Source organism: Haliotis cracherodii, unplaced genomic scaffold (assembly GCF_022045235.1).
Source record: "Haliotis cracherodii isolate W230 unplaced genomic scaffold, xgHalCrac1.p SCAF_8, whole genome shotgun sequence".
NCBI classification, from domain to species: domain Eukaryota; kingdom Metazoa; phylum Mollusca; class Gastropoda; order Lepetellida; family Haliotidae; genus Haliotis; species Haliotis cracherodii.
The window spans coordinates 36821030-36965208 of record NW_027266341.1 but is presented as its reverse complement, the minus strand read 5'-3'; the positions used below and the strand labels follow the sequence as shown (position 1 = coordinate 36965208).

The 144179-nt window shown below is 39.8% G+C and overlaps 4 protein-coding genes and 1 long non-coding RNA gene across 7 annotated transcripts in view; 1 reads left to right on the top strand and 4 right to left on the bottom strand.

Moving 5' to 3' along the window:
- Positions 1–21385: 21385 nt before the first annotated feature.
- LOC139450696 (beta-1,3-galactosyltransferase 5-like) lies at positions 21386–22483 on the bottom strand. Its single transcript, XM_071232502.1, has one exon. The coding sequence runs from the start codon at positions 22481–22483 to the stop codon at positions 21386–21388; it is 1098 nt and encodes a 365-aa protein (XP_071088603.1).
- Positions 22484–51569: 29086 nt separating this feature from the next.
- On the bottom strand, positions 51570–52563 carry LOC139450667 (uncharacterized). The gene is made up of 3 exons (XR_011652241.1): positions 52457–52563; positions 51938–51992; positions 51570–51722 (listed from the first exon to the last, which is right to left on the bottom strand). It is a non-coding gene; the product is annotated as an uncharacterized lncRNA (long non-coding RNA).
- Positions 52564–53280: 717 nt separating this feature from the next.
- Positions 53281–84479, top strand: LOC139450968 (uncharacterized). The gene is made up of 8 exons (XM_071232791.1): positions 53281–53322; positions 54577–54726; positions 67095–67180; positions 70334–70458; positions 78670–78822; positions 79715–79853; positions 80956–83456; positions 83920–84479. Exons 1-8 carry the CDS (start codon positions 53281–53283, stop codon positions 83958–83960), a joined length of 3237 nt encoding a protein of 1078 aa, XP_071088892.1. The 3' UTR covers positions 83961–84479.
- Positions 84480–97007: 12528 nt separating this feature from the next.
- Positions 97008–123433, bottom strand: LOC139449533 (mitochondrial ornithine transporter 1-like). 3 transcript variants are annotated; one of them, XM_071230971.1, is made up of 7 exons: positions 123313–123433; positions 121725–121766; positions 108890–108993; positions 105875–106286; positions 105126–105298; positions 104681–104842; positions 97008–102400 (listed from the first exon to the last, which is right to left on the bottom strand). In XM_071230971.1, exons 3-7 carry the CDS (start codon positions 108984–108986, stop codon positions 102270–102272), a joined length of 975 nt encoding a protein of 324 aa, XP_071087072.1. In that variant the 5' UTR covers positions 108987–108993; positions 121725–121766; positions 123313–123433; the 3' UTR covers positions 97008–102269. The 3 variants fall into 3 exon arrangements, with proteins under 3 accessions (XP_071087072.1, XP_071087070.1, XP_071087069.1); XM_071230969.1 differs by lacking the exon at positions 121725–121766; XM_071230968.1 differs by lacking the exons at positions 121725–121766; positions 123313–123433 and adding an exon at positions 112215–112305.
- Positions 123434–134112: 10679 nt separating this feature from the next.
- LOC139450690 (uncharacterized) overlaps positions 134113–144179 on the bottom strand; it is a 12284-nt gene continuing 2217 nt past the window's right edge. The window contains exons 2-5 of the mRNA XM_071232494.1: positions 142503–142641; positions 138636–138859; positions 138056–138145; positions 134113–134531 (exon numbers count right to left, since the gene is read on the bottom strand). Coding sequence (XP_071088595.1) covers positions 134344–134531; positions 138056–138145; positions 138636–138859; positions 142503–142641 — 641 coding nt within the window. The 3' untranslated portion in view covers positions 134113–134343. The remainder of the gene's footprint in view (positions 134532–138055; positions 138146–138635; positions 138860–142502; positions 142642–144179) is intronic.

Sequence of the window (144179 nt, the reverse complement as noted above, 5' to 3'; positions counted from 1 at the left end):
CAAGTACCGTCTTTTAACGTCATTTGGTATGACGCGGCCGCGGATCGAACCCCGGACCTTTCGCTCTCCAGACGGATGCTCTGCCACAAGACCACGGAGGCGGTTTCATTTGCGTAGCCTTTACTTTACTCACCATAGTGAGACGGATGGATGCAAGTTTGAGTACCTTGTCTAACTCACAACTGCCTTTCCATAAATTCATTTACACAGTAGGAGATGTATAATAATACCTCAATAATTTATACATGTTTGGTGTGAATAATATACCCAGATATTTATATTTGTTCCCCTTGGAGTACCGTCTCTCGTAACTTCTTAGCGGGTCCTGATTTTGAAAGAGCTGGCAGCGTCTGCATAGAGAAGAGAAACAATATTTGGTGCATCCTCGGAAATAAATATTCATTTACATTCTGCATTATCCATGGTATTGACTTACTCATATATGTATTACTCGTACAGGGGGAATAGCACAGGGGAAAACATATATCCTTGACGGGTACCTTCATAACACTGGAAGCATTCGGTAAAATGTTTTTATGCACGTCTGTAACAATACATATCACTGATCTCGTAAGGCATTTAACACAGTTCCATAGATACTGTGAATGAAGAAGACATAAAACTGCCGCCTCGGTACGACAGCTATTTTCTTATCACTGGACAGTTGCAATGTATACAAGAGGCAAAAGGAAAGGGTAGAAACGTTGAATTGAATAATTTGTGTATGAAGTTATTGCAGATTATATATACCTAAGTGTGAAAGACGGAGATTTCTAAAGTTCAGAAAAGTTTTAGGTTCACAGCAGTGACAGAAAAGTGACACAAATAACACATTGCTGGAACTACCGGTAACGAACATTGCTGGAACACCGGAACACTTACATTTCTGTGTTGACAGTGAAAATGCTTTACATCCAGTAAAAGATTTTCTGGATAACAGTTAATATTCGCCACTCGTGAAAATAACTCCTTTTCCACCTCACTTGCGATCGATGAGAAATACGTCATATTTCACTAAACACATGAAATATCATTTATGTATTGAACATTTTGGTATAAATCAATAAAAAAACCTTTAAACAGCATTGATTATATAATCATGCTGAGAGATCTGCTTTGACATACAAAACAAAATTGTATCGAACGGTACTTTCTGTGCATCTACATTATTGGCAGCAACTACGAATAAAGAAAAGTTACAATCTGTTCACAATGAAATTACAGATAAAAATAATGGAGGGGCGACACATGGAAAAAACAAACTATTCTTAGCTTTGCTTGTCTTTTTTTTAAAGTATATGTAATTCTGTTTAACGTTGTAAAGACGAGTGTCTGTGTATATAGTTTCATTTCTTCCCTCATTTCAACTATAAATTGTATATATGTATATATTCTGAGATAATAATTTCAAACAAAACTGTGAGGCCACAGGCACATGGTATACAGCATTCAGAAAGCGGTTGTTTACAACATCAACTATTTACCAACTGACATAGCATGATAAATATACATGGACAAATTTCGTACAACATCAATGTTAACTGAAGATATAAGAGTGACAAATTTGTGGATATTTGGATTTACATCTTCAATAAATTCTTGATTACACTGATTGCAAAATTCAGTCATTAGTTTGTGGGAACAGCGTCGATATTGTGCTAAGGAATTCTATATTTTCAAAGATTGACATAAAAAAAAGATAGGTGTCTGTGTATATATGAGATTAAAAAAAGCTTTATAGTAATTACATTTACTTGACATGTCTACAATAGAAAGCCATTTTTGAAAGTATATATGTTCAAGGGAATGTCTTGTGGACAACAACACTTTATGTGAATTTTCTGGTACACATTGTTCATTCCATACATAACTAAATCCACATTCGTTTAACAAACGTTTTACATTATAAACCCATTTTTTTAACTCCACGGCTTTCATATAACAACATCAAATTTATAAGATTTTCTTGGCCATCAAATTACACGGTATCTTTTAAGTTTTAAACCAATATTTAATTATTCCAATGTACTGAAACACGACTACCTTTGTTTAATCAAATGTTGTAAAACCTTTTACAGTACTTGAAAACATAACAGTATCAGTAGCAAAGAGCAGCATGAATGTCTCAACTGTTTCAGGGTGTAGTTGAAAGCCTATTTCACAGTTGTGTTTAGTCTGTTTCGCCATCTCAGTAACGAAAACACAAAATAGGTAACATGTACATATTTATGTGGTGTTTTATGTTATGCAGGTTAAAGAGGCTGAAGAGGATTTCTAGAAGACGTAAACGTTTCGTGTTCTTTGGCTATGTTACATGCCTGCCTTGTGTATTGAATGTAATGCTAACACAAACAAGAAGCATGTTTGTGAATATTTGACTTCCCTCAGCATGTGTTCATGAAGGGTGCTCCCATCGGGGCCGTATACGCTCATCTTATTGCCAACCACGTGTTTGTTCTATGTATGTTTGAACTAAATGTTTAGATTCAGATTCAATTCTTTACTCAAAATCACCCACGGTGGTACGAGAGTACAATATATACTTAACATTTGATAAACACACATAGAACAATTCAAGGCATTGTATACATACATTGCATGTTCAAATTCTCATCAAGATGAAGGGTTTTAGAACTCAATCATGAGTATAGGGGTAAATTTACATAAATTTCGCAAGTGTTTACTGGAAAATAGTCTTGGCAATTTATGGATATTGGGGAACTTATAATAATATTCGGGGATGTGTATAGATCTATAGAGAGCAAAGAATTCACATTTAAATAAATAATGATATTCATCAGCTACTACAGGGGAGGTACGTGGTTGGCATGTTCGTTCTTCTCTTGTGGTTTTTTTCCATCTACCGGTTTCTACCGGGAAACAATGATTACATGTTCTAATTTTTAATAGAGGGATAGATATGTTTTCGGCAAGTAAGAGGTATTTTTCAGAGGAGAGCTCAGATTGATATACTTATATAGATTGCCTTTTGAACTAGATATGATATTGTATCGCCATTCTTGAAGAAACTGGTCCTTTATAGTATCTTCCACATGGTTTGTGAGCCACTTACTTGTAACTAAATAAGCATTATCAAGCACGTTACATAAATCACAACAGTTCAGTATGTTAGTTATACATTCTAACCACTTATTATAAAGTCCATGACTTCTGGAATCATTATAAACATAATTATAAACGAAGTGTGAGAGCTTCTGATTTCTAGTTGTTGTTTTATGCCAGAAATTTATAATTCTCTTATATACCTTTCAACGAAGTGGCATTCTTCCAAGTTCGCCATAAATCATGAAGTTGGGGGTACTGTTCCTAACCCTGTTGCCATTTTAAAAAAAGAATTAAGTTCTAGTTTCTCAATGATTTCGAAAATTTCATATCCCCATATTTTGCAGCCATACAGGAGAATTGATGTTATCAATCCATCGAAGGCTGAAAACAAACAGTCGAATGGAAGAGTAATATTTCTTGCTTTTTGAGCAAGGTAAACATCACTTTTGGACCATTTTATGACAAACCTTTGATTGCACCTAGTAGACGTCGGTTTCTATGAAGCTTAATTCCCAGGTAATTGTAATCGCTAACGACTTCAAGTTCATTTTCATCTCATTCAAATTTCAAGGTTTTACCTTTAGAAGCCCAGACCCATATATAACAAAATTACTCTTACTACCGTTGACTGATTATTTCCATTTAATGCAGTAATTCATCTTCCCGAGGCAAGAGAGTTGACTGACTTTAAAAGTCACCGGTGGCGTCACCGGTGGCTGTGACGAGTTATGTCCCTTCTATGCCTCTCCTATGGACCAATCAGATTCCATCTTTCGTATCACTTGCATTTGCTTTAAACAAAATGGCGGCGCCCAGTCAAGACGATCTGATTGACAATCAAGATCGACATCGACATCGCGAAGTGCATCAAATCATGTGAGCACCTTGATTAAAAACTTGAAAAGATTTGGAAAATATCTGTTGACAACGAGTTGGTGGTGCATATGCTGTGCAAATCCTGCAATCGACCGAACTCTGCATGACAGTTTACGAACCGGATTTCGATTTCGGTGCGCGATTTTGATTGGACTATGCATAGACTCGTTAGTCTAGGCAAAATGTAACTACATAATACCAGCCTAGTTCGCCAAGGGTGGAAACTGGACTCTCTAGTCTCTTGCCTCGGGAAGATGGCAGTAATTATGCACAACGTCAATTGACGTCTGTGAAGAATCAGGACTCTCGCCGAAAAGAACAATATCATCAGCATAAAGTAGCAGTAATAATTTAACATATAGAAACGTATTATCATCGTCAACTTGTAAACAGCAGTCATTACACTGCTTTTCATTAAGAAATGACTCAAGATAATTTAGATAAATTGAAAAAAAGTAATTGGGATAAAATTGTGAAGTAATTTCTCCCATAGCCCAAATCTCCATAGATTATCAAAAGCTTTTGTGAAGTCAATAAATGCGCAATATAATTTTCATTTTGGGGTTTTCATTAAGTGTAACAGTGTATTAAAAATAGAAATATTATCGAGGGTTGATAATTGTTTTCTGAAACCTGCTTGAGATGGGTTGAGCTTTGGGGTTAAACATTTTCCAGAATTCCTTAGGAGAAAGTCTACATGATTATTTACTTCTTTTCATTATGTTTTGACATGTGTTCATTCATTGTTTTGTTTTTTTGTGTGTGTATCTTTTCTTGCTGTATATAATGCTGATTATTGGCTGTTGTTGCTGTTACATTCATGTTTTGCCTTTTTATGAGATTTACGCCTTTATTTACATTCTGGTCCAAACCCTGGCTTGTTTCTCTTTCTTGGGTGTTTTCCAGGTCGATCGCTTACACCGAATGATGCACGTGAAGACTCAGATAGCACGTTGGTGATGCCGTAAGCTATGGTGTTAGTACCCTTCACTGGGTCACTGTCACCTGCGATCACGGAACTAATGGCTTCGAATATGTTTGTCACTGAATGTGTAGACATCACCTGTTTGGCATAGGGGACACATGGGGCACAGAGACCATAGGTAGCGGAATGGTTTGCGTGCACAGCAGTACAATGATTAGTAATGACTTGAGTGTTATCACTACCAACAGTAGCACTATCGCTGATGTGAGGAGTCACATATGGACCATGCGGGGCACAAGTGGGGAACAGACCAGGGTCTTGTGTTCACACATTGTCCCGGAGTTTTAAATATATCAGCTTTTGCCATGACAAAATGTTCTGAAGAAACATGCCCACCTTCGCGTCCCAATTTGCCGCTCCGGGTCTGTAGCAGACGAATTTGTAGGCTCTGTATAGGGGAGGGGGTACATTCTGAAGTGAGTTTTCAACACAATGCTTGTCGATGTTAATGTGCTTTCTTGAACTGTACTTTAGCTGCCCTTAGTAGTGTACGTCTTTTCTGTAGGCATTGACCTCCTCTGGGCACTGCTCCTTACAGCTGTACCTTTCAACTCCCTGCCGGCCGTTTTCACCCTGTCCCTGTCAGTGGAATACTTGGCAATCATGGGGCGTGGTTTCGGGTTGTCCTATGCTGGTTTTCTTGGTCGTCTTTTAAACTTGATATCTATAGTCTCTATTTTCAGCTCTGTTGATATATATTTTCACAAGGTCTTCTCTGATTCCTCCCGACTGAACGGACTCTGTTCCGGCTGTTAGTGAACATTACATTATCACGCATCGATCTACATCTGCTGTCAATGATGGCCACCTTTGGTCCTACGTTGTCCTGTTGTAAACTTGTGAGTGTCGGTTCCTGAGCAGCAACTTTATCCTGGAGAGATTTTATGTCCTGTTCAATTGTCACCTTGGCTCCTGTCCACACGTCGAAACTAACAAAGTTCATACATTCTTACAAATTGTGAACCTTTTCTTTCAGACTTTCAATCTCTTCTACTTTCTTTTCAAGGTTCATTAGTCGGACATTGATGAGTGTGATGGAAGCTTCGACAGACTCGAGTTTAGTTGGCTTCGAGTTAATATCAGCGTGGTCCGTATCGAAGCTGAAGGAGTCAGAATTACCAGATTGGTAACATACGAAACAGGTCAAAATAAGGAATTGCTTTTTTAAAGCTTTACTGAGGTCTTGAATTCTATAATCCTGATGACTCGCACACCAGGTAGAGATGAACATGTTTGAAAATGAGACCCCGGATTAGAATTGGTCCCCAGCAATCTATGGTGGTAACAAACATAGCCGGGAATTCATTCATACCATCTGGTACCATGTTTTATTATATGTTTTGTGATAAAACGTTGTTGACCATTTATTCGCTGTCCACATTTAATGTTAATTACGTTTCTGATGCTCTTATTTATATGTATGTGTGTTTATCAATAAGCTGAGACCTTGTGCTGATGTAAATCAAATTTCCTTCGGGATAATAAAGTGTTATGTTATCGTATCTTATCTTATCTTTTCTCACTGGGCCGTATACCTTGATCTAAAAGGAGACAAGAATTGGACATTTTGCGGAACAATTTGTAAACTCAAATATAAATATGTCTAGTAAATAATGATTGAGCAAGGGCAAGGACAGGCACGAGCTGCAACGCCTTTATCTAGACTTGCAAATAAATAATTGAACTCAAAGTTTAAATAACTTTGTACCCATGGATTGTACTCAAACAGGGGAAGGTCACAGAAAACATTTCAAACATTTCCATTTGATTAAAATACAAGTTGGTCACAATGAAAAGTAGCATTTTAACAGATGCTGAAGTAAAAGCTACAGCCCTCCCCCTGTACCGCCCAAATATGTGTACTTCATGATGGTTTTCATCCTCTTTCGGTTTGCTGTTTGCTTTACAGTCAACAGTCGGCAACATTTCAGATAGATGACGACGGCCTGGAGACAAACTTCTTATTGATATTATGAACATCGACTCACGACGCCGTGGTACATTGTATAGGTTGCTGGGTACAAATTGTAACCAACGGGGTTGATCCTGCTTGCAACCGTATCAAAATAAACGTAATTTCTGATACCATTTGACAAAACAACAAACCTCCATTTATTTGACGCACATGCCAGTTTATCAGGAGTGTCAAAAATTTTAAAATTCACAACATAGATACTGAAATGACTTGTCAAGCACCACATCTGCGGACCTCCCTTTATGCTAAGTCAGCATCAATAGCGTAGTAGGCCACTACAATCTGAAGTGACAACACTGATATTGATCCGTCCGTCAAATCGGTTTGCCTCTGGACCGTGCATACAGCTAACGTGTATAGGATAGGGATAACATACCTGCGCAGCTATCGCCAGGGAGAGTATCACAGCTCCACCACCAAGAACCATGTACAGCCAAGTGTCTCTTCTCGCTGTAGCAGTCTTGTCGATGGAACTGTCCTCAGTTAAGAGCTTCTTAAGTATAAAGGACATAGAAGCAATATCGGCACTGGCTTCTAAGAGTCCTAAGATGAACGTGAAGAGTCATCTCCACTGTGCCCAAAGATGCCTTGCGCGAAAAGCATGTAAATTCTTTGGATCCACGTACCTACCCACTGACTCTGCCTTCACGGGGACGGAGTACAAGTGCCTTCTTGATACAAGCACAAACAAAGAAAGTCCCTACAAGGAAGCGCGGTTATGCGACAATAGGAACTATCACATTTTTTACATCCCAACCGTAAGTTTCATGAATCGTATTCGTGTGTACCTTTCAAAAACATGTAGTTCAGTAAGGGTGAGATAACTCCTTAAATGTACTTATATGTAAGGTCGTGAAAGACCCAGACAATGTTATCATTAGAATAACTGAAAGTAATTAAACACATCTCTTTTTAATTCTGGAAACCCATTTGTTCAGAAACTCTCCATGCTGTGACCAGTTTCTGTCTAAGGTATTGAACATGCTGTTCTCATGGGTACATGAAACGGAAGAAAGAAATATGTAAAAACGTTGTTTTTTATATCTCAAAATTGGAACTATGTCGCCAATGGGCCATGCCTTGAAGATTGGCCAATGGACAAGCCTATGGGCGAGAACATTTTCCTTTGCTCAAAACTCATGTTTTTCTTTGGCAAATACATAAATGAATAACGAAAACAAAAGAGGACTTAAGACGTAATAAAATAAAATAATCTGAGATGCTACTCTTTGAAATTTTAACACAAGCAAGAGTTTTGGAATAGATGTCCTGTATGATAGTAAATATTTTCCCATGAATTCCATTTGAATGCAGAACAAACCAAAGACGATCCCTATTAATAGAGTCGAACGCTTTCTGAAAGCCTACGAACATACAGTAAAATCTACCTTTTGACTTAGACAAATATTTCTGCACTAATGATTGAAGAATAAACATGGCAGTGTGGAATATCCTTTTTCGGAAGCCAGCCTGACATTCCGCGTGCTTATCATACTACTTAACAAAATGCTTTAATCTATTATTCAAAACCTGGGGGAAAACCTTACCACAAATATCCATCAAGGAAATGCCTCTACAATTGTTAACAACACGAACATTACCTTTCTTATGGAGAGGGAAGATAATACTTTTAGACCATTGATCTGGAAAAGTACCTCTGCATAGAATGTCGTTAAAAAGAACTAGAAGATGTGGAATTAAAACATCACTGCAATACTTTATCATCTCTGGTAAAATACCATCAGGACAAGCTGCTTTACCACATTTGAGGGAATCTATGACTTCTGAAACCTCTTTAGCCGTTATAGCTTGATTTAGCAAACTGTCAACACCTTCATCGTTACACATATGACAATTCATGCTATTACCTGGATGCTCTGTAATAACAGCTTTGCAGAACGCAACAAAATCCACGTCAGTTACATTATTAGTAATATTCAAGTTTTAAAGTAATCAATCCACTGAAAAACACCAATACTGGGTGCTGTTACGGGTGGCTTTCGTAGGTGAAATTTCAGTTCGGACCAAAATGTTTTTTGAATTTCTCTTATCATTACAGGAGTTAAAAATATTTACAATAGCAGATTCTTCAAATACATCCTTTTTTCGCCGGCACATTTCTCTGAATCTATTGCGGACTACATGAAAGTTCTTTAAAGTATATATATGTCCACTAATTCTAAACCTGTCTAACATTTTGTATTTGTAGCGTTTTATATTTTCACATATGCTAAGAAGCACACCTGCTAATGTTAGTGTTGCGTACAGCCATACCACTGTCCTCAGCACACTCTTGAATTATAGATGTCAAATGTCCTGCTGTTTTAGAAGAGGTAGTACACGGAGATATATCTTCAAATGGCATCTCAAGTCATCTGTCTTTCAAAGATACATAAAAACGTTCAACGTTCTGAGATCACCATATATATATCGGTATTGAAACACTTTTTTCTTTTAGATCTGCAGGTTTTATCACATTATGTCTACACTTAAGACTACAGGTAACTGGGAAATGGTCTGATTCAGTACGTGTCTGAACAGTAAAGTCTGATAATGAATAAAATAAATCAGTTGAAGCAGCAAAATAGTCGACATCGATGGCCCCAGTGTTTGCAAAATAAGTGAATGATCCCTGTGCATCGCTGGTAAAATACCCATTCAGAAAGTGAATATCGTATATGCAACAGAAAGCGATAAGCTGTTTTCCAAAGTCATTAACGTAAGCTTCTCTCGATTTCTTTAGAATTGAGAAGACGTCACTTTCATAGTTCATGTCACGTAAACATGGAATGGTGTATTGTTGTAAAATGTTAACGGCCTACGCTTTTAAGTGGATTTAGCATTCCATATACGTTCCATTAATCAAACTGGGCAATTAAGTGACACTAGGCGGGCAATATACAGGTACACGTGCGCGTATTTTCATGGAAAAGACCGATTAGTCTCTCATTGCATTCCTCATTGAGGAAAACTTGAGTAAATATTGTGACACGAAAGCAACTTTATATGCATTGCCACTTTTGATATGAAAAATGGGAACAGTTCAGAAAAACAGCCTTCTTATGACAATTCCCATATTCTCATTAGTACGTTGCCTCTAATTACAGTGTCGGCCTTATTTATTCATCAATTGTAAGACCGCATAGACCATAAAACCGAATAAAATATGTCTTGGTATCATCTCTTGTGTATTAGATGATGGTAATGACCTGATATGTAGTAACATTAGATTAGGAAGGAGAAACATTAAAGTGTTTTATGATACATGGGAACATGAGCAATAACATTTAGCAACATAAACATGCATAAAGGGTATATGGAAAATGGTGAAAACAAATTGAAATGGACTTTAATACAAAATTATTGAACTAAACAACTTGCCTGTGCACAAGCGATACCCAAACTTGTCTGACAGTTTTTTTTAGTGTGTTGTAGACTGTCAAATGGGAATCATGTGTGTGAGTAGGGTACACATATCTATTGCGAGGTTTGATATTCATAAACTTTCTCTTTTTGTGTTGATTTCTATTTTCGTACATAATTTGATTTCATTTTTATCTTTGGCTGCTCTGTTTATATTTGTTCGAGTAGCTGTCTGTCCCTCATAAATTGATATAGTTTGACCTCGCTTTTGCATCTCTTGACTACATAAGATCTACAACAGATAGCGGATCTAACTGCAATTCTTGTTTTAACCAAGCCCGGGATTGACATTCCAGTAAATGGATTCTGGTTGATTGCAAGATATGCATACATCGTCATAGTGCTTGTTATGAATTCCTCAAAGATTTATTTGTTCGTTTGTTACTCAGCAATATTCCAGCTATATGACGACGGTATGTAAATAATCGAGTTTGAACCATGCAATCCAGTGATTGACATCATGAGCTTCGATCCACGCAATTGGGACACGATGACATGCATCAACCAAGTCAGCGAGCTTGACCACTCGATCCCGGTAGTCGCCTCTTACGACAAGCATAGTCGCCTTTTATGGCAAGGATGGGTTGCTGAAGACCTGTTCTACCCCTGAATCTTCATGGGTCCATTGACGCAGGGGTTTGTGTAAAGTCATTCCGACAGCATGCAATGCCAACTCAACAATGATACTCAATGTCTCCTCAAAGTGATATAGTACGGTACTTACAGTACATTTGTGATTAAACTCAGGTTTTGGAGAAATTTTATCAATATAACGTGTTATTATTCTACTTAATAATGTATTTAATGACATTTATACAAAACAAACTCAACGGTTAAACGGTTTTTATTAATCTTCACTGGGTTTCCTATATTCTATATCATTGAAAAAATACTCCTGGTCTTGCCTAATAAAACACTCAACCTGACTGAGATCAAACGCAACTTACAAACACAATCATAATCTGGTTAATCTGTATCACTCAACGAGTTGGCGTAGCTTACTTACCCTGCCCACAGTATGATAGTATGGGGCAGTTCAGTAATTAGTAGGTAAGATCAGGCAGGTACACTGGTCACACCTGACTGGTCTGTCTGATGATTTGGTCGTCTGACAAATGAGATGTCTGACAATTTTGGACACCGCTTTTGCAAGTTGTTTAGTACAATAATGTTTTATTAAAATCTATTTCAATGTATTTTCACCATTTTCCCTATACCATTGCATGCATGTTTATGTTGCTTAATCTTATAGCTCATGTTCCCAAGTATTATAAAAAACCCTTTAATGTTCCTCCTTCCTAAACTAACGTTATAACATTTCAGGTCATTACCATCATCTAATACACAAGAGATGATACCAAGACATGGTGTCCTCCCATTAGTAAGACAGCCAGTTGTTAGACACCTTAAAATAACAACTTTTCTGGTTGAGTGCACAACAAAGTGCAATGGTGTTACCTTGATTGATAATGGAATGACCCATGGCTAAACATCAAGGTATAACATTATTTTCTAAATTGAGAATTTAAAGACTAATAAGGTTACACAATGGCAACAGTCTAAACTATGTCTGCTGAAAGTATAATTTGTTATGCTTAATAGAAGATACTCTCTAATATTAACAGCTTGCAAGTATGTGCTAATCAAAGGGTTACATGTCGGTGTTAACTTGCAGTTATTCTTTCTAGAAGATATTCCCTAACATTTAAAATTTGCACGTATGTACTAATCAAGTGGTTTAATCATACTGGTGTTAACATACACATAAATAGGTGTTTTGATGGTTATTTTACTTATTGTTTTGTACTAAAAATAGTCAGCCATTTGGTAACTTGCGATCTATGCACATATAACGTTACAATATGGAGGCCAACAAAATTGACAGTTCCTTGGCTGCTGGAATAAGAAAAGATGATGGTACAATGTAAGAAAAAAGCTTACAATGTTTTACTTGGATACTTTTATACATGTTTTAATGTACATACATTGTCTCATAAGCCTGTAACGGCTGGGTGCAATACCGATGATAATTGTTTTTTGGGGGTATTTATGCAGTATGTATATGTTATTTGCACGGGACATCTTAATGAAATATTCTCTCATATAACAAAACAAAAATACGTGTTAAGTCAGATGTACTTATTTTATAAACGCTCATAAAATCAACATCAACAAGATGTTAAGAATGTTATTATAACAAGCAGCTAAGTGCAAGTGTAACTTGAGTAGTAGTCTAGTTGAGAAGTTCTTCATTTTCCACAAGTTTTAAAGATTAAACACTACATATTGGATTAACATAATAACTTATAATCAGAGTACAACATGCAACTGGAGTAGCAATCTAGTAAATAACTATAACAATAAATAAGTAGAAAATAAGTAGAGAAAGATCAAACAATGAACCTTGAGACATGCCTAATTAGTTCACTGGGTAGGACTGTACCATTGTTGTGGGTACTTCCCTAATTAATCCCCTACTTCAGTGTCTGATAACTGGCTGTCTAACTAATGGGAGATAACCCAAGACATACTTTATTCGGTTTTATGGTCTATGCGGTCTTAAAATTGATTTCATTAGTCTTTAAATCTTATATCTAGTGCATATTTTCACAAACAGGGACGTTATCTGATATGAGGAAAGTAGCCTTGTTGATTGTTACTATACTTTGAGGATTTCTGTGGCCAGTGGCGGACGTAATTCAAACTCCTTCCACACTGACACCGCATCAAAGATATTTGTGTACCGTTTACATAACTCTCACTGACAGGGCGGTAGTTCACGCGAAACGGACGACGCTGTGTCTATGGGCTGCGCCTTTGATATTGCCTCCAAACATACTTTTATTGAATGACCCATTAAACGCCGAGAAAATCCAAGATTCATTCTCGTTGAACATATCAAGGCACCAATTTAACTCTCATAAACTTTTTGTGTCTTTGTGCTTAATATATCCACATGTTAGCGAAAATATGTAATACATGTATCCACAATATATATATATATATAAAGATCGTTACAATATGTACAAAAGGTAAAATTTATAAAACATCTACAAAGGAAACATCCAACCAAAAGACCCTTTTTAAATAGTAATGGAATGATATAATATAAAGTATATTTCACATGATACAATATACTTTTCACACGATTAGTTAATGCTGTAAATGGACTGACGAAAACATGGGCGAAATATTTCAATAACGCCACAAAATAGTTGAATTAAGTTCAAATTAGTTGAATCATTTGTCACGATGCTTGTAGACAAACATTTATGTATCTACCAAAGATACAACATGAGTTTTGAGCAAAGGAAAAATATACATATTGTTAAAGATTACATTACGCATCTTCCCGAGGCAAGGGTGTTAACTGACTATGAAAGTCCAGTTTCCACCCTTACAGAACTATGCTGGAATTATGGAGTTATATTTTGGCTGGACTAACGAGGCAATGCAAAGTCCAAACTTACGACTGTCGTAACGCTACGATCGTCTTGTGGAACGGGGCCCCATGTGTGGTGAAACATACCATGCCAATTTGTTTTGTCTATTGTATGGGTAAATGCATGCGGGCTATCAGTACGTATGTATTGGCACGCCTTCTATCAATTAGCCTTGACTATTAATGGAGAAGAAATGTGAATATGAATGCTACGTGCAATGTTTTGTTGACATTTTAAACTGGTGAATACATATCAAGGTGAGCTACAGTACCGTGACGCCCTGTTTCTTTAGTACTGTTACAAGACAAGATTAACCTGAACATACGAGAGTGGTTCGAGATGTTGCTCACATAAATCATGATCAATTTCTGGACCGTTTACAAAGTGTTATTTTGTAGTCAATTGTTTTATCGCCTGGAACTTCATTCCATATGTAAGGCAAATCACGGCAATGACCTAGAATTTCTTGTCCGATTAAGAATATTACTGTCGTATGTGAAAGAGGTCAGTTACGCAGCCTTTTGTGAATATTTAATGAGTAGGTGGTAGTTTGTTTCCAACTCAGGTATCGATTACCCCCGACTCAATCTACCAGCAGTTATACCTTGGTCATTAACCATTCCTCCTCCATGATTCCCATCAGGGGTCCTTCAAAGTCAATAATTCCACACTTGAAGAACAGTTATGTTGCCGGTACTCAATATATTTCGTTGTAACAATCTCGTTTTCTATTTGTCGGTAATTTCAGTAATTTGGTTTGTGACACGGAAAACCCGAGTTCGGTTCCCCACATGAGTACATGTGCCATATGTGAAGCACATCCTTGATGTATCATATTAGAATTATTTGTTATGGATAACGATGTGTGTGCAAAACCACATGTGTCCTTGCAGGTGCTTGCCGGGGCTTGTCAAGATCACAAATGTAACAGAAGACAAGTGTGTACTCCACGACGCCACGGTGGCTACAGATGCATCAAAGGTAAGGTGATGAATTCACCCCCTTGGGAATGTCGGGGCAGGATATGGCCTCGTGACTACAGGCCGCCTTGATGTAGCTGTAATACTGCTGGCTACATGCATCTTTGATGTAGCTGTAATATTGCTGACTACAGGCTGGCTTGATGTAGCTGTAATATTGCTGAGTATATGCCACTTTCATGTAGAGGTAATATTGCTGACTACATGCTGGCTTGATGTAACTGTAATATTGCTGACTACAAGCATCCTTGATGTAGCTGTAATATTGCTGACTACAGGCTGGCTTGGTGTAGCTGTAACATTGCTGACTACAGGCCGCCTTGATGTAGCTGTAATATTGCTGACTATATGCCATCTTAATGTAGAGGTAATATTGCTGACTACAGGCTGGCTTGATGTAGCTGTAATATTGCTGACTACAGGCTGGCTTGGTGTAGCTGATAAATTGCTGAAAACATGCATCCTTGATGTAGCTGTAATATTGCTGACTACATGCATCCTTGATGTAGCTGTAATATTGCTGACTACAAGCCGCCTTTATGTAGCTGTAATAGTGCTGACTACAGGCCGCCTTGATGTAGCTGTAATATTGCTGACTACAGGCTGGCTTGATGTAGCTGTAATATTGCTGACTACAGGCTGGCTTGATGTAGCTGTAATATTGCTGACTACAGGCCGCCTTGATGTAGCTGTAATATTGCTGACTACAGGCCGCCTTGATGTAGCTGTAATATTGCTGACTACCGGCCGCCTTGATGTAGCTGTAATATTGCTGACTACAGGCCGCCTTGATGTAGCTGTAATATTGCTGACTACCGGCCGCCTTGATGTAGCTGTAATAGTGCTGACTACAGGCCACCTTGATGTAGCTGTAATAGTGCTGACTTCAGGCTGGCTTGATGTAGCTGTAATATTGCTGACTACAGGCCGCCTTGATGTAGCTGTAATATTGCTGACTTCAGGCCGCCTTGATGTAGCTGTAATATTGCTGACTTCAGGCCGCCTTGATGTAACTGTAATATTGCTGACTACAGGCCGCCTTGATGTAGCTGTAATGTTGCTGACTTCAGGCCGCCTTGATGTAGCTGTAATATTGCTGACTACAGGCCGCCTTGATGTAGCTGTAATATTGCTGACTACAGGCCACCTTGATGTAGCTGTAATAGTGCTGACTACCGACCGCCTTGGTGTAGCTGTAATATTGCTGACTACCGACCGCCTTGATGTAGCTGTAATATTGCTGACTACCGACCGCCTTGATGTAACTGATATATTGCTGACTACTGACCGCCTTGATGTAGCTGTAATAGTGCTGACTACAGGCCACCTTGATGTAGCTGTAATAGTGCTGACTACCGACCGCCTTGATGTAGCTGTAATATTGCTGACTACCGACCGCCTTGATGTAGCTGTAATATTGCTGACTACCGACCGCCTTGATGTAACTGATATATTGCTGACTACTGACCGCCTTGATGTAGCTGTAATATTGCTGACTACAGGCTGCCTTGTTGAAGCTGTAATATTGCTGACTACCGACCGCCTTGATGTAGCTGTAATAGTGCTGACTACCGACCGCCTTGATGTAGCTGTAATATTGCTGACTACCGCCCGCCTTGATGTAACTGATATATTGCTGACTACTGACCGCCTTGATGTAGCTGTAATATTGCTGACTACAGGCTGCCTTGATGAAGCTGTAATATTGCTGACTACCGACCGCCTTGATGTAGCTGTAATAGTGCTGACTACCGACCGCCTTGATGTAGCTGTAATATTGCTGACTACCGACCGCCTTGATGTAGCTGTAATATTGCTGACTACCGACCGCCTTGATGTAGCTGTAATATTGCTGACTACCGAGGGCCTTGATGTAGCTGTAATATTGCTGACTACCGACCGCCTTGATGTAACTGTAATATTGCTGACTACCGACCGCCTTGAGGTAGCTGTAATATTTAGGAGTAAGACGCCATTTACTCACTCAAACATGACAGATATATCGTCAACCCTTTGTCTCGTCAATGAATAATTGAAAAAACCCCAGTAAAACCATGGTTTCAGTAATACTTCAGTAAACTTCTCATAATTTTGATTTTTGTTTGTCTTTAGATTAAAACCCAAGGGATAAATTTATTGCAAGGACGCCTTTAAGCCAGACCCATGAATCATCGAGACCTGACAGCAACAACTATTGTTCTGGAAGAAATTCTTTCTATGAGATTCGATGGAAAAACATCGACTTCACACAGTGACAGCGGTAGAGTGAGTGAGTTTGTTTTGCTGAACCTCGCCGAAGTTTCCATGAGCATTGCATGCAATAAAACCTAGAATTCCGGACAATCCAAGTATATGTCAATCATCCTTAGTTTGTTCGATAAGAATCGCAATGCCAACTTTAGGTCCTCCTCCGGAAATGTCAAATGATTGGTCCCTAATCTAAAACGAAAGGTAGCTCACCTGGCTTATTGGATGTATTGCTGGCCTCATCCACATGCTGAAACACTTCAAAAATTGAATCATAATTACAAACATTTTTTAAGAAATAATTAGATTTTATTCCTCTCTGATTCGGAAGATTTCATACACAAATATACAGTATGGTTGGTACTGGTGACGTGAGACACAATAACTTTAACACACTTACAACATTTTCTATAATATTGTTTTGCGCTGAGAGAACAGAATAATTGATGACTGCTATATAAATAAAGAAACGTGTTTCAATTTTCTCGTCTTTTTATCCCGCGCCACGAAATGGAGCGGGGGATGTAGGAACGGAGTTTATCCGTCCGCCGCTCAAGGGAAACAAATTTTCTCCAAAGCCTCCAAGTTAGAGAAATTTTACACAAGGATCTCACTGGTCACGATCTCGAATGAGTTCGGAAATTGGTGTATTGAATACATGTTTACAGTCCAGGCCTTACAGGCCTTAGCTGCCCAACTTTCACATTTTCAAATGCGTGAAATAGGGACAAGGGACTACTATTACGTGAATAAAAGTTTGCAAGCTTATCTAACAGATACGTATCAAGTTACAGGCCCTTGATACATGTTATTTTACTGTCTGCACCTTTATTATAGTTAACTTCCACATTATTCACTACGATAAACCAATATAATTCTAATGTGCCCCGTGGCGGGGGATAGTGATAATGCTGTTTTCTGGTTCAAATGGTTATTCCGGCTGTGCCATTAGTTCCTATACTACCAGTTCATCTATTAGTTCATATTTGCAGAAGTATTTGAACGAATGCGTAATTACGAGGGCAAGTTGAATCTCATTGCACATTACTGTACAAATGCATCGATATGTCACGTGACACTTGGCTGCTGGCTTGTGTGTTCATGGTCCGATACAATGAAAAACGAGACCCCGTTGAAGGTCAGAAGTGAGGGAGTATAGTTTTACACCACTTTTAGCAATATTCCAGCAAGATCTGGACGGTGGACAACAGAAATAGGCTTTACACATTGTACCCATGCTGGGGATCGAACCCGGGAACCCTTGACTCCATTTTCTGCTATTGTTACCGAAATAATGAGTGTGTAATGACAGACATGTCTGATGCAAATTCTATGTAAGCTCAATCCCATTTAAAATAGCGAGACATTACTTCCATTACTTCCAAACCTCTGCTAAAAGCAAAGTCCATTGTACGATTCCGACAATATCATCAGCATGTGTTTGTGAAAAACTCGGAAACAAGAAACAAGTCAACATAGGTAAATGCATCGTCATTGATGCGTCAAATTTGAAAATGTCCTCAATATCACCATCTGAAAACATTGTGGAAGCTTTGCTGGAGCATTTGATGATATAACCTTCAATGATTAAACCTTCGCCAAACAATGTTTGAGCGAGAGTCGTTTGACGCTCTTTGATATCATCGCAGAAAGAGCATGCTCGGGTACCTCAGAAGTCTCGACACCAAGGGCTTTAGCTGCTGCAGCATTGATGGACTTGAAGGAAACGTTGACTATTGGAAAGTTGAAGTCATCCCTCTTTTCGTGTGCAGAATGTTTAGTCACCTTGAATCTTTGTGCATATATCTAAATATGAGACAGATGAGGCGGTTTCACTGGTTCTAGTTCAGTTGGGACCATGGTATGCCTACATTTTGCCTGAATGTCACCCCCAAAATATTCTCAACAACAAATATACATCAATATTTTAGTGTATTTTTCAAACAAGTAAAGTTTAGTTTTCAATATTGTAGTACATGTATGGAATCAAGTCACAAAAAACGCAACTGCTACGGAAAAGCATGCCTTCCATGCAAAAGTTGACTTTTATGCAAGCCCCATGCATTTACCTACCCAAGTATGGGTATAAAAACATGTGCGTTAACGGGATTCCATATGCATTGTTTAGCATCGTTGAGCACCACTCAGAAAAACAACAAAATTACGCAATTATTCAACATTACGAAATGCCACGCCTGTCCGAAAATGAGCGTCTGCGAGCCATTGGTATTCTTGAAGCAGGATCGAGTCAACGTGATGTTGCAAGACAATTTAAATGTCCACAGAAACACCATTTGGTGTTTATGGCAACGTTGGCAACAGATGAAAGGCAGAGACCATCCTCGGAGTGGCAGGCCACGCGTAACCAATAATCGACAAGACAACTGGATTCGAACAACACATCCACGAAATCGATTCAAGCTAGCAACAGTGACTGCAAGAAGCAGCCTTGGCCTTCGACGAATATCTTCACAAACTGTACGTCGCCGCCTCAGATGTGCAGGGATTGTCGCCATAAGACCCACCAGACGTCCAATTCTGACAGGAAACCACCGTCAAGCACGTCTACAGTGGTGCAGACAGCCTTTACGCTGGACGGCCTTGCATTGGAACATGTTCTATTCACTGACGAGTCTCATTTTCACCTCAGCCACAGCGATGGACGGATTCGAGTGGTATGGGGTGGGATTACAGCATGACAGAGGACCCGTTTGATAGTGGTAGAGGGAAATCTCAATGGACAGAACTATCGCGACGAGATGATCGGCCCTGTTGTTTTACCGTTTTTGCGTCGTCATGGCCCAGGCATTTCAACATGACAACGCCCTGCCTCACATTGCTCGACTTGTTCAGGATTCTCTTCAACAAAACAACGTGAATGTCATCCCCTGGCCGGCTCGCTCCCCTGATCTCTCACCAATCGAGCACATGTGGGATGAGATGGATCGGCGCCTTCGACGTCAACCACGTGTTCCACAGACACTCCAGGAACTTCGAAACATACTCCTGCAGATATGGACAGACATTTTGACATGTTCATGCTTTTTATGAAATCACGCATTTTCTGAAGTCAGAATGGCAAATTAAAGGGGTCTGTTTATCTGTTTCAAACAGATATTGTTTCAGATTTGGTGAAAAAACATAACTTTGCATTAAGTCTTATTCAATGTCAAAGGAACTTTTGTTGTTCAGTATATTACCAAGACGAAAGGACAGCATTTCAAACATTGCCCTCTCAGTGAACTTCAGGTAGCAATTGCTTTCATTTCTGACAAATTAACGATAGACATGTAACTGTACACCCCCACGGTTAATAACAAATACCCCATGGATCCATGGATGAAGTTTATCCTCTTTTTCTGTGTTGTGTCGGATGGTGGTGTACAAAGTTGAACCATCAATTGTTTTGACAGAATTGAACTTCGTTCTCTGATATTGCATAAACTCAAGCAATTATTGTTAATATCGGAGAGAGGGTTTTGAGGGTACGTATGAAAAACATCACTCTTTGTATGGGGACAACCCAGTGATCGACATCACGGGCATCGATTTAGCAAAACAAGTAGCTGACATAGTTGAAACATGTTTGGTTTGAAAGTACATTACGGAAGGACCAACTTATATTCCCAGGGAGTGTTGGGTTATTTCTTTTAAAAAAGAATAATTTGGAAATGATGAAAGTCTCCTCTTGTCATTGTGGCTCCAAGACAAAGTATGAGGCGTGGTGAAATGATGCTAACGTCGCGTCAAGATTTTTGCACTGATATAGTGGCGTGCATGTCCGCACGCGCGCCCCTTCTGGCGTTCGTTCGTTCGTGCGTGCGTGGGTGTGTGTGCGTGGCTGCTTCTCCTAACGCCGGTTTTATAGTGCTAACCCACTGGGACACCATGCCGCACTTTAACATGAATACCCCTCTCAGACACAGTATACTGACGCCAAGCCGTTCAGTCCTTATTTTATGCCTTCAATGCCAAGCTCCAAGTCGGGTAACAACACGTACTTAGTCCATCTTTACAGTATGACAAGTCTGTCGTCCAAACATCAACATTCCGCTCTCCGGGCAGATGCTGAAACTACGAGCCTTGACTTCTATACCAAATCTAAGTCAGAATGAGCAACAAACTCTTACTTTTTTATGCAAATTGTGTGAGTGGCGGATATGTTTTCTCTTTTTGCACCTGGTGTCATCACTGATTGTCAGTGATCCATTCATATAATTGTCACCGCTATTTTTTTTACGCCCAATGAAATCTGTTTCGTCAGAGAATCGAGACTGTGGATTCTTTTGGCGTTGACATTTATAGTTTACCGATCGTCACAATATTCCATATGTCACATGTCCTCATGCCATCATATAATTCTGGTCCCATATATGCTACACATGCAGTTTCAGCACTCTGCATTCAACAACATCTGAAAAAATGACATTGGCACGCTATGGCATGTTGTGACATTTTCTGACTTTAGGATGCATGGATCACCTCTATAGTCGGCGAGATAGAGGAAGCTATCAACAGAAGCCATGTCGACTGTGCCAAGGACGTTCAGGCACAAACCAAAGTACGCATCTTCAAACTTCAAGAAGGGCACATGGGGAGATATGAAAACCACTTGTCTTGCTACCGCCATGCTAGTCACATAGCCACTCCCCGAGCAGTATCGAGGGTAATAACTATAGGGATACTCTTCCAGAGACACATAAAACTTAGACAGTTTATCCCTTATCACTGTATGCCAAAATCCACATGAACCAAAAACTCCTGACTGTAGAAAATCCCAATGATAATTGGTTAGCTTTAATAGCTGGGGCACATTGATCCACATATCGTCATCGGTTTTGAAGACAAATTTAGCATTTTGACAATATAACGTAGCCCATTGAAAACCCAAGATTGTCTTGTACGTCAGGTTGGTATATGAGTCTCTGAAGTCCTCCATCAGCATGTCCCCATGATACATTGCCTCGATCAACACGGCGCCCATTAAGTCCGGCTGAGGAACTTCACCTAGCAGGAACACATAGCGTACACGTCCCGTATTGTTCCTGGAGATTGAAGCCCACGTAGAGCGTATGACATTCCTCCTGTCGGTATTGCCATGTGCTGTCAGGATGAGCATGAGAAGATCAACTGAACCAGGACTGGTCTCCCTGCATATTTCTTCATTCTGTATGAGATAGTTGAAGTCGTGTCTGAAGCAGCTATTACACATGTAAGGTCGAACACGGGACGGTGCCTCGGACACGGGTTCTTGTCTGGATTCGTTCAAGATGTCTTGGTACAAATGTTCAGAAGTGTCATCTTGATTTGTTTGCTGAACAGATGATTCGGGGTTAATGTCATGAAGTTTGTCACTTTGAAAAATAAATGTATTGATGGGATTAACCGTTATTATATTTTCCAGCGTCAGAACTGTATGAAGTAAGTTTAGCAGTCCGACAACTGTCAAAAACAGTATCCCCAACTTCAGCTTCGTCTGTGTCCGCATCTTGGGAGAATCACCTTCTGCTCTCACTGAAATGCAATAAAAATAAACCTGCTCAGGGCATATCCTCACGCATTCCATTTACATCTGATATCCACCGCCTGAAGAAAAACCCTGATATCCACCCTTCCTCCTCCCACATATACCTTGCGTCATCCCACATATACACGTACCTTCCGTCGTCCCACAATACCCATCATTGTTTCCACATATGCCCTTCATTGTTTCCACATATACCCTTCATTGTTTCCACATATACCCTTCATTGTTTCCACAAATACCCTTCATCGTTCCGCATATACCCTTCATTGTTTCCACAAATACCTTTCATTGTTTCCACATATACCCGTCATTGTTTCCACATATACCCTTCATTGTTTCCACATATACCCTTCATTGTTTCCACAAATACCCTTCATTGTTTCCACATATACCCTTCATCCTTCCACATACATCCTTCATTGTTTCCACATACACCCTTCATTGTTTCCACATATACCCTTCATTGTTTCCACAAATACCCTTCATTGTTTCCACATATAAGCTTCATCGTTCCGCATATACCCTTCATTGTTTCCACAAATACCCTTCATTGTTTCCACAAATACCCTTCATTGTTTCCACAAATACCCTTCATTGTTTCCACATACACCCTTTATTGTTCCCACATTTACCCTTCATTGTTTCCACAAATACCCTTCATTGTTTCCACGTACACCCTTCATTGTTTCCACATTTACCCTTCATTGTTTCCACGTACACCCTTCATTGTTTCCACATACACCCTTTATTGTTTCCACATATACCCTTCATCCTTCCACACGCACCCTTCATTGTTTCCACATATACCCGTCATTGTTTCCAAATACACCCTTCATTGTTTCTACACATACTCATGATATATAATATAAATGTATACTCCATATTACGTATTGTCAAAACCCTTTCACATTTATGTTACTGCATGTACATTCGAACGGTATTCACTTAAGCCACGTTTTCACTGTATGACAGTAAAGCGCTAGCTTCAACGAAAATATCTTTTCAAAACCGATAGTACTTACATGACTGTGTGTTATACACCCCGTGGCCATCAATGACACACAGACGTCCGGGCTGTTTATGGACAAGATATCCTTCAGCTTTATGCCGAAGGTGTTCCAGCTAGTCAGTGCGGCAGGTCAACAGTCATGTCCAAGCCATTCAGCCTTTATTCTGTACACACTGAGTAACCCCAACGTTGACGTTTGTTGTGGCCACACCAAAGTGACCACATAAATTTGTTTTTCGGCTCTCGTCGTTCTGAGCAATCGGAGAACGCAACTGTTTCGTTTTTAAAATTGCAATGGTTTAGTATTCTGATAGAGTTGCCCTTTGTTCTCTGCCAATGTTCAATGGATCATTAACTGACGAGTTATTCAAAGGTAAATGTAAATTGTTTAGTCCTCTCAACTGTTGATCAGTTTGTTTATTGTGAGCCTTTGTATATTATTGACTATTTGTGGCAAGGAATATCATTCAGAACCTAATTGTAGTAACTTGTTCATGTTCGGAAAATGATGAAATAATATGTTTTATGTGTTCACTGTACATTATGTCTATTTATGTCATGTTTTATTGATATATGTCTCTCATAAATCACTGATTGGTCAGGATGTTTTACAACCCCTCATAATGTATACGATACGTCAATGTGTATCTGTTGCATCCGTGGGTGAGACGAAGGAGATTACGACAATTTATTTGTTTTTGCCTTACCCTAGCGTTCAACCCAAACGCTCTACCGACAGAACCAGAATGGACTATATATATCCTTCAGGATTAAGTTAGATGCATTGTCAATAGTCTTTCTTTCATAGGCCGTCGTTATTGAAGTATATTCCGCATATATATTGTGAACCGTCTGGCTCAGATATTGTTGAAGAGTGAGTGTGGCTGATTATAAAGGAGGTCTACAGGCTTTTCAGCACCAAGCAATCACTTGCTCCGTTTGGCTTTCTTGCATGACTGGTTGTATCGTACTTGTTATGGGCAGGTCGTATACATACCATAAGCTCTGCAACACTTCTTTTGATGCCTGTACATATACCGGTATCGCAGTTGCCACTGGCCTGTGTATTCAACCCCGTGAAGCTCCGGGGTAGAATAGGTCTTCAACAAACCCGTGCTTGCCACAACATGCGACTATGCTTGTCGTAAGAGGCGACTAACGGGATCGGGTGGTCAGGCTCGCTGACTTGGTTGCTGCATGTCATCGTATCCAAATTGCGTGGATCGCTGTTCATGATGTCAATCACTGGATTGTCTGGTCCCGGACTCGATCATTTACAGACCGCCGTCATATAGCTGGAATATTGCTGAGTGCAGCGTTACACAACAAGCAAAATTAAACATTTTCCATTAACGTTTGGAGTAGTTATATCTTATATCTATGCACGGCAACAACACATGTATATTTCGACTTGATTTCACATACATATGTATTTAGATATGTTGCGTCTAATTTGATTTTAAAACGGTATTTTCATTATTTCTGCATGATACAGTCATTTCAAATATGTGTTAAGCTGATCCCTTCGACTCATCGATGGAGTGTTCATTGTCATGTTACACATATGTGCGTGTGTTACTGTCGTGTTTTATTTTTGCTTTTCTCGCATTACATCATATTCGGGCGCTATTTCATCAATTTGGAATTGCACTCCGCTATTTCATCAATTTGGAATTGCACTCCGTACTTCATACAGCGAAAGGACCATATGTTATATTATGTCCAATTTATGCCACAATGATTCAGGATCCATTGTTGTTTACAATATGTCCGTAATACAAGATGATGTACAGGGTCCACTTGCTCATAGCCATCTTAGCGTTACAATAATCGCACTAAGATCAGTTTGTGCAAGTGAGACAGGACAATTGTATGGTGATTGTAAAGTTGATTGTCGGCGCCTAAGATCAATTATAATTAAGATTGTACTGTGCAAGTGGGCTCTCGGCTGTTAAGCGAAACTCATGCATATTCCCATTGTTGGGCATCACTGTTTACTGAATCAGGTTGTGTGTTGTGTGGGTTTGTTGTGTACAGGGTGATGTGTCTACTTTATACACCAAGTTGATCCCGCATCTAATGGATTCTCTAGAAATACCCCCCTCTGATTGAAACTCCGCGGAAGCTAATATTAATAGAATAGTACTATTTTCAGTCATTGTCGGTAGGCATATTTATATAATTATATCTATAATTACAGGTTACAAAATGCACAAATGGTGTTATGCTGAGTAACCAGTGCGCCGGTGTGTGCTCTTAATATTTATCATATAATGGGTAGGTTTCTCGGCAGGATAAAGCCAACGGATAAAAACGATATCCGTTGGGGTCATATGCGGATAGAGATGCAAATATCAAAGGTCAAGTAGGGACTACTTTCGCTGTTTATAAACAAACATGGCGTCGCCCTCGTCATTCGGCGATCGAGTCAGAATTAACCATCGGGAATCTAGATAAACTACAGGGATAATTGCTATCATTATCAAAAGCACAGTCTAAGATACTGAAAATCAGTGTCTAACTGTGACGTAGCTAAGGCATTTTATAAGTTTTGGCAACTTTCGAGATATAAATTTCGAAACAATTTTGCGAGGGCACGAGGTCTAGGCAAGCGGGATCAGTTGCCATATCTGTGCTTGTAGACCTTTGCGGCTTGGAACCTTCTCCACAAATTAAAATAGTTGGATTTGGCCGAAATATGTTTGAATTGTTACCTTGTTTCGTTTTGTTGCTTTGTGTACATCTGACTACACTTCTAAACGTTATGACAGACCGACTGTCAACAACGTCTGACCGTGGCCGTGACGTCTCATAGACTCAAGCTCCTCACAGCGATAGTACGTTCCCGGAGCTCTCTATACTATCGCTGCCACCAGTCAAAACTCCCCACTGTGAATAGGTGGCCACAACCATGCTTGGAGTTGAACTCGCAACCGAATGACCGTTATGTTTACAAACAAGTGACGACTGTCGTGACGCCGAATACACTTATCGCTGCTAAATTACTTTCTTCGTTTGTCAATTTGAATTTCTGTTTCATTAAAACTATCGTGTTATTGATATAGTAAGAATGTAAGGGAGAAGTTGGTTGATTTTCCGTTAGTCTGCAATCTCGAACCAATCTGATTATCAAAACAACAAAGTGAATTCATCTGGAAAACATAGTCAGTCGTAAACCTTTTCAAATTGAAATATGATGGCATTCCCAGAGACATAAACAAAAGTATAAACGTTACTACATATTGGGTTGGAGGGCAAATTTCAAGATTCTTGAAATGGCCGCGCCCACACTGGTGGCAGCGATGTTACCGAGAGTGTAACGAAGGTGTCACGCGCTGGGAAGGAGCTTGCTCATAGACTAGGGTTAGAGTAGCTTCCCTTTGACAAAGGGCAGTTACTCTAGCGGACAGACCGATGGATTGCCGCGAAAGGCAAATAAAAACAATTGTTGTTTTGCGTATATGTTGCTTCGCCACTGTATAAGACACAGACTGAGTTGGAACAATATTGGCTACTGTCACTGTCCGACTGACACACCCTGTGACGTAATAAATATTAATGCGCGCATTCCAGGAAAACTCGCAACGTTTCGGTAATGTTTGTGATAGAGGGAAAGCGATTTTAAAGCACAGAATTAAAGAATGACATTATATGATAAAGAGGTTATCACGCTTGTGTGTTTGGGGATGGTAAATATCCTGTATTAGGAATAAACACTATGTATTTACCTCGCCAAGGCTCGCTAAATACAATGTTTATTCCTAATGCAGGATATTTACCATCCCCAAACAAACTCACGTGATAACCTCTATTTATGCATGACCCCAAGGTCAAACTCCAAACGAGGTTTTCCACGCATGGCGGCAGCGCAAACTACTAGGCTAAGTTGCTTATCACGTGATCGGACCTTTCTCTTGTTTGTAAACAAACGCGCTTTTTCAGAAATCAGTATAGAACGGACTAATGCAAGTATTTGGTGGCGCTTTACATAATGTTTTGCATAAGTCAGATGTACACAGTGGGAGAGAGTCACAACCCTCGCCACCAACCTCAAAGACTTCAAGATCAGGAAACTACAAGAAGCCATCAACATCAAAAGACTTCAGCCCTCAATCAACCGTGACCAAGGCTATTACATACCCCTGGCGTACCATCAACTCATCAAAGACCCCAATCAGCCATAACCCAAATCAGCCATAATCCCGTTGTTTACATTACTGGCTTCATCCTTTGATCATGGCACTGACTTCACCCATGGTCATCATCACTGCCCTTGTGTGTACACAGCAGGCTTCGCTACTCCAGTATACAATATCTACCCTACTGTATAAACATTGCCTCCTACGTGTATATATACTTGCTTACTGCACTCTGTACCATGGTGGAATGAGGAAATAGAACAGACTAGACGAAAACGTAAATCAGCCTTCAATAAAGCAAAACGCGACTACACATATTTAAACATAGCCCACGAACTAAACCACCAGGTTCAAAAACTAGTCCAAATAGCCAAAAGTAGAGACTGGAAAAAATTCTGCGAAGGTATAAATAACCGTACAGATGCCAGAACGGTCTGGCGCAAAATCCACGCCATTAGAGGCTTAAAACGACATAAAAAAAACCCTAACATTAAAAACTCAAACAACCCCGCCCAAAAAGCAAATAATCTCGCCAACCACTTTTCGGCCGTTAGCAGTAACACCAGCCAACTTCAGCCAAAAATTCCAAGATAAACTTAAAACAGAAAACAAACCCACAAAAGAATCAAACAATAACAATCTAGAAATAAATCAACCCTACACAATGGAGGAGCTCCTCTACGTTATCCAAAACAGGAAAAAGGGCACAGCTCTAGGATTAGACCTAACCTCTTACCAAATAATTAAAAAACTCCCCCTAAAACTACTCCAGGCACTACTCAAACTATACAATCAGTAGTATAGGTAATGGGGGTTCTGGACCACTTCCACTGGAGCTGGATTTATATACCTATACTGCTACTACAGGGGGAATTTTTTATGCCAAAATGATTATGCGATTCAACGATAGTCATGAGATTAAACTAAATTGGCTCCAGCTCACCAATACCTGGGTCCAATCATTGCTTTAGATGAGTCTAAATGGTAATAAAAATATTCTTCATTATTTTTATCGATAAAGCGATATTCAACATTTTTATTAAGTTCTTCGTTCATTTTACTAGGAGACCAGACTATATAACTACACTCTTTTTGTAAATTGATAAGAAACAATTGATTACCGTATTTGGTTGGTTTGACATCACTGATATAATAAAAACCTTGTGGTAATTCTCTCCATTTAATAGTTTTTTCCATTATTATATATTTATGTAAGCATTTGTCTAAATGTAATCACACGATAGTAAGCAATTTATTTTTAATCTCCAACCAGTTCTTTGGTTTTGGCACGGAATAATTGACGCGCTTGTTGCCTCCCTTGTTCTATGAACTTTTTTTTATCGTCTTCGCTAATACCATTGGTCTTATGAGATTTTGATCGAATCTCCTGCTTCATTTCATTGTATTTGGTGAGTTCCGACAGCACTAAACGAAACTCCTTCTCGGATATCTTGCAATCGGCCACTGCTGTCGAAATATGATCCTCGATGCTGTTCAACTTTGCATCGGCGAGTATCCGAATACTATCGTGTTTTAATGCTTTCTTTTGCAACCTACGAGAAATGAATTTTATGGCTATTCCTGCCAGTCCCGAGGCTCCAGCCGCTATTTCCATGCCGAGCACGATAGGCGCGGCGATTATAGTTGATAGTAAACCGACACCGGCTACACCGAGTCCCATGCCAGCTACTACAAGAGCGGTGTCAACTCCGTCCAGAGCATTCACGACTCTGCGATACTTTTTATACAATCCAAGTCTCAACTCCCTATCCTTTTCTATTCGATGTTTTATGTCGCTTATTTGATGTAATCGAAATCCATCAACAGTTTCCATCATTTCATCGAGCGCTGGATATAAACTCATAGTGTATATTACGAATATATAATAGTCTTTAATTGGTCTTGCTTAAATGTTTTGAGAGTATACATCAACCTTATCAAATGTATATTATACGGCAAGAATATCTTAGAAAGGGAAATACTACCACTTTTAATAATTTGAACCCCCTCGAGGGATGTAACGGGTGATGCACCGACATGAATAATACTGCAACGTTGACGCTCGTGTTTCTTGAGCCATTTAATCGATAGACCTGGTAATATTTCGAAGGCATCTACCGGTGCATCTCCGAACAAGACTTCAATAATAAGCGTAGAAATATTAGGTATTGCACTCAAGTTCTGTTTAATATCATCGAATTCTGTAACCAAATTTAAACTAACATTTTGGATTGCCGGACGACTATATAACATATGACCTGGTTTTTCTGGCAGGGGAGTGACTAACACACTTTTTCGTTTTGACGGGATATAGGCCGCGAGTACGATGCCACTATTTATTATCTTAGTTAAATTATGTCCCTTACCCATCATCGCATAAGGTGGGGTAATGACGATATTCAGCAGCCACTTGATGTTTGCCTCGACCATAGTCCATTTATTCTCACTGTTGTAAATAATATTGTACGGAGTGGTTTTAAGGAGTCTACTAACGTCGACATCGCTTAAATCTTCTAGATTACCCGTGAATGTGACTTCTTTCCGCTTGTATACATTATCGTGTAAGTGTAAAGCGTATAACTTACCATTGGTACCGGGTTTACCGAATCCTTCAGTGTCTCCGAGATCGGAAAGCGCAATTGTATTACATTGTCTGAGCGTTCCAGGGCCTGATGCATCAACCATTATTTATAATATGGAGTGTTACACTTAAGTATCCTATATGTACAGGTTGGTGTTTTACATCTAATACAGAAATTTTGAGGTCTGAAATAATACCACGCTTCAATTTTTTATATTGTAATGATGAGAAAGATTCCGTTCTACCGCTATTGTATTTTTCATTTTTCACTGGAACACTTCTGAGCAGAGTTGAAGGACTTTCGAGTTGAATATTATCCGTTGTGCTTATTTGATCAAGATGGATGCACAACTCTTTATAGGGAGCTAAATCGGGTAATGTATCTCCCTCATTTGATGAATCGATTATTACAGTATAACCGGCTGCAAATCCAAGTGTAATTCCTAAGTTCCCAGTAAAAACTACACCCATTCCTCCAGGGGATAATTTCAGTCTCCCAGTCGCCTCATTTTGTGTGAGACTAGCTCCATAAGGCTTAAAATATTCATCATTGAGTGAGCATACGCTGTAATACCCATTAGGTATAGTAATAATTCTATTATGGTCATCACTTCTAAATATCTTATTATTACCTCTCGCAGCACTTATATTGGTCCACCGCGGGTAATACGTAACATCGCATAGAGCTACTTCGAGTTGTCCATCCGAGTTATCGATAGTACGAAGCAGTTCAATAGACTGACTATTTGTTATTCCAAAGAGTGTAACATACATATCAAATATACAATGATACTATATCATAACTTAAATATGGAATCAACCATTATTTATAATATGGAGTGATACACTTAAGTATCCTACATGTATAGGTTGGTGTTTTACATCTAATACAGAAATTTTGAGGTCTGAAATAATACCACGCTTTAATTTTTTATATTGTAATAACGAGAAAGATTCCGTTCTACAGCTATTGTATTTTACATCTTTCACTGGAACACTTCTGAGCAAAGTTGAAGGACTTTCTAGTTGAATATTATCCGTCGTGCTTATTTGATCAAGATGAATGAACAACTCTTTATAGGGAACAAAACCATGTATGTAGTTAGTACCTATAGTCAATTCTGTGCCGAATGCTAATGTTTTTGCCCACCGCAATCCAAGTTTGTGTGCTAAGTTCTCATCAATAATTATATCATCATTTTCATTGATGATTTTCACTCTCCCAGTGGCCTCACTTTGTGTGATACTAATTCCATTATGAAATTCATTCCTAAAAAATCCATTCTTAAAAAATTCATCATTGAGTGAGCTTATGCTGTAATACCCATCAGGTATAGTAACAATTCTATTATTGTCATATGCTACTACTATCTTATTATTACCTCTCGCAGCACTTATATTGGTCCACCGTTGGTAATACGTTACATCGCATAGAGCTACTTCGAGTTGTCCGTCCGAGTTATCGATAGTTTGAAGCAGTTCAATAGACTGGCCATTTGTTATTCCCGGGAGTGTAACATACATATTAAATATACAATGATACTATATCATAACTTAAATATGAAATCGACTTACATTACTAATCAATCGATTATAGTAACTGCCTCTGGTGCTGAATTTTTAGTTAAATTCCCCGATATCTTTGAAAAGTACAGAGTCACGGCAACTAGTGATAAAATGGTGCACGATTGGTTTCACAATCCGATGCAATTTTGGCAGAATCAGTTAAACTTTGCCATATGGTGTGCCACAACGGGATGTGGCGTATCTCTTTACGCTCCAGGATTTGAACTGAATAAGTCTGTTATGTCATTTCACGTGTACTATCAGATTAGACGTATACTTAAAGAAATTAGTGCTCCATTACCGCAGGATCGAGCGTGGAATTCCACAAATAATAATTATGATAGGTCTGCGTATGAGCGTATTTGTCAGGAATTTAATGTTTCTAAAAGTAAAGATTGGCGTATTAAAGGAGCAAACCATGGTCTAGGTGTTCCTTACACAGAGGAAAATAAATCCGTCAAAGAAGAAAGCGATTATGTATATAGAGTACTTAATAAACTTCCAGTTAATTTTGGTAAGTTGTATAGTACCAGCAAACTTTACGCAAGAATATATGATCATTGGCATAAAACCGGTGATTGGTATAAAGGCTGGGAACTTTATAGTAACGATTGGAGAGGGGATATTATGAGTTTTAAGAGTGGTTTAATTTACATTGTTACAAAATTTATACAAATGAACGATACCGCAAACGCTTGGAATGAATTTCTTAATGATAAAACGGAAAATAATTTTACTAATCCAGGATTTGTAAGAGTTAATGAATCGATAAGAACTTATGTATGGGCAATTCTCGGTGCACAATCGCAAACACGAACGTCCATTATCGGTTCTGGGACGGCGCTCGATGCGCAAAAACAGTTTGTCTCAAACGTGGAGGACGCCATTAATTCACCAGTTGACATACCATCGTCTATAAAGCGTTTTCAAGATGCATTACAGTACGCTCAATCTAAAGTGGACTTTGTTTACGCGCCGGGACTATACATGTCTCCGAGTAATATGGAACTTAAGATCGGTCAAGTGATCGGTTATGATAATAAAATTGTTATCGCTACCGATCAACAAAAACCAGGTATAAATTCAGATATGAACGTCGAATTAATAACTCAAACGATCACGGGCGAAAAGGGAATAGTCAAACCACAAACATCTTTTAATGCGCAACCATCTACTGACGCACAAGTGTCACCGCATATTGCGGCTAAAAATCAACAACATATCGATGAAAAAACAGCGCTTGTAGTGGGTGGAGTCTCGGTTGGCTTACTCATGATTTGGTTAAATAGTTCTTAGCGAATACGTACAACAACCCTGCAATTGCTACGATGAGCCCCCACAAGTTTTGACTAAGCCAAGTGGTGGTCTTAGCTAATAAATTCAATAGCCAGGAAACAACACTCCCAATTATACCGGGAAGTGCGGCCGCGGCTTTCTCTGCTAGCTTTCCCAGTGCTGAACCTAATGCTTTTAAATGCTTTTTAATCCACTCTCTTATACCGTTTTTATTGTTAGGCGGTGATCCGCCTCCACCTGTGCCACCTGTTAACGAGAGAGTCAAAGTCAATATAATAAATCCCAACGCGGTTAAAATACTAGCAATTGTTATTCCCTGTTCTCTGAACAATGTTTTAATTTTATCGGCCAGTGTAGTGTCATCGTTGAGGACTTGATCGATAGTTTCTCGAATTCGACTGATTTGCGAACGAAGTGCCTTTCTATTACTGGAAGCTGCTTCGAGGCGGGCCAATCTTTCCTCTTCTAAGTTACGCAATCTTTCAGCTACGCGGCGTCTACTGAATTCATCGCCCGCCTGTTCGAGTTTTGTTTTCTCTTGAGCTATATGCTTGTCGATTTCGGATAGCTTGGCTATATTATTGATGAGTTCTCCCCGCATAGTTTGCATTGCCTTGTCAAGACCTCGTAATTCCCTAATACTGAACTCCGAATGCGTTGAATTATCGTAATAGGTATCTAAGATTTCTCCGAGTCCGTCCGAGGCCACCATCGAGGCTGCTTCCAAATCATCTGTATTAACGAGTTCTTTCCTCATAGTCTGAAGAGCCTTAGTAGTCTTCGCGGGAAGTCGTCGGTAGTCTACAAAACCTAATTCATCATGAACAAAGCCGATGCCTTTTTTAGCGGCTATCGTAGACAAGGCTAGGGGCTTACGAGTACGAGAATGCATAAGATCAATATCCGGAGCGCCACGCAGTCGCAATATTCCTTTACTATCTATCTCAAACTTTGAATATTCACGACCTATTGGGATAACATAATTTTGATCATCTTTTAATGCATCGTAATAATCATCAACGGCTGGTTTTAAAAGTTCATCATTTACGGTTGGGATCATAAAGCTGGTTTCATCAGTACCCTCTTCGATTGTACTAGTATCAAGATCAAAGTCATTATGTTCAAAATCAGTCATTTTTATATTAAACATAGGGTACATGTTTTCAATATAACAATGTCTTCGCAATACGGACGCAAGTTAAACCCACAACGCAGACTTCGGGATCCATTAGGGGTCAAAGCAATTCGTCAGTCTGTACCTATAACTAATAACCCTAGTACCATCGATCAGAATCAAACGCTTCTGGTTCGCTTTCCTAATCTCGGCGCACACGATGTGTTAGTTCCGGGAACTGTCCGACTAGCATTTACGATTGTTTTGACTTCTGCCGACGTTAACAGGGAGCCCGTTCAGAACTTAGGTCGTGCTATTGTTAAGAAAATCGCTATTAAAATTAGCGGTAATGAGGTTTTGAGTATCGACGATAGCGATGTATACTATTGTTACATGGATCTCTAGAGAATGGATAAAGAGCGGGAAAACTTACAGTACCAAGGTATTTGTAATAAGAACACATTGAGACTGCGCGTGGGTGCTGATAATGGTGATGGTACCATCGTAAAAGATCAGGCCGTTGCCAACGCATTAGGTAACAGATTCTATATTCCCCTAGACTTTGAATTACTAGATTCCCACATGCCCTTTTATCAAGCATCCCTAGGCGATAGGTTAGAATACGAACTCACTTTTAACGACTACGGTAGAGTAATCAGATCCGCTAATGTAGATGCTAGCTATTCCATTGACAATATCTCGCTGGAGTACGATATGATAACGGATCCCGAATTAGCCAGACAAATTCGTAACCAGTATTCGGGAAGTTTAGCCATTTTGTACGATCGCGTGCTGCGACATCGAAAGATCACGATGGACAAAAAAGATACGATGTGGAATATCAATCTAAACGTCCCCACGAGGTCGTTGAAGGGTATTTTAATGTTGTTCGAGGACCCCTCCGATGCGTTTAAAAGAAATACCGAGAAGTTCTACAATCCCAAGATTACGAAAGTAGAATTGACTATCGAGGGCGTTCCTAATCAACTATATAGCCAAGGAATGCTAGCGTATCAACAGTGGGATGAGATTAAAAAACTTCCTTCTATAAAACGCTCTCCAGAAGTTAACGCGGTCGTGAAAGATCTGTCTCTCGGGAGTGTATCGATGGGTGAATACCTCACCTCGAAGTACGCGCTATGGCTCGACATGCGAACAACGGACGATGACCAATTACACGGCAGTGGGAGGAGAATAGAAAATGCTAGCGAGGGTGCCACCATACAGATATCGAAGCTCCAGGAATCAGCTGGTAAATTAAACATATATTTGTACGTGATTATGGATGCGCAACTTAATATACAAAATGGGAGATTCGTGCAAGCAATCTATTGATAATCTTTTACCTAAAGATCCGCACTGCGCTATCATATGCGGGCAAACGGGCTGCGGAAAAACAGCTTTTATTCTAGATATTTTAGAAAGTCATTATCGGGACGTTTTCGATCACATTATTATTCTGTGCCCGACTATAAGCGTTAATAAAACGTACTTATCGAGAGATTGGGTAATGAATGACGACGGAATACACAGAGTCGATCCGGGCGATCGTTTACAAGACTGTCTCCGAGTATGTCACGAAAAATACAAAGGAGAATCAACCCTTTTCGTAATAGACGACTGCAGCGCGAGTAAAGAATTAACAAAAAAGAAAGATATGCTTTCGTGTTGAGCATTCTCCGGACGGCATACTCAACATAGCGTTTGGGTACTTACTCAAAAATACAACTCTGTCCTGAAAGATCTCAGAGAGCAGACCAAATGGGTAGCGCTGTTTCATTGCAAAGATCGAGATTCATTCGAGGAATGTTTACGCGAAAATGACGTCATTTATACCAAGAATGAACGTGACAAAGTCAGAAAACTGTTATCGGCAACGAAGCACTGTAAACTCGTATTAAAAACCGATCAACCAGCTGCTTACGCAATTGCTTAGCAAAATGTAGCAAAAATGTAGCAAAATATAGCAAATTGAACATTAGCGGTTAATATTACATAAAATGTGGTTCGAAATCATCATTCTTTCGCAACAGTTCATTATTACCGGATGTATTGGATACGTCATATTATATTATGTTAGACTTAAATATCTCCTTAGGTATTACATTATGGAATGCGACGAACTCATCGAACAAATTCTCAAAGAATCTGATCCTGATCAACATGCAGATAAACATAGAGAAAGACTCGCGGCTTTGGTAGCCGGTGGAAAATGTTCCCAATATTTGGGAGAAAATTATACCATCGAAAAAATTGATAACATGACCGACGAAGAGATTAAAAAACTGTACGCGCGTTACGAGTCTAGACTGGGAGCTACCATGACTAAAACGATAGGATCGTCTATATTACAACTATACACAGTCGTAGCTAGTACGTTTCTCCCCATCCCGGCAGAACATCGCATGTATTTATGCGAATCTCTAGAGAAAGACCCATTCATCGAACACGCTATAAGCTCAGTGAGCTGTGAGTTTTATCATAGATTCGGAATGTTCTTAGCTCCACTCACCACAGCTTTAATAACGGCTAGGTATTGTCAATTTAAACATACGTGCCCACTTAATAATATAAATGGAGACACAACAGATTGCGGAAACACAACAGATTGCGGAAACGCAACAACAGATTGCGGAACCACCAGTGAATGAGAAACCCAGAGTTACTAAGAACCCCAAAAAAATAGCCGCAGGAAGAAAGGGAGGGCTAGCGCGCAAAGCAAAATTAATAAATAATTCAAATCCGATTAAAACATGGGCACTAGTAGGAGTTGCTGGTATAGCGGCTGTATGGTTCTTTTATAAGACCGAAGAAGAGAAAACGTCACCCCCGCCGCAACAACAAGTTCAATTAGAGGTTAGTCCTCATATAATGCTATAAGAAGCATGACTACTCCAGTTACAGACGGTAAAATGTTGGTAAACGCGACGTATCATTCAGCGGTGGTCACCGGCTTGGCCATTGGCTATGCCCGTATGGCTAAAATGCTTACTAAAGCCACACCTCCCAAGCTAGATTTTAATGGATATGATATAGGTATGATGATTCTGGATATTGGATTAGCAATGGCAACGAAGGATATGCTCATCAAACAAGGACTTATCCCGGAAGACATAATGAAGTAATTAAACATTTGAATATTTATATTCATATAAACATTTGAATATTTTATATTCATATACTATGGCATCAATTGCGATGATGGTCGGTGGAGCTGTTGTTAATGCTCTAGCTTTTTCGGGGAGTAATTATTTATTTTCCAGTATGAGGGAATCAAACGCTAAAGAAGTTGAAGAGGAGCGTAAACGACATAACAAAGCATTAGAACAATACCAAGCAGCCCAGTTACAATATACGCAGCAGAGAATGAAGAGATTAGACTTTATTCATGAAAAACTGATTAAGGAAGGACATTCAATTCAAACGTTTAAGGATGTCGAATCCGCCATGCACGAATACTACCTCGTTTATGGGAAAAAACTCGACCCAATACCGATACCAACAATGAGTCAGTTTTATACACCGTCAGAGGCTCAGAAAGACCGAGAGGTCGCATTTGTTATTATTGGGTTATCCGCAGTATTGATTTTCAGCTATACACTAGTGTAGATGTAATTTGCATTTAGACAAGTGATATGATAGATGTATATACCATGAATAACTGCAAGTTTACACTCATGGGGAAGACGACTCTATGTAACCGCCGCTGTGTTGATGTTTACTGCGGTATACACAATTATTACATCAAACGTGGACACATAAACTATACGTGTTCTGAATGCGGGATAGGGGTCAAAGGTCATTATTGTTTATGTAAGAAACACGGTGCTGATAGGGTCAGGAATCAGATTATTTATGCTAGGAAGAGAGATTACATCAATGAGAGGAATAGGTTGGGGAGGATACGTATTTAGATATATGAAAACAACCAATTAGACAAATGAATCATTTTGCATATACCACAATGGTTTTTGTCAGAGAGTTAAAAGCTATGGCAAAGCAACGTGGTCTACGTGGATATTCTCGTATGAGAAAAGCTGAATTGATTACCTTACTCGGTTTGGAACCACCCCAGACTGTTAGAGAACTCAGAGTTCGAGCGAGAAACAGTGGGCTGAGAGGTTATTCTCGAATGAGAAGAGCTGAATTGATCGCTTTACTAGATAATAATCAACAAGACGAGGATGATAATGTTAATCAACAACAACAAGACGAGGATGATGATGTTAATCAACAACAACAAGAATTAATATTTGTACCCACATCCGCCGGCGTTGGTAAATATCTAAGAGTTTGGAAGATGGATATTAATTCCAACATGGATGTTAACGATATTAAGCCCATCATATCGAGTAAAATTAACGAGGAATTAGATGATTTACAAAGTATAAAATACCAGCTGACGATTAAAATGACATTGAGTAAAAGTAACGCAGACGATAGCGTCGAATATACCGAACCATATTTCCGTAGCAATCAAGAAGTTATAACCGAATCCGATCCGATAGTAGATACATCAATTCAGAGGATACAGGAAACTTTAGAACGCTGGACTAATAGAGGTTCGGGTTGGGGTGTGGATAAAATCGATAGTTTATATTTAGATATAGCAAATTATATGCCTTTCAAAGGTGGATCTTATATAGATTTACCCCCGTATTATAAGAAGAAAAAAGCCATAATTAATGTAAAAAATAAATCCGATGACTGTTTAAGAATGATGATAAGATCTGCATTGTTCCCCGTAGACAAGCATCCGGATAGACCTTCTAGCTATCCCCAAAACGATGGACTCAACTTCGATGGTATAGACGAACCTACACCAATATCACAAATTGATAAGGTGGAAAAGCAAAATAATTTAGCTATAAATGTTTTCGGACATTCTAAAGGAATTGTTGTACACAGGATAAGCTCCGCTCCGGAACATATTCCCAGAATCAATTCATTTCTGATCGAAAAAGATGGAAAATATCATTATACATGGATAAAGAGTTTAAACAGGGTGCTATACGATCAAACAAAACATAAGGAAAAGAAATATTTCTGCGAAAGATGCCTGCATGGGTACAGCAGACAAGATCTATTAGAAGCGCATAAAGAAGACTGTAGAGGTGTTGGACAGACAGCTATCAGGATCGATATGCCTAAAGAGGGGAAAAATATATTAAAATTTGAACATTATTGTAATCAAATGCCAGTACCGTACGTAATTTACGCCGACTTCGAAGCGCTTATCAAGCCCATAGAAAATACCAACCATAATAATCAAGAGACGTACAAAACTCAAGAACATATTCCTTGTGGGTTTGGATATATAGTTGTAAGGTATGATGGGAAAACAAACACTCCCGTGATTTACAGAGGTCCCGATGCAGCGGGAAAGTTCCTAGAATATCTACAAAATGAAGAGAGAATAATCAGGGAAGAATTATCGTGTAAGAAACCCATGCGTTTGACGATAGATGATTGGAGGGCCCACAAGAAGTCAACGAGTTGTCACGTTTGTAATAAACCCCTGGATGGGGATTCCGTAAGAGATCATTGTCACGTCACGGGTAATTATCGCGGAGCCGCTCATAACGAGTGTAACTTGAAACTAAAAATGAATGCTCAAACAATACCCATCCCCGTTGTGTTTCATAACCTTAGGGGATACGATTCACATCTCATTATGCAAGCTATCTCAAAGACCGACGGCGGTTTAATGTGCATTCCTAACAATATGGAAAAATACATATCGTTCTCGTTGACTAAACCTATACATTATAGGGACAAGGATGGGAAATCTAGAATAAAGCAAAGTAATGGGCTTAGATTCATAGACTCCGTACAGTTTCTGTTATCTTCCCTGGACAATTTAGCTAAAGCGAACAATCCCGATGACTTCGCGATAACAAATAAATATACCGATAAGATAACTCGTCATTTGTTGCTGAAAAAAGGTGTATATCCTTACGAATATATGGATGATTGGTCTAGATTCGAAGAAACTGAATTACCGCCCCTCGAATCATTCTATAGTAACTTAACGGAATCTAGAATAACAGATGCCGATTATGAACACGCTCTGACGGTCTGGGATAAATTAGGTTGTAAGAATTTAGGCGATTATCACGATCTGTACTTAAAAACCGATGTACTGTTACTCGCCGATATATTCGAGATATTTAGAAAGACGTGTTTAAAACAATACGGCTTGGACCCGGCATGGTACTATTCCAGTCCCGGACTATCGTGGGATGCATTGTTGAAAAAGACCGGCGTAGAACTAAAACTACTCACAGATTACGATATGCACTTGTTTATTGAGAAAGGATTAAGAGGGGGTATATCGATGGCAGCGAAAAGGTATTCCAAGGCTAATAATAAATTAGTGGAAGGATACGATCCGAGTAAACCCGACACGCATATATTATATCTCGACGCTAACAATTTGTACGGATGGGCTATGAGTCAACCTTTACCCACGGGTGGTTTTGAGTGGGTCAATGCGAATGATATCGAAGTGAATGATGAGAATAAAGGGTACATACTAGAAGTTGACTTGGAATATCCAAGTTCGTTACATAAAGACCATAACAGTTACCCGCTAGCTCCCGAAAGATTAATGGTTAATAAAGACTGGATGTCAGAATATCAACGGTCCTTGATGGGTAATAGTAGGTTAGCTAACGTAGAAAAACTCGTACCAAATTTGATGGATAAGACAAAATATATAGTTCACTACAGAAATCTCCAGTTGTATCTATCGTTAGGTATGAAACTAAAGAAAATACACAGAGTTCTTAAGTTCGATCAAAGCCCTTGGATGGAGCCCTATATAAGGCTGAACACAGATTTAAGAAAGATAGCCACCAGCGATTTCGAAAAGAATCTGTATAAGCTCATGAATAACTCGGTATTCGGTAAAACTATGGAGAATCTAAGGAAGCGTGTTGATGTTAAATTAGTCAGATCTAATGAGGAAGAAAGACTCAGGAAACTTATAGCCAGTCCGGCTTTTAACAGAAGCAAGATATTCGATAACGACTTAGCCGCGTTGCATATGCAGAAAAGTAATATAAAATTCAACAGACCGGTGTACGTCGGTATGAGTATTCTCGACTTGTCAAAACACTTAATGTATGACTTTTATTACAACGAACTTAAGAAGCAATACGGCGATAGATGCGAGGTGCTATATACCGACACAGATTCTTTGTTGATGGAAATACAAACCGAGGATGTGTATAAAGATATGGCAGAAAAAATAGATATGTACGACACGAGCGATTACCCAAAAGATAATCCACTGCACAGCGTTGTAAATAAAAAGGTGTTAGGTAAGATGAAGGATGAATGTGCTGGGACCCCTATAGCGGAGTATGTGGGATTAAGACCTAAGATGTATTCTATAAAAAAGTCCGATAATGGAGAGATAAGAAAAGCCAAGGGTGTTAAGAAGTATGTTGTAAAAAAGCATATCAAACATGAACAGTATAAAGAATCATTATTCAACGGTAGAACGTTCAAACACGAGATGAACTCTTTAAGAAGTTACGATCATAGGATATATGGATTAAGAATGAACAAGACATCATTATCCCCCTTAGATACAAAGAGATGGATTGATAATGATGGTGTAACTACCTATGCTTATGGTTATGGTGGTAATACCGTACCGTCGGGAACTATGAACAACTCTTCTCGTACAAATGCCCTACCCGGTCCATCTTGAAGATAATAAAGAATAGGCTCTCCTTCTTTCGTAACCAATCGACTAATGTTATACGTCTTAAGGGACCATATGGGATCGGTTGCGCGACGTAGGCCTCCTTCGAGTTCACCTGCCTGGTATAAATATCTTACCCTTACTCTATCCGGAAGTTTTTGTTCTTTGCCTCTCCTCGGTGCTGAAGATTCGGAAGTCACGGATTTCATTTTAATCGCATCGGATGGTTTCTTCCCTATTAATCTCGTTACTTCATTATTCAGCGCTGATACAACGGCTGATAATCGTGTCACCCATTCGGTTGATCTCAATCGCTCGGATTTCATTTCGATCCCATACTGATAGCCAAACAAACGTTCCGCTAGAGTCCTGTTAAATCTTTCAACAATGGCTTGACTACGGTGGGCCTCTCTTTCACCACGTCGTGCTTTGTTAACAGTTTAGTTACCGATCCCATAAACTCTCGACCGGGATCTACTTGAAATAGCTTAGGCCATTTTAGTGGTGCGCGTTTATATATGCGACTCAGTGCATTAGCTACTTCTGTTGAATCTTTCGAGGTTAATGGCTCAGCCTCTTTGTATCGACTAGCCACATCCACTACTGTTAAAGCGTATTTATACGTTTTGCGTTTTACCTTATCGTGAGGAAGAAACAAGAGGTCAGCCTGATGAACTTCATTCGTCGTAGAAATATCAAACTTCTTCCTCGGTATATAACGCGGTGCCGGTAAATATATTTGCCACAAGGCTTGTTTCTTTAACCAATCCTTGGCCACATCTTTAGATACCTTAGCCGCGGTGGCTAATTTTTGTATTGCTCCTACACCTTTCCAATATCCTCGAGGGCTATAGTAAATTTTATTCATTATTAATTAATATTGATGTTTCGTTTAATACAAATCATGACTATCGTTGAATCGCATAATCATTTTGGCATAAAAAATTCCCCCTGTAGTAGCAGTATAGGTATATGAATCCTGCTCCAGTGGAAGTGGTCCAGAACCCCCATTACCTATACTACTCAATCTCATCTACCTAAACGGACAGGTTCCTATTCCTTGGAAACAGGCCCTAGTCATACCAATCCCTAAACCTAATAAACCAGCTAATCAAGCTAACTCATATAGACCAATATCCCTAACTTCAAACTTATGCAAAGTAATGGAATCAATGGCTAAAAATAGATTACAACATTACTTAACCCAAAATAACATCATAAACCCAGATCAAAGCGGTTTCACTCCTGGCCGCTCAACCCTAGATAACCTCGCCCGACTAGAACAAGATATTAAGACAGGACAACTAAATAAACAATATACCACAGGCATCTTCTTAAACTTCTCTAAAGCCTTCGACATGGTATGGCACGACGGGCTAATACAAAAACTGAAAAAAATAGGACTCAAAGGTCAGATAATAAACTACATCCAGGACTTCCTAAACAATCGTAAAATAACCGTGGGTATAGACCAAACTCTATCGGACCAATGTCCCCTAGAAAATGGCACTCCCCAGGGCAGTATCCTCAGCCCCACCCTCTTCAATATAATGATAAACGATCTATTCGAGGGCCTATCCCCTAAAGTAAACACATCAAAATTCGCGGATGATGGAGCCATCTGGATCCGCACTAAAAGCATGTAAATGGCCCAAAATTTACTCCCAAAATCTCTTAATAAAATACAACAATGGGCTGACAAATGGGGCTTCTCCCTTAACTCAGAAAAAACAACAGGAATAGTATTCAAACATAAAAACATGAAACCCGCCTCCCCAATCCTCCAGCTAAACAATCAAACAATCAAATTTAAAAAACAAACCAAATTCTAAGGACTTATTTTCGATAAACATCTCACCTGGGATGCTCACATCCAAAACCTAACAACTAAATGCAGTAAAGACCTAAACACCCTAAGATGCCTAACTGGCTCTAACTGGGGAGCCTCCAAAGATACTCTCCTCTCTCTCTACATATCACTAATTAGATCAAAACTAGACTACGGCTGCGCCATATACAACACCCTTAACAACTCCCTATCTAAAAAACTTGACTCAATACAATATCAGGCTCTCAAACTAATTACACGCACCCAACATGGCACCTCCTACACCTCACTTCAGGCCTTAACAGGAGAGATGCCACTAAGTCTACGCAGGGAACAGCTAAGCTTAAATTTCTGGGCCGCGTCCCAATCAAACCCTCTCATCCAAAACTTAATAAACCAAAACATCAGCCCTAAAAACCAAGCTCTAGCTCGTAAACACCCCTTACTTACCCCAATATCCCAAAGAATAACAAACTACCTAAATGAACACCAAATTAAAAATCTTAAACAAAACTGCAAACAATCAAATATCTTCACCCCTAAACTTAAAATACCCAAAATAGACACAACACTAGCTAGCCAAATCAATAAACAAACCGACCCAAACATAGCTAAAACTACCACACTAGCATACATATACGAAAATTGGCCAAATTGGTGTCACATTTACACGGACGGATCCTCAGATCCGACCTCCAAACACAAGGGTTTCGGAGTCTATACCACACAACCAACTAAAACCACACAATCCTTCCAACTCCCAAATAACCAATCAATATACACAGCAGAACTAATGGGCATGGCCTCAGCCCTCCATAATCAAGAATCCAAAAACCACCAAAAAAAATCCTAATACTTACTGACTCCCTAAGTGGACTGCAAGCCCTCCAAAACAAAAATACCAAAAACCGACCTAAATTAATAAATCAAATACTTAAAAACTGAAAAAAATGGCATAACCTATATCTAAACTCAAATAGCCAAATCAAAAAAGTGCTCAGCAAACCACTAACCAAACCAAAAATTCTCCATCCATCAAAAAAAAATCGACAGAGTAATCACTAAACTCCAAACAGGACACACCAACCTAAATAACCACCTAAAAAAAAATAAATAAAAAAACACACTACAGGTAACTGCCCACACTGCAAACAACTAGAAACCCCAGAACACGCACTCATCCACTGCACACACTACCTCACAAATCGAACCGCATTACAAACCACCCTCAATCTAAACAAGGCTCTCACTCTAGAAGCAATACTAAACCCACAAAATAAACTAGAAAACTTCAAGGCCTTAGGCGTATTCTTAATCAAAACGGAACTAATAAAATGCATCTAAAAACATAATAACCTACCAAATCAAAATCACATAAACAAACAAACATCCACCATATCCAGCTCCCTTAGTTCTCCTCCCCAACCCCATCGGCATCTATTCCAAATCTCAAAATTCCCAAATTATATATAAGCAACCCCTAAAGCCCCCTCTTAGGGTTGCACAGGCCACCTTCGCCCCTTTCGGAAACACATTAAATGGCCTGACCGGGCCCGTGTGCGAAATACGCATCAGTCAGAAAGCGCACGTTAAATTAAGTAAGTACTCTGTAAATCACTTGCTTGATAACAGTGTAAGAAGCTACACCGAAACGTCGCTCTAATTGTAATAAAGAAGTTGTTCATCCATAAATTCTCATCCTTACTAGGAGTAGTGCACTTTACCGGGCGCACTTTTTCAGATCCAATTAGCGCTGTGGGGGCTCGAATGCGTTAATTATCTGACGCTCTACCACTGGACCACAGGCGCTATCTTTTTTATTTCACATACTGAAGAGGCCACAGGCCTATAGTACAAGTTGAAGAATATACAGTTTTATACAATTTATGTACATATCTCACCAGATCACCTCACGTCATTAGCAATGTTATAGCTTGTAACATCTTATCTTATCATATCATACCATATAATGCCATGTCATTCCATGCCAATTTATTTCATATCAATCAGTCAATATTTATTCAACACTGGAAGACCGCAAGCCATATAATATGTACACTAAAAAACAGTATTTACACAATTTCTATAATACACATAATATATTGCATCATATCCCCTCATGCATCATATCACACCACATCACTTCATATCATATCACATCATGTCATGTCACATCATATCATTTCATATACATATAACTATACTTAACCATTTGTAATATCACGTCCCACAATATCATATGACAGCCTAGTGGTTTAATACCATTCTAACTCTTTTGTTTGTAGTTTATTCAGATGGCAAATATCTATAAATATGTACTTAATGTATATACACAATAGTTTCCTAGTACCAAGCAGCTAAGACTATTCTTTCATAAGGCGACACTTTTTTTATTTCTTGGTTTACGGATTTCAAACTCATTTCAAAAGTGAGGCAGGCCAATTAAAAAAAAAAAAAAAAAAAAAGCCTCTCTAATTTTTTTTACCTGAATTTTGTCCTAAAAAGTTAGGTAGGTATGAAAAAAAATATCCTGGCGTAATAAAAGTAAAATAACTCAATTTTTCAGGAACATTTTATTATATCCCTTGCACTCAGCTTGTGCAGGGATGACAACATAACAATATTCATGTCATGGGTGGAAATGCATGAAAGACGCTGCTATTTTGGGAGCATGGGCAACGTTTAACTCTTTCAACACCACCCAACCAGAAGATTACTGCTGTGACACCAAGTTCCCAGAGACTGTTGTGTGATAGATGAAACCAACATTTATCAAGGAAATTATCTGCTGAAATTAACATCTTTGCTACTACATGTTTGGCCATACACTATTTGAAAGGTCTTTAATCCTATTGTTTATAAATATGAAAGATATGTGTATTTCATTATTTAAATAATTCATGAACAACTAAATAAAGTTCGTTTTAAATAAATAATAATGTAAGCTAAAACATTAATAACGTCCAAATTTAGCGCAAATCTAACGATTTTTTCGGCAAATATAATAATTCATAAAATCCACTTACCTATTTCTTTTTAATTTTCATTTGTTTACGTTGAACATTATTTTAAAAAGAATTACAAATAATATCTGTCATCACCCATTTCCCGATGATAGTGGCTGTCCGCTCACTAACATGAGGAAATACCTCGGTTTTCAAAGCTTCGTATGAATAACACATACGTCCTGCAATGTCAGTATACATTAAAAAAACTTATATTGTTTCACCGACAAAATCTGCTACAAGGTTCGTGATTAGTCAAATTTAAGCACGTGACCTAAGGCAGCTAATCAAATTACAGCAAAGATAATGTTCAGACTTTGGCGAAAGGTTTGTATTAAATCATGTTATTCTGAACGTTTTAGCATGAAATCGCGATCTATATTAAAAATATGGAACTTTATGGATGTATAGAGCTAGGTTACGAGCTGTGACAAAGATTTCTTATGCATATATTTTCGCATTAAGACATCGTGTCCGAGCCGAGAAATCCAGGCGACGAAAGCCGAGATGTCATTTGACTTACGATATGCGATCGCACGAAAAGTTGGAAATAATAACTAAGATGTCAGTTTGGCAACTTTTATAGATACATTTTTGATGATTTTATTACTCTGTAAATAAAGACGTTTCAGCCCGTGAGGACTCGTTGTCGAAGTGTGTCCGAGAATTTTATTTTCAATAACATTGCGGGAAATAGTGTCAAGTGAATAAAATAAAAAATGATAAAATCAAATGGAATAGGTATTTCAGACATTGTGAAATATGATAGATTTAATAAATGAATGATATGACAAGTAGGTTAATATAATTATAAACTATTTTGACGAGGCTTGGACGGTTTACCGTGCGGTGTGACTTGTGGCTTTGAACGGCCAACAGTGTTGAAATAGTTAAACTGGTCACCACTGCGCTTTGCGTTGACAAGCTTTGATGATATAAAGAAGGATCCCAGCAAGAAATATCAGAGTGACTTCCCTTTGCTTTAAGCTCGACGAAGAAAAGCAATCTTTTTTTGTTTGAACTTTTTGTCGAAAAGATCGGCGGTAATAAAAAAAAGGGTAATTTTCATTTTTTTTTTTTTTAACATTTGGACTTTGAAAGAGCGGCGCATCCGTAAACCAACAAATAAAAAAAATGTCGCCTAAGGTTCTGTCGGTATAAAGAGGCATAATATATGAACATGGACACATTTTGTAAGATACTTCTTTTTGTGTTTGACAGCAATGTAACAAATTTAATAATATTAGGGTACCTGTAATAATAAGCTTGCAGGTATTTTTCTCTAAGGTGTAAATACACTGGACATACAAGTAAGAAATGAAATTCATCTTCTACTGAGTTTAAACTACATAGATTACAGATTCTTTCTTCACGAGGAATGTTTACATAGCGCCCTGTTTCTATTAAAAGGTCGTGAGAAGAACATCTAAAATGTGAAAGAGCAGTTCGAAATTTTTTAACATTAACTTTTGATAAATAATCTTCCATAATTATTTCTGATTTAAACATTTTGTAATAAAAGCATTTGTTTGTTAGAGTCAATGATGCAGTCCAAGATTGTAAATAAATATCCTTTAATCTCTGGGTTAATGAAAGTATTAACATTGGTTTGGAATACACATTTTGGTTTTGCCAAATATCACCAAAGCCACAACTGAAAAGTAATTCTCTAACACCTGTAACCCAGTTTCTTTTCCCATTATTATCATAAACTATCATCATATTATAACACTTTTTTGGCAATCTATATGAGGGCATGTCAATAAGTCTCAGCCAGTATTTAATAACTTTTATATTTGAATATACATAGAGAGGGAATCTTCCACATTCTCCATACACCACCAAGCTGGAAGTGTTTATTTTAACACCTAAATACTTTTTGCAAACATATAAATGAATCCTTTCTATGGCATCAAAGTGCTGTAAACCCCAGACTTCTGCCCCATACAACAAAATGGGGAGTATCTTTATATCAAATATTTTAAAAAAAGATTGATGAGAAATGGTTTCTAAAACTTTCAAACTCTTATGGATACTTACAAGGACCTTTCTTGCTTGTAAAGCAGCTTGATACAAATGTTTATGCCATGACAAGTTTTTACTGAAGTAAACACCAAGATATTTATAAAATCCTGTAGTTTCTATTTTTTTTCCTTTGAAGGACCAATATTCTTTACTTGCTAAATGACCTCCATTCTTAAATACCAAAACTTATGTTTTACTCATGTTAACTGTTAGCTTCCATTTATTGCAGTAACTTTCAAGTTCATTAATTTGACACTGCAGTCGTTTGATTGTTGATGAAAAGACAGCAATATCATCTGCAAATAAAAGTAAAAATATCTGTGTAATATCTGGATGGAGCTGAACACCATAATTACAGTTGGTATTTATTTGCACAGCCAGTTCATTTATGAAAAAGGTAAAGAGAAATGGGCTTAAGATGCATCCTTGTCTTACTCCTAACTGACTAATAAATGTTTCTGAAATCTCATTATTGTTTCGCACACACACCTTAATATTCTCGTAAATTCTACCCAATAGTTTGTTCATCTTAAAGCTGAGGCCATGTGATCTTAAAAGGTTCCATAGTTTATGTCTCTGCACTGAGTCAAATGCCTTGGCAGCGTCAACGAAGAGCACATAAAGTTTCCCACCCTTGACACTGAGGTATTTGTTAACTAAAACTTGGAGGATAAAAATGTTGTCAATAGTTGAATAGCCCTCTCTAAATCCAGCTTGTTCTTCATTGATTTTGTTGAGGGCATCTGCCCAAAACACTAACCTTTTATTTATTATGTTTGTGAATAGTTTACCAAAAATACTTAGCAGTGAAATACCTCTGTAATTGTTTATATTATTTAGACCACCTTGTTTATGTATTGGCACAATTATCCCTATTGACCATGCATCTGGAAATGTTCCATTTTCTAATATAACATTAAATATAAGTTCGAGGTAAGGTACAATGATATCTGAGGAATGTTTAAAAAACTCGGGAATAATCTGATCCATTCCTGGTGATTTGTTGCATTTAAGATGGTGTATACTCACTAAAATCTCATCTCTGGTAATAGGGGAATCCAGTATATCATTTGCAAACTGAGTATCTGTTTGAGTCTGAGTATTATCTTTTGACTCCTGGAACTGATTTTCAGGGCTCTGATCAGTATCTGTGAAAGTAAATAATTCTTTAAAGTAAATGTACCAATCCTTAATGTTGATATTATTTGTCTTTTGATGTTTGCTTAGACTTTTCAGTTCTGACCAAAATAGTTTAGAGTCATGAATGTTATTTTCTAAGGATTGTTGCTTATCATGTAAATATTCTTGTTTCTTTTCTTTGCACATAGCTATATATTTGTTTCTTATGTTATGATATTCTCTAAGTGAGTCCTTATCTTTACATCTCCTGAATTTATTGAGTGCCCTACATCTTTTCTTTTTAAGACCCTCACATTCTGCATCATACCATTTACACAATTGACTAAGCTTTGGATTTCTAACCTTTTTTTGCATGTCTGAGCCCGCTAATTTCAAGGGAACCACTAAGTAATTAATACTTACATCAATATTGGACAATGCTGTATTTACTGATTTATCAAGTAAATCTTGAACTTGGTCAGAAAAGAGTTGATCTCTAAAATTTTGCGATTTGTCAATGTTCCAGACAAACTTGAAAGATTTGGTAGCCTGATCATTCCTTGGGTTTGAGGGTTGGTGTGTTTCAGGTACTTTTAATGTCATAGTAACTGGAAGGCGCTATCACATGTAATCAGTGCTCGTTTAACAGGTCATTAGAATCCCAATGAAATGCATGAGTAATTCAGTAAACAATGAATTGCGCATGCGTGTGACGTCACTGCCCGCCCTCCCGTTTATCTTTTCTTGAAACCACACCCGCAATTGTTTATGTCAACATGACCGACCAATGGGATTAACTGGATTAACGCTTGAAAAGGTAAGAATTTATGGCTAACCCTTGCCCAAAGCCAGCTGATCCTAATGACCGAAAAGGGGTTTCGGATCGTAAAGACGTGTAAGTTTCCCTAAGACCGAAAAACGGGTGTTGGATCGTAAACACGTGTAAGTTTCCCTAAGACCGAAAAGGGGTGTTTGATTGGAAACATGTGTAAGTTTCCCCAAGATATTGGAGACGGGGCCCAGCTTACCCGGTAAACTGCTTTGTTGTCATATAGCGCTGTCCTCAGTTGGGCTTCGATGACAGCACGTGGAGCCCTACAACCAATGTTAACAAATGATAACTGAACTAAAACAAGTAGATTTTCACGTATTAGCATACTTTCTTAATGAACCGTAACCATTCTTTGACATTTGTTTATGAAAATGTGTAGACTTGTCAAACATGAAACGGATGAAAAGCATATGCAATTTCTTGAATGGAATGTGAAAGATGTGACGAGTCGTCACATGGCGCTGAATATGGGAGAGATCAACTATGCTAGCTGGCTGCCGGTCGCATGGAGGTAGGAGAGTGTATTAAGAGAGGTCTCAGCATTTGATTAGCAAGCTCAAATCCGCAGTGATGTGTTATTTTGGGTTGGCAAAGTTCACGACTCGATGAAATGTGTGTTTATATCAGTGATCGTCATCAGCAGCCAACCGAGAGATGTGAAAAAAGGCTTACGGGCAAGCCCTCACGGACCAAACCCCCTTTGGACAAAAGACCACAATACGCATAATTAAATCTAGTAAAGAAACAGAAGATGTAAGTTTTTTAAATATTTTATTATTTTACTTCTTTACATAAAACCTGCATAAGTTTTAACCCATTTTGTCATGTTGGTTTTTTTTTTCCAAGGGGTCATTTGTCGAAGGGGATTGTAGCAGGTTAGGGTGGTGCAAATATCACAGTTAAGACCAACGCCTGCTGGGGGTGAGTTGTGACCAAGAAGCCAGAAGTTTATTTTCCATAACAATATTTACCCTGGAACATAATTGAACAAATAATAAATAAATAGTTATACTCATTAAAACATTGCACATATCACCGTTATTTATATAATAATTAAATTGCATTCACCACATTATTATATGATGTTTTCCATAATACTTCAACTGCATCAATGCACTTTTATATACAAGATGTATATAAAACATATATGAAATATAAACAATAAATAACTAAATTCCTATGCCTACCGAATGTATGGCACTCAGGTGATAGTAGGCCAAATCACTTGTCACTCAGATACATCTATAAATAACATACACATGTCATTCTAACTTAAATATAAATATCATAAAAAAATATACATAGTAATCTACTGCCCTATTAATTCAATCTAAACCTACTACCAACATTATCTCAAATAGAATGTCATAGATAAACCTACATAAATATACACATTACCTGTGCTGTAATATGCTCATAATTATACACAACACACATTTCTCATGGCAAACAATATGGCGGACACAAATACTTATATCTGTCGCCTTTATCATAAAAACATATTATAGTACATTACATCAGAGAATCATAAACATGAATGCTGTTTATTATCGTTACTGTACTTATGACTTAAATTACATTCATACACTCACCATGCTCAAATCACACAAGTATATCTACACTAAAATAATGTTTAAATTATACATGCTGTACTAAAACAAATATTACATCCTACATAATGTTTATAATCTAGTATTAAAACTAACCTTTGGAGATGTATAGTGAAGATGAAGCTGTGAAAGTCAAGATGAAGCTGTGAAAGTCCTTGTCACAATAAGTGTCAAAATATGAGTCTCATGTCGTGATTGTCCAGAGAGAGCTGTATATAGAGGACCACAGGAGTCCGTATCTAAAAATAGACGCCCTAACGCGTGTGGAGATGGTCATGAATATGCATGAGCGCGTCTATTTTTAGATACGGACTCCTGTGAGTAGACTGACTTAGTGCTTGTGTTAGTATAGAAGCTTGCCCTCTAAAAGCAAGACAAAAGAATACTCTCGACCCTCACAAAAAACAAAAGAACTTACCAGCCCAAGTTCAGCTTGGAGCAATCAGGCTGGAAACTTGTACCGTACATAATCCAATAAAATACACCAATTACACGGTTTAAACCAATACCATATATATACAGATAAATTATAGAAATGACACTGCCACAATGTCCATGAGGGATTTTATTCTACAATCTCAAAAATAGTGTGGTCCATATCAGCCAGTGGCCATAGACTGACAAATACACTCCGTGAAAAGCTCATCTGAAGAAAATGTGTGTGTATCACGTTTTTGGCAGATATTTAAATGAACACGATCAATGCATTACTCAAACATGTCAAAATGATTTATTTTCAATGCCTTGATTTTGGATATGGGCAAACAACATATTGACAGATCTTGTGTGTTAAGAAACATATAAAAAGTGGACTGTTATGAAAAATATCAATTTAAAAAATTCTCAACAGTAATAAGGGTCTTTTATGTCATGTATGTAACAACATATGTTATGTCAGCAAATGTATTCAATTATTGCCCATGGGACATCTGGTTATTGTGGCCACCCACTGGCACAATACTGTATGTTTACAAATCACACAATCTGTTCATTATACACATCAAGACCTCAATCACAGGACCTTTTAGTCGAAATAAATATACAATCATGGACCAGAGCACCCTTCAGCACCCTTTGAGGAATGTGCATGAATTTTGCTGAAGTTTCAGGCTCAGTCAGCATTCAAAAGGATATTTTTGTTCAACACTGTTAGATTACCAGGATTAATCTGTATTCAGGATTCCTTTCATATTTTTTACATGTCAGAGAATCATGTCAGATGCAAATCGGCCCACGAAGATCCGGGGTAGAATAGATCTTCAGCAACCCATGCTTGCCGTAAAAGGGGACTATGCTTGTAGTAAGAGGCGACTAATAGGACCTGGTGGACAGGGACGCTGACTTGCTTGCTGCATGTCATCGTATCGTAATTGCTTGGATCGATGCTCATGATGTAAATCACTGGATTGTTTGGTCCCAACTATTATTTACAAACCACCGTCATATAGCTGGAATATTGCTGATTGCGGTGTTAAACAACAAATAACAAAACAAACTGATGTAAATCCTTTATGAGAGTCAGAAAATCTTTGAATAGGTGCCAATGCATGCCTAGAATATTGCATGAAAAGCAAGTGTAAGACTTCTGTGAAATATAGACATCCTGGTCAGTGTTTGAATTAGTGTCAAAAGTCATCTGGCCAGGAGGGCTTATTAACAAACATTGTTGCAGGTCTTGATCATAGTTTACCAGGTCTACTTTATTGCTACAGCCTACGTATTTTGTGTAAACCTAACTGTATCTGTGTTTTGTTTTGATTGTCAGCAAAAATCCAGTGTACTACTTTGCATGGGTTGCTAAAAAAACTAGGAAATGACAAAAAAATGACTACAAAACGACTACAGATTTTGACATTAAATGACCTGCATTGATGATTCATAGAAATAAATACCGTATTCGACGTAATAAGTGCCCACGGTGAGATTTGCTAATATATTGACTAGTGAACAATCCCAATTAGCGCCCCTTCCTTCCCCTATTCGCATATAATACACACTCGTGTGCTGAAAAAGCTTCACTGGGTATTCACACATGCTGTTTTTATACATTTGAGTTTTTCCTTTAATTCATGCGTTCTGTACGCAAGTTAATTGAAAGTAGTTGGGTTTTGAATATTGGGTGGGTGGGTGGGTGGGGGGGGGGGGGTATTTTATGCAAATACGTAGCTTATCTGTAGCTCTGATTATACCAAACTATTTGTTCCTTTTTGGTGCAGATCTCTTTTGACAGTCACTTACTACCCCTGTATGTTTCAGCCTGGGAGGCAGCTGCAGCCATCAGCCAGGGCAGTATGAGTGGGGACGAGAGGAAAGGCTCTGGCACTTACTCTGTCTTTGTTGGCCGTCTACACAGGGAGGCAACAAAGGTACGTAACCATGGTAACTAATGATAGTGTTTCCTAGGGCTGTAACAAAGCACTTCTTGCAATACAAAACATATCTCTATAGTTAGGGCCACTATAATACACATAAACTCAACATTTGAAGGTAAGACAATAATAAGCAGTGTCTTAAGTGTAGAAAGTACTGCTAACCATGCTAACAGCTTCAGTAGCAGAGCCATTAGTGATGTCATTTTATGGTCTGCAAAGCATTGTGATGCAATTTCATTGCAGCGATATCGCTTGATCTCACCCAAGCTATATCTCCTGCAATCATGACCACTGTCCACAGGATCACTGATTCATTCCAGGCCCTAAAAGTAATTATTTAAACGTACAGATTCTTAAAATTAATTATTGGGGACCCCCTTTTTAGTAAGTCACGGTCACTACTGTAGTGTTTCTAATCGGGGCTCAATTTAAGGAACTTGATTTAACTTGCACCAGGTACATGTTGACATGAAAACAAAGTTGAATCAAACAAAACCAGGTAGTGTTCTGGTCCCATAAATTTACCAAAGTTGAAACATGGGCTGGTCTGCAGCTAGTATCACAGAGATAAATGACGCATTAGTGTCAAACGTAATAGCAACATGTGCACATAATCTTGAAGTACCCACGGTTTGATGACATGATGCCTAAGAAAGGATGTTACACGAACACTGAGATTAGTGATGTTGTATGGTAAAATAAACTTTAGAGGTATTGAGTGATCAAGGATCAATTTTGTGTGGACATAGTCATTCTGACACAAATTTGATTTTTTTTACATGCACTTAGTACATGTAGACATGAATGTTAGCTGCATATTACAATACCTGGTTGCACTTGCGCATGTTTTATATTGATAAATCGAGCCCTGCTAACAAACGCGCTTATTCTGAAATTAGAAATGCAAGCATTTCTGTGCGCTTTACATATTATTTGGCATAATTATTTAGACTGTATTGCTACTGACTATAAATTATCGCCAACTCCCCGTTGTCGCACGGGATATCATTTTAATTTTGCTCGTTTTCATTAGAAGAGAGAAATATTTATCCGAAAATGATAAACAAAACACTAGTGAGGAAATATTTTTAAAAAAACCCCACAATAATCGCCAAGCTCGAATACTGTTTTATATCAAAGACATGCGGGCTAACGCGACTAATTCACTCAAAAATTAAAAAAACCCACAATGACGCACTTCCGTTCTGGCATTGCTTTCTATCGGTCAGTCATTTCTTTCCCAAAATACAATTCTGGAACCTCTTTGAGCTGTACATAGCATGGGTATATATCGAAATCCATAGTACATAAGATAAGCATGTAGAGATCGAATTTGGGGAATATTGGTTTGTCAGATTGCAGACGACAAATTGGTAATGTCACTTGTATAACTGAAGCGCATGCGTGATCACGTGGCACGTGGCACGCGAAAGTTCTAACAGAGATCAACTGAATCTTATTTCACGAATTGAAATCACGGAGTGACAGAAATGAAAAAACAAATGGCGATAACTGGTCGGTGACCAGTAGCTCTATCATGTCTACAATGAGGTCATTGTACGACGTAAAAGTGATCTGTGCTGTTCATGTATTGAAATGTTCTGTAATGAGCATGTCGGGCAGGTGGTTCTGTTTATGTAATAAACTTATCAGCAGTTGTTATACAGGGATTTATGGCATTTCCTTGAATCCACGAATTTGATAACATTAGAATCGCAAATGCTTACGGAACAGTTTTTTGACTATTTTCGCCAAATTCCATGTGTAACGCGGTGGCGAAAAACATTTAAAAAGCAGGAGAAATGTGTTGGAATTGTGACAGCAGATTTCAATATTTTTAAACATGATAACCATAATGTTTTCCAAGGATACCGCCTGACGAATATGTATGTGTTGTTTTATCATACATATAAATCGAAAACAACAGTCGTCAAAAGCGGAGATTACCAGAAAAATTGGCATACATTATCAGAAAAGATCAAAAGCAGGAGAAATATGTTGGAAATTGGGGGACATGTGGTATAATATTAGCGATTTTGATTGTGACAGCATATATGTGTGTGTTTGATGGCGATGTTTACCTCAATGTTCCGTATCGACACTGCATTATGCAAATGCTTACACAAATGAACACACGGTTGTTTTCGACTATTTTCGCCAACCTCCATGCGTAACGCGGTGGTGAAAAAAGATCAAAAGCAGGGAAAATGTGTTGGGATTTGGGGGGCATGTGGAATTTTAATAGCAATCAAAATAATTGTGACAGCAGATTCAAATATTTAGAACCACGATATCACGGTTGATTTCCATGCGTAAAGCATTACCAATATGGATCTGGGGTTATATCATATATGAAACTGCCGCCACACAAATAAAATCGATAGTAAAATCCCGACTGTCCTCATTGGATAAATGTTGCTTAAATATACGATTAGCAAGCATTAAATTCCAACGTTTTGTGCATATGTCTTTTACACATTTCAACTGGTGGTTCTTTAAGGGAAAAAAGATAAAAAAAACCAGGAGAAATGTGTTGGAATTGATGTGCATGTGGATTCAAGCAATTGAGATACTATGACATGCCAGCAACCCATGCTTGCCGTAAAAGGTGACCATGCTTGTAAAAGGCGACCAACGGGATCGGGTGGCCAGGCTCGCTGACTTGGTTGATGCATGTCATCGATCCCAATTTCGTGGATCGATGCTCATGATATTAATCACTGAGTTGTCTGGTCCAGACTCGACTAATTTACCGACCGCCGTCATATAGCTAGAATATTGCTGGGTGCGGCGTTAAACAACAAACAAACAAACGATGACATGCATCAACAAAGTCAGCGACCCTGACTTGGTTGATGCATGTCATCAATCCCAATTGCGTGGATCGATGCTCAATATGTCAATCACAGGACTGTCTGGTCCAGACTCGATTATTTACAGACCGCCGTCATATAGCTGGAATATTGCTGAATGCGGTATTTAATATATGTTGTGTTGGAGGGAGCGTTATTTACATGAGCCAGTTTGGCCTGTTATCAAATCTCAGATGAATAAAATATGATTAACCCTTATTACATGTGGCGGGGTGTCTTATTTCATACAAAACCAATGTTCTTAAACACATAACCTTGGGTGAAACAGATTTATAGATTTATTTCCTTGTTTTTAGCGTCGATTTCATAATGCTTGCATGCGTATGGGACAACATAAGATTGTTATTTGATATTGTTAATATGCTGTGGGGCATTTGATATTTACAGTCCACATGCCCACGGTGATTTTCTAATATATATTTCATATGCATACAGTACTTCTAGAAATAATGCAAATTCCTCAATCGGCATACACATCTGCCATACACAGGAAACTCTGTATATTTAATTATCCACTGTGATTGGCAGTTATACAGTCATCCCCCGCGATAACGCGGGTCTCGGGGCCCATGGACGACCCCCGCGTTATTCCAATTATGGACTGTAGGTCGGGTGATAGTTGAACTAAAGAGGAGTCCAATACATGTACTGTATATGCACACTTGAGGACGTATGTGCATAAATGAGTAAGATCGATCTTTTGTAGAAGTTTTGATGTTCCGTTATTGTTAACTACTTTGACTGTTGGGCCCATTTGAATGCAAATATGGTAAGATATACATGAATGAAATAATCTTTTGGGCTTGAAATTTCATAACTTCGCCAGAGATGGGTGTCCCGTCATGTCGGGATAGCGTAAACCACGCAAACAGTGCATTGTCCAGTGTCTGGTCGTACCCCGTCTTTTCCTGCTTCATGCCAAGGCCTCCGATTCTGTCTTTAGCCTGTGAATCTCTTTCTCTCTTGATCAACGCTGACTTCTCCGCAATGCTTGTCGTCTGCTTTTCAATGATATGCCATGATGAATTGGTACAGAAAAAACTGGGAACTGGACTTTTATATACCCAGACTGATTTCAGCACTCACTTCTTCTCACTTTTAATGTTGTTTCGGATTAGTTTTAACTCTTACATACGCGACAGCTTGATGTTCAAAACTAGTCACAGCAAAGATTGATTTGTTAAATTGATGAAGATGGAAGTCGGATCATAATTAGGTCCAGATACGGAAAACCTACGTCGTGTGTTTTAAACAAATAAAAATAACAGGTGTTCATTGTTTTTTGGATATTATTGTATTAGGTAATCCCTGTGCTATCACCAAATACGCGTAATCAAATGGGAAACAGCATGAAATTTATGGGAGCCAGTGATCACCCTGCGGTCAACTGGGATGACGCAATACAGCACGTGACTTCTCCATAAATGAACTTACCCCTCCACGTTAAAATATGTCGCCTCTTGTTTTGTTTACATTGACAAACAGGGGGATAACTGCACATTCCATCAGCAACTAATATATATATAAAGCCAATTAGACCGTGCACGCGTTGGCACAATATCCCGTAATTGTTGCCAAAATATTCTTCATTTCAGAAGGTATATATATATATATATAAACTTCATATATGAGAGAATCACGATTTCTTTCCGTGGTATGATAGTTGATGACACCACGAATTAGCCAAAGTACTATGGTATCGACATCACAGGCGCGGCGTTTTGCGAGAATGCAACGATTACTTGAATTGGAATTCGCTCGATCGTTCATACTTCCAGTCACTGGCGAAGAATTGTGAAAGTGTAAGAGAATCGAAGCGAAGCGAAAATTAACGTATTGATGTCAATATCGAAATATTTTCTATATGATTGTATATGAACACATTTAACATTAATAATATACCAAGAATTGCCCAATAACATATGGAATTGATAACGTTGTAAAATATTTTAAAACAAATTATTATCTAAAAATATTATGCTATTTTAATATAATACATTTTTATGCTGCTGTCACCGATCTTGAGTGCCTCATGTTTCAGTTAATTTAATATGTTTTACGTACATAAACATGTACAAATACATGGAGATATCAATAAGAGGTCTGAAATACTCCTAAACGTTCATCCAGTAATGAATGCGTCAAATTAACAGTCACAACAATAACGCGTCAGGCTGTACTTTACAATGACACAACCTTACGAGTTTCTTTGTCAACAAGTAAGGGTTAGTATCTGGGATATGCATTAAGGCACTTATATCAACTTTTTACAGACGTGCACGTCTCGAATTCCTTGAATTGGCTGTATGGCAACGTGAACCCGGGAATGATTTTAATTGTTTGACAATCGACCGTGCAGCAATATACATCTACAATATACTTCATCGCTATTTAGACCCGTTAATCCGACAGCCTCGCACTCCCGACATCTACACCAAATTTGCAACGAACTGCTGAAATCACTTTTTAATTAGTCTCGTTAATCCGACACAGTGATCAACGTACACAGACAAGTGTTATGATGCGAGACGAGTCGGCGAGTAGCTGCATATTTCAACGTCTGCAGAGATAAACTTGCTTAACAATAAACAATTACGGCTTTAAATAAACAAAACAGGATTAATCACATGCCTCGATTACCTCAATCTCATTAAACTCATATGCAAATTCTCGCAACCGCTTTGGACATTACAGGTCACGTCAGAACGACCTTCCGCGAAGTTTCACCGACCAATGAAATTACTAACAGGAAGTCAACATAAGCCACTAAGAAAGCAGCTTTCTAAGCATTTGCGGCACTAGTTTCAAATTGGCGACTTGCATTCCCAACTATGCCTTATAAAGAATTTTAAGTCAGACAAACAGTCCGTATCAGTAGTTTTTGAAAAAGTATTCCGCTAACATAGTAACATAACAATATGATTATTTCCTTTTTTAGTACAACGTGTTTGAATTGTTATCGAACGTGTAGTTGTCCGATTTTCGATCACGAACGTTAATACTACCTAATTTCGTTTATCCGACATAATTATATGCAACCAATAATGACGGATTAACAGGACTTGACTGTACGATGAACACATCCGACCTTAAGAGGACGTTTCACAGTGAAATATGCCCCGGTCACATTCCCACAACAAGAAAAAAAATATCAACATAGTTTGCTTAGTGTTTGTCAAATTGTCGATTCTTCTTCTCATTGTTAACATAGCGAACCACATCGCGGTTGTTTGTTACACTATTACAACTAACTTGTGATTGTCATGTTTTAACATATTGGCAGCTGCTGTAGAAAATACCCATGTCCTTAAAGGGGCACTGATCTAACGCCATTTCCCGGATTGGTTGTTGCCTTTGTTATTGTTTTTTCCCCTGTGCGTACCCGGTTGATACGCAACGCAACTGAGCGTGACCAGAGACTGGGCTACCGTCTGCAAGGACAGCTAAATAAACTTGGAGGCTGGAGGCAATATTTGTTTTACGCATTTTTGAATAAACACTGATTAGTTAAATGTGATCTATAAAGATTCGACAAAGGGCGCATGTTAATTAATTTCTTCAGCCTAAACAAACAGACAAAAAGAACGGCGGAGCTCATCGGAAGTCGTCATTTGGAAATACCCCAGATGGTTATAGTTTAATACTAAAAAAAAGGTATCCATGCAGTGAAAGCATTTTCGGATTTCGGATTGCGTCGATAATACGATTACTACTCCCTTGTTGTCATCAACGTTTTCTCGTATAACCCTACACTTGTGTATTTGTCGTCATTCACTTAATGCTCAGTTAATGAATTTATTACAGGTACAATTAGTGGTAGCACCACTTACATTACCTGACAAAGGTTCTCATTTGGCATTTATTGTGTCTGGGGTAATTATTCAATCTATATCCAGGTTTGAAGTGAGGTGAAATGTGCGTTATGTAATATGCACGTGGCAGCCCAGCAAGAGATGAATGATCAGTTGATTTACTTTTTTAGGTAAATCAACGGATCGTTCCTAGTCATCAAAGGATTAACAGAAAATACGTTGATTGATTAATCACTGTTATCTTGCACAGTGGATATGTCAAAAGTGAGTGTTTACATGTCTAGGTTTACTAAAACAAAGGGAATACACTCATATCATGGCGTGAAGTGCCGATGTAAAAACAACATACTTTGTTCAAAGGGTTAACTGATAATACGTTGATTGGTTGCTCATTGTTATCAAACTCAGTGGATTTTTTAGGAACCGTGGACGTTATGAAAATAGTTGTCACGTGGCCTTTCTCAGCCAACCCTTGAGACTTGACACCTATGTGAAACACCTGAAACAATCCAAGTGATCAGTTGAGAAACGAACACTGGTTATAATATCCCGAAACGATATATATCTTTTAGAATATTTGATAGTTACAGAGACACGTGACATCGAATAAGTTATTTTGTATAGCTGCAGATGAGTGGGACATTATTCCTTTGTGTGGATATTCACGGATACATTCCTCGAACAAGGAAGCTGCCTATTTATACACATAAATTTGGTAAGTTGTAATTATGGTATTTGCATTTTGTTTTCCTTCATTTGAACCGATTCGTTCTTGTTTCTCTACGTCTTGGTTGGGAAATTCTTCAATGCGTGATAGACGTTGTTTTCACAGGTCATTTCCTTTGTAAGCGTGTATAGATTACCGTCAATTTGTAAAATGTGATTCTCTCAGGCAATTTATAAAATGTGTAAATATTTCAGTCATTTTGACTAAAAGATCTGTCCAGATTGATTAAGACGATCAAAAGGGCCTACAAACATCACAACAGATTATTATGTAGGATTAGAAGCCAAACAACATAGAAATGTACTTTTCAACGTAACATTTTCAGTCTCTTGGTGATGACATTAAACATCAAAATGTTTGGAATTCGTTATCATAATAATACAGATGGAAATGTTTTTCAGTCACTTTGTAAAATAACTGAATATTTATACGTTTAATAAATATGTTACACATTTTGACAGTAAAAAAATATACACACTATAAAAAAAGCAATGCTCAGATGAAATATTTACTTTGTGTTGCAAGTAAAAATAGTGTAAACGAAAATCGCAAAATTACCAAGCAAGTGACTTATCAAAACTTCGTCACCATTACCGATGCTACCCACAAAAATACCTACATTTCCTTATTATCTCGAAAACTGTATTTCATTTTGTTGATCAATGTGACCATACGCTCTTATTACTACCGGTATCCATAAAAGTGACTAATGCGCTTACGAATGGCGCAACAGAGGTCGCGAGCTAGTCTAGATTTCTGCTCTACATCCGGGTACTCACTGGGAAAAAACAATAACAAAGGCAACAACCAGTCCCGGGGAATTGCGTTAGATCAGTGCCCCTTTAAGTGTACATACAACGGTTCAAAATTACAAACGTGTCTATTTTTCCGTTCTGGCCGACGTAATGTTAATTCACTGGACCTTCAAAACCTGTGTAGCATCGTTATCGTAACATTTAAATGACAACAAAATAAGTACACACTATTATTAATATCAATATCTTCGTGAAGATCCGGGTTAGCATGGTTAGAATTGGTCTTCAGCAACCAATACTAACGGGATCGGATGGTCAAGCTCGCTGCATAGATTGATGCATGTCATCGTATGCTCGTGAATTCACTGGATTGTCTGGTTCAGACTTGATTATTTACAGTCCGCAGTCACCCAGCTGCCCGGTGTTAAACAACCCCACAAAGAAACAAGTCACCTCGCCGTAATGAAGTCCGGGAGTCAATTATTGTCGGTTAACCGCAGTGCATTTTTTAATTCCAAAAAATAACGGTAGAAACGATGAAACATACACGTAAACACGCGCGCACAGTGAATATCACAGGCAACATTGTGTGTAGAAAACATACTGTCCACGTGTTTTCAGAATTTGAAAAATCAAGTTAGCCAATAGAATTTATGCCCGGGTAAAAATATTTGCATAAAGCGAATTCCGACCTGTCGATAACGGACAAGTACGTAAACCATCTGTCTAGTCATTGAAAAAGATCATGTTTTCTTCCCCATTTATATTTATGTTTGATGTTATTATTCTTGCATTTGCTATAGTGTAAATTATAGCTTATGCAACATATTGTTGCCATAACACGCGCAATTGAACTTGCTACAAACACCCGCCTGAAACACGTGGTGCTCTTTGTGATGCTGATGTATCTCATAATTATTATTGTAAGTGCTCACCAATAAATGGAGCTGTTGATGACATCTGAACATGATTTCAGAATGAACATGTATATTTGGTGGGACTAAATATTTCATAACAAGACAACAGGCGTACGGATTTCTTCCGTTGACTTTTATTTCTAACATCCTCAAATAAACGATCAAAAAGATATGCCTTAACTGTTCCATGACGTGGATGAAATAACTAATCAGCTGCTACCGTATTTTCTTGAGTATAGTGAGAAAGTTTTGTCAAAAAAACACAGCTGTGTAGAAGAGGGTGCGCACTGTACACGAAATAATGAGTTTTATAATTTTTTTCCCCATGGAAAGATATTGCCGTGAGCACGTAACACCGGTAATACCATGTCAACAAATCCATACTGAAGTACGAAAATTAATCATGTAATAACACTGTCTGGCTATAAAAAAAGTGTGTGTTTTTTTGTATATCTGGACTAATGTATGTAACTTATTTCATTAATTTGATTCAAAATTCCTTTTGATATTGTTTTAATTAATTTCGGCAAAATCGCGTGTGAAGCGAGCGGAAGTTCGCGCAACTCACCTTTATTAACAGCAACCACGGTCAGATTACCGCTATTGACGCCTTGAAACGAACTTTAGTTGACAGGGAATGGATACATATATCATAAATGCCATACTTTGACTCGTTAAAAGTCATATTTGTTACAGTTTGACGATTCTATGTCAACACGTAGTTCTCGCGATCACGTGCGCGAGAGCCTTGACGGTGACTGGTCAGACTGGTTCCATGTGAAAAAGAATTACCCGGCAATAGCGATCAGCTGCTTCACTAGGGGATATTATCATTTAAAATATGTTTAGTAAAAGCCGCAACTAAATTAACAAGATATTGGGATATATTATTCCTGATAAAAAATAGTTTCAGATACAATTTTTGCCGATCCTTGCATTAAAATACTGTAAAGTTATATATCATTGGGTGTGTCTTGACCGAATCACCGGTAGATTCCAAGACTACGTGTGTACAGCTGATTGCTGTGTCCGGCTTAGTTTACGAGAAAATACACAAGGTAATCTTAATCCCTGGATGTAAAACAACGCCTGGCAGAACACAAAATCCAATTTAAACGGTAAATAAACATGTCTGGTGATTTTTTATCTCAAATTTCGAATTTGTACTGACCAAGTTTCTCATCACCAGTTCGTTTACCGGAATTCGCTGAAGGGGTAGATCTACGGTGTAATTTTTTTCTGCACTTAGCATTCGATTTCCCCCCCAAAAATACTGAATGCCCTAGAGGGGGGTGCGCACCATACTCAAGTAAATACGGGTAATTGATATAGGAAATACCCACACACATTGTGTGAACTCTCAACATCAACTGAATGTGCAACTGAATGTCATATTAAATCGTAGACCATTCATTGTGTGCTATGATGAATAGATAAACCACTAAACTCGTGAAGTTCACGTAATAATTTTCAAACAATCCTGATAGTGCAACACGTCAATTTTAAATCACACACATTCAAGTACAAACACGTCTTTCCATGTATCCACATTCACCCGCTAACCGCACAGGCCGCGGACAGCTAAACGAGCCTCCTGGTGGTAATGAAGGCCGGGAATCAACCAAGCGCTAACGGTGAAGTGACACCAATACACAGGATATTCAAAGTCCTTTTACACGCGCTTCATTGACTTTGCCCACGCACGCGAAAAACCGGGTCCTGCAGTAGGAATTGAAAATCCACATCCCAAAGAGGCCACCCCGACTGCTAATTGATCACAATTGTTTGTCGCATGCATCAACTGGGCTTTTGTTGAATTTATTTCGGTCTGCATTAGAGTTCTGAAGTCCATTAGCTCATCCATGTCATCCAAGATCTCCGATTTAACATCATTAAGAGCTTCCATTGCGATAGGCCCTTGATTAGATTCCACATCATTTGAATCAAAGTTGAAGAAAACAGCTTAGATACTTTCAATTAGAGAATAAGAATGCAACTCAAAGATATTCTGCGATCCCTCAACATTTTGTATCACTTACTATCAGTTTTACAATAAATTAACATATTGTGTAAAATGTTGGTTCTACAGATTCCGTCAATTAATATGAAATGTACGTCGAGTAACTGGGTGTGCCAAGGGACAGGAAAGTCTACAGTGATCATTGTTATCATTGTTTAATATGGAGACAAATAGAAGGCACAGGTGGCCCAGTAATCTGAGGTGCCACAATTTGCTGTGCAGAGTTGCGTCCCTTGGACACACCGGAAACTTATATTGTGGGTTCTATTCCGGGTTCATCCTGATCATGATTCTTGGTTTGTCAACACCATACCCATGTTCGTGGGTTTCATCGAAGTGGTAAATGTCTGAGACCTGCATCACTTCAGGCGTGAAATAACTTGAATACTGTTCAAAGCGGGGTTAAACCCAATTCACTCGCTCAATGGTGACAAATATATTGACACTTATTTTTACTGAAATTACAATTAGGAAACATACAAAATTGAAACTACTGGCCAACCTGTGAAGATTTGGGGTAGAATAGGTCTCTAGCAACCCATTCTTGCCATAAAAGGCGACTCTGTTGTCGTAAGAGGTGACTAACGGGGTCGGGTGGTCAGACTCGCTTACTTTGTTGATGCAACGCATCCCTTCCCAATTGTGTAGATCGATGCTCATGATGTCAATCACTTGATTGTCTGGCCCAGACTCGTTTATTTACAGACTGCCGTCATATGGTGGAATATTGCGGAATGCCATGTCAAACAACAAACAGAATAAAAAGGAAACTACTAGTCATTCAGGAGAGCTACCTTCACCTGGCTTATATGGGGCACGGGTGGCCCAGTCGTCTAAGGTGCCGCGATTCGCTGTGCAGAGTTGCGTCCCTTGGACACGCCAGAAACCTATGATTGTGGGTTCGAATCCCGGTTCGCCCCGATTATGTTTCTAGGTTTGTCAGCACCATACCCGTGCTCGTGGGTTTCACAGAAGTGGTAAACGTCTGAGACCTGCATCACTTCGGGCTGTCCTCCCACATTAAGCTGACACGCCGCGATATAACTGGAATACTGTTAAAAGCGGCGTTAAACCCAACTCACTCACTTACCTGGCTTATGGGCAGCCAGTTATTTCAAACAACCTCGACTGTCACCAGTCTGTTCTTATACAACTCGAGTATTGCTGGCCGCAGCCTAAAACAACATTCACTCCAACAAACACTTCCTAGTTCTACTGATGTTTAATTGGCGCTACACATGTCTGTTTGTTGTTTCAGGAGGAACTGTATGAACTCTTCAAGCACTGTGGTCCTATTTTAACAACATATATTGCTGATTATGTGCAGGGTTCACATATCTATGGGTGAGTGGTTCAAATAATCGGCTCATTCATTATCAATTTTTAGGTTCACATGTCTATTCATGTCAATAGATGAGTCGTTCACATAATCAGCTCATTCATCTGCTGTGGCAAAAAATAATAATACCGTATTCGACGTAATAAGCGCCCCTCTCTAATAAGCGCCCACGGCGATATTTGCTAATATATTGGCTAGTGAACAATCCCAATTAGCACCCTTCGTGTGTTATATGCACCCTTAATTACGGGAAATTAAATTCTGGAAAAATATATCTGGCGTGTCTTATACGTACAGACTTTTCTTTTGTATCATTTCAGGCTGTCAGCCTAAACCACAAATTTACGATCTTTCAACTCTTTCACCAAAATTATATTCTAATAAGAGCCCCCTCTTTCTAATTTTGAGAGCGCCTTTACGTCGAATACGGTTACCTTTATTCTCAAGCTCCACTCACATCATTATAAAGTTTGCTGCACCTTTCATTTTTATTTCCATTTTATAAACAAACAAAAAATCCTTAAGTATTCCAATGTTAGTCAAATACTGTATTCCAGTATTTTACTCATCAAGGAATACATTTATGTAGGGAGGCCTTTCCTAAGTTGATTGTTACACAACTGTTTATTTGGTTACATACTAGTTTGAACAACAAAACAACCAAAAAAAACACCACCCGCCCGCACTATATTTTCAAAAGCCATTGCCTGAGAACCAGTTCTTTTATTTTTTTTAAGCCTAATCTAACTTTTGGTTGCAGTAGAGTTCCCTTCTATTTCTCCCTGTCACAGCTTCTCTCTGGAACTTATATTTCATGTTGAATATTGTTACAATTTGTGTTTCCAGTTTTGTTTCTTGCGTAGTGCCACACTCAGCAATATTCAAGCTATTTCAAGGCAATTGGTAAATAATCAAGCCTGATCCAGACAATCCAGTGATCGATATTGTGAGCAACAATCCATACCCTTGGGGAATGATGACATGCAGTCAACCAAGAGCCATCGCGCCACTTGGGTGAAGGTTGCTGTCATGTGGCTTGGGTGTTGTTGTCATTGGGCATACCATGGTTATTATCCCCTGCCACGAAGTAGAAGGGGGATATAGGAATGGGTGCCGTCCTTCCATCCGTCCGTCCGTCCGTCACATTTCGTTTCCGGAGCAGAACACAAAAACCGTGAGAGATATCTCAACCAAACTTGGCACATAGATAAGTCTTGTGGTGAACTGGTGCCTTTTGATAGTTTGGGATTTTTTAAAACATTATTTTTCGAGTTTCCATGGCAACGACTTTGACTTAGACTGAAAATGGCGGTAGTCCTCGTTTCCGGAGCAGAACTTGAAAGTCGTACCAAACTTGTCAAATAGATAGGTCTAGTGGTGAACTGGTGCCTTTTGATAGTTTGGGATTTTTAAAAAAAATATTTTTTTCGAGTTTCCATAGCAACGACTTTGACTTAGGCTGAAAATGGCGGTAGTCCTTGTTTCCAGAGCAGATCTTGAAAACCATGCCTTTTGATAGTTTGGGAGTTTTTACGAATGTTTCCTTAGCAAGAGCATAATTCAGAAACCGTTTACATATTCTACAAAAACATCTACACAGGGTTGCCTGAGAACCGTTACCATAATAACCTAATTGAGATGTATACCACTTGACAAAGGGGCTTTGACAAGGTATATGGTGAATTATTGTGAAAACACAGTTTACAAGTGGCTCCCGAACCAGCCTACTTCATCACAGTGCATGGTGGTAACATGAACAGTGGCACCTGAACCAGCCTACTTCCTCACAGTGGGTACCGGTAACATGAACGGGGACACACGAACCAGCCTATTTCCTCTCAGTGCCGTGATACAAGAAAGCGAAGTCCTGTCAATTTGAAACATGCAGTACCAATTACTGCTGTAACAGCCTTGTTCTCTGTGTCAGACAATGCTAAATCTGTCATGGTTGAAAGAAAACAGTATCCTGGAACTTTAGCATAGGCCCTCACAATCCACAAGTCACAAGGTAGCACCTATGAGCAGATGATTGGGAACATGACAATTGCACAAGGAAGTAAAACTTAAAGCCCAGCCTGGTCAAGTGTATACGATGCTCATTAGGGTCAAATCAAGGAAAGGCCTAAAGCTTGTAGGTTTTGATGAACACAAAATTGTAGTAAACAAAAAAGCACTGGATGAGATGACTAGATTGCGGAATGAAAGACTGTTCACCTGGACACACCCTGTAGAGAACATTCATGGTGATGGACTCAAGGTGGCTCACTTGAATGTTCGATCCCTCAGTGCTCATTTCGAAGATGTGAAGAAGGACAAGTTTGTTGGTGTGCTTGATGTTTTGTGTTTCACAGAAACACACATCAATGATTACAGTGAAAGAGACCTGCCAGGATATTAAGTCTATCCAGGAGACACTACACATGGTATTGCTGTGTATGTTTCAAGAACAGTGTCCAGCTATGTGATGTAATGTCATCTTGCAGTATTGAATACATTTCCTTTCTTGTTGGCAAGTTCTGCATTGCTTGTGTGTATGTTCCTCCCAAAGTGTCATGGACACGGTTGTCGCATTCACTTTCTCATTTCATGAATGTGAACATGACCTAGTTACTGGGGATTTCAACTGTGATCTGAGTGAAAAACTCAAACTTGAAGATTTCTTTCATGTGCGGAAAATGACTCAACTCATTCACTCTTCAACTCACTGTCTAGGAGCTACACTGGACTTGTTGTTTACTGATAATGCCAGTGCTGTAGCATTCCAGACTCCAGTCTACTACTCAGATCATCAGATGATTGGTGCTGTACTTCTCAGTACACCTCATGGTGACCCCTGCTCTCAATGATCTCTAAGTAAAGCAAGACCACCTTTACTTCTCTGATTATTGTTTAAGTTATAACACATCTCATTACAAATACAACTGTAAATGCATCAAAAATGCACACAACGGACATGTCATATTGGTGAGGGATATGAGTATTTCATGCTTGTTCTCTTTTTATAGTCGTTTGTTTTGGGAAGTGGATTTGATGAAGATGTTGTTCGCTAATGCTTGCAGAAGGGAATTCTGTTTTTCCATGTTATTTTAGGTCTTTAGTATGACTCAGTGACAATCTTCCAGTGTGGTTTTAAAGCATCATTGATCTTCTCTCCTCAGTTTTGTGAGATTCACTGACCCCCAGGCAGCGCTGACGGCAGTGAGGGAATTGGACCAATGGACTCTGAAGGGGTGGATACTGAATGTGGAACTGTCTACTGACACTAGAAAGAAGCTGGTGGCTGGTAGGTTACTTGATGAGCGCACTGTCATGTCCCAGGAACTCCTGTGTTCCAGGTAGTGCCATGCGCGAGTCTGGAGAACTAAACTATGGATGTAGGAATACTATGTTCTTTCCCTTCTGTCACTGCATGAGAAGATGCACTATATCAGGGTTGCGGACTTGAACTACATTTCCCTCGGACAGTAGGACTGGCTACGTGGAAGTACTTGGAATAATAATGATAATAATAATAGGCTAATTGTATAGTGCAAAACTCCACATCACCGAGGACATGTTGAATGTGCAAAGACACTGTAAATCTTGAAATTAACGCAATCATAAATTAAATGTGAAAAATGCAAGTGGTCTTTTCTTGCGTTAATTAACTTCGCATTTATGTCTCCAAATGACTATCGACAAAAAGACACTGGGAAATAGCGGAAATACCAACTTGAAGATAATCAAGGTTTTTCAGCAGCAGTTGTAACAAGTATGTATCAATGTCATACAAAGAATAGGAATTACACATTTGGAATCCGGTGAGTTATCACTGCTGGGGACAAGAGCTCTAAATGCTCTTGTCAAGTTTGTTGACACCTCCGCATACCAATCATTGAACTGCTGTTGGTTCAACAGTGTAAACATATAAACTGTGTGTTTTGTTTTTAGGAAAACACTGTTTATTGTTTTAAGTCAGCGCTAATAAGCGGAGCTATTTGCTGTTTGATTGGATTAAGGTAGGATATGTGTCATTCCACTGGGGATGGGGTGCGGGCAGTCACATTGATATTGAGTCTCATTTTTGGCTAGGGGTCAGCAGTCATATTAATTTGGAGACTCATTAATTTCAAGATTTACAGTATATACGACAGAGAGGGGACAGTAAAGATCATGAAGATAGTGAATATACACACATTTAGTTGTAGCGTTCAAAACTAAAACACAGTGATACTAGGTGCACTTTTGCGGCTGAAGGCAAGGGAGTTCCATAGAGAGGCAACAGTGTGAGAGAAGGGTCGAGCACCAAAGGACTTTAGTTTATTTGGTACAGACAGAAGAAGTTGGTTATATGATCAGAGATTTCTGGTGGATTTGTATTGGAGAAACACTTCTTGAAGGACCAGTTTTATGAAGAGACTGTTTGACAAGAGTGAGGATTTTCAAATCAATCCTCTTGCGGATTCACAGCCAATGTAGTGATTTGAAGATGGGGGAGATATGAGACCAAAGCTTTGTTCTTGTCACTATCGGGCAGCTCTACTCTGTATCTTTGGCAGTCGGTTCAGCCAGTCCTTGTAAAAAATTGCCGGTACCATGGAATCAAAAAGTGATGATGCATCTCTTTTTGTGTTGTCTATTACTTCAAACTTGAAATATTAGTAGTTGTTTTCATGGAAAACCTCAAATGACATGACTTCTCATTCAGTTGTGTAATAACACTGTTGTCAAGTGATGGTCACTATCAGTAATCTGATCATGGTTGCTGTAAGTAAGGGTTAGATAGTGCGATCTGCTGATCAGTTCACATATGATTTCACCACAATTAATGTAACCAACATTGAATACAATTTGGGAGTACTGCACTTTACCAGGCATACTTTTTTCTGCAAAACTCAAAACGATGAAAATTACCGCATTCGATGTGATATGTGCCCAGGCGCTCTCAAAATTAGAAATAGGGAGCTCTTTTAAGAATATTATTTTGGTGAAAAATAAATTTTGTGTTCATGTATGACAGATATATATTTCCAGAATTTAATTGCCCATAATTAAGGTTGCATATAACACACGAGTGCGTATCATACACTAATAAATAAATCTTGTTAACATTGATCAATCGGAAGGGGTGCTAATTGGGATTGTTCACTAGCCAATATATTAGCAAATATCTCCGTGGGCGCTTATTACAGCGGGGGGCTTATTATGTCGAATACGGTATACAGTTTCTTTACATTGGATTAATTTGTGAAAAGAGTGAGCTAACCTGTACCCTACCTCACAAGTAACCCCAAGGATAGTAAAGGGGTGTTTTGAATGGCAAGTGGTGCCCAACCTAAAGGTCATGAAAGGGTGTTTGATAGTAAAGCCAAAAGGGGTGCTTGATCAGAAAGGGGATCCATGGGCTGAGGGTAAAGTTGGGGTAACTTATCCTTACCCACACACAACTAACTTTAGGATCAAGGAGGAACGCGAGATCCGACAAGTGAGAGCCACAGTCAGCCGCATGAGCCAATTAGCACTAGTAAGATGCGCCCAGTAAACTGCATTGTTACCTACAAGTTTGGATTAAATAAATAAATTAGATTACAAACATAAGTCCAGATATACATTGAACACTTTTCATTATCAAATAGTCTAATAAACCATTTTTTTGGGGGGCTACGTTGAAGGAAGTGTACTTCGGCTCGACGTTTCAAGAAAAGTGTAACTAATGGTCTATGCATGTCCAAGGTTGGTGAAGCTGAGGCACTGCACAAAGTATAATCATTTAGGAACCCTGCACTGCTGCATTGAGCTATTGAAGGTTCATTGAATGAGGGGGGAGGGAATGGATTTCTTAAAAGTTCTAAATTTCTTAGATTCAGAGGTATATTAAAGTTGTATATTAAGATTGTATTCAGTGCAATAATGTAAGGCTAAGCATTTAAACTTCTTCCTATATATTAGTCCTGTTGAAAAAACAGTTTATCTCTACAAAGCCATTAAGTTAGTAAACTTGTAAATTTTTATTTGCATTTTGGAAATTATTCAATGAAGTTGGCTGCAGATTAGGGGCCAGATATCGGCCTGTGATCAGGTCTAGATAAATCCCTTTCTGGGTCATACTAAGTATTATCTATTTGTTATTCTCTTTCAGATTAAATCCTCCTTGGGGCACTTATTGCATTTTCCTTGCTCAAGAAAATCTACATGACATAGTTGTAACCATTTTCCTTAATGAAAAATGTTACCACACAAAAAACTTCGTTTTTGTGTGATATACGACCACCCTTACGGGGCCTCACCCCCAACGGTGCCTCACGCCAGGGGGGGCAACTCTCACCCAAATCACTTTCCTTATGTCATCTGTAAGAGACAGAAGTGTTGATTTTTCACACAAGACAAAATAAGAGAAATCTATCATTCGACAAGAACCATGGCTGAACAAACTGTATGTATGGTACATTTCTTTCATTGCAAAGGCGTAATACCTCGCATTGTGAATTTATAGAGTTGTAATTATACGCCACGTGCACGGTACCTTTGAATTCAAATGGCCGCAATGGCGTCCATATTGTAGTTCTGTAGGGCTGATACATGTAACACCATGGCCATTAAGAAACGGCTTGGGGTTTTGTTATTTCATGCAGCATTGGTCTATAATTTTTTCCTTTACAAAACCCAAGGTGTTGTGTTAATTCATAAACTACACTTACCTTTTTTACGGGTTTTACACCTTAGTGCGTAACACGCCCCTTTGGTGTTATAATTATACTACGACATTGGCTATTAGTATCGCGTTACATATCGCATTCTACATTACGCCTTTGCTTCTAGTTTCACAATTTATGCACGTATCTTTCCGATCTTTATATCGCACTGATACACGTTAATACCCTTCCCGCCCACCTCAGAAATTACGGTCTTGTCTACAAGACCTTCAAACTGTGTATGGGTTGTTCTAAGACAGGCACAAATGCTGCCTAATATGTCCTGCGGAGGACATTGCCTTTACCCCCCGGGGCCCCCAAAAAGAGACAAGTTGACTTGTTCCACTTTAAAGAGGTCTATTAAAGGCGGGGATAGATATCAGATCTACTAAGACATCCCCCTCCTCCCCATCTAAAAAGGGTAAAAAAGCTGCCGAGATTGTCTCCCCCGCTCCCTCTCCGGGGGCCAGGGGAGAAGGCTCGAGGGTCCCCGTAGTAAGCACTGCACCCTCTCCTGCACTGTCTTTGGCAGACTTTTCTGCGTTACTTAAGTCACCGATGGCGTTGATGATGGAGGAGGTGAAGTCTCGGCTCCGGCAGGAGCTACGGGCTGAGCCTTCCCCGTTGTTGACGCCGGACGTAGCTTCGAGATCTGTGTTATGCCCGGCGTCGGCCGAGGCAGACCACTTGGTCTCGGGGACGATCCTTGACCGGGCTTCGGCTCCGGCTCGAGGTCGCTCCCCAGCGGAGGGGTGGCGGGCGCCGGCCCGTGCACTACCGACGCACAATTTTCCCTAGCGGAGCCAGACGCCTCTTCCACTAGTGGATACCTAGCCCAGTGCCAGGTGGGTTCCCTTGAACCTCCGGCACCTCGGCACCGGGACTCGGCCTCGGGCCGGGTGCAGAGGCACGTGCGGGACAGGATTGTCCAGGTACTGCCTCAGGTGGCTGCGCCCATGCCAGAGTCGGAGACACCCAACTTGACTAAGGTCAAGCAGGGCCGGCGGTTGCCCCCCTTTCCCGCGTCCGGTGCGGAGTTGAAGGCTGCTTACATATGCTTCGAGGAGCAATATCATAATGCAGGCCAACAGCTCCGTGTTTCCGTACACTCCGCGTATCTGTCGGCTGTACAGAGGGAGTTAGAGGGGCCGGCCGACTCTTCGGAGTTGGCCGCGCAACTAACGGAAGTTCAGTTATCTTGCACTGGACGCTATTCGTAGCTGTGCCTCGCAGATGATGTGCGCTGTTGTGGGCATGCGCAGGCGGTGGATGTTGGTATCTAAGTACTCGACTTACACACGCCAAGACCTACTTGCTTTGCCGTATAAGAGGGTGCCACCCTCTTCCCTGGGGCTCAGCTGGTGGTCCGAGAGGCAGCTCAATTGTATACTTCCATCAAAGACTCTAAGGCCTTGTTGGAGGTATCAAGCGTTAAAACCGCGTAAGCGGGCCTCTCCAATTGTCCCTTCCTACGCTAACGCACGGGTCAGACGTCCACACCTGCTTGGAAGCCACCGCTTCCTTCAGGTATAAGGGCGCCGGGAGGAGCAAGAGAGGCACGGGCCGAGACAAGGCAGCTGGTCGAGGCCAACAGCTTTTTCGCGGGGCTGGGAACGATGGGTTCCCATTAGCGCCCGAAGAGCCCCGGGTTAACCCACAGTCGCAAGTTATCGAACTGCCGACAGCCGGGCTCCACTGCCTCCAGGCGGCCGACTGGCTCTATTCCTGAAGGAATGGGAGACAGTTACATCACAATCCCCGGACCCCGTCCATTTTAAGGGATGGCCATTTGCCTCGGTGGAAACATCATCCGCCCCTCCCCTTCTCCGGGATAAAGCACACTCCGGTGCCTGCTACCCGAGAGAAGGCGGAATTCTTCCGTGCCGAGGTCGATGCACTTCTTATGAAAGCTGCGATCGAACCAGGTCCCGAGGGACAGGAAAGCGAGGACTTCTACTCAACTTGTTTCCTAGTCACTAAACAGTGATCTCAACTGTCGAGACAGGAGAATGGCTAACGTCAATAGACTTAAAATACGCCTATCTCCACATACCAATACACCCCGAGTTCAAGAAATACCTGAGGTTTTCTTTCGACGGGAGGTGTTATCAGTTCAGGGTTCTACCGTTCAGGATCTCCACGGCCCCGAGGGTGTTCACCAAGCTGATGTTGATTCCCGCCCAAGTGGCCAGGTCAAAAGGTCGGTTCTACCATCCGTACCTCGACGACTGGTTGCTAAGAGCTCTATTGCAATCCCTGAGTCAGATAGCTACACAACAAGTGATAGATATTCTGATCACTCTAGGGTGGATGATCAATCTCAAGAAGTCAGATCTGAGCCCCACTCAGAATCTAGTCTTCCTAGTGGCTAATTTCAACACGGTGAGAGGATGTGTATCTCTGTCACAAGATATCAAGTCCCTTAAGCGCAAGTCACACTGCTCGTACATGGCTCCAGTTACTGGACAACATGGCGGCGACAGTGGATTTGGTCTGGCGGGCGCGCTTGAGAATGAGTCCCATTCAACAAGCACTCCATCGACTTTGGGCGAACTCGGAAGATCTCGAGACTGTGCTCGAGACTCCGTAGTGGCTCATTACACACCTCCAGTGGTGGACCGAGGTCGGGAATCTGTCCCGGGGGCTCCCCCTCGACACTCCCGTTCCGTCTCTCACAGTTCAAACAGACGCGACACTCTCAGGCTGGGGAGGCGTTCTGAATGATCACACTGCCTCGGGACTATGGTCCCAGCAGGAGATCAAACTGCATATCAATGTGCTAGAACTGAGAGCGGTCAGGTTGGTGTTCCAACGCTTCCCGGATCTGCTTCGTGGCCAAGTGGTTCGTCTAGAGATGGACAACCAAACGGCGATGACTTACATCCGGAAGCAGGGGGGAACGGTGTCTCCGTCGCTTCGACGAAAGACGTGGCAGTTCCTACTATAGTGCGACTCTCACGATATCAGGTTGCTACCTGTTTATCTACCAGGGGTGGACAACGTCTGTGCGGACGCTCTGTCTTGCCGGCTCCTCGCTCCTCACGAGTGGAGGCTCGAACCGGGGATATTCGGGATTTTCTCCCTGTTATACAAGCCGTTACAGGTGGATCTGTTTGCGTCAGGGGTAAATCACCAGACACTAACGTTCTGCTCCCTAGTCCCCGGCCCGAGGTCGGTGGCACCGGACGCCTTCCAGCTAGATTGGACGGACAGTTCTGTGGGCATCCCCCCCAGTAACTCTGATTTCCAAGGTCCTGTCTCAGCTAGGCACTCAGCCTGCGCGACTAATTGTGCTCCTGGCACCTCTTTAGTCGGCACAGAGTGGGTTTCCAGTAATACTCAGGTTTCTGGCTCAGCCTCCTGTTATATTACCTTTACGACCGGACCTCCTATCCCAGAACGGGGCCCTCCACCCGAATCCCAGGATTCAATGGGTGGCTTGGCCACTGTCAATCGCCTCCAGAAGAGCGGTATTCCTGCACAAATGTTCAGTACGATAGATAGGCCTGCTATGCGCCCTGGTGTGTCGATAGAGGGAATGCAGATCTTTTTTCTGCAGATCTCGTATCCGTGCTTGAGTTTCTCCAGTCGCGACTAGATGATGGCCTGGCCGCATCAACAGTCCGAGGGTACTCTACAGCTATCGCAGCTTTTCACGTCCCTGTCGACGGGGCACTTCTGGGTACACACCCATGAGTGCAGCGCTTTTTAGCAGGTGTGGACAGGATCCGACCGCCAGTCCGGTGGATCAGTGCCCCTTGGGACTTATCAATCATTCTCGATTGGCTGTCCGGTCCTTCCTTTCGGGATCTGTCGTCTCTCTCTCTTCAGCTGTTGAGCTGGGAGACGGCGTTCCTTGTGGTGGTAATGTCCGGCAGACGGGTAGGCGACATTCGTGTTATGTCAGCCGATCCCGAAATAACTGTCTTCCATGCGGTCGATAAATATCACCGGGACAGAGTCAGTTTTCGACTACCGGACTCTTACCGTCCTAGGGTCGCACACGCTTCCACGTGAACGGCTCCTTTTGAGCTACCTGCTCTTTCACAGCCTTCCTCGTCGGGGACCACTGCAAGACATGCTCATGTCTTGGATGTCCGCACGACTCTCAAGGCCTATATCAGCAGAAATATTGGTGTCCGTAAGGATAACCAACTATTTTGCTGTTACGGCGGTAGGAAGGTTGGCTCACCTGCGAGTAAACAATCTATCTCGAGGTGGATAGTTTCAACCATTTGTACAGCGTATACGCTTACAGGCAGGGACCCCCCTACCAGGTTGAAGGCTTATTAGGTTAGAGCAGTGGCTGCGTCAAAAGCGTACGCCGCGGCTCTGCCCATTGAACAGATCTGCTCCGCGGCTGTTTGGAGCCAGCCGAGCACGATTCATCAAACCTTACCAACTCGACAAACACTCAAGGAGCGTACTCGGTTTGGTCAGTCAGTTCTCCGAACGGGGCAAAGTTCTAATCTCTAGCCGATTGAGCATTCGAGATTTTAGACAGTCCTCCGGTTATACTGCTCAGTAATGGTCCGGATTTTATCTTCTGCGGTCGATAAATATCAGTCCTTACTACTCGATAATACTCGTATTTTGCGCACGCGCTCCTTCGATTCTCAGGGACCCTCTGGCCTAGCTCAGCGCTGGTTATGGTCTCTCATGATCTACGGTTACAACTATGTCATGTAGATTTTCTTGAGCAAGGAAAATGCAATAAGTGCCCCAAGGAGGATTTCATCAGAGAATTCATAACCTCTACAGGTTTGTAAAAATTTAGCTGTAACATATTCACTGACTCACACTCTATCTGTTGACCATGTCAGAGGGTCATCTGGAAGACACACATCAGCGACGTGTCCAGCCAGCCCCGCCCGCCAGACACCTGGAGATGACCCGCATGTCCATGGACAACTTGCTGAGTGAGAGTCGACTGCGAGACTGCTGCACCGAGATCAACAGACAGCAAGGCATACACGGTCAGACAACATACCCAGATCCCATCTTGTAGTGTACAGTCAAACCCAGAATTCAAAGACCTTTCAGCAAGGCATACACGGTCAGACAACATACCCAGATCCCATCTTGTAGTGTACAGTCAAACCCAGTAATCAAAGACCTTACAGCAAGGCATACATGGTCAGACAACATACCCAGATCCCATCTTGTAGTGTACAGTCAAACCCAGTAATCAACGACCTTACAGCAAGTCATACATGGTCAGACAACGTACCCAGATCCCATCTTGTTGTGTACTGTCAAACCCAGTAATCAAAGACCTTACAGCAAGGCATACACGGTCAGACAACATACCCAGATCCCATCTTGTAGTGTACAGTCAAACCCAGTAATCGAAGACCTTACAGCAAGGCATACATGGTCAGACAACATACCCAGATCCCATCTTGTAGTGTACTGTCAAACTCAGTAATCAAATACCATTCCCTGTAAAATGCTTATTAAACTATTCTGTGAAATTGTCTGCATTAACAAGTATAATGATTAATGAATCATGTAGTTATCTCCCTTTGTTAGGGGTGGGTCAATTCATCTGTGAGATTTCTTGTTAGAGTAAGTCCTCAGCAACCTATGCGGGTCATAAAAGGCGACCAAATGGATAGCTTGTCACCGTACCCTGACGGCATGCATCATTGCACATAATACCGGTTAAAAGTGGTCTTCAGCAATCCATGCTTAATAGAGACAACTGATGGGATCGAGTCCGGATTCCGGATTCAATTAGTTATATAGGCTGGGGTCGTATGGCTCAAATATTACTGAGCTTGGTTTTAGTCAGCCAAGACAATAAAAATGCTGAGAATGTCATCCCTGATTCTGTGGTTGACCATGCCCTGATCCTCTTTATGGCAGCAAGCAACAGACTGGATGCAGAGAGGCTGATAGCGGACATCAATGGGTTGAAGTGTGGCAAGACATCTGTCCTTCACGGAGACCTGATTGGGCAGCAGCCCAGGAACATCTCTCACATCAAGAGGACCTTAATGAAAAGGTGATGCATCTCTGTAATGTGCTTATTACTTGTACTTTGTAGTGCTTTGACCCCTGACCATTGACCATAGTGCTTTGGACCTTGGACCACTGACCATTGTGCTTTTGGATCTCAAACCATTGACCATAGTGCTTTGGATCACGGACCATTGACCATAGTGCTTTGGATCCCGGACCATAGTGATGGACCCTGGACCGTTGACCATAGTGCTTTGGATCCCAGACCATTGACCATATTGCTTTGACACCGGACCATTGACCATAGTGCTTTGACCCCTGACCATTGACCATAGTGCTTTGACACCGGACCGTTGACCATAGTGCTCTGACCCTGGACCGTTGACCATAGTGCTTTGACACTGGACCGTTTACCATAGTGCTTTGACCCTGGACCGTTGACCATAGTGCTTTGACCCTGGACCGTTGACCATAGTGCTTTGGACGCCGGAAGAAGTGGTTTCTTTAAAGATTTTAATTTTAACATAAATATTGGCTTCTTTGAAAGAATTATGTTCATTCTCAGCAGCTTTTATATATGTCTCTTTGGCCTTATCACAATGCTTTCCATGTGACAATTACACAAGTAACGCATATTTTGATCTGAGTTCAGTTGCCTTCTCAATAGGGCAGTGTCAGATTGGACAAATTAGCTCCTTCAAAGTAATGCAAAATGCTCTGTGATTAGGGTTTAAAAAAATAATAATTGGTTCTCAAGCAATGATTTTTTTAAATAAAAGTGTGAGCAGGCGGTTGTTTGGTGGTTTTTTTTCTTGGCTTGTTCAAATAGTATGTAACGAAATAAACAGTTGTACACCATCAACCTGGGAAAGGGCCTCCCTACAAAAAAAACAAAGTATTGCCACCATGACCATAACACAAGATGCACAGTAAAGCAGTGCACATGTAAAGGGAAGTGACTGAGTGCTATTTTGGATCGTATAGTTTTTAGGAATGAGGATTTTCTTATTTTTATGGAAATATGAAAACAGCATGCGGCGGACTTTATGATAATGCGGGCAGAGCCTGAGAACCAAGACTATTATTATTTTCGCCTAATATGTGTCACAACATAGTTGTCACACTGACACATTTTGTTTTTGCAGCGAAGCAAACGGAAGGGTTTTGCCTCAAACAACCAATACATTCTTCAAGACTCTTCAAAATATCCTGGAAAATGTTGTCTCCATTGCACAAGAAGATGACGACCATCACAGTCCATCTTCTCCTGGCTCGACGACAGCAGACGGAGCCTGCTCCCAGCCTAGTGCAGGGAATGGGTCAGCCTTTATACAACACCTTACATATGCCATCGAGAAGACTAACGGGGTGTCATCAAGCTTAGAAGAAAAGATGGCCTGTACGTCAAATTTGAAGAAATCACAATCAGACTTAAAGTTACCCTGTTGTGACAGAACATGTGATATAAGTTCTAGGGGAGGTGGAAGAAACAATTGCGGGTCAAACAGAGCTTCAAAGTTAGAAGAGAGTATGTTTTCTGATAAAAATGTTTGTGAAGGTGATGAAATTGAGGCAAGGGATTTGAAGCAGTCTGATGCCACACAGACACAAGCAGGTGTATCATCAGGGAGTGATGCTTACGCAAGAAACATGGCCATCAATGTCAAGCAAAATGATTCAAAGAATGACAACTATGAACACAGTTTCATTGATACAAGAAACAGTGAGGTTGGTGACACAAGAAACCGTGGGATCGATGACACAAGAAATAGTGGGGTCGATGACACAAAAAACGGTGGGATCGATGACACAAGAAACAGTGGGATCGATGACACAAGAAACGGTGGGATCGATGACACAAGAAACAGTGGGGTCGATGACACAAGAAACGGTGGGATCGATGACACAAGAAACGGTGGGATCGATGACACAAGAAACGGTGGGGTCGATGACACAAGAAACAGTGGGGTCGATGACACAAGAAACAGTGGGGTCGATGACACAAGAAACGGTGGGATCGATGACACAAGAAATGGTGTGGTTGATGACACAAGAAACAGTGTGATCAATGACACAAGGAACTGTCTTGTCGATGACACAAGAAACGGTTTGGTCGATGATACAAGAAACTGTATGGTCGATGATGCAAGGAACCGTGTGATGAGGAGAGCTCTTGGTGACGCAGCAATGATGGGCCATGCATCAGAGCCTGAGCCTGAGGAACAGACAAACTGTAAACACTGTAATCTAAGTGATATAATGAGAGGATCAAACAATGAAGAATCAAACAGTAGTGACAATTCTGACAGCAAAAGGTGTCGATGGTTCTTAAAACATTCAGGATTTGAGAAAGGACAATGTGTGAATACTGACACCTCTTCTTCAAATCAGGATGACTCAGAAAATGACTCTCCTACCTCTAAATTCAAACAAAAAGTTCAAATAACTGCAACTAAGAAAGTCTGTGTTGAACAAAGGAAACCTTCAGAGTTGAAATTGAGTTCTGATAGCTGTGAAAAACGTATACTCAAGAACGATGTCAGCTGTGACGTATTGACATCAATGTTAAAGAACATTCTTCACATTCCAACCAACGGTGGCAACCAAACAAAAGCTTTAAAAGATACTCATGTCAGTGCCTTTCATTTTGATCCAGAATTAAACCAGGCTTCTTATTGTAGTCCTCCAGCAAGTCATAGATCACCAGCAGCATTTAGAAACTCACCCACTCCTGTACGTAATGCGACAAATACCTCTGGTTCAACTTCACCTGATCATTTCCCAGCTGGACCACATGTTACAAATGGATACCTGCCTCCTATGGGCAGGGGCCTGTCATCAATTCTTGACAAGCTCAAATCAAAGGAGAGAAGACCAGGGCCTTTTTTGTCAGAAAATGAAAAACCTTCTCGTCATGTTGACGGTACAGAGCATGTTGATCGCTTTCCTGTTGAGTGTTCTCATGTGGACCATCCTCATGTTGATTGTCCTCATGTTGATCGTCCTCATGCTGATTGTCCTCATGTTGATCGTCCTCATGTTGATCATCCTCATGCTGATTGTCCTCATGTTGTCTGTGCTAGAGGTGTTTTTCCAACCAATTCTAATGACAAAATTTTGACATCCAACTGTATTGAGTTTATCAGAGATGAAACATTTCATGGTACTGTAAGACAGAGAAATGCTCGACCTAAGGCTCTACCACAGAGTTGGCATGGCTCCTCAACACATGGTGAATCTCTTTCCAAAGCAGAGATAAGGTTTCGGCCTCTTAGAGAAAGCATCAGAACCCCTCCCCAAGCCAGATCATGTGCAGAAAGGACTCAACCCAAGCCAAATGAATTACCATCTTTGTTATCAAGTCGGTATCAGTCTTCTGATAAAACATGTGGTACAAGACTTAATGCTCAACCCAAGATGGCTGCAACGAGCATGCTTGAAGGTCGCATTAAGTCAGCTTCTTCTGAGTCGGAGTCGGATGTCATTGCTGCCGATTCTGGAGTAGAGTCTGATTCCTACCAGAGAATCATGTCAGTCAGAAAAAGTCAAGAGAGAGACAGTTCTAGGTCAGCCCATGGGGTGTCTGTGTCGGAAGGAAGTCAAAGATCAAAGGATCCTGACCAGTTGCAGTTGTATATCAAACAAGGTAGGGGTCAGCGCGTGTCAACAGGACTAGGTGTGTAATGATTTCATGCATCGTGATCACAACAGAATTGTAATGTGAGGTCATGTATTGATATAAAATAGTACAATTATATATCATACATGACATGCATATTCATACAAACAAAACAGGTGATTCACTCACTCTGACGGAATCATTGTCAGAGTTACTTCCCTTGGATGACTGCTAACTGCACATTATTTTTCAGTATCCCGGTCTCATTAGTTGTGTGATCTTTCTCAACAATATCAGCTCTCCTGCTGAAGAGCTGATTTCGCTCTAACTTATATCTAATAATCGTCTGATCTCATTTATATTTCATTTAAATTAAACTTCTATGGACAGTGTATTTAAACTCCAAGAAATATTCCATCTTAAATATCTAAAAATGTTGTAGATTGTTGTAAATATGTTAAATTGTTCAACTTGTGTATAATTGTTTCAGTTGTTGGCCGGGGCAGAGGACTACTAGGGAGGTTCGAGTGAGGGAACAAATCGGGACTACCATTCATCATGAATCATTAAACATTATGACGCCAGTGGAAATCTGTCGCTTGTGTTACAAATGTTATTATGTCAACATGGCAGCATTACATAAATGTGTATTTATCATGGCATGTGTGTGTCCAAATCAAGAGTTCTCAGAGGGGTTAGTTAAGTGAAATATCGAACAATTTTTTAAAGATACTGCCAGTAAATTATATTAGTTTCTTTTACCTCACTACAGTCCGTGTCATATATGAATGTTTTGGGTTTTTTACAACCAGTCGCTATCCAAGACAGCAATCTACACTGTTGTCGATAAGCTTTAGTGTAAGCATACAATGTGTATTAATATCCATTTTGTTCAAGCATCAGAATCAAACAGCTGAAATATTTCCAGAATTTGTTTTTCTGGCCATTGTATTTTCTCGAGATGGTTGAGACACAAGAATCTCACATAGCCAGGTTTCAAGTACATATCAGTGTACTTAGTACATCCATGTTTTTGTATATTTTGTTACATTTTCTTCACAGATTTTATTTGTTTTGTAGAAATATTTAGTTTCATATCATTAATCATTATTAGTGTATGTTTTAGTTCATATAATTAGTTACAATTACTGTATGTTATAGTATCATATAATTAGTTGCTATGAGGCCATACCGATTTTGATATCGAAAAAAATTAAATGTGATGACACAAAGTAATATTATTTTGAGCATAAAAATCAATGCCTAGCATACATTAAATACAATTAAAACTGTAAATCATGTCCAGAAATGTTTTATCACAAATTTTTTATTTTGATTCACCAAGTTTGGTATCTCCTGTTCATTCAGCTGAAGTGAGACGTTATAGTTTTTGATTGGTCACTATATATACCAGTCGCTATATATACCAAACAAAGAAAGGTAAGGTTCATGAATATTTTGGGGGGTATTTTTATGAAAATTTGTGCTCAGTCTTCACTACAAAAAAAATGTGCCCCCAAATATTCGTGATCCATAATTTTGACCAATTTGACCTCATAAATTTGTACTACAAACATTTTTTCATATATTTTTTTATAAACTAACTACCGGTCTGAATACTGCAACAGTAAATCATTAAAAACAAAAATGGAAAATCAATTTGAACTTTATGTAAAACATCCAGTTGTACCTCAAGACATTTCAAGGGGCGGTCAGGTAGCCTACAATGTGTATGAATATCCATTTTGTTCAAGCATCAGAATCAAACAGCTGAAATATTTCCAGAATTTGTTTTTCCGGCCATTGTATTTTCTCGAGATGGTTGAGACACAAGAATCTCACATAGCCAGGTTTCAAGTACATATCAGTGTACTTAGTACATGCATGTTTTTGTTTATTTTGACAATTTTGTTACATTTTCTTCACAGATTTTATTTGTTTTGTAGAAATATTTAGTTTCATATCATTAATCATTATTAGTGTATGTTTTAGTTCATATAATTAGTTACAATTACTGTATGTTATAGTATCATATAATTAGTTGCTATGAGGCCATACCGATTTTGATATCGAAAAAAATTAAATGTGATGACACAAAGTAATATTATTTTGAGCATAAAAATCAATGCCTTGCATACATTAAATACAATTAAAACTGTAAATCATGTCCAGAAAAGTTATATCACAAATTTTTTATTTTGCTTCACCAACTTTGGTATCTCCTGTTCATTCAGCTGAAGTGAGACGTTATAGTTTTTGATTGGTCACTATATATACCAGTCGCTATATATACCAAACAAAGAAAGGTAAGGTTCATGAATATTTTGGGGGGTATTTTTATGAAAATTTGTGCTCAGTCTTCACTACAAAAAAAATGTGCGCCCAAATATTCGTGATCCATATTTTTGACCAATTTGACCTCATAAATTTGTACTACAAACATTTTTTCATATTTTTTTTTATAAACTAACTACCGGTCTGAATACTGCAACAGTAAATCATTAAAAACAAAAATGGAAAATCAATTTGAACTTTATGTAAAACATCCAGTTGTACCTCAAGACATTTCAAGGGGCGGTCAGGTAGCCTGGTGGTTAAAGCAGTTGCTCGTCACGCCGAAGACCCAGATTCGATTCCCAACATGGGTACAATGTGTGAAGCCCATTTCTGGTGTCCTCCGCCGTGATATTGATGGAATATTGCTAAACGCGGCGTAAAACCATACTCACTCACTCACTCACTCAAGACATTTCATCCCCATCTTCGGATATTTACTACATGACTATGTTACAACAAGATGTCGTGATTGTTGGACCAGTTGTTATGTTTTTTACAATATTTAATCATGTTTTAGTCTGTTTTCAGTCGTACAAATGGGTATCTCATACCTCTAGTGGCACGTTTAAAGGAAGCCAGAAGCTGGAATGTAAACAATAAACTTGATTCCGTCCGGTTGCGCACGCAACTTATCGTGTGTCAACAGTTGTTGTTCTAATACAGTAATAATAATATGTCTTACGTGTAGACTCCTGGAATGTAATCCTTGGTAATCCATTGTTTGTGTTCAACACGTGTTTCACTGTTTGACTTGATTATACACATGGCAACATGTAGATCCTACAAGTATTGTCCTTCCTGCATCATTAAGGACTGATTTTCAACGTGTTCGTGGGATAAACGTTGTTAAGAATAAACTTTAATTGGTAGCTTCGTGCGTTGGCGAGGCGGGCTACTGACCAGCGCTACAAGCAGAGTAGGTCATCGGGTGGATCGCTGGACTCTGCAGCCTCTACATCTGGCCCTGGGGGTGGCGCGTCGGCCACACCCAAGAAATCAGTTGATAACGTCCCGCCCCAGTCAACTTATGTTTTCGAGAAGACACGTGACCGTTCGCCTACTGATGATACTACCCGCACGACTGATCTTCGTCAATCGGTTGATCGAGAGCGTCACTCAGCCACCCCCGTTACGACGGCACCGGCTCGTGACGAGGACCATGAGGGGACTACGGTCCCCAGTCGATAGGTCGACAGTGAACACGGATCCCACTCTACAAGTCGTTCCCGCCCCGGGACGAGTGCCTCGTCGAGAGAGAACGACACGAGGACGTTCGTCGCCTTCGATGTCGTCCGGAGTTCGATTCGGACGATAACTACGATGGGGATCGTAGTACTTCTACAGTTAGAGATCGTAGCCCTCGTCCCCACGGGGACGTGCGACGCTCTCAAGGGAGTTTTTGGGAGATCAGCGTCGTCGAGATAATGATCGATCATCACCCTTCATCATTTTCATATCGACCTGGCTTTGATAGGCCAGATCACGGCGGCGGTACTCGCCTTGACGGCGTCGACCGAGAAGAGTTTGACTACGTCGGAGGTCCATGGACCATCGACCAGTACACCAGTACCTTTATCTACATCTACACAATCGACGTCGACGATGGATTGTGACGACAGCCTGGCTATGGCTTGGCTATCTCACTTTTCTGCCTGAGTTATCAAAAGATGATGACAAACCGACGTGTGCTGGCTTTAAGGTTGGAGATACGCCGCAGTCTCTTCAGTCTTCTCCTCCCGATGTCTTCAGAGCGATGGCTCAAGATATGGACCAGAACTTGCCTCTGCTCTGCCGGGGCAGAGTTTCAGCAAACCACCTGGTCGATCGCGTTACCCGATCTATGGCATTCGTTTTCGTCACCCATGAGTAGGGACTTGGATTGGGGGCTACTCTTCAAGAAACCAGGGCCCTCCAAGATTCTTGTAGTAGACAGGCATTGGGGATCCATGGACACTCTGTTCGTCACCAGCTACAACCGCTTGCTTTGCTGTCGACAGCGAGCCAGCGGGGGAGGTAGTGAGTAAGGGTGAAACGATACACCGATATTCCGATGCATCGCGATACTTGACCCACGATACGATATACGATACACGTGGGCCCATTTATCGATACGCCACGATACGGAACTCAAATCTCAAGTAAAGCGTTTCCTCGCTATTGTGCCTTTCAATAAACCGCTAAATTGGTTATAGCGCGCGGTAACGCATGGCTCCCCAAAACGTACTTACATTTTTAATAAGCTCAGGTTTTACACCGACATGTTTTTCCCCATCTCAAAAAACATTATCAGCTGATCCCCGCAAGCACATAACACCGGAAATACCTGTCAGCAAATCCGAACTGAAGTACGCAATTAAATACCATTACTATCTTGTTACTAAAACGTGTTCATTATATATCTGGACTTGTGTTTGTAATATATTTTATTAATTTTATTCAAAATTTCATTTAATATTTTTTTCATTAAGTTATGTGAAATCGTGTGTGAAGAGATACTGCAACCACGGTCAGATTACCGCTTTTGACGTATTGAAACGAACTTTAGTTGCTAGAGAATGGATACATATATTAAAAATGCCATACTTTGACTCCTTAAAAGTCATGTGTGTGGCAATTTGGCGAATATATGTCAACATAAGGTTTTCGCAATCGAAATACATGTAGCACGGGAAGTCCCTAGGGTGACTGATCAAATTGTTCCATACGTAAAAATATCCTGCAACAGCAATCACCAGTACCAAAATGCTACACTTGTGGTTCTTATAATTTGAAATATATATATATATATATATAGTAAAAGCTGCAACTAAGGTAACACGATATTGGAATATATTATTCCTGATAAAATTCTTTGAAGTTGTATCACCGGTGGAGTACATTAATTATTTTCTGGTGTTTGAACTTTGAATTGTTTTTAAGGAAAGTTAGAGAAAGTTCCAACTTCAGTAGTCTTGTTATTATAAAATAATTTTGACTGTTCCAAAATCATGAAAGGTTCAATCTTGACATGCTTTAAGTCTTGTTTTATTTATTATTGCGTATCGAGATACGTATCGTATCGTGACCAGAATATCGAGATGCGTATCGTATCGTGACCTTCCTGTATCGTTGCAGCCCTAGTAGTGAGGTCCCTTCCCCCGCCGTCACCGTCGTTAGAGTCTACTACCTTTAGACGAGCTACCGGTAGGGGGAAGACTTCATCACACGGATCATGAAGACGGTCGTAGAATGGCTCCATCGGCAGGCGATCAGGGTCGCCTTCTACCTAGACGAGCCGTCTCCTACGGAATTGCAGAAAATTCTACGTGCCTTCATGGTTGAAGATGAGTCACATTAATTCCGACTGCCGGCCTGGGACCTCTATATCGTTCTGCGCTACATGTCTAGTTAGACTTACGAGCCTCTCGATCAGGTCGCGTTCCACAGAAAAGAAGTACTGTTCGTATTTTTTTGTTACCTTGTATACTGCGAGTTGCTCTGTAACTAAATTATGCGCCGACCACACTTCGATCGCAATTCAACTGACGTGTGCAGTTGTCCTGTCGCATCGATAATTAGTTGTGGGTCGAAGAGCATTCAACATGCTGTTTTAGTTACCTTGTATACTGCGAGTTGTTCTGTGACTAAACTATACGTCGACCACTTCGATAGCAGTTCAACTGACGTGTGCTGTTGTCCTGTCTTATCGATAATTAGTTGTGTGTCGAAGAGCATTAAACATGCTGTTTTAGTTACCTTGAATACGACGAGTCGTTCTGAAACTAAATTATATGCCGTCCACACTTCGAGCGCAATTCAACTGTCGTGTGTAGTTGTCCTGTCGCACCGATAGTTACTTATGGGTCGAAGAGCATTAAACATGCTAATTTAGTTACCTTGTATACTGCGAGTTAAACTATACGTCGACCACTTCGATCGCAGTTCAACTGACGCGTGCAGTTGTCCTGTCGCATCGATAATTAGTTGTGTGTCGATGAGCACTAACCATGCTGTGCGTTCTTGATAAACAATTTGTCTCGTCCGTGCATCTGGTCGAATGCTCTATTGTCACTACAGGGGTGAGGAACTTGGTTCGACGAGAAAGAGGTCACTTCCTGATTACTTTCCCGACCCTCCTTCCAGTGTTCCGTCGAATTCTACCCATTTGTACGACTGAAAAAAGACTAAAACATGGGTTTTTCAGATTAAAAACGATGTTTTATTGGTCTGTTTTCAGTCGTACGTTCCCACCCAGCCATCCCCACTGGGAAGTAATCCAATCCAGTCCTGCTTGATGGCATATTCTTCGAGATTTGTGACATGTCATAGGGAGGTGCGTGCGCAACCGGACGGAAACAAGTTTATTGTTTACATTCCAGCTTCTGGCTTCCTTTTAACGTGCGACTAGAGGTATGAGATACCCATTTGTACGACTGAAAATAGACCAATAAAACATCGTTTTTAATATGAAAAGCCCATATTTAATATTTAGGCCAATTTGTAATAAGTAATTTAAGGTCCAAGATTTTATGGGATGTTTTCGATTACCTTTCAAGTTTAGTATATTTGTATCACTTACTTATACAAAACAACATGGAAAACGTAAGAAACATGTTAACTTCATTAACATAACAAATGTTGACTTATAAAAATTTATAAGTCAACGTCGGCAGGTGCTAGAATGTAACAAGGTAATACTGCAGCAACTCAGTAAGCCAATGCTTAAGTTTCTGAACTTGAAGAATTTGATGCCAAACATGCATTCCACAACAAGATGATGGATAGGGAAGACAAAATTCTGCGATGTCTCATTCTATATCATCTCAGCTAAAGAAAGAACAAATGAAAGTAGTACCGGCAACCAATGAAACAACAAGTTATTTATAGAAATAATTGTTGCCCGGAGCATTACAGAATATTTTATACCTTTTATCTGGCTACCCTTGTGGGTATGAAATACTTCACATATAATTGCATAATAGGCAGCTATGTGAATTTTAAAGAGGTTGCATACAAAAAACAAAATAATTCAAGAAATGGGTATATTTGGTATCATTTTGTAGGAAAATATGTCCTGAATCAAATTACGCAATAAAAAAACCAAGTCACCACAGCATTTTTTTAATAAGTGGCGCCATCTAGAGGCACCAGATGATAAAATCATTTTGCCAATAAAATGGTCATTTTAAAGTTTTATTATTAAATGAGTGTTTTTAAATAGACATATTACAGTATTGATATGACACAAAACAGAAAAATAAAAATTCAAGTCAAAACATTTTTAATTTCACACATCATTTGACTTTTAAAAAATCACATTTTCCAAAAAAATTGATTTATCAGTCAAAAAAGCATTTGACAAAATCGAGATATTTTCAAAACTGGCTTATTTCTAATGTTTATTCATTGTAAAATAAAATTATAAAATAAAAACGTGTTACCAGAGGATGTTCAAATTATTTTCAATCAACACGGCATACCCCTAAAATAATGAATAATGGTAGGTAACTCCTGCCTAAATTTACATTTCTATGAGTTCAAGTACAATAAGCCGAGAGTCAAAGGGACGTAACCGCATTACAAATACTCGCTGTTACATGCGCATCCTGTATGCGCATGAACAATTGTATCCAACGTCTTTAAGGTTTGTTTGAAATTTACCACCATTGCCTTCAAGTACTGTTGCTTTATTACCAAAGTTGGTGTGTAACAGATTCCCATCTCTGATTTTGTCTTTAGAAAGGATACTGTTCTGGGCCCACTTGCACAAAGCGATCTTAGCGCTAAGATGATCGTAACTCCCATACTTTAACATAGGCTTACAGTAGTTGTAGTTCTAAGATCGCTTTGTGCAAGTGGGCCCTGGTCCTTGTTCCACAAAACGATCATAGCACTCCTCCCATACTTAAGCATAAGCTTACCATCGTCGTAGGGCTAAGATCACTTTGTGGAAGGGAGCCTCGTTCCTCAAATCTATATTAGCGCTTAGGTGATTATACATTAACATAGGCTTTCGATATCGTAGCATTAAGATCACTCTGAGGAACGGGGCCCTGGGCAGCAATCTTAGCGCCGAGGTGGTCGTAACTCCTTTACTTTGACGTAGGCTACGGTCATCATAGGGCAAAGCCCGTTTTGTGGAACTGGGCCCTGGTTGTATTGTTGATAGTGTCAAAGGCAATTCCGCTTGTACAATCTTGAGACTTGGGAGATTGCAGAGTTCATTTATGGTTCTGGAAACATGAACCCCCATTGGTGACTCTCGGGCAAACTCTGGCACCAGTACTCATGTTTGTCTAAAGAGGATCAGGTGGTTCAAAATCTGTGACTGTGTGTCAATATGCAGCCCCAGGGGGTGTTGTTTTTTTTTAGATCCTGTACCACACCAGCTCACGATGACAGTCTTACTGTACATGTGAAGCACTTTCAGCAGTTACTGTTTCGACATGATATGGGAATATGATTGTATTAGATAATAAATGCTCAGATAAGCATTTTGCCATGAATAAAACATGCAAAGGTCTGCTTCTGTTTTTGCAAGGTAGCATTTTCTAGTCATACTTACAAATATATAAAGTAAAATATTTTATGTAAGTTGTGTATGTATTAGAACATTTATATATTAACAGCCAAAAGTTATTAAACACATCAATGTTTTAACAAGCCTTCATTGTGTTGTGTTACATGTTATTTCCACTGGAGCGTTGACCGAGTTTCTGCCACTGTTACCTGATGAAAGCTGGTTTCATCAGCAGTGTGAGGATCTACATTAAATAGCAATGCACTCACGAATGTCCAGTAATTGTCACAGTTGAATATCTTGAATAAGGCACATGCACATTCTTGAATCCCGGAAACACTTTGCAAGCCAGCAGGAACTTGGTGTTTTCAGATAAGTATCCCGTCCTCACAGGCCAAGTAGATACTAATAATGAATACAACCGAATGTTGATATTTTCACTACCTTACTGTCCCCTCTCTGTCGTATATACAGATAAGTATCCCGTCCTCACAGGGCAAGTAGATACGAATATTAAATACAACTGAATGTGGATATTTTCACCACCTTACACCTCTCTCTGTCGTATATACAGATTAGGATCCCTTCCTCACAGGCTAAGTAGATACTAATAATGAATACAACTGAATGTGGATATTTTCACTACCTTACTGTCCCCTCTCTGTCGTATATACTGTAACTCTGGAAATTAATGTGTCTCTAAATTAATATGACTGCTGACACCTAGCCAAAATGGGACTCGATATCAATGCGACTGCCCCCACCCCATTACCAGTAGAATAATACGTATCCTTACCTTAATCCAATCAAACAGCAAATAGCACCGCTTATTAGCACTGACTAAAAACAATAAACAAGCTTGACACGAGCGGGTAGCACTCTTGATCCCAGCAGTGATAACTCACTGGATGCCCATTGTGTAATTCCTATTGTTTGTATGACATTGATATATACTTGTTACAACTGCTGCTCAATAAACCTATTTGTGTTATTATTCAAGTTGGTATTTCCCCTATCTAAAGTGTGCAGTGAGGCGGTCTTATTTTTGATAGTCATTTTGGAGACATAAATGCGAAGTTGTTTAATGCGAGGAAAGACCACTCGCATTTTTCGCATTTAATTCACGCTCGCTGTAATTTCAAGACATACAGTATACAAGTCAGATCGTGGAAGGAGGCCTTGAATCACACTTGTGTTGATCTTATGTAGGTAGGGCCAGCCTCCTAGAAACTGTCACCTCCAAAAACTTCTCAAATGATCAAGTCTCTTAAGTTCATCATTGACTGTAAACAAATAAGGAAGGTCACTCTAATTTATAAGCTGCTGTGAGCGTACACTAACCAACAACCATGTTTGTCATGTGGTGACCAGGCTTGAATTTTCAGATTTCGGTAATTTGGTTGATGGCATCACATCCATCACTGGTCCAGATTTGAATACTTACAAGCCACCATCACATAGCTGGAATACTGCTGAGTACCAGACTTTCAGGCATAGTGACACACAAACATATGCCATGCCCAAGTGGCAAGTTAGGAGCTAACAGTGGACAGGTGCTTCGATTCATCCCACACAGCTCCTTAGAATAGACACAGCTTGACAAACTACATTACCTTGACATACCCCTACCGGGATTCTGCTTTAGAAGAGAGCCCATGCAACCAATGCTGGTCCTAAGAGGCAATTCAATGGATTGGTGAATAATTCACTGCATGTCATTGTACCTCATTGAGATGGGCATGGGTTAAAGTTTATTTATCAACCTTTCAGGCCCAATATTCGATAATTTAAAGGCTCCTTTCATCCAATATTGCTGAGTGCGGAATAAAACAAACACAAACATTGACAAACAAACCTCACTAGCCTCATCTTCCCAAGGCAAGGAACTTAATATTAACTGACTGTAAAAGTCCAGTTTCCACCCTTGCTGAACTGGGCTGGAATTATTGAGTTACATTTTGGCCGGACTACCGGTAACTATGCTTAGTCCAATGAAACACATGCAACAAACTAGACATCTAGTTCATAAACAACATTTCAACATAAGATTTCAACATACAGATGTCGACCGACTGCAGGTTTTGCAAAGCATGTATTCTGTCAACTGGGTGTCAACAGATATTTTGCAAATCTTTTCAAGCTTTTAATCAAGGTGGTCAAATTATTTGATGAGTTTACGAGGGAAGATCCGTATTATCAAGCAGATCGGCTTGACTGGGCACTGCCATTCTGTTTGAAGCAAATGCAAGTGAAGTGAGAGGTGGAATCTGATTGGTAAATAGAATGGACATACAAGGGACATAACGACCACTAGTGGCGGTAGGATCAAGCACGGACGTACATACATATATACGTCTTTGGATCAAGCCACAAAATTCCGGCGTAGTTCAGCAAGGGTGGAAACTGGACGTTTGTAGTCAGTTAAACCCCTTGCCTTGGGAAGATGCCCTAGCCTGCATGGGCGGATACATTTTCTTTGAAAAGGGGGTGTGCACAATTAAGATCTATTTATTGTCTTTGGTGGTAATTTATTAAGAAATAAAGATTTCCCATGGCCTGTATACAAAACATACTACTTTTGTGAGAAATTATTTATTCTTTGCTTTTAATACACCATGGTCGTCCTGTGAAAAGGGGATTATGCAGAGTTTCGAATCTAATTGAGAACATCATCACCACAAAGCTGCCTCAAGGAGAGGTTGGTGCTCTTGATTATAAAACAACACATAGTCTGGACCTGAGATGTATACCTTGCTGTAAAATCAACAGCATAGAATTTATAGTAAAATATGAAATATACACAAAACACTGTAAGATTTGAAGTGTGTCAGTAAATAGATATGTTATTTATTGTATCATTAAGAATTGATTCATTAATTCATAATAAACCGTTTCATCCCTGCCTGCAAAACAACTAAAAACACTTCACATCACATGGTCCCCGAGTACCTACAGATAAAGACAATGTGTGTCCCTCCTTTTCTTCCTTGCTGAAATACCATGTACTTCATCCTACCAAACATTCATGCTTCATTTGGTGAATCCCATCCATCAATAGTTACTGTACCGGTATATATAGATCCCTTGAACAAAATACATCAATAATAAAGTTCCTCCCACCTCACTTTTTCAGCTCCCCCGACTGAAAGTCAAATGAAGTCATGTGGCGTCGTGTTTTCTGTTTTTCAGTTGTTTGTTTGTCCGTTGTAAACTTTTACATTGTCACCATCTGAAACTACAAGGCCCGAAACTATGATGTCTCCAAACAATTTCAATCTGACCTGACCTACAAAGTCTTGTGGCTTGAAAATCTAATATCTAATACATTGTGGGTTAACTTTGACAACAGGCTAATTCCCAACACTACATAGCAGCAGGGCTGCTGTTTTCCCAGGCGTAAGACAATTATGAACATGTCCAAAACAGGAAATGATAAACTGTTCTCACTGTAAATATTAAAAATAATACAAACATGCATTCTGAAAACACATAATATTATCTATAACAACTTAAATAATGTTTATATGTCAAGGACAGGGTGCCGTTGTACAAAGGGATCTTAGCGCAGAGTGATCCTAACACCCATACCTTAACATAAACTTATGTTGCAGCGCTAAGGTTGTGCAATGGCACACTGAGCAATAGATTTCTTGTTTTATACATTATCTTCTTCAATATGCCGTATTACAGGAGGCAAAATAAAAAACTAAAAATGGTTTTCAGGATAGTGTGAGTTGAATTTACTGAAATGAATTCTTGAAATCAAAGTTATCAAAAATGATATGTGATATAAGCATATGTTCATTCAAACAGGATTATTATTTAGTTAGAGAAGGTTCATTCACAAAACAGATAGTCTTCGTTGTCTAGTTGATAAAGCATCTGTCCGGAGAGTGGGAGGTGAGTGGTTCAATCCCCTGGCCGCATCCTACCAAAAGATCTTGAAAGATGTTACTTGTTTTTACCCTGTCTAGCCTTACGGTAGTAATGATCGGGGTATCCATGGTCTCTCAATGGACTTGCACTATAAAACCAGCATTAGTCCAGACGAGCACAAGCAGGCACACACACATTGCCATACAAGTGAACAACGCCATTTCACCTTCCCTCACCTCAACAAATAACGGTGCCGTTGTACAAAACAACCTTAGCACTAAGACTGTTGAAAGTCTATGTTAAGGTATGGTAGTTACGATCACCTTAGCGCTAAGATCACTTTGTACAACAGCACCCCGAAATGCAATTGGGCCACCTTAAAATGTTTGTATTTTGGTTATAAACATAATGTCCTTGGCCACAAGCGATGTGCCTTCTTGGTTACTACCTCTACCCATCTGACCCGAGATCCCCGCCCTAGACCTGCTGGAGTAACAGAAATATGGAGTAATCTACACACATCCATCAATCAATGGCCAATCTCTACACACAGCTGCCAGTGATGGATCCATGGACCTGACAAAAACCTAAAAAGACAATACCTCTGTACGATCGAAATCCAAAGTCATAAGCCATTCTAGCCATCCTTGTCTTAGCCTTGAAGTGGTAAAACAACGATTCATAACTTCATAATTTTGAACTATACTTCTCCCCATTTGACAGAGATAATCAGATATGTCACTCCATTAAAATAAACCCTTGATATGTTATGAGTGAGTGAGTGAGTATGGTTTTACGCCGCTTTTAGCAATATTCCAGCAATATCACGGCGGGGGACACCAGAAATGGGCTTCACACATTGCCCATGTCGGGAATCGAACCCGGGTCTTCAGCGTGACGAGCGAACGCTTTAACCACTAGGCTACCCGACCGCCCTTTATATGTTATGAGAATCAGTTTTGTGTATCACTGAAAGATATAATAATCCCTATCAAAAGTGGAGTTACTAATTATAGTACATAAGTTTATGTCAGTATACAGACTTAATGCCCATGGACTGTATAGAAACATGTACCTTATTCGACGTAATAAGCGCCCCGGGCGCTCTGAAAATTAGAAATAGGGGGCTCTTATTAGAATATTATTTTGGTGAAAAAAACAGAGTTGAAAGAAAAAATTTGTGGTTTATGCTGACAGTCTGAAATGTTTATGTACGACACACATATTTTTCCAGAATTTAATTGCCTATAATTAAGGGTTCATATAACACACAAGTGCATATCATACGCGAATAAATAATCTTGTGTACATTGATCAATCAGAAGGGGTCCTTATTAGTATTGTTCACTAGCCAATATATTAGCATATGTCCTTGTGGGCACTTATTAGAGCGGGGTGCTTATTATGTCAACTACGGTACATTGTACACAGTGGTGGTACAATAAAAACAAGAGGTAAAAAGTGCAGTTAAAGTACAATCAGAATTACAATAACGAAGAACTAATGATTGGACGTTTTTAATGTATTTAGCACATAATGACAATGTTTCAGTTTCAATGTTTGTAGTAAAGTTCTGAGAGAATATTCACTTTTAGATTAGTGTTGGAAAAATATGTGTCTCAAAATATCATAAATTGGGTATTTTAACCTGAAATGCAACTCATCTGCTATGATATTTTTACCAAAAGGACAAAATCTAAGGTTTCTAGCAAGCCATGCCGCCTACCTTCATTTTTTCATAATTTGTAATCTCCAATTCTTTATAATGTTAAATATCTTTGGTCTTGGTGTACATGAAGCAAATTTGGTTCAGTTGTGAAAGCTGGCTTAATAGAGGAGTAAATATCTAAATTTGGATGTTCAATTAACTTTGGAAAAACTGATTGAACACATCAGTCTCGAACTCTTGTTTGAAATTCTAAAAGAAATAAAAATATAACTGCGACTTTGATGTTTTCACGTATAATTAAAACCATATGAATAAAGTAAATGCTTAACATTTGATGCCCATGTAATTCTGCCCTGCTCGTCCAATCTTCTCAACATGTCTATCATTGTTTGGGATATCAATTGTCCGGCACGCATACATCTATACGCCAATATTTAATGCATCTGGTAAAAACAGCTGCTGCAGTAGAATATTTGCCAACACCTAGAATACAGTTACATTATTTTACATGAAGCTGTTCTGATGCCTCGGATGTATGCGATCCCATAACCTTGTGTGAATACATGTAATAAGTTTTAGTTGACAATCAAACATTTTAAAGAGAACAGATGGAGCAGGATTCCTTAATTTCAACTGCAACTGTTTTATAGGAAGAAGTACTTAACTAGCTTCGTGCACAAGTGTTTGCACTGATTTTGACAAAGTCTGTTTGAAAATATAGTAGCAAGATAACTATAGTTGGTTGAGGTATGCAGTGCAATATCATCATACAATGTACATCCATTTTTCAGTATTCGTATGTTTACCACCATTACGCAACACATGGATTTCAACCTTATTGAAATTAACTTTCAAGCCCCACTTTGAACAAAATTTCCATAAAACATGTATTTTCCTTTGCAAACCAACAACACTATCAGGAAACAGACACAAATCATCTATAGTTATCATGTAGTATAAAAAGCAAGTCTAAAACATCTGTACGAATAAAAACACCTTTCTCGCCATGCTGCTGTAATTCATTTTCAAGCTGGTTTATGAACATACCAAATAGAAGGAGACTTAGAATACATCCTTGATGAACACCTCTTAAACAATCAAAATATTTGGAAAGGCGGAATATTTTAAAATATACTTTACTATAAAAGATCTCTATTTAAAGAATCAAAAGCTTTATGAAAGTCTACAAATAAAAAATAAAATCTACCCCTGGATGTGAATAAATAATATTGAATTACTGATTGTAGTGCAGAAAATGTATCATTTGTAGAATTGCCAGTTTGAAATTCAGCTCGACACTCATGGTTTTTATTAAATATATCTACGACATTTTTAAGTCTTATTATTTAAAACATGTAAATATTTTACCACAGATGTCCACTACAGAGATTCCTCTATAGTTTTTAACATCATGTGTATTGCCTTTCTTGTGAAGAGGGAAATTTATTCTTTTAGGCCAATTCCCCAGAATACCATTAAAAAAGAACATGTAAGTATAGTAGTAAAATATCAGCTCTATGTTTCCACATTTCAGAGTATCAACCAGACCAAACAGCTTTACCCCACTGTACAACAGACAGAGCTTTAACTATTTCTTCACTTGATACTTCTCTATTTAGAGTATTATCAGTATCACCATCATCAAAATGGACAGGTATATATTGAGAAAGGTGATGTTGAATGAAGGAAACAAAGTCATCACCTAACATATTGTCCTGAACATTCAAAATATTTCAATTTCAATCCAGTGAGTGAGTGAGTGAGTGAGTTGGGTTTAACACAGCTTTTAACAATATTCCAGTTATATCACAGTGTGCCAGCACTTTGTGGGAGGAGAGCCCGAAGTGATTGAGGTCTCAGACGTTTACCCCTTCAGTGAAACCCACGAAAATGGGTATGGTGCTGACAAACCTAGAAACATAATCGGGGCAGACCGCGATTTGTACCCACAATCATAGGTTTCTGGTGTGCCCAAGGGAAACAACTCTGCACAGCGAATCACGGCGCCTTAGACGACTGGGCCACTGGTGTACCCCCCACAATCCACAGAGACATGGTAGAGACAATTTTCTGGATTTTATGTATGACAACTTCATTATTTACTGTAAATTATTGTTATCCATCAAGTTGTCTCAACTTCATCATCTGTCAACTCCTAAGTAATGCCTATCAAACACTCCACTGAGAACTGCTTATACCTGAAGCTGGGGAATGTGATTTGCCTAATAAGGATTTCATACCCAAACTGTTCAAGTCTCAGTCATTAACTGTGTCATGTAGACTTCCAGCTACAGACTATTGGTAACATTCACATTTCTTGCAACAAAGTTATTGTATTTATTAAGAGCAAAGCAGAACTGACTCAAGTAGCTGGTTAATATTGATGTAAATCTGTCCTTTGACGGATGTGATAAACCACATCTGTATCAGTGATATATCACCTGCACTTGCAGTATATCAAATGAGTTCTCACATGAAACACTTGAATCAGTCATGATGATGCCCGAGTCCTGAGCAAGCAGTTCAAAAGTTTGATGTCAGATAAAATTTAATCCCGCAAGTTTGGGGATGGGGGTCAACAGGCCCGGTAAATCAACCTTTGAGGGTTCAACATCTGACAGATCTAGTCAGTAATTACAGCTCCAATCATAACATGAATCGGAATGTAACAGCAGTCAAACTGACATCCTCAAACCTCAGCCTCCCCAGCTATCTTAACCATTGTCAAGAAAGAATCACTAGACATTTTCATAATAAAGTTTATTTGGGGGTAGGGGTATGTTGTTTATCCTACATAGAACTCTTGAACTGCTTCCACACTGTTACTGATCAAGTCATCTTCCACCAAACATGGCATCATAAAAGCACCATACACTATATACTGTATGTTTATTTGAAAACTCTGGTGTATATGTTTATACATGAGATTCTTAACTGACTTAAACTGAATGCATGATCAATGGCAAAAACAAATAAAACAAATGGAGGGATAAGTATTCCATGACCCACTACGATCATGCTCGCACAATAATGTCCATACAAGTACCAAAAAAAGTGGTAGCTTGCTAACCTGGAAGACAAGACTTTAACAAAGGTAAGGTGCCAGTGATGCCAGCTGTTTCTCAACCTGCCTCAACAGTTTCAACAGTAGCTAGACTAGCTTCTTAAAATCACACTCTTTCAATTTATTACAAAGGTCTTGAAAGTAAATCTCCCAAGACTTTCTGATAGGTCTGCCAGCAGTAGTGAATTTAATACAAAACAGAAAATATTTTCTTAGAAGCACTTCTTCTAATTTCAAAAACTGAATCTACTTCATAATTGAAGTAATGAAACACAAATTTACAGTCACTAGGGTCCCATCTTCTCGAGGTAAGGGAGTTAACTGACCCTTGCCGAACTGGGCTGGAATTTCTGGCCTTGATTGTAGCGCCACCAGTGGCTATTAAGAGTTATGTCCCTTCTATATCCCGCCTATTGACCAATCAGATTCCACCTCTCATATTACTTGCGTTTGCTTCAAATAAATTGGCATCGCTCAGTGAAGATGATCTGATGGATAATCAAGATCTATTTTGTAATAAAACACATCTTACTTCACCAAGTGCATTAAAAACATGAAAAGATTTCTAAAATATATGTTGACACTAAGTTGACAGTACATATGCTTTGCAAGTCCAGCAATCAACTGAAATCTGCACAGCAGTTTATGAATTACAGTTTACAATTTTGTTACGCGATATTGATTGGACTATGAATAGACTTGTTTGTCCAGCAAAAATATTACTCCATATTTCCAGCCTAGTTCGGCAAGGGTGGACACTAGACCATTACAGTCAGTTAACTCCCTTGGCTCGAGAAGATGTTAGGGTCCCAGCATGTTCATTATTTGTTGATCTGTTATAACCCCTTCCATTTTGCAAAATCAACATTTTGTGTAATGAGTTTGCTCACTCTGAACCATTATTGAAATAAATGTGAAAAATTTAACTTTTATAGCTTGAATTTACAAGTACTAATGCTAGTTTTGGAAGCACTTACCAAAAACATAAAGGTTGTTTTTCAGTATGGATAAAGACAATGAAAAAATCTTTATGGTCCAAATCAGAAAATATGGATCTTCATATGTCCCTGAGGACCCAACAACATTCATGTTCCTAACATCCTCGATTACCTAGTGTATTAAAATTTGCAAGCAAAGCTTTGTTTTCGAAGCAACCTCCCCATCTTCGTCTTTATTAGCACAGAACTTATTTCCCTCACCATGGAGCTATAATACCCTGGCTTATCAATGCTTCTGCTGAGGGGGACAGAGTCCAGATGGAACCTTTAGAACACAGCATCCTCACTGACACCAAAGTGCCACTGTTCCTAATACTGCAAACACTCATGAAACCAGATTCTTGGCTGTAAAACATAATACTGTGATATGTACACTGGTTCCTAACAACCGCTAACATTATCCTGTGACTTGGTCAGAAACGTAGCCCAGCCATTTCTTTGTTGTTTCATATGCAAGGAAGAGAGCGCCGGTCGCGGGGAAGGTTCTCACAACGGTCGGCCCCAATCCCTTGTACAGCGCCATCACTCCTAGAACACATAATTCAACATGGGGAAATATGTGCATGTCATTCTTTGATTCATGGTATCAAAACTACTTCAAATCTTAGGATTCTTAAACTGCAAAATAATTTACAACCAAATAATTTCGAAGTCTGAATTACATATTTCTCTGAATGGGGGTACATAAAGCATCCAATTCAAACTTATTCTTACCACCAATCACTGCGGGGCTCTGAAATATTCAAAATACATTTTTGACATACTTGATGTACTCAATTGTCACCTTAAATTTTTATATATATAGGTACCGGATCTGAGCAGGTAGTACCTGGATAATTGCAGTATACAGTATACTACTTTTGTAATGAACATGTTTATAACAAACTGACGGATATAACAACTATTTGCAGTAGTTATGCTGTATAACGAATTACGATTATAATAAACAAAAATAAGTGGTACCTTTTGAGTTTTTTATAACTGTAGTTTACTGTATTGTATAACGTGATAAAAATAATATGCGATGTCTTTGCTGATTATATCACTGCAGAAGCTAATATTCAAAGAAAACTCATTGTCGGTAGGCATTTTAAAATCTATGTATGCAATTAAAATAGTTACGAAAATCAGAGTTGCCATAAGCACAAACTTAAGTGTGTCTTTAAAATTTGGGCAGAAAGCGAAATCGACTAAGAGATTGTGTTTCAAGTGTTTCAGTGACAACAGGGAGCGTTTGCATCAGTATGAATGGTGTGACTTCAGGATAGTGACTTGGAGTGCAGAACCTAACCTTGCAAGGCTTGCTCTAACTCTTGTAGCAGTGCCCACTTAGTGTTGGCTTAGGAAACAGCTGTGCTACACACTTTCAATGCCTGTCACGTGTGTGACGAAAGTATAATGATAAAAATATATACTCGACACTGCACATCCAGTTCCAAATTACATTTAGGTAACCTGTAGCTAGCTCTAAAACAAAAACATGGTATGTTCAGAAATACAAAATTGAATCTTCATTAAGATCATAATTACATAAATGATTACATCAGGTTTGTTTCGCAAATGATCAGATGATTACAAAAGATAAAACTCATTTGAATTTCACCAGCCTTTAGCCTAAATATATTTTGTTTCTGTATTCTAAAATGATTTCATTTTGTAATATTGCACACAAACATAGATAAACAAAATTATTAATTTTCTTTAACATCAAAAGACGTGCATTGCAAAATATCATAGTTTATTTGATATCTTCATATAATTGCGCATGAATTTTTATCATTCTTTATCAGATTGATCTATTTTATTCAAAAACTATATAGCATTTCTACGTATGCACATGGAATGCTTTGGGGGTGAAATGTGCATTTATGTCATGAAAACCTCATTTGCATTTAAATCAAATTAGGAAAAAATATTTGTCTGACAAATAGATATTAATACTACAGTTGCCATGACGTTTATTTAGATTAATGATACTGCTGGATGTGCATGTTGTTTAAATAGTCACCATATGTTACACAAAATCAAAAACAAAAGACCAGCAATATTCCTGCTTTGTGACGGTGGTCTGTAAATAAACGAGGCTGGCCCAGACAACCCGGTAATCAACATCATGAGCATGCAATTGGGATACAATGACATCAACAAAGTCAGCGAGCCCGACCACCCGATCATGTGAGTCGCCTCTTACAACATGCTTGGGTTGCAGAAGACCAATTCTAACCTGAATCTTCACGGAAGACAAAAACAAGAAGCTGAAAATATCTATTGCACAAAAGGCCAGGGCGATACACATTTTTTCATGGTATATTTTCTGTAATCTTCCATCCTGTCAGTTTGTGGTTTGAGTTAACAAAGATGCTAGTATAAACTAACAATCACAACAAAATATGTAGTTTTTTGTTTGTTAAAGTGCCACACTTAGCAATATTCCAGCTATATGATGGCAGTCTCTAAATAATCAACTCTGGACCAGACAATCCAGTGATCAACATCGCAATTGGGATATTATGATAATAATACGCCGGCAAAACAAACCGTCTCGGGCTGTCAGGCAGGCAGGTTTTTTAAACACTGCTTTAGTATGGATTGTTGAAGACAAATTCCAACCCAGATTTTCAGGGATTTTCAACTAAAATGAAGGGGTTCCATTTCAACAAGCCACAACGGGCAGGGAGAAGATGTGACAGACTGTACCACCACCAACAGTGTTTCAAAAGAGAGTTATCTCCCTTTGGGACAACGACATCATCCATTGTCTAACACCTGGTATATAACTTTGTAGTGCACTAAGACAAGCGAACGTACCTTCCTCTCTGAAGATCTTGAGAACTGTTGCTATAAAGGTGGGAGTTACAGACCCTGCCACGCACTGTACTTGAATGCGGGATTTGACAACATCAGCGGGAAAAATGGCCGTCCACAGGGCCACCCCACCAACACCGCCGCACACGATCGTCCTCCAGGCCCCTGAAATGCCAGGAAATGGGTCAATAAGACACTGAGTGATTTGAGTCTTAGGCTCCTTTGAAAAGTATTTCAGTAACATCATGGCATGACATAAATCGGGTGATTACCAGGTCCCAGTTGCCTGGGGCCCATACTTCCCTTGGAACAATGCATCTGACCTCAAGCAAAGGGATCTTGGCCTCATACTTTGTGACCTTGACCAAGTTTACCTGATGCTAAATGGCCTTGACCTCATAGGTGATCTTGACCTCATACTATTTGGACATGACCTTGACCTACTCACCTATTTCATCTTTTGTTTTTCCTGCTGGTGTCAGGAGGTGGCGACATATTTCGTAGCCCCCGAAGAAGAAGAAATATCCTGGCATTTCCCTCATGAAGGTGCTGGTGAGCCCCTTAAAGAGCCCCCGGAAGCCCTCTTGCTGGAGGATCTCCTTGGTGAGACCCCAGGGGCCTCTGTGTTGGAGAGTTCTTGTTATAGCTCTTATATATTAATAGTGGTTACATGTAGATAATTGTTTAAATTGAAATGTTATGAGTTTAACAATAATGCGACATAGTACATATTATCTTACATTATTCAGTACTTAATACATTTTGTACTGATTTTCAAGATAAGAGTTTTGATACAAACAACTCATTTATAGTGTTATCAAGAAATGAACATACCAACAGAAGGAATTAGAAATGTTTTTGAGAAAGGAACAAAATTAATTTATTGATCATATCATTTTCTGACATGTCTTTTCCAGTTAAATTGCAACTTAAAGCTGGGCCCATTAAATTTTTGTTTGCAATGGAATTTCCAGATCAGTATACAAAGAAGCATAAAAACAAAACAGAAATCAAGTGTTGTCATACACATAATTCATATACATATTTTTAATCAAACACAGCACTCATGAAAGAAACTATTTGGGATCTCTGCAAAATTCAGGTAAACCTGTCCTTCTGCAAGGAAACAAATGCATCTGGCCTAAATTACTTCACATTGTACTTATTGTGAAGGACCAGCATGATAAATGTCCTTACATTTTGAGTCTCTCCAGCCCTCCTTCCAGCTGTCCCTGGGTGGCCATCTCCCTCATGGCCTGCAGGCGACACTTGATCAGCTCCGTCGGGCACAGCGTGAATGACGAGAAAAAAGCAGCACCACTTCCTGCCAGGGCATTATGCAAGGGTGTCAGTTTGTCCACGCTCGGCACAGAAACCACCTTCGCTACCATCTTCTGACAGATGCCATAAAACAGGAACAGGACTGAGTTCTCTGAGATCTGTGCAGCGAGGGACGGAATGGTGCCTGCGTACAGACCTCGTACAATGCCATCTTGTTTGAAGGTTTGTACTGTACAGTCCATGGCATTAGTGTAGAGTGTGGGGAATGTCTGCATCTTCACCTTGACCGTGTCCAGGGGCTGGCCCACGTAGACAGAGGCAGTGCCACCTGCAGAATAACACTGTCAAAGGTACTGAGGCTCACCTTCCTTTATCCTGTAATAATACTTGAGTGATGATTGGGTAACCTGTCTTACTCATGTTACTTCTGTATAACTTCAAGATGTCATAAGTGCTTCAGAGCATCACCCCCATATGACATTGATCTAGGTAGAGCATCACAGTGTATGACATTGACCTAGGTAGAGCACCACATTGTATGACATTAACCTAGTTAGACTATCACATTGTATGACATTGACCTAGGTAGAGCATCACATTGTATGACATTGACCAAGGTAGTGTGTCACTCTATATGACATTGACCTAGGTAGAGTGTCACTCTGTATGACATTGACCTAGTTAGAGCATCACTCTGTATGACATTGACCTTGTTAGAGCATCACTCTGTATAACACTGACCTAGGTAGAGTGTCACTCTGTATGACATTGACCTAGGTAGAGTGTCACTCTGTATGACATTGACCTAGGTAGAGTGTCACTCTGTAAGACATTGACCTAGGTAGAGTGTCACTCTGTATGACAGTGACCTAGGTAGAGAGTCACTCTGTATGACATTGACCTAGGTAGTGTGTCACTCTATATGACACTGACCTAGTTAGAGTGTCACTCTGTGTGACAGTGACCAAGGTAGATCACTCCATATCACATTAACCTAGGTAGAGCATCACCCTATATCACACTGACCTTGCTAGAGCTTCACCCTATATCACATTGACCTAGGTAGAGCATCACTCTATATCACATTGACCTAGGTAGAGCTTCACTCTATATCACATTGACCTAGGTTGAAAATACAAGACTGAAGTTTCAGAATGATTGATCAGTCAAGTTTCAAATCACTTAACATGCCTATGATTAATACAGCAGCTTTGACAGCTGCATGATGAAGCCAGTGCTTATTTTCATAAGAATCCAATTTTGCAATCTCATGATGTTCATTCAGTGTATATATATATATATAATAAAGTCCACGTTAGTCTATCATCTTCTTTATATTAGTTTCATACATAGTACTTTCGCTGTGACAGTGTAACAGTGTGAAAGTACAGCGAAAGTACTATGTATGAAAGTGTAACAGTGCGAAAGTACAGCGAAAGTACTATGTATGAAACTGATATAAAGAAGATGATGGACTAACGTGGACTTAATTATTTTATTATATATATTACATGTACACCGAGTGAACATTTACATATATATATATATATATATAGCATCATCTCTTTAAGTAATATCAGCACAATATGAATCCAAATAATAATTGGAGAATAAGCAGGAATTATTGATCATCTGATATATGACATCATGTTGCTGTGGACCACTTCATGTGGAATGGATACCCACGCACTTCAACGGCTACAGAAAGACAGGTGCCATGAACACCTGTGACAAACAATAGAGCTAGTGTGTATCACAGATTATCTGTCCCAAATGAATGAATTATTTCAGACCCACAACTTGGTGAGGGACTTACAGTATACATTCACAAGAGACAGATAATCCTTCTTTCGGGTTATCAGGTAGGCTATTAGTTAACTGTACTTTTTAAACTCAAGACACTAGTTATTAATGTCTACAAACTGAAAAAGATTGAAGGATGATTTTGGATGATAAACATGATAAATGGAATCTCACCCTTGTGTCTTTTGATATGAAAAATATCATACTGATATTTTTTATATCAAAAGACACAAAGGTGAGATTCTCAATTTATCTCAGGAAGGAAACTAAAGAACAACTTGTAATGTCAATCCTAGTGTTTGTTTTGGTTGTTTGTTGTTTAATGACACACTCAGCAATATTAAAGCTATATGACGGTGGTCTGTAAATAATCGAGTGTCAACCAGACAAAACAGTGATTGACATTCTGCGCATTGATCCACACAATTGGGTCGCCTCTTACAACAAGCATAGTCACCTTTTACACAAGCATGGGTTGGTGAAGACCTATTCTAGCCCAGATCTTCACGGGTCCATCCTAATGTTCAGAATGTTCATAATGTTATCAATCTATGATGTTATGAACAATGGAGAATACATGTCATGTCATATGGTTTTGTTCTCAACAATGACATCTATCACTTCAAATGAAAAAACAGCATAGAAAATCTCTAAACTGTAAACTATTATTACAACTGTTATTTAACTGGGTAATAATAGCCTCTCTCTGAGGTGTGCCAACTCCGTGGTCTAGTGGTAGAGCGTCCACCCGGAGAGCCGAAGGTCGGGGTTTGATCACTGGCCATGTTATACAAAAAGACGCTAAAAGATGGTACTTGTTGTTACCCTGTCTGGTGCTTGGCATTAAGGGGCTAAAACAAGTATATTGTGTCTGAGTGGGGTATCTGCAATCTGCATCAGTCCAGACTAGTACAATGTACAATGTACAATCTCTCTCTCTCTCTCTCTCTCTCTCTCTCTCTCTCTCTCTCTCTCTCTCTCCCTCTCTCTCACACACACACACACATACATGTGCATGCTCGTCACTATGTAAGTGCAAGCAATAATCTTGGATGCAACGTTAAACCCCATTTCAGCTTTAAAAAGTACAGATTGCACCTCTAGTGCACCTCTCTGCGGTGTACCCACCTGCAACACCCCCCATGAAGTCGATGAAGGCATCGGTAGCTGTGCTCCTGTTCTTCAGGCCAGCCTCAGTCTCTATCAGCTCCACTGGAGGCTCCATCGTGCTTCTGTAAGTGAATGATTGAGTGAGTATGGCCTTACGACACTTTTAGCAATATCATGGCTGGTGACGCCAGAAATGGGTGGCACACATGAACTTCATATTGGGAATCGAACCTGGGTCTTCGCCATGATGGGCAAACGCTTTAAACACCAGGCTACCCCACCGCCCTCTTCTGTTACAGTATTCCATTATATCACATGTCAGCTTTAAGCGAGCAGTTCAAGAGTTCACTTGAGGATAAAACCTTAATTCATTAGGTTCCCTCCAAAATACTTACTTAACATTGAACCTGTGAACATCCTCAAAGACAATTGTTTGTCAAGTGACTCCTACTTTCCCAGGGATTCATAAACTGGTGATGCAGCAGACCTTTAAAGCATGTCAAATTGATGTTTCTCACAAAACCAATTTACCTTTGATTGAAATCTGTATTTTCAGGGTAGGTGATGACAACTAGATCAGTTATTTATTGACTTGCAATCTGTAGTTTTTAAAGCTGAAAGTAATGCAGGTCATTTTCGACTTTGGTGCTACCCACAGACAGAAGATAAGAAAAGAAGCATCATAACTAGAGCAAATTTTGGATTCAAGCCAATGATCAGCAGATCCTGGCAGCTAGGGGACACAACTTTGCTCAGCAAACTATAAATATGAGTCATGTAAAATATGTTTATAGTCACTTTTATAACCATTGTTGATCATTCTACCCATAAACAGTATAAAAAAAATCATTGTCTTTTCAAAACATCAGACATCAACCACAGGAATGTGACATTTGCAACAAAATTCCTATATGGTAAACTCTCCCAAAATTCCCCATTTGAAAGTTCTGGTTTATCCAGGACCCCTAAACTTGTTGAACACATGGAAAACACTTCATGCTGAATATGAATGAAAAATACTGTTCATAAATTAGTTGGTCAGAAAATACCAGCATACATCGTGTACAGTGGTCTGTTTTTTAGACATTTACTATGAACAAAGACAATATTGTACTGACAAAATGTCCTCTGTAGAGAAAGGTTATCAAATACTCAAACCTAACTATTTCAACAGGTGAGAGTATGTTTAAATCTTACCAGCCTTATTTGTCAGTGTAAAATCAATTTCCTTCTATCGTCTACAGTACTTTAGTAGATATGTTGATCTGTCGGGGCCAGCGAACAGCATTCACTTGTCATTTTCCATTATCTAGTTGTCTGTGTCAGCACCGGAGTAAACACTAGCCCCTGAATATCCATTCTATCAAGAGTTCTACTGAGTAGGGCTCAAGAGGGGAATAAGTTAGAGCCAGTTATAAGAGGGGTGTTCAATTAAAGGTTTCCCCTAAACCACTTAGGGTTATCATATTTGGTTGAAATTTTACATGTGTAATGATACATGTATCTATGGGTTATGTCTAAATTTGCAGCACCGAACTATTAATCTTACCACTTTTACAGGTGTTATGATCGAGTAGGGTGTGACAATGGAGCCAGTAGAATACCGAGCAGTGATTAGGTTTTTATATTTGAAAGGTCGCACTGCCCCATCATATGACGTTGTTAAACACTGGCATCGCCACTTCAAGTGTGGTCGGACATCTGTGGAAACAGCTGCCATTCCTGGTCGCCCCCATTTAACCGTTGATGAGGACACAATCCATAAAGTGGAGACCGCCATTTTGGCAGACCGACGTATAACTGTTCACCTGTTAGCACAAGATGTCAAGATCAGTGTAGGGTCTGTGGAAAAAATCATCCATGACAATTTGAACATGCATAAGGTGTCTGCACGATGGATTCCCAGGTTGCTCACACCTTTCCAAAAGCAGGAACGAGTCAATTGCTCACAGGATCTTTTGGACATATGCCAAAAAAAACAGGCAAACTTTTTTGACAGACTTATCACACAGGATGAAACATGGTTCCATCACTATGATCCTGAGACTAAAGTTCAGTCGATGCAATGGAAGCATGTGGAGTCACCCCCCCAAAGAAGGCACGTGTCCAACCCTCTGCAGGCAAGGTCATGCTCACAATGTTTTGGGACCAGCACGGAGTAGTGATGATGGATTTCTTGGCAAAAGGTACCACAATTACAGGAGCTTATTATACTTCACTGCTGCGGAAATTGCAGGACGCTATCAAGCTTAAGAGGCGTGGCATGATGACCAAGGGTGTCCGTTTCCTGCAAGACAATGCTCCAGTACACAACTCTCATGTTGCCCAGACAGCGGTCCTGTGGCTGTGAAATCCTTCCACATCCTCCTTACTCTCCTGACCTTGCACCATCTGACTTCCACCTCTTTTCAACCATGAAGTCATTTTTGAAGGGAAAACATTTCACAGATGATGAAACACTGATTTCTGAAGTCAAGTCCTGGTTTGAGACGCAAAATGAGGGCTTTTACAAGCGAGGTCTCCATAGTTGCATAAAACGATGGGAGATGTGTGTAACTCTTGGTGGTTCCTATTCGGAGAAAGACTAATACCTATGCCAAATTTCATTCCACTAGGTCCATCGGAAGTGGGTCAGGGGAAATCTTTAATGAACACCCCTCGTATATTAAGAACAAAATTGCATCATGCAAACAATTGGCAAGCACAATACATATTTTTTATTCCTAGTATTTAATATTTACGATACAGAAACATGCGAGGGTAATAATCTTTTTATTACATAAAAACATTCTTTTTATAATTGATGTTTAAGACGTAATTTTGCTCAGTGAAGCAGCTTTTGAAATGGTGTATGCATAGCATCCATAATGTTTAGCCTAGTTCAGGAAAGGTGGAAACTGGATTTTTTTAGTCAGATAACTCCTTTGCCTCGGGAAGATGCCAACATATCGCAATACGTATTGCAATACAGATACCTGTATCGCAATATATCGCAACACAACTTTACTGCCAATACACTGCCCTAACAATAACTAGGTTTGCATACATGTTTACATGATCTTCCAACTTCTAAATGCCTATGAGGATTAACTGATAAGTTCTGAACCTCAGATAGAAGGAATTGAGTAATAGAAAAATCTTTCAAGAAAAACTTCAAATGAGCAAATTGTTTCGTTGTGACAAGCTACTAAAATAAGCCGGGAGCTGAGCAGAGACCTTTGGAAAATAGACTTGAAAAACATGCAGTGATTAAGTACTTGTTGTTTGGATTAATTGTTGTTTAGACAGCAATATAAAAGTTTAAAGGAGAAAGTCCTGTGTAAAGTGGAGAGAATTTACTTACAGAAGCTGATAGCTGAGTAACGTTCGTAACAACATGGTGGGCAACGTCCACAGATCTGCTACTTCCAAGGAATACTGATTTGTCTGATCACAATCTGCATTAGTTACATGTGCACATCACCCCTGGTTGATTTGTGTGTCATGTGTTCCTGCCCACGATACTGCAATCTATATCTCACTGCATCTGTGCACACATTCCCCCAGAACTGTGAGGCCTGTGTTTGGACAGATGCATTAATTGAAGCAACCACTTGGGCCAAACTCACTGAATTTCTTGGTGTGTTTTTTCCATTATTCTGGTCAATATCTGAAGAGGTAGGCATGGTAAGGGGACAAGAAATATCTAAAAGAGCAAAGGTCTATATCTCTATATCTTTCTAAAATATTTGCAACATAAGATGTCAAATATTATAACACAATATTAAAAGATATACAAATCTCAAAGTTTGGATGTGATCATTTCTGTTTAAAGGTAGAGCTTGGAAGACAGTTACATTTCCCATAATGAACAATTCTGTGATTTTTTCCCAAAACTGTACATATTCGAAGATAAATCCCATGTGATGAGAAACATGCCAACACAAGAAGAAAGAGATTCTCCCCATATAACACTGAATCTACATCCCTAATGAAATTCACACAGCTAATTAATGCTAATATCTGAAAAACTTCACAACATGGGCTTATTCATTGCAAAAGCCTGCAAATCAAGAATCACCAGAATACCTATTTTTTTATCAATGAAAATGTAAATACTCCACTGAACAATCATGATCGGTTACGTGTTATAGGCTGGTGGCCTGCGATTGAATACATTGTCTGTCTCTCTGTCAGCCTGGTGGCCTGTGACTGAATACATTGTCTGTCTCTCAGTCAGCCTGGTGGCCTGCCACTGAATACATTGTCTGTCTCTCAGTCAGCCTGGCCTGTGACTGAATACATTGTCTGTCTCTCAGTCAGCCTGGTGGCCTGCGACTGAATACATTGTCTGTCTCTCAGTCAGCCTGGTGGCCTGCCACTGAATACATTGTGTGTCTCTCAGTCAGCCTGGTGGCCTGCGACTGAATACATTGTGTGTCTCTCAGTCAGCCTGGTGGCCTGCGACTGAATACATTGTCTGTCTCTCAGTCAGCCTGATGGCCTGCCACTGAATACATTGTGTGTCTCTCAGTCAGCCTGGTGGCGTGCCACTGAATACATTGTGTGTCTCTCAGTCAGCCTGGTGGCCTGCGACTGAATACATTGTCTGTCTCTCAGTCAGCCTGGCTGTCTGCGACTGAATACATTGTCTGTCTCTCAGTCAGCCTGGTGGCCTGTGACTGAATACATTGTCTGTTTCTCAGTCAGCCTGGTGGCCTGCGACTGAATACATTGTCTGTCTCTCAGTCAGCCTGGTGGCCTGCCACTGAATACATTGTGTGTCTCTCAGTCAGCCTGGTGGCCTGCGACTGAATACATTGTGTGTCTCTCAGTCAGCCTGGTGGCCTGTGACTGAATACATTGTCTGTCTCTCTGTCAGCCTGGCTGTCTGCCACTGAATACATTGTCTGTCTCTCTGTCAGCCTGGTGGCCTGTGACAGAATACATTGTCTGTTTCTCAGTCAGCCTGGTGGCCTGTGACTGAATACATTGTCTGTTTCTCAGTCAGCCTGGTGGCCTGCCACTGAATACATTGTGTGTCTCTCAGTCAGCCTGGTGGCCTGCGACTGAATACATTGTCTGTTTCTCAGTCAGCCTGGTGGCCTGCCACTGAATACATTGTGTGTCTCTCAGTCAGCCTGGTGGCCTGCGACTGAATACATTGTCTGTCTCTCAGTCAGCCTGGTGGCCTGCCACTGAATAGATTGTCTGTCTCTCAGTCAGCCTGGTGGCCTGCTACTGAATACATTGTCTGTCTTTCAGTCAGCCTGGTGGCCTGCGACTGAATACATTGTCTGTCTCTCAGTCAGCCTGGTGGCCTGCTACTGAATACATTGTCTGTCTCTCAGTCAGCCTGGTGGCCTGCGACTGAATACATTGTCTGTCTCTCAGTCAGCCTGGTGGCCTGAGACTGAATACATTGTCTGTCTCTCAGTCAGCCTGGTGGCCTGCGACTGAATACATTGTCTGTCTCTCAGTCAGCCTGGTGGCCTGCGACTGAATACATTGTCTGTCTCTCAGTCAGCCTGGCTGTCTGCCACTGAATACATTGTCTGTCTCTCAGTCAGCCTGGTGGCCTGCCACTGAATACATTGTCTGTCTCTCAGTCAGCCTGGTGGCCTGCCACTGAATACATTGTGTGTCTCTCAGTCAGCCTGGTGGCCTGTGACTGAATACATTGTCTGTCTCTCAGTCAGCCTGGTGGCCTGCGACTGAATACATTGTCTGTCTCTCAGTCAGCCTGGTGGCCTGCGACTGAATACATTGTCTGTCTCTCAGTCAGCCTGGTGGCCTGCGACTGAATACATTATCTGTCTCTCAGTCAGCCTGGTGGCCTGCCACTGAATACATTGTGTGTCTCTCAGTCAGCCTGGTGGCCTGTGACTGAATACATTATCTGTCTCTCAGTCAGCCTGGTGGCCTGCCACTGAATACATTGTCTGTCTCTCAGTCAGCCTGGTGGCCTGCCACTGAATACATTGTCTGTCTCTCAGTCAGCCTGATGGCCTGCCACTGAATAGATTGTCTGTCTCTCAGTCAGCCTGGTGGCCTGCCACTGAATACATTGTGTGTCTCTCAGTCAGCCTGGTGGCCTGCGACTGAATACATTGTCTGTTTCTCAGTCAGCCTGGTGGCCTGCCACTGAATACATTGTCTGTCTCTCAGTCAGCCTGTTGGCCTGCGACTGAAAACATTATCTGTCTCTCAGTCAGCCTGGTGGCCTGCGACTGAATACATTGTGTGTCTCTCAGTCAGCCTGATGGCCTGCCACTGAATACATTGTCTGTCTCTCAGTCAGCCTGGTGGCCTGCGACTGAATACATTATCTGTCTCTCAGTCAGCCTGGTGGCCTGCGACTGAATACATTGTCTGTCTCTCAGTCAGCCTGGTGGCCTGCGACTGAATACATTGTCTGTCTCTCAGTCAGCCTGGTGGCCTGCCACTGAATACATTGTCTGTCTCTCTGTCAGCCTGGTGGCCTGCCACTGAATACATTGTGTGTCTCTCAGTCAGCCTGGTGGCCTGCCACTGAATACATTGTCTGTCTCTCAGTCAGCCTGGTGGCCTGCGACTGAATACATTGTGTGTCTCTCAGTCAGCCTGGTGGCCTGCGACTGAATACATTGTGTGTCTCTCAGTCAGCCTGGTGGCCTGCGACTGAATACATTGTCTGTCTCTCAGTCAGCCTGGTGGCCTGCGACTGAGTACATTGTCTGTCTCTCAGTCAGCCTGGTGGCCTGCCACTGAATACATTGTGTGTCTCTCAGTCAGCCTGGCTGTCTGCCACTGAATACATTGTCTGTCTCTCAGTCAGCCTGGTGGCCTGCGACTGAATACATTGTCTGTCTCTCAGTCAGCCTGGTGGCCTGCCACTGAATACATTGTCTGTCTCTCAGTCAGCCTGGTGGCCTGCGACTGAATACATTATCTGTCTCTCAGTCAGCCTGGTGGCCTGCGACTGAATACATTGTCTGTCTCTCAGTCAGCCTGGTGGCCTGCGACTGAATACATTGTCTGTCTCTCAGTCAGCCTGGTGGCCTGCCACTGAATACATTGTCTGTCTCTCTGTCAGCCTGGTGGCCTGCCACTGAATACATTGTGTGTCTCTCAGTCAGCCTGGTGGCCTGCTACTGAATACATTGTCTGTCTCTCAGTCAGCCTGGTGGCCTGCGACTGAATACATTGTGTGTCTCTCAGTCAGCCTGGTGGCCTGCGACTGAATACATTGTGTGTCTCTCAGTCAGCCTGGTGGCCTGCGACTGAATACATTGTCTGTCTCTCAGTCAGCCTGGTGGCCTGCGACTGAGTACATTGTCTGTCTCTCAGTCAGCCTGGTGGCCTGCCACTGAATACATTGTGTGTCTCTCAGTCAGCCTGGCTGTCTGCCACTGAATACATTGTCTGTCTCTCAGTCAGCCTGGTGGCCTGCGACTGAATACATTGTCTGTCTCTCAGTCAGCCTGGTGGCCTGCCACTGAATACATTGTGTGTCTCTCAGTCAGCCTGGTGGCCTGCCACTGAATACATTGTGTGTCTCTCAGTCAGCCTGGTGGCCTGCCACTGAATACATTGTCTGTCTCTCAGTCAGCCTGGTGGCCTGCCACTGAATACATTGTGTGTCTCTCAGTCAGCCTGGTGGCCTGCCACTGAATACATTGTCTGTCTCTCAGTCAGCCTGGTGGCCTGCCACTGAATACATTGTGTGTCTCTCAGTCAGCTTGGTGGCCTGCGACTGAATACATTGTCTGTCTCTCAGTCAGCCTGGTGGCCTGCCACTGAATACATTGTCTGTCTCTCAGTCAGCCTGGTGGCCTCCCACTGAATACATTGTCTGTCTCTCAGTCAGCCTGGCTGTCTGCCACTGAATACATTGTCTGTCTCTCAGTCAGCCTGGTGGCCTGCGACTGAATACATTGTCTGTCTCTCAGTCAGCCTGGTGGCCTGCCACTGAATACATTGTCTGTCTCTCAGTCAGCCTGGTGGCCTGCCACTGAATAGATTGTCTGTCTCTCAGTCAGCCTGGTAGACAAAGAACAAAAGAGCAGCGCAGTTTCAACAAAAAACGAAATCCTATTGTTGCATGTATTTAGAGATTGCTTGCCCTGTGTTTTTTTGTATTGAACATAGAATACCTTAAGCTACTTTCAGCTTCATGCATACTTTGTTTGAGGTGAGATGTCAAAACGTATACATGGTATAGTGAAAACCAGAAAGTCAGGGGGATGTGAAAGAAAGGTGAATTTTCTATTCATTATATATACAGAAGAACACGGATATAACAAACACAGATAGAGCGAACAAACGGATATAACGAACTGTTACAAAATCCCCAATTTATCTCCTATATATTATCAAATAAAATGTACGTATATTACGGATTCTCAACAGAGAACTAATGTATATAGCAAACTGATACCTGATCCCCGACATGCCTAAATGCCACAAATTAGTAACGTGTTTTGCGAACTGAGAAATCTCACCCAATGTCAAGTGTCACTAACAATTGGCTATACGCAATCAGCAGCAAATCAACACAATCACGATGAATCAACACAATCAATTTATCCAAGATGGCGAAAGTTTCCAGCAAAAACGTATAAAACAAACTGATTTCTCTGGTCCCTTGTAGATCGTTATATCCATGTTCTACTGTATTTCTTCCTGATATTAGTCTGAAAAAAATAGTGTCTTTGAAGCAGAAAGAAAGTAGTTCTGTCAAAAAGAGACAGTTTCACTGAGGTGGACTAATCCAAGCAAAATTTCAGCTTCATATAGACATTATGGCTTCAGAGAATATGGTGAAAATTCACACTGTTAACATAATGAATGCATGTTCTATAAACCCTCGGGGCGGTGAGGAAGCCTAGTAGTTAAAGCATCAAGCTGAAGACCCGGGTTTGATTCCCCACAAAGGTACAATGTGTGAAGCCCATTTCTGGTGTCCCCGCCATCATATCACTGGAACATTGCTATAAGTGGCTTAAATCGCAAATCTCTAGCTCACTTACCATACACCCTAAATCCAATACTATTAACAAAATACATTTGTAATTTTTTTATACAGAAATAATTTATTGATGTATTAACACTCCCACCAGCTGGAGATAATGGGTGTTGTTTTGTTGAATAAGCAGCAAGAATATGGCATTCAGGCTGATGCTCCAACCAGGAACATGTCGATGTAGACGGGACGCAAGTTTCAGGCACAGAGTTTATGCTGATTGTATGTCACAAGGGGATAGTATTATGGGATACTGTACTGTATGCGTTACACTAAGAATAGTAAGGGGTTTTCCCTCGCTCATGTAAGGTCAGCGTTTTTAGTCCGTCACCAGATATGACGTATTGTAATGACAAGATGTTATGATGCAACGAGGGTTGATATATTTGATGTCAAAAGACACGAAGGTTGGAGTTTTATTTATCATCCAACATCATTCTTTCAGTTTGTAGACAGTAATAAGCAGTGTCTTAATGTAAAACATACTGCTAACAGCTTCAGTTGCAGAGCCATTAGTGATGTCATTTGATTGTGACGTCATGGTAACCAATGACATCACAATGGTCTGCAAAGAATTGTGATGCAATTTCATTGCAGCGATATCAACAATGTAGGTATCGCTTGATCTGTCCAAGGATATTTCCTGTGGGAGCCTGTTTTGGATGATAAATTACAATGTGTATGTTATTATTAGCGGGATGTGTCAGAGGACGAGTTATGTCCTTTTTTTTACGGAAGTGAAGGAGAGAGCACATGTTATGAGAAGAAGAATGCGATGTCATGACATGTGTGGGCTTTGCGAAAGTGATTGCGTTACACATTGAACTTGTCAGGTGAAAGTGTATGTTTGCGATGAGGTATTACGCTCCTAACAATGTTTTTTACGGGATCAACGATGACCGATCTCAGTAATAAATCCATAAAAATCCATGAAGTGTCTTGCGTCCATGGTTACATCCCAAAGAGCATAGAACATCATGCAGATGCGTGAACTAGGCTAAAACCATCAAATCAAGAACTGTTACAGTTATAGTTCGTCCTTCCTGCGATGGTCGATGGTCGTGGGTTCCAGGGGTTCACAGGCAAGAACATGACAGATACTAAACAAGCATCCAACTTCATGTGCACTGTGAGAAAATCTAAGAGCATGGTCAGACAAGATCGAAATATAAGATCTTGCAAACAAACAGAAGAAATATGTCAATCACCACTATACACAGGCACCAAATGTCATTACATTTGGAGCAAAAGTAACGGAGTAATGTCCATAAAGTTAAAATTTATGGTTCAAGTTCAAAGGTCAAATCATGGGTACAACTTAAATATTGCAAAAAATGGAACATATATGGGTCATCGTCAAAATATGTACCCTTTCTATGTCAGTAATCTCTATCTTTCATAAAGTCTGTGATAGCCCTTAACTTTCATCCCTGTTTTTTCAGTGGGGAACCAAATAAAAATCTAACATCGAACATTTGACTTGTCAGTGCTTTATTTGCTTATGGTGGAGTGGTATATAGTCTAAAATTGTTGAAATATCACTGTCAATAGACATCGAATGCATTTTTCAGTGAACATATTTCAAATTTTATGTCACATACATGAGTTTTTATGTTGTTATTTTACTAATGGGATTAGAATTTTTAAAATAAACACCAGTGTCCTCTATGTTTCTATCTTTAAATAATGAAAAATAAGCAAAGCCTGTCTAAAAGGTTTCTGTCCTTGGTGTTACCATTTGTTTAATTAGGTCTTTATGAAGAGAGAAGGTAAATGAATGCTCCCTTATCATATCAATTCCTCTCTTCAATGGAGAAAAGTTTTTCCGAGTCAACTGAAGAAAATGTTATTCAAACTGGAAAAAGGTAACACCAAGCATCACCATTTGTCTTGGGTGTAACCTTGTGATAAAGAAAACTATTTCATTTACAAAATATCCTTACATGCATAACAGGAGAGTTAAATGCACTGGTAATGAATGTTGTCAGCTAGACAGGGAGCAGACATTTTTATTTTTGTTCATGTTAAAAGAAAATATTTCTTTGGTGTTACCTGTATCTTGACAAAATCTGTTTGGTGTTACTTAAAACGTCTTTGGTGTAACTAAATATGTCCTTGGTGTTACCACAAGTCAGCAAGTGATAACTTTGAAGATAGTGTTAATGGGTAAAACATGTCTATTGCCATTGTAATTACAACTTTTACCTCATATTTACACTTAAATTTATGAAAACACCCTAACTCAGGTCCCTTTATAATCACTAAATGTCATTGGTGTTACTTAATATGTCCTTGGTGTTACCACAAGTCAGCAGAATTAACAAACAAAGAAAACATTGTGAAACCAAAATGTCTGATGCCATTGCAAATATGCAACACCAACTATAGTGCATCCTTTCCATCTGATTGATTCTTGTGACGTGAAAGAAAAGTCGTTATGAGTAATGGTAATGTCTTTGGTGTTACTGCCTTGTCTTTGGTGTAACTGTTTTGACTTTGGTGTTACCACAGGACATTCTGAAAATGATTCAGTAAATGCACACTGCATAGCAGGATTTTCAACAAGTACAAAGAACATGTTCAATAAATAAAGAATATTGAAATTAAATCAATCATTTTGGTAATGTCTGGGACACAGAGAAGAGAAAATTATAAATGTTTCTTTTTATTTCTCACAAAGCGTGATGATCCAGGCTTTATGATCATCCTAGGAGATATTAAAAGTGAGATTCTTTTTCTTTTCTAGGCAGAGGTAAAATATTAGTTTTACAATAATACACTGAAAGAAATATTGTTTTTACGTTTTATTTTTGCAAAAGATTGGTAACTATAATGGTTACACCAAGGACAATAAATATCTGCGTGTTCTCCTGTATATTTGAAATATTTCAAAATTATGTTTCTTTGTGTAAGCATAATTTACCCAACTATTTGTTAAGTTTAGATGTTTTTGTTAAATCACTAAAAGTTGGAAATTTCAAGTTGTTTTTTTGTTTATTCAACAGGACCAAAAGGGGTACAAATTTTGATAGTGACCCATATATCTTGAGCCCCACTACTAACTACACATACCAAATTTGATTTATGTGGCCACCATGTATATAAAGAAGTTGCAGTGGACTCAACCAATTGCTGTTAGGGGAGAGGTGTTCTTGCTTTATCATCCAAAACTGTCTCCCACAGGAGATAATGCTTGGATGAGAACAAGCGATATCTGCATTGTAGATATTGCTGCAATGAAATTGTGACATCATTGGTTACCATGACGTCACAATCAAATGACATCACCAATGGCTCTGCTACTGAAGCTGGTTAGCAGTACTTTTTACACTATAGACACAGCTTAATACAGTCTACAAACTGAAAAAGTTGGAAGAATGATGTTGGATGATAAATAAAATCTCACCCTCGTGTCTTTTGATATCAAATATATCAACACTCGTTGATAAAGTGACACTCGTTGATAAAAGTGGAAAACTCCTCGGCAAGCCTTGGAGTTTTTCCACTTTTATCAACTCGTGTTGATATATTTGATATCAAAAGACACGAGGGTGAGATTCTCTATTTATGTTACAATGTCAGAAATGAATTGATATGTTTTTCTGAGTGTTTGTTTCTGTTTGTTTGTTTGTTTGTTGTTTAACGCAGCACTCATCAATATTCCAGCTATATGACGGCAGTCTGTAAATAATTGAGTCTGTACCAGACAATCCAGTGATTGACATCATGAGCATCAAGCCATGCGACTGGGATACATTGACATGCATCGACCATGTTAGCGAGCCTGACCACCCAATCCTGTCAGTCGCCTTTTACAACAAGCATAGTCGCCTTTTACATCAAGCATGGGTTGCGGAAGACCTATTCTACCTTGGATCTTCACGGGTCTGTTTTTCTGAGTGTGCTTCTGAACTGCAAATATCACAGATTAGGTATAAATATTGTTGTGTACATATGCGAGCAAAATATTTAGATTTGTTATTTCTAATTTTCGATACTTATGCAACAGAAGCACACAACACGAGTGAGTCGGGTTTAACACCGCTTTGAACAGTATTCCAAGTATATCACAGTGTAATAGAACTACCGTATTCGACGTAATAAGCGCCAAGAGCGCTCCCAAAATTAGAAATAGGGGGCTCTTATTAGAATATTATTTTGGTGAATAAAAAAAAAAGAGTTGAAAGATAAATTTCGTGGTTTATGCTGACAGCCTGAAATGTTTATATACGACAGATATATTTTTCGTGCGTATTATACACGAATAAATAGGTCTTGTGTACATAGATCAATCGGAAGGGGTGCTATTTGGGATTGTTCATTAGCCAATATATTAGCAAATATCGCCGTGGGCGCTTATTAGAGCGAGGCGCTTATTACGTCGAATACGGTACTTTCTTTATAGAAATGTAATGACCTCTTTCAGAAGCTGTGATGTGTACCCACGTAGTGATACACGTCTGTATGTAGTCTGTAACACTGGGCTACTGTCTAACCTTGCTAATAATAATCCTGATTGTTTACAACACCCTCATTCATCGAATCATTACACAAGGGACGCAACTCTGCACAGCGAATTGAGGCGCCTTAGACGACTGGGCCACCTGTGCCCCCAATATACATAAAACAAGGAAAAAACTATGCCAAAATTACATTCACTAAAAGACCATGTTGGGATCCTGGGTAAAAATTGGTCCACAGCAACCAATGCTGGTAGAAAGAGGCAACCAAACAGATCTGGTCAACAGACTTGGTGCCTTGGTTGATTGCATGTCATCATAGACAGTCAGTGTTATCTCTGCTCACAATATCAATCACTGGACTATCTGGTCCAAACTCAATTATTTACAGGTTGCTAGCACAAGGATCCGATGTTCAGCCTTCCTGTAGTGATTCCAAGTACAAAATGTCCCAAGGACTCCATACTCATCCTGTTGATATTCCAAAGAAGTAGTGTATGTCTCAATAGGACCCGATGCTCGTCCTGTGGAGATTCCATGAAGAATATGTCTCAATAGGACCCAATGCTCTTTCTGTGGAGATTCCATGAAGAATATGTCTCAATAGGAACCAATGCTCTTTCTGTGGGGATTCCATGAAGAATATGTCACAATAGGACCCAAAGCTCCTCCTGTGGAGATTCCAGGAAGAATAAACAACTTTGCTTAAATTGACTTACAGGCGGTTTTGACCAATATTCCAGGTCCGTTTTAGTGCTTGTCCGTTTTGACTGTTGCACATCGGCCACGTATGAACAAGAATATTGAAAGTTTGAAAAAGCAACAAGCAGTAATTAAGTCCTCAACATCTAAACTGACAGCCATGAAGGAAACTGTAATACACAAATCATTCAATATGACACTGACATTATATCTAGCGCTTATATATAACACTGACAGTGACACTCTCAAAGTAGCAGCTAACACTGCAAATAATTGTACTGTGTACGCATACAAACCTTTGGGGTTGACCTGGTTGTCTTCTCTAGTCGTACTATGTATTTCTTATTTCGCTTAATATCTCACATATACATCAAAACATGTCAATTGCGTGTAAACAGTAACAACCTCGTGGTGACCTTTCCCAAGGCCACAGGAAGTGCACACCTCCACTTTCCGGGATTTTTATTGGATGAATTGATGTTGGTTATTAATAGCTCTAATAAACAAACCCACGTGGTAGAAATCCAAATACCAGGTTTAATATGTTTGTTTGTTTGTTTGTTTATTGTTTAACGCCGCACTCAGCAATACTCCAGCTATCTGACGGCCTGACCACACGATCCCGCTAGTTGCCTCAAACGACAGACCAGGGTTGCTAAAGACCTATATATATACTAACCCGGATCTTCACGGGTCCAAATTGCAACTGATTGTGAAGAAAAATGTTGTTCAGTTTACAAACGAAAACTCAACCGAGGTCAACTTTCCCTTTATGTCGAGCATTATTTGGGCGGATCCAACCCTTGGTGTCTACATTTCACTTTTGCGGTACAATTGATCGTGAGCATGCTCTTTCGAGGAAGATTTCGTTATCCGACCCTTGCTCAAAGGTTGTTTGATCAGGGTTACAACATTTAAGGCCTCAGTTAAGCTTCACATATTATACCCTAGGGCTGGAACGAGTCCAAATTTACTACCCGGGTACCCATCCACCTATTACCCGACCCTACCCGGGTACCCGCTGTAGGTCTCAAGAGGTAGGTACAAACTGTCCGATTGGGAAAAGTTTGACCGTAGCTCTGGTAAAATGTATTTAGATACATGTATAAAACGACACTGAAGTTTTATTTTTATTCAAACATTTAAAAGTCAGAAGGAATGGGCGTAGTAGTCAGGAAGAACCATGGGTCCGGGTAGTCCTGTGGGTACCCGGGTCCTACTCAGTGCCCACCCGACCCGAGTATCCGAGTTACCCCAGGCCTATTATACCCATGTGGGGAATCGAACCCGAGCCTTCATTAAATCGGACTGTACTATCTCAGTGAATAACCCATTAAACCGGACTGTACCATCTCACTGAAACCCCATTAAACCGGACTGTACCATCTCACTGAAACCCCACTAAACAGGACTGTACCATCTCAGTGAAATCCCATTAAACAGGACTGTACCATCTCACTGAAACCCCATTAAACAGGACTGTACCATCTCAGTGAAACCCCATTAAACCGGACTGTCCCATCTCAGTGAAACCCCATTTAACCGGACTGTACCATCTCAGTGAATTACCCATTACACATGACTGTACCATCTCAGTGAAACCCCATCAAACCGGACTGCAACATCTCAGTGAATTACCCATTACACCTGACTTTACCATCTCAGTGAAACCCCATCAAACCGGACTCTACCATCTCAGTGAATTACCCATTAAACCGGACTGTACCATCTCAGTGAATTACCCATTAAACCAGACTGTACCATCTCAGTGAAACCCAATTAAACCGGACTGTACTATCTCAGTGAATTACCCATTACACCTGACTGTACCATCTCAGTGTAACCCCATTAAACCGGATTGCACCATCTTAGTGAATTACCCATTAAACCGGACTGTACCATCTCAGTGAAACCCCATTAAATCGGACTTCACCATCTTAGTGAATTACCCATTACACCTGACTGTACCGTGTCAGTATACCCCATTACACCTGACTGTACCATCTCAGTGAAACCCCATTAAACCGGACTGTACGATCTCACTGAAACCCCATTAAACCGGACTGTACCATCTCAGTGAATTACCCATTAAACCGGATTATACCATCTGAGTGATTTACCCATTAAACCGGACTGCACCATCTCAGTGAATTACCCATTAAACCGGACTGTACCATCTCAGTGAATTACCCATTAAACCGGACTGTACCATCTCAGTGAAACCCCATCAAACCGGATTGTACCATCTCAGTGAAACCCCATTGAACCGGACTGTACCATCTTAGTGAATTACCAATTAAACCGGACTGTACCATCTCAGTGAAACCCATTAAACCGGACTGTCCCATCTTAGTGAATTACCCATTAAACCGGACTGTACCATCTCAGTGAAACCCAGTAAACCTGACTGTACCATCTCAGTGAAACCCCATTAAACCGGACTGCACCATCTCAGTGAAATACCCATTAAACCTGACTGCACCATCTCACTGAAACCCCATTAAACAGGACTGTACCATCTTAGTGAATTACCCATTAAACCGGACTGTACCATCTCAGTGAATTACCCATTACACATGACTGTACCATCTCAGTGAAACCCCATTAAACCGGACTGTACCATCTCAGTGAATTACCCATTAAACCGGACTGTACCATCTCACTGAAACCCCATTAAACCGGACTGTACCATCTTAGTGAATTACCCATTAAACTGGACTGTACCGTCTCAGTGAATTACCCATTACACCTGACTTTACCATCTCACTGAAACCCCATTAAACCGGACTCTACCATCTCAGTGAATTACCCATTAAACCGGACTGTACCATCTCAGTGAAACCCATTAAACCGTACTGTACCATCTCAGTGAAACCCCATTGAACCGGACTGTACCATCTCAGTAAAAGCCTCCGGATTAATAAATATCGATAATATAATCCCAACATTAATAGTCCGAACTAAAGATTTTTCACTGGAATATCGTTCGCGCGTTTCCGCTGCTAGCCCGATTGGTAAAAAATATTTCCGTGTATTTCCGAGTGACCAAAGCAACCAGAGAATGGAATATCGTAATTTCTGGCAATATCACGTTCTTGTGTCTGCTTTCAGAGATACGGTTGTACAGGATTGTCAACTACTAAATTCTATGTAAAATATTTTGAGTGCAACCTGTCATGGCTCAAGGGAGCAAAGATGGCTGAGCTGATGAGCTTTATGCAACGGTTGTCTGAACTTTCTCAGAAGTCTTCATGGGATATTAAAGCAATAGCAGTCTTGGCGTCGCATGAAAGCATTATCTGAATGATGCAAAAGTATAAATAGAGTTTACGGAAAACCTGCACAGTTTCCATTTGACTGATCGGATCTCGCCACTTTCAAATGACAGTTATCCACCCCATGGGCATCGCCTGTCAGTAACTGTTGTCAACAACCCGTGTGGCCGGGGATTCCGGATTAGAAAAAAATGCCCAGCAACACATGCTTGTCACACGGGGTGACGAAATGCATCGGTCGTCTTGTTCGGTGACTTGGTTGATTGCCTGTTTTATATACAAGTTTTCTTAAGTTGACAAAAGGGATATTTTCTCTGCAATGAACATAACACTTGACATTTCACTGCTGTATCATAAGTGTCTAGCGCGTACACAAACTGCTGACTTCCGTTTTACGTTAGTTCCACATTGACAAGGCAAAATAATGACAGAGTTATTATCGTTTCATGCCGTTTGTTATTCTCTTGAAAATGTTTCCTTATAAACTGTAAATTTCTCATTTTACTCGTCAACCGAGACTGTTCGTTTCGCAAAGGGCCATTTTTGCTACTTGACCAGCGTGTATTCTTTCGCTTCCAACAAATTATTTCAAGAATAATATTTGTTAGAGTTGATTTTGTATATTATCATATCTACATGTATGATACAGAAGTTTCGGAAACCTAAATATTTTTTGTTACTTTTGTTTATATTTTTTTATGATTTTGCAAACACGAAACTATTTTTTTCATCGCAAATACAAGGGTTGTTGAACCGTACCTGTGTGCTAGGTAGGGAGAATGTACGCTCTCTTCTCGTATGCCACTCGGGAAAATATCTCCATCCCCCCGTCACACGATGAGAGAAACATGAAAGTTCACTTGACAAATGGAACATTCTCTATAGCCTACCCCGACAGTTACTATTACCAATCACTGGTTCGTCTGGTCCAGTCTATTTCCCTATAGTCATCTCCCCAAGGTATTTTTGTCTACTTGCCTATATATATCACACAGTAGATTTCAACGGACTTTGATATAGGCTAGTGGACACGTTTGCCTCGGGAAGATGCCAAGGGTACGATTTCGAGAGTAAAACTTCACTCGTTACAATGGCTGAATGAGTTTATGTCTTCAGCTATGGTGCAGCTATGTAACGACTGAATGTAATTGAGTGAGTCCAGACACACAGCACTGTAAGAGTTGAGCTCAGCTGGACTACGCTCACACACGACCATTGTGACCGTCCGATCCCCACTTGGTTGTACTGACAAGCAAACATCTCGTGTTGACGTAATAATGTAAGTGTAATAAATAGTCCTCAAGGTATAAAGACTTGGCGGCGTTTAGTAAAGGAACTTCTTAAACTTAAAACTGCAAAACACAATTTTTCCCCAATTATATTTGGGGATAGGTTGTATGATAATTCCATGGATATTGCTAATATTCTCAATAACTTCTTTGTGGACCAATCTCGCATATGTAATCCTGATATGCACCTTCCACCCGTAAAAATGACAATCTATTAGTAAATATTATTTTGATGGAAGATGAAGTTAGGGATATACTACTGTCCGTGGACACCACAAAGGCAACTGGCCGTGCTTGTACTGGAACTAAAGTACTTACAGTCTAGCCCCTATCCTTATTAAACAATAATTCAATGGCACTCTTCAACGAGCAATAATCCCATCACTATGGAAAGAAGCTCTTATCATTCCTATTCATAAGAAAAAATAGCTTGAATGAATGCAACGATATTTGAAAAATGCATATTTAAACATGTGTATAACTATTTAAGAAATAATAATGTGCTTACTAACCTACAATCTGGTTTCACGCAGGATGACTCTATCTCAAATCAGTTGACATATTTATATGACTTTATTGCAAAGGCTTTAGATGAAAGTAAGGAAGTTAGAGCTGAATTTTGTGACATAAGTAAAGCTTTTGATAAAGTTTGGAACAGAGGAATAATATATGAGCTACAACATTATGGTAACTGTGGAAATGTATTGAAATGGTTTGATAGTTACATAGAAAATCGATATCAAAAGGTAGTAATAAATGGCTAATAGATCAGATCCAAAAGCTGTCTTGGTAGGTGTGCCACAGGGCTCGGTCCTTGGACCATTATTGTTTATCATCTACTAGTATATCAATGACATTGGTGAAGGAATAATAGTAATATAAGCCTTTTTACTCATGACACATCTCTGTATGTGATCATAGAAGATCCCCATATAGCTGCTAGTAATCTCAATAATGACATGGAACATTTTTCAGAATGGGCTTCTTAGATGGCACCTTAAATTTAGTCCCGATAAAACTGAATCTGTTCAATTTACTTGTAAAGTAAAACCAAGTCTCAAACCTAACTTATATATATGAATGGTACAGAAATCAAAGATGTACAAAGTTATAAGAACCCAGGTATTACTATACAAAGTAATTGTACATGGAAAATGCACATTGATGATATTGCAAGGAAAAGTGATAAATATCGTCTATCCCGAACTGCCTTAGAAACTATATTATGATTATTGTTGTCATAATTGGGACAACTGTACTAATGAACAAGCTAGTTTATTGGAAAAATCAACTCTTAGAACCATATGTGGCGCTGTCCGGGGTACGAGTCATCAGAAGATCCGCAATGAAACAAATAGTAAGTCATTAAAAGACAGAAAATACAATTCAAAATTGTAATGTTTTACAAAATGAATAATCATTTCACCCCTGAATATCTTTGAAGGCTTATTCCTTATACAGTTTCGGGAAAAAACAAATTATAACTTAAGGTAAAAAAATAATCTTCAAACAGTGAAGTGTAAAACAAAAGCTTATGCAGATTCATTTATACCTGCTACAACACAACTTTGGAATATGTATTGTATTTATTATATATCTAGCTTGGCATGTACAATTCATCAAACCTTAATTTATGTATTTATTGTATCATGTCTTACATGTTTTGTTTGTTGTTTAACGCCACACTCAGCAATATTCCAGTTATATGACAGCGGTCTGTAAATAATCGAGTCTGGACCAGACAATCCAGTGTTTGATATCATGAGCATCGATCCACGCAATTGGGATCGATGACATGCTTCAACCAAGTCAGCATGCCTGACCACCCGATCCCGTTAGTCGCCTTGTACGACAAGCATAGTCGCCTTTTACGTCAAGCATGGGTTGCTGAAGACCTATTCTACCCTGGAATCTATTCTACCACGGGTTATGTCTTACATGTGATGGATCGGTATTAACATAAGCGATTCGCTTGTTTACCAATCCATTTTCACAATATTTATGAAAATAAATATGTTTAAATCATGTCGACGTTTGTGTTCTAGGGAGTTTCTCGCTTCAACAACAAGTCCTACTGAGGGTCCACACCTTTTACTTAGACAAACCTCTTGAGTGTATCAGGCGCAGACAAAGTCTAAATTCCACTCAGTTGACAGGTCTCTATCGTAGTGACTAAAACTGTCAGCTCCATGCATTAGCTGGGCATCGATGGCGGTGTCCTCCCAAAACTTCTACATGCCAAAACTTCTACAGCTTAAAACAACAAAGCTTATGGTCCACTGCACCACTAATCTCCTGGCTATTACCTGTTGGGCATTGCTTGGAACAGTCCAATTAATTAAGTGTACAACAAAACAAAACAATTTGAAGACAATGAAGTCAATTTACTCATATAGCACTGGTATAAATAAATAGTACACACACTAATTTAATGTCACAACTGGCCTCACTCTGTCACATACAGCACTAAAATTACTATATTTCAAGTCTCTTAACCAAGTTTGAGAAGATGACCAACAGCATCAAGGAACTCGATAGGGGTTTTCTGTCCTTGAGTCAACATGTCCTTAAGACGTCTCAGGCGATTTTCAGTTTCTCTGTAAACTCGCTTCCTGCTGGGTGGGGCGGCACCAAAGTCTAACTGTGCGATTTTTGTCCTGTCTGCACACTCAATCTTCTAAATCATTTCTACAAATCGGTATCATGTATACCTGGTTCCACAGATCTGGACAAGATGTAAATGTTCCGCCCATGTATACAGTGTCTGCAGACTGCAAAGCTTGGAGTTGGTCATGGGTAGAAAATACAACAATCTTGCTGGCATCTCCATCAGTGAAAAGCAGGAATGGGCGGCTGTCTGTTGTTTCAGTCCAGTTTCCTTCAAGTTGAACTTCATCTCTTGTCTGTGGGAGTGCTGGGATGTTCTTCAACATCGTAAAGAAGCTAATGAGTCTTCTTAATTACAGGAGGACTATACCATTATAACAGTAGGTAAACTCAATCATCTCTGTAGATGTTTTGGCATGTAGAAGTTTTGGGAGTGAACCTCCATGGCCAGTCCCACATCCGCAATCCTCAATACCTTATCTAACTGATTTATGTCTTACATAGTCAGCCCTGCGTCAGGAAGCCCTGTGACCTGGTCAGGAGTCATTCTAATAATTCTCATCATAACTTATTTGGCTCTTAAATGGTCTACGTTCATTTTCAGAAAATATGTAGACACGTCCTTGCTCCCCATGTCTGTGTATTTTTTTTACATTTGTCTCAACTGACCAGGGTAGCACTTTTGGGTATGTTATCCTTTCGGGTTATCTGGTTTTGCACCAGCGGTCTATTTACCTTACTCCATATGTTGATAAAAGGCTATACGGACTAAGGCTATTTGATCCTACGCACCAGTGGGTAATTAGCGTGACTAGTTTGACTACCAAATCTTCCCGAGGCAAGAGAGTTAACTGACTATAAAAGTCCAGTTTCCGCCCTTGCCGAACAAGGCTGGCATTATGGAGTTACATTTTGGCTGGACTAACGAGTCTATGCATAGTCCAATTAAAAATCGCGCACCGAAATCGAAATCCGGTGCGCAAACTGTCATGCAGAACTAGGTCGATTGCAGGATTTGCAAAGCATGTGCATCGCCAACTCGTTGTCAACAGATATTTTCCAAATCTTTTCAAGTTTTTATTCAAGGTGCTCACGTGATTTGATGCACTTCGCGATGTAAGACCCGTTTTATCACAATATAGATCTTGACTGTCGATCAGATCGTCTTGACTGGGCGCCGCTATTTTGTTTGAAGTAAATGGAAGCGATACGAGAGGTGGAATCTGATTAATCCATAGGAGAGGCATACAAGGGACATAACTCGTAACAGCCATGGTGGCGCTACTATCGAGTCCACCCTAATTCGATAAGTGGGAAACTAGACGTTTAAAGTCAGTTAACTCTCTTGCTTCTGGAAGATGGACTGCCAGGTCTACGTGGCTGTAATGGTCAAAATATTTATTTCCATTTCCTGCCAGCCAAATCGGTTAAGGAGGAATAAAACCTGGGGATTTAATATTTAGCTCAAGTGCCACCATGATAATCTTAAAATAAGGGAGATGACAGCTGATGAGTATATTATAATCACCACGTGGTCTGTGCAGCATGGATGTTGAAGTTTTGTAAGGTCTAAAGTAATGGTGAGGCACATTTATTCACTTATTTCACAATTCATAAATGGTAATTGGTTTTGGATGCATCTTCTCAATTCTCTAATCCCTAATTCTTAATAAGTTAGGTTTTATTTCTGGTTTAGACTTGGCTTATGGAATTATGACCTAGAATTGATTTTTTGTTAATATACGAGGGCCATTCAATATATAACCAGCCTAAGCTATTTATCAGATCTTAACGGTTGCATGCTTGTCAGGTGCTGTGCACCAATGTATGTCACGTGCATAGACAAAGTTTCACTGAGGAAATTGTATTTGAAGTCACACACGCGATCTATAAAGATGGCAAGGGTAGATTCTGCCAAATTTTCTTCAAAGGTTGAATACAGGGCTGTTATTAGGTACCTCTACTTAAAAGGGAATCCGGGAAAGGAGATACATGATAAATTGTCAGATGTGTATGGTGACAGTGCGCCTTCGTATGCTCAGGTCAAATTCTGGATTGCAGAATTTAATTGGGGTCGGGTGAACCTGGAAGATGAGCCACGCCCTGGCAGGCCTGTAGAGGTGACCAATGACCAAACCAGTGAAGCTGTGAGACAACTGGTTGTCAAAGACAGGCGAATGAAGGTGTCAGAAAAAGCCAAGGCCTTGGACATTTCAGAGGGAAGTGTCCATACCTTTTTGCATGATCGTCTGGGTATGAGGAAGCTGTCTGCCTGATGGGTCCCGAAATGTCTGAGTGATGATCAGAAGGCTGTACGTGCGTCAATGTGTCAGGCACTTTTGACGCAATGCAGTCGGGATGCAGACAACTTTATGGAGAGAATTGTTACTGGTGATGAAACCTGGGTACACCACTATGACCCAGAAACCAAAGAACAGAGTAAGCAGTGGACTGGCTTTGCTTCACCCCGTCCCAAAAAGTTTAAGACTCAACCATCAGCTGGCAAAGTCATGGCAACCATCTTTTGGGATACCAAAGGGGTCTTGCTTATTGACTACTTGCCACGTGGCCAGACTATTACTGGAGAGTATTACTCTGATCTCCTGGACCGTTGTGCTGCTCCAACATGATAATGCCAGAGTGCACACCTGTCGACTTGCGGTTGCCGCAGTGAAGCGGAACGGGTTCAAAGTATTGCCTCATCCACCTTACTCACCAGACCTGGCACCAAGCGACTACTTTCTCTTCCCAAACTTGAAGAAAGAACTGCGTGGACGTCATTTCCGGTCCGATGATGAACTCACGACAGCAGTGGAGGGATGGTTACACGAACAACCCCATGGTTTCTATCACAACGGGATTTTAGCTCTCACACATCGCTGGACAAAGTGCATAGACCTCAATTCAATTATATTTAGGTCCATGGCTAAAGTTAACATGAAAGTGTAGTAAATATCGGAGCTTCCTGTTTATTAAGTACAGTTAAGGTATTCTTTTTGCACACTTTATTGGGCTATTTTGGTATTTTTGTGGTTTTCCAAGTTTGTGCTGTAATTAATATTATTGCCAAATGTACATGCCATTGAGGTGTGTGTGTGTGTGTGTGTGTGTGTGTGTGTGTGTGTGTGTGTGTGTGTGTGTGTGTGTGTGTGTGTGTGTGTGTGTGTGTGTGTCTCTGTGTGTGTAGCTGCTTGTACTAGTCCGTACTAATTTGATAGTGCTAGCCCACTGAGATACCGCAGTTTAACATCCATACCCCTGACTTCGAGCCAACCAGTCATTGTTTTAATCCATTAATGCTGAGCGCGAGGTACTGGTAGGGTATCAACAAATACCATCTTATAACGTCTTTTGATGTGATGGCCCGGGGATCGAACCTCGACATTCCGCTCTCCTCAGACGCTCTACCACTGGACCACGGAGGTGGTCACATGCCATTGCGACGTAAACAAGCTCAGTCTTGTGTAACGTTGCTGTATTATGAAGCAAATGCGTTAACTTAGGGAAATACATAGCCATATACTTATAGAAGTTCTCACTTTTGCAGTCACCCTTATGTTTGCACTTCATGTAAAACAAGAATCAAGAAAAGGAATAATGACTCAAGAAAGTCTGAATTTCATGTTTTTACTAACAATGGGCTCTTGGAGCCAACAACGTGTTATTGCCCCCTTCCCCAGGAGAGAAATTGGAATGGTCTCACTTTGCAATCAGCGATTGAGTCATAAAAAACAATAACAATTCGTCCAGGTTATAGAATGACAGGTGTAGACAGGGGGAACTCTTACCCTCTATCCTTTTATCAGAAAAATTAAGAAATAACACTAAACATGATTAACTCATTGAAGGGAAAGAATAATGAAGACATTATATCAATATTCACGGTTTTAGCCAGAGCAATAGCTCGTACAGTGGACATGCTGGATGGTATGAAACACAATGTGATGTAACCAAGTGTCAAACTTGGACATTGATTCTGTGTAAATAGAGTAACCACAAGACTGACATGCATTGACATTTAAGCTTGCGAGCCTCCAATACAGGTTTTGATTACTTGAATCAAACACGCTGGCATTGTCAACTGACCCGAGCCGTGCCCCCCTTTAGAGTTTTGGGTTGAGAGACAAGTAATAAAACGTGTACATAAAGATGACATTTAGCCAGGAATCTGTTTGTGGTAGACACATTCGCCCCTTAACTTCTTGAAGTGGATAAAGATGAAGTATAGGCAGCTCTCGTTGACCTTGCAGGACAGAGCACATTCCTCCATAGTATCAACCAGTCCCCGAGAGAGTACTTGCCCGCTGATTCCACGCCTTTCAAAGACACATTCTGGGTAGCCACCTGCAAACATGCAATATATAAAGTAACTTGGGCTATAAAATACGTATAGAGAAACTAATTCGTCATCATGTGCAAATTATATTAATAATTGAAGTACAATTTGAGAATAACCTTCGCAAGCTTCGTGGGATCCTGCCTTTTCAGCTCCGTTTGGTGATCACGTGACAAAGGGCACGGAAAGGACATCATGGCTCGCATCGAGTGATCTGCAGATACGTATATGTACCCATGGTTCCGTATATCATGATGGCGTCTGGATTAGTATTCGAAATAAACATCTCCCAATTACCAGCTGGTTACTGAGAATGTAACAGAGAATGGGAGTCAAGTGGTGTGCAGACGGCTTGGAAGTCTGCTGCTGGATAGAGTGTCCTGTGTCACATGATTGGCAAGTTAGTACGCGGGAGATGTCGCACACCTAAATATTACGGATTATCTCTCCCGAGTTCAGAGAAATCGGAAATCTAACATCGTGGAAACTTGGTTTCAAATTGGGATATGTTATGAAATAAAACCTTAGAAAATAGAATCCAATGAAGTAGTGTTATCGTCATTACATGATCTGTGGGTAATAAATACAAGAAAAAGACTCGAACATATTAATTGATTATTGGGAAGCTGGAAAAAAAGATATCTAACATTAATGGGTAAGATCACGGTTATTAAGACTCTGGCTCTTTCAACATTAGTTCATATATTTTCAGCACTTCCAAAACCACCCGATGATTTTATTGGAAAATTGAATAAACTATTTTATACATTCATTTGGAATAACAAACAAGACAAAATAAAAAGTTTTACGTTAATAAGGAAATATGAAGAAGGTGGTCTGAGAATGATATATACCCGGAAATATATTGATTCATTGAAATTATCATTTTTAAGTATTTTGTCAACATTAAAGAACTTTCAATCAAAACAGATATTTCTTTTTGGTGCAAATATTGATAAGTTTATTACTTTGAAAAATCCCTTTTGAGGGGATATATTGAATATTTTGGGTTTTTACAGAAACCATATACTTAACAAACAAAGTAATGAAGACATTTTATCAGAGCCAATATGTTTCAATCACCAATTTAAAAATAATTTAATTTTAAAACATTGTTTATTTAAGGGTATTCATAATTTAAAATAATGTAGCAACAACAAATTTTTAACATTTGAAGAATTACAAGACAAATTATAGGTACTTTACTTGACTAAAACAGGGTAATGCTAAATATCCCTAAATCATGGGGAAAAAGCAACAAATTGCAGATTTTGTATCACAGCTAATTTATACATATACAATATTTTACGATACTTGTGGATAAGAACAAAGGACTCCAGTATATTTTATGATAAACTCATAGCTACAACTAACTTTCCCCTGATGTGTGATAAATGGGAAAATGAATTTAATCAAAGCATTCCACGGAATAATGTTTTCACAAATTGTAAAATGTGTACCAATGATGTTAAACTAATATATTTCCAGTACAGATTCATAAATAGAGCTCTATATACCAAAAAGGAATTATTGAAAATGAAGTTAATGGATGATATACGATCTTTTTGGATCTCTGAATCTAAAAAACGTATTCCATGTATATGTAGAATGCGTTTTTGTAAAGGAATTTTGGCTAGAAACAGAAGTGTACCTTAACTCGAAACTTGCATATGATAAATTACTTTGCTACAACAGAAACAACTATCTTTTCAACCGTATAATTCTTCTTGCAAAAACATACATTCACCAGTCAAGCATTAGGGAAAGTCCATTATGCTTTCCTTTCTTCATAACAATATTTAAAGATGTATGTAAAATAGAAACATTGATCGCAATCAAAAATAGTAGTATTAATAAATTCGACTAAAAATGGATGGAATTCTCAGCCTACTTAATGTAATTTATTAATGAATCCAATATATGTATGTACCCTGATCATGAATTGTTACACTTATATACCTCATGTATCAATGTTACATTTATGTCCACTGAATTAAAATATAAATATTTTTTAAAAAAACAAGAAAAAAGTAGTTGTTTCGTTTCGTCCATCGGAATATATGCACGACGCCCAAAGGTTGTGTGAAGATCATATTTTCACCCTGCACATCCAGCTTGGGCCTATTTGGGAAATTTGATTTTTTTAACTTTATTGTTATTACCACAGCTTTATATTTTATACTGCCATTGAATTTTGTACTGCCACTGTATTGTGTACTGCCATTGTAATTACTTTGCAGTAATTTGTATTGATTTGTAAACCTAATTAATCATCAATACATTTGTTAAGTGCATAACATTTCTTTGTTGTTTCGGGGCTGACAGGTAAGAAGGGCCGCCGAAGACCCGGGTTCGATTCCCGACATGGGTACAATGTGTGAAGCCCATTTCTGGTGTCCCCCGCCGTGATTTTGCTGGAATATTGCTAAAGGCGGCGTAAAACCAAACTCACTCAATCACTCTTTGTTGTTTCTTGGTTCACACTGAATTCTTTTACATTTCTGGGTTAACTAATTGTTTCAATTTGGAAGTCGACAAGTAACAAGGTGGTATCATCTGGTAACGAGTATGTCCACATCGGGCATCGTTCACAGCCTACCATCTACCAATAAACGCATTCAGATTCATGAAAGTGTTCCTTGGAATGTTTTGCAGCTCTTGCTAAAGTGCATGGACTTGGTAAGGGAACGTCTGTGGTGATGGATGCCTCTGACGGACGCATGGATCAAGGATATCCCAAACGTGTTCGGCCAGGGCCAGATTTTGTGGTCGGCCTGGCCAGAGGAACGTTTGAACGTTGTATCTTCGGAGGAAGTTCTGGCATGCCCGGAATATATGGCGTCTGGCATTGTCTTTCCGAAACCCTTCTTTATTTGGTTCATAAACCCAGTCAAATTACTTGCAATGTTCACAAGATCTGTTCGACCATCACACCATCACGCTCCCACCGCCAAATCCAACTTCCTGCTAGAGATGTTACATTCATGACGTCAACGGCAGCTCGTCTCAACACATCTCCCCGAGGCAAGAGAGTAAACTGGATATACAAGTCCAGCTTCAACCCTTACCGAACTAGGCTATCGTTTCGTGACTCGATTGTAACGCCACTAGAGTTATATCCGTTCTATGTCCCTCCTATTGACAATCAGATTCGACCTCTCATGTCGCATTTGCTTAAAAAGAAATGGCGGCGCCCAGTCGAGACGATCTTATTGATAATCAAGATCTGTATGGTAATAAAATATATCTTACCTCGAGAAATGCATCAAATTTCGTTAACACGTTGATTAAAAACATGAAAAGATTTTGAAAATATTTGTCGACGCCGAGATGGGTTTTCTTCAAACATCCAGCTTTGATATATAACCCATACTGTTCAAAGCAGCTTTAAGCCAAACTCACTCACTCATTCACTCAACAGTTCAGTCTGCTATCGGTTTTCAACATTTAAAAATATCACAAGTTACTTTATCAGAAATTGTGGTTAAAAAATATAATCAGAATGCATGTATAATGGTATCGTCAACCATACCTCGGTTTGATTCACAGAATCCCAGTTCGGTGGAATTCCTTTTTGTGTACCTCACGAAATATAGCCACTTTGGGGGCAAGTCCAGGGTTTCTGTGTGGAAACAAAGATATCTGTGTTAAACCAAATCTCATTAAAATCACATCTTTCACTCTGATACGATACCTCACTGCATGGGAATCTGACAACCCCGCCATTAGCAATGGCGTCAGGTGTACTTTTTAATTAGCAAATCACAATGTATGCTTCTCAGTTTTCGGTACGAGTGAGGGAAGCATATACAGAAAACATTGCTGATGTTACATTGTCTGGAATATTGCACGTACTCTGTCCTTTCTGAGCGCCATGGCATATATTTCCAGTGGTGAATACAACCAAAGAAATATCTATCTTCAGTTTTCCTTTTGGTAAAATCGCAATTTCTGAAGCTAGACGATATAGAAATGAAAACAAATGGTTCAAGCGTTGAAATCTGACAACATAAAAGAATCTACGCATCCTTCATTTAGATGGGGGCGATCCAAGTTCGCTCAGTCGATGTCACAATTTCACAACACTGGCCCATCGCAGACACGCGACCTACCTTCACCGACACACAGCAGAGCCTGGCTAGCGTTGCATGCAGACATGTGGTAGATGAAAGGTCTATGGATGGGGTTCATCACGACACATATCATTCCTTGTGATAGATCTGGTTGTCCACCCTGCCACGATAGAACTCCCGGGGAATGTAGAATCTCCCCGTCTCCCCACTGGAACTTGCTCATACTAGCGTTATAGTGAAGCCCGGTCCAGAGGTTGACGTTCCTGCAAAACTTATATTTCTTAATGACAAGCGTTATAGCGAAGGACGTGGCGATTCCAAACATCTGCAGTGTATTGTGATGCATCTTAGTGACTAGCGTTATAGCAAGCCCCGCTCCAGTAGCCCGAGATTCTGCCATTCATTGTGATGCTCCCTACAGATTAGCGTAATAGTGAAGCCGCTCCAACCCTGGTACTGCCATGAAGTATGATGCATCGAGAGCATTTCAAATGTAGCGTTATCACTCTGTGTGTATACTCAAAGTCACACTGATCCCCTTCATATTGTTATCATATCGCAACAATGCCATAACGTGACATTTTTAAAACTTTGACGAGTTTTGAACACTATACTCCACCACACAAGACGCATCAGAAAATTACAAAGTCAAACTTTGCATGTGCCAGTTACGTCATTATCTCAAGCACGGCAGTCGTCGGAATGTAAGATCTGGTGACAACAACGTATACCTGTTCCCTAGACATGAACAAGATCTGTTCTTCACCCATGAGAGATCATGGCTCACGTGGTGACACTTCCTCCGCCGAACTGTAGACTTCCTGTACGCAACATCCGGTAAAACATTCCTTCGCTGATAAACACAAATCCGCACTTCTCTCTGTTGGAGAAGTACATTTATCATATGTGTCCTTAACTCTTGAATATTTGTCATAGCTACCACGTATGCGTTGCTTCTTTTAGAGCATGTTTTTAGTTATTACCAAAGGGCATTAATGCAATATTTGAGCATTTCTTCAGGTCGTCCGATCTAAGTGTGTAAAACAGGGTAAATATTCACATCACATTGTCAGTCTTACATTTCTCTCTGTATGTTTTTAAACCTTTAACAAAGTGTGACCTGTGATTAAGGAGTTAACTGTGTGGATCTGAGAGGGTGGATCTTACCTCGGGAAGATGTCTACTGGTATGTATGGGAACGAGGTTATTGTCGATTTGAGTGAGCAAGCGAGTTTGATTTAACGCCTCTTTAACAGTAATTTAGTCATGTCACCACATGTCACCACCACATGTGTGTGTGTGTGTGTGTGTTGTGTGTGTGTGTGTGTGTGGGGGGGGGGGGGGGGGGGGTTGTGGTGAAAGTCGGGATGAAGAAAAACCCGAATTGTTGCAGGTTTTATGCGAAACCCACAAGCATAAGTCACGTTCGAAGGTTTCTTTCACGTCTAAGTAACGCAATTATACACAGCGTCAGTGAGATATAATGCCACTTATAATTAATTGACGTGGTATAACCTTTGGTAAAAGATATAATAGAATCCAAACAACGACATTTGATTAAACGGTCATATGTTGCTCTTCCACAAAGTCTCAGTGTAATGTTAAGCTTGACCTGGATTTGTTCTTTTAATGTTTCCCTTTTTCCTTTGAAAAATCAAAGTTTTTAAAATGGGCTTTCATTTGCGTTGGCGTTCTCAATTGTTTCATTTGGAATGAAATGTTTCCTTTCTCTGATAGAGTTGTGCACGAATTGTCAGTAATTTGATAGGGAAAGACCTTTTGAGTGGTGCAATAATGGTGTGAAGCTCAAACTGGTTTGCTGCGTCCACAATTGGAAGATTAGTCATGTAACTCTTCAGTGCGTTTGGTAATGGTGAGTGGGTTTCAGCGAAAAACAACAGTTGAACTATTTTAATCTGAGCAATCTGCATGAACGCGACACAAATGATTACTTACTATTATATAATGTAACCGTCCGTTTTAAGCTTCACTGACCACGATCACCTCTGTACTTGGTTTCACTATTTATAAAACTCATCATTTTATATGAGGTTTCATTGTTCATACAGCTGATAACTTTTAGATGTAACTTCTTTATTTTCTATAAACTCACCCCTAATGTACTATGGAACGGAATGCACTGTTCACTATATTCTTTATGTTTCATGCTAAGTTCCACTCTTCACACTTTTCCATACTTGTTTCCATGAAAACTCAAAACATATTTGTTAAAAACCCTAAACAATCAATAGGAACCAGTTCACAGCCGGACCTATCTATGTGTCAAGTTTGGTGAAGAAATATTTAAGGTATCCACGGTCTGCTACGGAAACTAGTTTTACACCCTTTTTCAGTCTAAGTCATAGACAATTCGAAAAGCTAATTTTTAGTTACCAAACTATCATCAGAAATGAGTTAATCACAACACCTATTCATGCGTCAAGTTTTGGTAAGGTATGTACGGTTTTTAAGATCTGCTCCGGAACAGAGCACTACCGCAGTTTGTTTCAAAGAATTAATCTTCCGAAAATCCACTCCAAGGCTCCACTTTACCACAAGACCAATCTAAGCGCCACGTTTGGTGAAGAAATAGTGTATGTTTTTTTCAAGATCTACTCCGGAGTCTACATCTTGCACAGACGGGCGCACGTCATATTTACATGTAACATAGCTAAACTGAAAGCATTATAGCTCAATCTCGTTTCAATCAGATCTTTCACTCCGATAGATATCTCTGTGCATGATGATCAAAAGAAACCCAAACACTCACGTTGAGTACCTGCCGTTACCGTAAACACTCATCCGTTTTGTCGTTTGATAAGTTTTTCAATATATCATTATTCCGCCATAATATTGCTGGAATATTGCTTAAAGCGGCGTAAAACCATACTCACTCACTCACTCACTGTATATCACTAGTGGGGGCTACGGTTCGTTCCGCCAGAAAAGCATACCAATGTGCGCTGCAGCATTTACAACGCACTTCTCCATCTTCTATTGTCCCCAAATCATGAAAACAAACCACACATCAATCTGTTCCTTAAACAGTTACCTTGAGACAGTTATACTTAATTATATTAATGTGAACTTTGAATGAAGATTCCAGATCGGAAACAATATCAAGTGGTGTTTTCATTGGAGCTGCCATCTTCATTTCCACACCCGTGCTAAAAGTATGAGAGTTGCGTAACAAAAGGGGCATGGGTGATTCATGCGTTAGAGAAGCCACAGGCCAAGAGTTATGTCCCTTAGGTGTATCATGATGACTGATCGATAGTTCGAATTTCGCTGATAATTATTATTTGGTTTGTCAGTAGTGAAACCCTGCCCGTGGGTTTCACCAAACAAGTAAACGTCAAAGACCTGCTTCAATTTGAGCATTCCTCCTACCTAATTCACAAAACCAATGCCGCTTTAAAGTATTTCATGGTCAGTCAAGCTAATGAGGATGGAAAGGCTGACGTGACCCAGGTTTACTAATTTGATGGAAGCCACAAGCACAGGCACCCAATGTTGACGGCAGTTTGACCTGTTTTTGTGCACCATGGCATCCGAGCCCAAAAGGGTGTCCCATCGAATGTATGTTTGTATCCTGTTGTTTTTTAGATCAAGATTTCCGAATAGAGGTGGAGAAGAAATACAACTGACTCGTTTTAGAAAGCTGACATCCGATTGGATAAAGACCCCATGCATCCTCCATTTAGATTGGTGGTCTAGGGTCGCTCAAGGTACACCTGATACGACATTATATGGAGGTTGCTCGGATCTTCAGGAAGAAAGGAGACAAATCTTATTTAATGAGATTTGATTGAAGCCACCACCAGCGATCAGGGTGGAACTCAGCACACTGAAATGTGCCGGCTTAGACGACTTGGCCCTCCCTATAATAGAACACCATTTACTCACCTCTCTCCCATGTAAGCAGAGACCAGCCTTTGGGTTTCATTGGTTTTGACGTTCACCAGCTGAAGACCGTTTTGCTTGCAAGCATTTACTGCAACTTCATATTTTGCCTTGGGAGGAAGGAAGAAATATTCTCCTGAAACTAAGAAGAAATAGAGGATGTGACATCTTGATTCCTTAAGTTTGTTTGTTTGTATTTTAAGGCCGCACTCCAGCAATATTCCAGCTGCATGACTGCGGTCTGGAAATTATCCAGTGACTTACATCATGAGCATCGATCCACGCAATTGGGATACAATGACATGCATCAACTAAGTCAGCGAGCCTGACTACCGCATCCCGTTAGTGGCCCCTTACGCACTTTTGCGGCAAGCATTGGTTCCTGAAGACCTATTCTACCACGGATCTTCACGGGTCGATTCCTTGTGTAAATAAGATAATAGTGATATCTGCACAACAGGCCACCAGGGCAAAGCACGATCAAGCCGTTACAATACGAAGTTGGTATTCAGCTCTGAGCCGTTTGACCAATTCGGATGTTTTACAAATCAAAGATGTTTTGATCTTTGACCCACATGGAACACGAATGTCACAACAACTTCATGAATCAAATGCCACTGGGAACAAGTCTTTGTGTGTTTCTGATTTAAGATGTGCCAGAAAGTATTTTTCTTCAGGGTTTCCAATCATAACCTAATTACTCACTGAAACACGCCTGCTGCGCATGCCTGGAACAAAATACTGTTGTCCGTCTCCTTCCTTCAGAGACAAATACCGTAATACAGCATGTCATACAGAATGTCATTGCTGACCCGTTCCTCAAACCGATCATTGTGCTCGACTGCCTAAGTCTTATGTTAAGGTACGAGAGATACGATCGTCTTGACGCTAAAGCCGCTTTGTGGAACCGGGCCATGGAATATTAAATGGTTGGTTCCATGTACAAACATCGACCCTGATATTCAATCAACCAACTGAGGAATTATGATCCACTTTAAATAATACCATCTGGTATAATATATGTAGATCATAATGTTATATATGTTTAATGAACATATTTCGACAGGTTGATGACGTTGTCAGAGGCCATACAAAATAAGAAATGTAAATGGACTTTGGTGCACATATAAATTATTTGGCCTTGTTATGTATTATGACGAAACGCAAGATCCAATCAAAGGATACATGTCTAGTACACGAACACTTCTATCTAAACGTACTAATTAACCAATATTCCAGGCATTTTACACGGATCACGTGGGACTAGTGGTGAGTTATCTTGTCATAAATTTGTTATGTGTTTGTACAATGCAATATCCATTCAAATGCACTTTGTACAATATACATCTTTATAAATGCACGTAATTCGGAGGTTATGTCAGGTATTCTTGACATCAAGTGAATATGACAACAACTTAGTATTACCGAGCTGACATTGCATGGTATAATACTATGGAAGCCTCAAAGTGCCACATGCAAAACATAGTTTGATCCACTGTTCTGTTTCCGTATAAGGAAATAGTGCCACATGCAAAGATATGGTCATCCCTTCGTGGGAGAAAAGAAAAGCAACCATATATATAGGAGATAGAAAATCATTTATCTTACCGCCATGTTAGAATGTTGTGAATATAATGATGATGCAGAAGGCAATAAGTAATGTACATTAAGAATACATTT

What these genes read in the sequence shown, in the direction of transcription:
- LOC139450696 (XM_071232502.1), bottom strand. Translation starts at nt 22,483, where the DNA reads ATGCGGACACAGACGAAGCTGAAGTTGGGGATACTGTTTTTGACAGTT.
- LOC139450968 (XM_071232791.1), top strand. Translation starts at nt 53,281, where the DNA reads ATGGGACATCTGGTTATTGTGGCCACCCACTGGCACAATACT. An exon ending in CCACCCACTGGCACAATACT is followed by an intron (nt 53,323 to 54,576) that starts GTATGTTTACAA and finishes TTTTTGGTGCAG; the next exon opens with ATCTCTTTTGACAGTCACTT. An exon ending in TACACAGGGAGGCAACAAAG is followed by an intron (nt 54,727 to 67,094) that starts GTACGTAACCAT and finishes TTGTTGTTTCAG; the next exon opens with GAGGAACTGTATGAACTCTT.
- LOC139449533 (XM_071230968.1), bottom strand. Translation starts at nt 112,249, where the DNA reads ATGTTGTTACGAACGTTACTCAGCTATCAGCTTCT. An exon ending in TTACTCAGCTATCAGCTTCT is followed by an intron (nt 108,994 to 112,214) that starts GTAAGTAAATTC and finishes ATTCACTTACAG; the next exon opens with AAGCACGATGGAGCCTCCAG. An exon ending in CTTCATGGGGGGTGTTGCAG is followed by an intron (nt 106,287 to 108,889) that starts GTGGGTACACCG and finishes GTTATTCTGCAG; the next exon opens with GTGGCACTGCCTCTGTCTAC.